The sequence below is a fragment of the Pinus tabuliformis genome, chromosome 6 (genome assembly GCF_031772625.1).
Source record: "Pinus tabuliformis cultivar Carrire ecotype Pingquan chromosome 6, CPIR1, whole genome shotgun sequence".
Taxonomy (NCBI): domain Eukaryota; kingdom Viridiplantae; phylum Streptophyta; class Pinopsida; order Pinales; family Pinaceae; genus Pinus; species Pinus tabuliformis.
The window spans coordinates 560,158,413-560,302,591 of record NC_142292.1 but is presented as its reverse complement, the minus strand read 5'-3'; the positions used below and the strand labels follow the sequence as shown (position 1 = coordinate 560,302,591).

The 144,179-nt window shown below is 36.7% G+C and overlaps 1 protein-coding gene and 1 pseudogene across 2 annotated transcripts; one reads left to right on the top strand and one right to left on the bottom strand.

Moving 5' to 3' along the window:
• Positions 1–15,233: 15,233 nt before the first annotated feature.
• LOC149259744 (glucan endo-1,3-beta-D-glucosidase-like) lies at positions 15,234–24,243 on the bottom strand. 2 transcript variants are annotated; one of them, XM_089419107.1, is made up of 4 exons: positions 23,980–24,243; positions 22,085–23,091; positions 21,568–21,868; positions 15,234–15,588 (listed from the first exon to the last, which is right to left on the bottom strand). In XM_089419107.1, the coding sequence occupies exons 1-4, from the start codon at positions 24,050–24,052 to the stop codon at positions 15,551–15,553; spliced, it is 1,419 nt and encodes a 472-aa protein (XP_089275233.1). In that variant the 5' UTR covers positions 24,053–24,243; the 3' UTR covers positions 15,234–15,550. The 2 variants fall into 2 exon arrangements, with proteins under 2 accessions (XP_089275233.1, XP_089275234.1); XM_089419108.1 differs by lacking the exon at positions 23,980–24,243 and adding an exon at positions 23,531–23,671.
• Positions 24,244–66,253: 42,010 nt separating this feature from the next.
• LOC149259743 (la-related protein 1A pseudogene) lies at positions 66,254–128,526 on the top strand (annotated as a pseudogene).
• The last annotated feature ends 15,653 nt before the right edge of the window (positions 128,527–144,179 follow it).

The following is a 144,179-nucleotide window of genomic DNA, read 5'->3' as shown; positions in this document are numbered from 1 at the left end:
TTAAAACAACACCAATTCCATTTCTTGAGGCATCACATTCCACAATAAAGTTTTTTATGAAGTCCAGCGTAGCTAAGACCGGTGCTTGGCACATTGCCTCTTTAAGATGTTCAAAGGCCTTAGTTGCTTCTGGATTCCATGAAAATGCATCTTTCTTCAATAATGTTGTTAGAGGTGCTGCTATTCTCCCATAATTCTTAACAAACTTGCGATAATACCCTATCAACCCAGGAAATCCTCGCAGATGCTTTATGGATGTGGGGATTTTCCATTCCTTAATGACTTTAATTTTGCTAGGGTCTACCTTAACACCTTCATGAGATACAATATGACCGAGATATTGCACCTCTTGTACTCCAAAGAAACATTTGGAGCTTTTTCCATATAACTGTTTCTCCTCCAATAGTTTTAGAACCCTGTCAACATGTTGAACATGATCCTTCCAATACTTGCAGTAGATTAGTATATCATCAAAAAATACTAACACAAATTTTCTAAGGAAGGGTTTGAAGATGGAATTAATCAAGCCTTGAAATGTAGAAGGTGGATTGGTAAGGCCAAAAGGCATGACCAAAAATTCATAATGACCCTCATGAGTTCTAAATGATATTTTTGGAATGTCTTCAATCTTCATTCTGATTTGATGATATTCTGTATGAAGATCCAACTTGGTGAAGTAAATTGATCCATGCAAATCATCCAATAATTCATCCATGACGTGAATGAGAAATTTATATTTAATAGTGATCTTGTTGAGCTCCCTATAATCCAAACACATGCACCATGACCCATCCTTCTTGTGCACCAATACCACTAGAGAAGAGAAAGAACTTTGACTAGGTTGAATTATACCAGCCTCTGGCATTTTTGCAACCATACATTCAATTTCAGTCTTTTGGGCATAGAGATATCTGTAAGGCCAGATGTTAGGAGGAACACTTCCTAGAATCAAATGAATAACATGATCATGATCATGAATAGGTGGGAGGCCTTTAGGAGTCTCAAATACCTTGGAATTATTGTCCAATATTTTTTGGAGATCTACAGAAATAGATTATTTCAATGTGGGAACCTCTAGCGAACATAATTGTGCAATTACGCCTCGTTGTTCTTTCTTTAGAATATTTTTCATGCCCTTAGAGCTAATTATCTTTCCCGGTTTCCTTGCGAGACCCCTTAATTCAACTTCCTTTGAAAAAAAATTCAAGAAAAGTTGTTGCAAATTAAAAGCTATCCTACCCAAAGATTGTAGCCATTAGACTCCCAGTACAACATCAACACCACCCATTGGAATGGAAAGCATTGGGCTATTCAATACACATTCTCCCATGGATAGCTTGATATTATGGCACTTTCTAGAGAAATTTATGGTTCCTCAATTTGCAACCATCACTTGACACTATGGTGTTGGATATAGGAAGCAATTCAATTCCTTGGCTATCTTACAATGACTAAAATTATGGTTACTGCACGAATCAATCAACATTGTTACCTTTTTCTTCTTGATATGCCCTTCTATCTTGAGACTTTGAGGAGTGGTAATCCAGCCAATGCATTACAATATATGGTCGGATTCATTTCTTCTTTCTCTATGGTTTGTTCCTGATGTATATCCTCTTCTTTTGATGTTTCTTGTTCTTTTTATTCCTCCTCTTCACAACCTATGTAAAATAATTTCTTCTCAGCACACTTATGACCTTTATTGTATTTGCTATCACAATTGTAACAAAGCCCTTTTGCTCTTTTTTCTTCCAATTGTTGTGGTGTCAACCTTGTAGGTTGTGGAAGGCAGGGGAAACAACACTTCCATATTTATAGTTGTGAGTGGTAGGTTTCCTTGTTGCCACAATTTTTCCTTCAATTTTTCTTGCCATCTTGAATTCCTTCTCCATTGAATCAGGTTCCCAAAGGCGAACCTCATGTTGGATGTTATCCTTTAAAGTCCCTATGAACACATCAATCCTATGCTCCTCTGGAATATCGTTTACCCTTATATTCAATTTTGGAAGTCCTCAAAGTGGTCCATCATTAAACCCTTTTGTTTGAGATTTATCAATTGCCTAAAAAATAATGCTGCTTTTTGTATCCTCATAATGTGCTATCATTTCTTCTGTAAAAATTTCCCAAGTGACAATTTGTTTATGAGAGCAAATCCATTGATACCATACAAACTGATTTGGTTCCAAATATAAAGTTGCAATGCATACCTTTTGTGTTGTTTTCACATTATGGACATCGAAATATTTCTCCATCTGTAGTATCCATGTTACGGATCCTTGCCATCAAACTTCCTCATATCGATCTTTCGAACATGGTGGGTCTTCAGTCCAACATTAGAGTCTATGAAATCATGATTAACATTTCTATTGTTCTCATCATGAGTTTCCTTTACTACCCTTTCACCATTAGTAAGCATTCCCTATAGCAACTTTTTCAAATCTATCTTCAAATCTTCCATGTTGCCTTTAAGTTTTGCTTGTATACCATCCATCCTAGCTTCTATGCCATCCATTTTAGCTTCCATGCCATCCATCCTAGCTTCCACGCCATTCATCTTAGCTTCCATGCCATCCATGTTTTCCTCCACGTCATTCATCTTAGCTTCCATTCCTTTCTTTAAACCATCCATATTAGCTTTTGTTACTTTTTGTGAGACTCAAAATTGTTGCACTTGGTCTTGTAATTTTGATATATCATGTTTCATTTCTTCCTCTTCTTCATGAGTCATGGTAGAGCTTTCAGGTTGCTTACTAGGTGTTTCCATTTTCTTTCTTCAGGGAATCAATTAGTGATAATTATGCCTCACTATTCCCTTTGAATCACTTCAAACTAATTTTTCAAACCAAACTTATGCAAATTGTTTAAAACAACTACACACCTTTTTTCGCTTTGTAGGAGCTCGATATTGAATATGTTGTATCTCTGTAATTTCGGATCTTCAAGGTCTAAAATTGCGCCCTGTGGTAGCACTTTGAGTCCTGTTTCTAACCCCACTAGTCTTATCAATATTGGATTCTTCAAGAAAGAGTTATACCAAAAAATCCCACGATGACCTGATTATAGAATCGTTCAGTAGAGCGGACTTTTACGACCTACCACGTGTCATTGTTTCAACCTTTGGACCTGAAAACGATACACAAAAAACTATAGTTTGTCCTATTTCTGTAATGTCTTACGAGATTTCAATCTGATGCTCAGAGAGAAAGAAATGATGATTTTCCCAAGGTCACTTGTTTGGGATGTAATTCGGGAGCCTGCAAAAACCCTAACTTCCTTGGATCATATCTCCAAAAATGTAGTGAGTAAAGATCTAAACTTTAGACCCAATGTTCATCACAATTTCAGCTCAAACGGATTTTAATTTCAACTTTTGAAACATTGTAGAATACAAGTGATATCGAAAATTCCCCGATGGCCTGTTTGGAGCAGTGAAACCCTAGAATCCAAACCTTTGATACCAAATGTTATGCAACCAACTCACAAAATAGAAGAAAAGATAGATCAACAACTTCAAAATCAACCTCTTAGAGGGGGAAACCTCCTTTAAATTACACAAATGAATAATTCTTGGATGATACAAATGACAAAAACTCCTTTCTATATATAGGAGTCTAAGGGGTCACAATATAATCAAAGCCGACACAACAATAATAATATAACAGCACAACAATAACAATAGTGGGCTTCTATGGGGCATAATAATAACAATATGGGGACAATAGGGGCACAACAATAATAATAAGGACTACAATGGCAATATTAATGGGGGAATCACTAGTATTATAGGGACCTAACATAGTTTAGGTACTTCCTCGCGAAATACATCCATGTATCGTCATAGTAAAATATGGTCTTCAATTTTTAGTTTTATATCTTTAGTTGAATTTTCCACATGTATGGAATACAAAGGACATCCTTTTACACAACATTTCTTCAATTCTAGAGCTAATATTTGATAGACACAGGGTTTTTCAATCCCTAAAGTAGCATTTTCTCTCCTTTTCCACTTGTGCATTTCAAGGTTTTCTTTTAGTAGTCCAACTTAGCTTCATGTGCTACTAGCTAGTCCATGCCAATAAACATGTAATACAACCCTAGAGGTAATATATTCAAGGTGGCTCATGTATGCAACCCATTCCTCTTGAATTGGCATGCCTCATAACATTTTTCACTTCCCTTTTGGTCCCTATAGCTAATTGAACCAACCATGAATTTATATATTCATTTCTCTATAAAACACATGGCTTAACAATTCATGGTGCAATATAAGCAAGGTTAGCGAAAGGGTTAATTAGAATTGAAATAGGGTGGTTGGAAAGTATACCTTCAATTTCCATAGCTAATGCATGGTGTTCCTCTTATCTATTCTCCACTAATTTATAAATTTGGCGTTCACTTCTGGCCACGTCATTGATAGTAGTGGCCTATGAGATGTTGTATACCCTTCTAATATCTTATTATTTTTGTGGAAAATCCCTAAATAAGTACTCATCCCAACAACCCCAACACCTAAATGGTAGCTTCCTTTGTCCTTTGACTTCTTATTTCATTAGTTTTACTAGTTTATCCCCATTTGAGTGGGAATATTTTGCTAAAACTTGTTTTTAGCTAGTGCACTAAACCTAATGCTCTTCCCATACTACTTGCAATCAATATTTCAATATATTCTTCTTGAAGATAATATTTTCCTTCCTTATCCATTCTATCTGGGATTTAATTAAGTTTTATGAATCATCATAACAATTCTTCACCTTTCTAATAGTGTACTCAAGTGTCTTTGGCTCAGTGAACTCAATTTTGTCTTGATAGGACTATGGAAATCCAATGAGAAAGCTTTGAATTTTTACTTTCTCATCCCTGATGTAAGGTACAAACATCAATCGTTCTATAAATCTTCTGGAATATGCCTCGATATTGAGCTCCCCCAACTTGTGTTCATGAAAATCCTTAATTTTTCCATCATAATGCATTTTAGATAGGTATTTCTCCCTTAAGTATCTCTTGAATTTACTCGAAGCCAACTATTTCTCTCGAATTCCCTTGAAATTTTTGTAGTCTTGCCACCATATATTATCCTTTCCTCTTATATTAAATATGACCAATCATGCCTTCACGTCATTTGAGTAATTATGTACTGTAAAATATTTCTTTAAACATAGAAGCCATGTGATGCAGGGGCATAAACCTCCCCCCCCCCCCCCAAAAAAAAAAATAAAAAACTGAAATTGATTCTCAGAAGCCTTTACAAGATGCATTGTGGCAACCATAGAAAGAGGACATGATTTCTTCCATTTTTATGTAAAACTTAAACAAATATTTGTAAACCTATAGGATCCATTCATGGAAAGATGAAGTGATTCCTCGTAGTTTCTAGGGTTTGTTTTCTTTTGTTTAAATGGGTAGCCTACGAGATGTTAGAGGCAACCAATACATTGTAAAATCAGGCTAAGAAGGCTCTCAGGCACTAAGAGGCCATACATGTAATCATATTTGATTTGGAATATATGAAACCTATGTGTTTAATTGAATTTTCATGTATTTCAATTATGCATACACACCCTATTAACTATCATGGTTTATTATTTCATGATTGTTGTGTTTTGTTCAAAAGAGTTGAGCCACGAGAGTTATTAATGTTTGTAGGTGACCATAGTTTCCATGAGGAAGTTTACAAAGGGGACAGGCATACATTCAACACATGGGTTTCCTATTCCAAGGGAAAGTTGGAACGATGAGATGAGAGTGTAAATCTCGTGAAGGAAAAGTCAAAAGGTGGAACACAACATAGGCGCAAGACTAGAAAATTCAAATTCAAAAGAAGGTTTGCATCATAAATCTTTTTACCGTGCCGAAATTAATTTCAGACACCGAACAATGAAAGTGCGAGAAAAGGCATTAGAACCCCAAACAATCCAAAATGGACTGAGGACCCAAACAATCAAGACCTAGTTCAAATAGTCTTGCTCCAGATTAGAAGGTTCACCTGACAGTAAACGAGATTCAGGGTGAACCACACCATTGGGTTTCTAGAGCTTCAGACGTACCCAAATTAGCAGGACTAAAATTGTTGTGGACTAATGGAAGGTTGGAAAAATGGATAATGTATCCACAATGATGATAAATTAAGAGTTGAGGAAACCATAAAATAATGGGTGTCATGCGTTGTTATGGGCAATGCTTAGACCATTGGATCTACATTAATGAAATTAAGGCAAGTAAAGCCAAGTTCATGGTCACATAACCCACACATTTAGGAGGTTGAACTAGTAGGTCTCCAAAATTTACAAACCCGCACTGATAGTCATCATCAAGTGGTATTAGAGCAGGGAAAGATTTCCTGCATGATGAAGGAGAACAACTTCAAGTTGCAATTGGGTAGAATTTGTTAAGGCAATTCCAAAGTTGCAATTATGGGTATAATTGTCAATAAATGTGAGTAGAGTGCAATAGCTAAAGGAACAAAGGAATCTTGAGAGGTTCTAGAGGAGGTAAACCTGTGAAGCCAAAAGACTTGACCAGAGGAGAGAACTTGGTGAGGTGTCAAGTGGACACTTGGTTGCATCTCACTGCTGAATACAAGCAGAAGCTCAACGATACATGAGGAGGAAGAAAAACAATATGGGAACGAATGAGAGGCAACAATGAAAACACATGATACATAGATCATGAATATTTTCATCTAAGAGAGTATCATGCATGGACATAATCCCCCCCCCAAAAAAAAAAAAATATGATTCCCAGAAGCCTCCAGAAGGTGCATTGTGGTAGCCATAGAAAGAGTGCATGATTTCCTCCACTTTTATGTAAAATGTAAATGAATATTTGTTAGCCTCTAGAAGGCATGCATGGAAAGAGGAAGTGATTCCTCATACTTTATAGGTTTTTTTTCTTTTGTTTATATGGGCATCCTAGGAGATGTCAGAGGTGGCCAATACATTGTAAAATCAATTTGAGAAGGCTCTCAGGCCCTGAGATGTCATACATATAAGTGTATTTGATTTGAATATATGCATCCTATGTGTTTATTTGAATATGTGTGTATTTCAATTGTGCATACAAATCTGATTGACTTATCATGGTTTATTATTTCAAATGTGTTTGAGATTTATTAATGTTTGCAAATGACTATAGTTGCCACAAGGAAGTTTACAAAGGATACAACCATACATTCAACACATGGGATTCCTATCACGAGGGCAAGATGGAACCATGATATGAAAGTGGAAATCCACGAAAGAAAATTCAAAAGGTGGAGCGTGGCGTAGATATGGAACTAGACCATTCAACTTTACAAGAAGGTTTGAACCATAAAGCTTTTGACCAAGCTGAAATGAAGTTTGGGCCCCAAACAATGAAAGTGCAGGAAAAAGGGGTCGGGCCCCTAAACGGTCTCAAATGCATAGAGGACCCAAACAAGTGGGACCCAATCTGAATAATCCTGCCTCAAATCGGCGGGTTAACACGACAACAGATGAGATCGGGGGTGCACCCCACCACTGGGTTGCTAGAGTTCTATATTAACCTAAAGTGGCCATAGTGGAATCATTGTGGACCAATAGAAGGTTCGAACAAAGGGATAAGGGAGTCACAACACTGATAAATTAAGAGTTGAGGTGGCCATGAAAGAATGGGCATCCTGCACTATACGGGGTAGTTCCTAGACCATTGGAGCTAGATTGTTACAATTAAGGCAAGTAAAGCCAAGTTCGTGGGCCCATAACCCACAAGTTCAGGAGGTTGAACCAACAGGGGTATGAACTTTAACATATCCACATTTTCAATCGACATCACCATGCTTTAGATTCTTCATTCTTTCTAACTTTTTCATCAAATGTGGGAGGTTCATCCTTCTTAAATTCTCTATTAAATAAGCTTTGTATATCGTTCTTCTTCTTCTTCTCCTTGTGTAGCCCTAATTTAGTTATTCTACTAGAAAATTTGTCTAAACTATAAATTCTATCTTCAAAGGTGTCGGCTAAGGTGTCTTCACTAGTAGCATCCTTTTTGGTATTCCTATTTATCTTCCTTTACTTACTTCCTTTTTCCATACTAGTTGTTGGTCCATATTTCTAAATTTCAAATGGGCCAGGAACCTATTTATACTAACAGCTATCCATATTATTGGAAGGTGGTTCATTTTGTCTCTTATTTGGAGAATTTGATAACCTTTGTAGTATTATTACATTTACTTCCTCCTTTTTTTCCTGGGCGTTAATAATTATTTCATTTTCTACCTTATTGCTCCAATTTTCAGCCCTCAAACTCCGAAGAGTTTCCATCAATCAAGAGGAGTGTCCACTACATTTCCCTCATCTGACTCATCTTCTCCATTGTGTGAAATCCTCTATAAGTTGTATTTTACCATTTTGCTAGACAATTAATTTAGTTTTTACTACTAGAAAATCTTCTTATGTGTTGAAAAACCACACAAATGCTAGATTTTAAGAAAAATGGTAGAATTTCGATTATCTAGTTTCCTTAGTTATACCAACATTGATGTCATGTAGCTATTGCACCACACACCCAGATATGGGTTTGATAAATCAAATAAAATTTAATCTGATAATATTACTACAACAAGCCCTTAATAATGGAGACACTTAACTCAATATTTCTTTCTTCTAATCTTATTTAGTCCAAATGTTGAACCTTATGTCTAATACAACTTTGTAACATACCTATCCCCTTAATACCTAATTAAGGCTATGGGGTATCTAGGTTTGACCTCCAAGGTCACTTTATGAAGATGGAGTTATCAAATTTCCTCTTATTTAAACCTCCTTTAAACTCATTTAGGGTACTATCATAATCTTCTGCTCATTAAGATCATTCCAATGATATAAATTTCATCCAAATCTGAGTTCTAGTCACAAATTTATGCCCCTTGAGAAATATCCACTCTAAGTGCCACGACAACAATTTGTATCATTTCCATACGAAAGACACATGCAGGCCCCTTTTCCCGCATGTTATCATCATAAAATTCCACTTAACTAACATGTGGTAACCTTCATCCATACCATCTCACCATGTCAATTACCACCTGACATACCATGTCAATATCATTATCGGGTTAACTTGGTATTAGGGGGATGCCTTGATAGTTGAATTAATACCTCTCAACACCTGCCCTCCTAAAATCCCAACACCCAACAACTAATAACCCACCTCCTTATTACCAATCTCAAAAACATTGGAGGTTGAATATGCCAAGGGTTGATACTCCAAACGTTGATGGTAAGGAGCCCAAATAGGTTACACATGATAATATAACTTATGTTCCATCTACCTTCGAAACTTTACTTCTCTTGTTAACATTTGCTTTGTCTTCTAGGTCACTGAACCATTGGATCATCGAAAAAACATGAAAAATCCACGCACAACCACTTGCCCCAATCTGATCAATGGATATCAACTAAAGGGAACATTCTTGTTAACCAACAAAATTTCTAAGGTCTATTAGTATCGAGGATTTTTATCGTGTATGGATCTATTATTTTGTAATACTTATTATTCTAATATGTCAATATTTGATACATTTCACCTCTACCTTGGTTTCCACTTGGCCTCCACCTCAATTCCATTGCACACCTTAATCCACATCATCCTACCACATTGACATGACACATCAACATGCCACATCATCAATGGCATGCTACATGCCACAACTTCATTACACATCACCTTACCACACAACAACATGTTAGCATGCCACATCACCAAGCCTACCATACCAGCATGCAACATCCATTTCCTTATTGGGAATCATTGGTATCAAGAGGAAATTAGCATAGCAGGGTATAGGTATTTTGAAACCTAACATTTGAAATCCTAGTATCCTAACACCTAATGTTAGACACTCTAGTATTTGTTCATGTTGACTGATGAATCTTGAACCTTCCATATCCATTAATCAATATATAGTGTGGGATTTATTATTATTGGGGATTTAATCAATAGCTACAATCACAATCTCCCAAAATTTGATAGTCAAAATGTCAATTCCTGATGATTGAAGGTCAGATAGCCCCTTTCATCTAGGCTCCTAGTCATTGTACAAAATCAACCATGTGACTAAGGGCTGAGGTGAAGGACTCCAATGCCCAAAATTTCTAACACCTCTACCATACAATTCCCAAATGTTAAAGGGAGTTGAATCCTAAGTTTTCTTATTCTACCAACCCAAAGGATGATAGTCAATACTCTGATACTTAATAAATGACATAAAGCTGACATAAATTTCTCTTTGCACTAATGGGCGTATCACGATCCATCTGATTATCAAGATTTTGGAGTGATATTTCTTGATGAATCTTACAACACCCAAGACCCAATAGCTTGATATCCCAACAACCAAAGGCCTGATCGAAACCTTATGGATAGGATCCTATTCATAGCTCCTAGTATGTCATGTGACCAAGGGCTAAGGCCAAAGACTTCCAACCCCAAATATTCAAGACTCCTAAAAGGATTTTCAAATTTTTTTTACAAGTTTGAAACTAACTCCAAGGGGGCAAGGAATTTCCTACAAAACGTATGAAGACATAGAAATATTCAAAAACCTCTAAGAGCATCCAAAACACTAACTTCAACTAGGAAAATTGAATGACAATTACAAAGAGATGGTCGAGGGCCAAATCCACAATTTCAACTGAAATAGAATTCATCTCCCTTGAGACTATAGTGTCAAAATTCAAACTTCTAATTCTAAAAAATAGGTAGGCTAGTCTCTTGACTTATCTCTAGAGGAAAAAAATCCCCTTAAGAAGAGAAGTTTCAAGTCTCCTCATTTAGAATAGTAAAACAATATCAATTGTTCTATCCCCCCACTAGCCTAGTAAAGTCCAATCACATTACTGGAAACATAATAAGCTCTAGAGTGGCATGCAACAAATGTAGCCCACTTCACAACTTCACCCACAAGAAACATTTTAGTTCAAGAAAATCACTTATGTGTATATAAGGAAATGATAGCTATCAACCAAGGCTAATGGAACTCAATAAACCATCATAAGAACTTTCAACTCATAATTAATAAAATTCACAGAGATCTAACGTAGCTAACATTCATGGGGCATTGTATAAGAATGAATATTTCATTAGCAATTAGATAGATAAACTTATATAAGTTAGTTAAATTTGTTAGAAATTGAGGAAGGGAGAGATGCTCCCCACCCAACCATAGGAACAACTACATTGTAGATTACTTGTAGCTTCCCAACCCTAAGCTAGATCCAATTACTTAGGGAAATATTCACTCAAGGTTCCACAAGGCTCAAAATAGGATAGAGGACATGAACGCCACTCTTCTTCATATATAGGATTCAAGATAATTCTCTTCAATTACTAAGCCAAAGACTATTAACACAACAAGGTATGGTCATCAAGAGTCAGCATAGCACAAAAGGGATCCCTTTAATGATCTAGCAGTCTCTCAATACTTCTCCTCTTCTCAGTGCCTTACATGCTTTAATCAAACAAACTATTCAAAATTTCCTCCATGCCCCCTGTTTCTCAGGTTGAGGCTTCCTCACTAATTCCTTGTCTAATTTAGGATGTTCATGACTCAAAAGGATTTTATTCCCCTTTTGTTCCAACTCACTCTTTTAGCACCCATGCATAGATATGTTTCTTCTCATGAACATCACGGTTCACTAGCATACATCCTCTAGTTCTCGTGTACTTCTCTTCTCTGCTACTCTCTCTCTCTCACACCTCTCTACTCACCCACACGTGCATTGTCCTATCATGAGTGTTTAGGGTCTTCTCTTGAGCTACATGGTTAACCTAAAGCCTCCATAATGGTATGTAGCCCATACTCTAGAAAAGTTGGGTTCCACCTCTCCTATTCTTCTCATAACTACTAGTGATTTAGATAATTCACCGACCACATCATAGGTCTAATCAATTAATTCAGGTGAATAAGAAACTTCTCAAATCCCCCTTACAACTTTCCCCTCACTCAAGCTTCCCTCCAAAATATCGAAAAATCTACTAACTTTCCTCTTCTCCAATTTTAACTCTATGTATTAAATAAAAATAATATTCTCATCAAATAAAATTTTAATTCTATATATTAAATAAAAATAATATTCTCATCAAATAAAATCTGACCAAAAAAAACATCCCTACTAATTATCCAACATTATTAATCATAATTACATTATACACATTCTAAACGCTTAAAAAAAATTAGATATTGATTTTATATTACATCTTTTTATCGATGTGTTTTATTAAAGCATGCAACAATGTTACATTTTTTATCCCTTTCTCGTGATAAACCTTGTGGATATTAAAGTGAATAATGTTCAAAGACTTACATACCGGAGGAGCTCGACTAAGTTACAATGAAAATATTTAAAATAATTTGTGTGTTGCACTATATAAGAATTGAACTTCAACCAGCATCTCATCAAATTGACCTATAATGAAACTGGGTACGTCTATATCGCTCATACATTTGATGAACCAAATATATATTCTGCCCCCGCATACTATGCAAGTAATAAAAAATATGATGAATTAAGATACGAGAAGCTGGAGGTCAAGCCACTTCAAGATAAGGCTCATAAACTTTAGATACTTGTATTACTCATTTCAGTTTAACTTCGATGAGGAAATGTAAATTGCAGTTTTTTGATACTTTAATATTATGATTGAAGTTTGTAAATTGCAGTTTTTTCATACTTTAATATTATGATTAAAGTTTATTATTTTCTATTAGTAACTAAAATTATTTATATTAAAATTATTTATATGTAATATGACTGGTTTAAGTTTTATATTGTAACGATTGTTATTATAGTTAAAAAAAAAAAATGACGTGGATAGTTCCTTAAAATAATAATAAAACCTAAAAATGGTAAATTGAATAATAAAAACCACCATTATCTCTGGACAGAAGTAAGATATTATGTTATAAAATGTTTCGAATTCTTTCAAACCAAAAAACATCCACCAGCGCTCAATATATTTTATTTTAAAAGAATAAAAATCCTATTAATATTAATAAAATAATTCCATCCTAACAATGGAGACCTTAATACAATAATATTATTATATTTTTTAATCTTTATTTAAAAATCAAAATAATAACATTCTTGCCTAAACATATATATATAATGTAATGTTAATAATCATTGTAAGAGGACAATGTTAATCCGTTATTCATTGTATAACTATATTTATTATTTATCAACTTAAGCATACCATGCTCATAAGGGTGAAATTTGATTAGACTTCTTGTATTCGGTAAAAGTTAGCGTAGGCATGGTTAATGGGCATCATTTTCAATAGGTAAGGAATTTAATATTGATAGTAAACTTTTGGAAAATATATTGTAATAAATTTTTATAAATAATTGAATGAAAGTATAAAGGCAAGTTAGCAGGTTTCACACGATTTTCAATAATGGGTAACATTAATAATATAAATTTTCTTTTTAATGTTGTTATTGATTACTTTTTAATTAATATTGAAAATATATTGGTAACTTATTATTTTACATGTATTTTTTATTATTATTTTTTAAATAAAAATAATAATGCTAATAATGGTATTTTTCTAAATTTAATATAGAAAAACAATAAGTATCAATATATTTAGTGTAATGGATAAAAAATGAAGCTAAGAAAGTTCCTTCTACAAATTAATTACTCCAGAAGATGGAATATGAAATTATCTATGAGGATATAAATATTATATTAAATATGAATAAGAATGATATGATTTACCAATGAAAACGAGAGACTTGCTTATATACCAAGTAAGTGTCTCTTCGTGAAGAGTCGTGTCTTATTAGACATACCTCTTCAGCCTAATTACTAGTTTAACTAATTATTATTTATGATTATTATCATTTATATATTTTACATTATTTATATATATTTTATTCATTATATAAAATGATAATATTTTTTTAATTAAATGAATTTTTTTTTGACAAAACCCGACTTGCTTATATACCAAGTAAGTGTCTCTTCGTGAAGAGTCATGTCTTATTAGACATACCTCTTCAGCCTAATTACTAGTTTAACTAATTATTATTTATGATTATTATCATTTATATATTTTACATTATTTATATATATTTTATTCATTATATAAAATGATAATATTTTTTTAATTAAATGAATGAATTTTTTTGACAAAACCCAATAGTTTGAAGTATTAGCATCAAATTATTAGATATTGTATTCCAAACTTTAGTATTAGATTAATAGTTATTTAATTCTAGAACTTAAATATGTCAATTGAAGAGATTTGAACAATTCTACCCATATTAAATTTAATTGAAAACTTAAATTTTACTATTATATTTTTTAAAATGGGGGTGGCTAGTTCCCTGTAGAAGCATTTATTAGGCCATTATGTACAATATATTACAAATATCAGCTGATAAACATCACATCCATCATCCATCGTACATCATTGACCAAATAACAACTGCGATCATACAAATCGCTGCAGAGCAGCGCACGATAGGGAATCGAAACCGGGCGGGGCGCGCATAAGCCGGCAGCCCGGCCGTTCAACCATGCACCCATGTACAAATTTTACTATTATATATATTAATTCAATGTTAGTTTTATATATTTATATATAGAGAGAGATAATTACTATATAAATTAAATGGTTGGTAAATGCTTATAGGTATAAAAAATAATGTCTCTTACATTATCAAGATTTAAAAAAAAATAATTAATTATAACTTTGTTTTAAATTATAATGCTATTAATAATTATAAAAAGAGTTAGCATATGAGTTATGTATATTTATACATTTAAAAAAATTCATATAATAATATTTCTAACCATGTAGTTTTACCCACACTTTACTATAATTCATATTCATAAAACAGATGTTTACACTATAATTCACATTCATATAGGACATGTCCATCTGACATTTTCTTTTAATTAATTAATTTCATTAAAAAAAAGAAAGGACATAAACCTTAATTCTTAATATTTCAAGGCTATTCAGAATAGTGTGAAAGCTAAATCTCTATCATCCAATTAATAATTACTAAATTAAAAATTTGAAAACCTTACTCCAAAATAAACACATCTATCAACATAACAATGTTGGACACTCTCAAACATTTTAACAATATTAACCTTTATTATAAAAAACATTTAACACTTACTTTTAAAAAAAACAAACAAACAAATACACACTTACCATTTCAAATTAATTATTAATCCACTCAATTTTTGATAATGAGACCGTGATTAATTGTACTCTTTATTTTCCATTGATGAGAAAATGGAAACTTTCAACAACAGAGTTATTAAACATAATTCCAGACACTTCTTATTGCATGATATATAGCTAGCTTTATTTTCAGAAGCTCAGTGAAATGAAAGGCATGCTCACACAACTCACCACATTAGCAAATTCTGTGAAATAAAATTGATGCTTACAACGACACCTTTATTAGGAAAGACCATTAAATTCAAACATTCATCTGATATCTTCATCATATAATATCCTTGAAAATATAACTCAGCAGTCCACTAAATATAAAACTGTGATGTCTCATCTTTTAAGCGTTGACTGTGGAGTACACGCAGCCTCCATAACCTGCACGCAAAGGTCCATCATATGATATTATCACGCAAAGTTAAGAATAAAAACAATCCAGATCACTCGTTAATAAATATAACAAATTCAAACATAATATGCCAAAATATGATTGTCAGCAACAAGCCAAGAACAAAATACTCCAAAGGGTTTGTTGTTAGAGTTAACTGATTATAACTGGAAATAAACATGATATCGATTGGCCATGGAACTAAACAAATACTTAAGCAACAAAGACTTGAGTAACATACAAAAATGGCAATGAAATGGTAACTTTAGCGAAATGGAAGGGAAAAAATGTTTTTTTTGGTGAAATTGTTTGCGTCTAATATAGAGGGAGTTTAGTAAAAAAGTTGTGATAAACCTAAATTTAGGTTCAAATTATGAATTCTGCTAATTCAAAATCAAATATGAATAATTCAGAAGTAACTATTGGCTGGGTAGATGACCCTCCCTTACATGGCCATTACCTCAGTTAAATAAACCTCTCTGTACTACAGGACAGGAATATATTTTCAAATAATCATTCCATTCTTCCTTGCTGAAGGAAAGGTCCTTCCCTTCTCTATAGTCTAGGGCTCTTCCTTTCACCATGGAAAAAGGGCTTTCCTTCTCCTGGGTATTGTCTCATAGTGGTTTTGATACCATAAAGGTGTACCCAACAAAAGAATGAATGAAATTTTCAGAGAAGTGGAAGGTCAGTACAAAATGTTTGTAACATAATCCTTGTGAAAGAGGACTCAAGGCAGTCTGGATGTAATCCCTATACAAAAGTTCAGTCTAGAGATAGCTTTCCAACAGAGAGTTTTCCGATCAGCTCTACTTAATTTCATATTACATAGGACTCGTTGAATTCCAGGAAGAAATCTTTAGTGAGATATAAAGGAATGTGTGAAAAATATTATAACCATAATAACAAATTCATTGAATTATGTGCTATGATGTATATACAAACAAGATGCTCAAAGGTGGGCGTTGTATCAACTCTTTGAATATTGGTGTCATGTATTATCTATCAACTCTCTGTAGGTGTGTCATTGTGAATTTGAGTTCTGTTATATGTAAAAACAAGAAGCTCGAGGATAATTGCACTGCCAAAAGTGCCGAGGGTAGGTAGTGTATGAACTCTTTGTACATTGGTTTATTGCACAAGTTATGATGGGAAATTTGTAATCTGCTTTTAAATGTGTGTTATTGGGAATGATATGCTCTGTTATACATATGAATTAATATAATTATATAAATTAAATGGAATGTGTGTTATTGGGAATGATATGCTCTGTTATACATATGAATTAATATAATTATATAAATTAAATGGTCGAAAAAGGCTAATAGCAATCAAAATACTCATTTGTTATGTGTAGTGCTAAATATTTGTAATACCAAAGTAGGAGTGAGAAATGAAAAAAACAGCTTGGAAACCCTTCATTTTATCTATTGATTTGTGTATAAGATGAAGAATCTTCTCAAATTATTAAATCTAAACCATCCATAATTTTTTACTTAAAAAAAATTATGTAAGCCCTATTTTGAAACAAATCATGACAAGATGCCCAAAGATAATTGCAGTGCATCATGACAAGATGCCCAAAGATAATTGCACTGCAAGAAGTGAAAAGGTGGGGTGCTCTATCAACTCTTTGTATATGTGTGTCCTTGTGAATTGTGCACTATGTTATACTCTTTGTATATGTGTGTCCTTGTGAATTGTGCACTATGTTATACAGACAAACAAGATGCCCAAGGGAGCATAATTGCAATGCATGAAGTGCAGAGGGTGGATACTCTATTAACTCTTTGTATATGTGTGTCATTAGATGCCCAAGGGAGCATAATTGCAATGCATGAAGTGCAGAGGGTGGATACTCTATTAACTCTTTGTATATGTGTGTCATTGTTAATTATGTGCTCTTTTATACATACATACAAACAAGATGCCCAAGGGAGGATAATGGACCTACAAGGAATGAAAACAGTGGATATTTATTATTGGTGTTATTGTAATACATCAAGGTGGGAATTCTATCAACTCTTTGTATATATTTCTGTCATTGTGAATTATGTGCTATGTTATACATACAAGCAAGATGCCCAAGAGAGGATAATTGCACCGGGTAATTATGATATTTGTCCACCTTTAGGGAGCTAGCAAGCAATGGGGGTTCGACACTTCGGATCCACCTTCCGGGTACAACAGGAATGCTCCCTACCTGATATCATACAAACTGCATCTCTTTTCCCTTGTTATGTTGATGAAGATGAAAATAATGAACTTATGACCCCTATAACGTCGGGTGAGTTGGAAGCAGTGCTACACTAGTTCAAAAAAGATAAGAGCCCTCAACCACATGGTTGGACGTTGGACTTTTATGATCTAATTGGTATCAATATTGTGAGGGTTGTAGAGGAATGCAGAACCTCGGGCAAGATGTATGATTCCTTAATTCTACTTTCATTGCACTTATCCCGAAGCAAGATAATCCTTAGACATTTGATGAATTTCGGCCAATCTCACTTTGCAACTACATCTATAAGATCATTGCTAAGATTATAGCTAATAGACTAAGACACAGTCTCCCTAAGCATATCTCTAAAGAACAAATTGCTTTCCTAGAAAACCGTCACATCCATTAAGCTATTAGAGTTGCTCAAAAGCTGAAGGGGGTGATAATTAAGATCGATCTGGCCAAAGCATTTGATAAAGCAAGCTAGTTGTATATCAGAATATTGCTCACACATCTAGGCTTTCATATCAAATTTATCAACTAGATCATTTGTTGCAATCTTATCCACTTCTTTTGTTGTACTAGTGAATGGTGTTGCCTCTGAATTCTTCCATGTTGAAAGAGGACTAAGATAAGGATGTCCTCTCTCTCTGTTACTATTCCTCCTCGTAATGGACAGACTCAACAAAATTATTTCAAATGCTAAATCTCGAGGCACACTCAAGGGAACACGTATTACTAGAAACCTGTCATTAACGCACCTTCTTTTCATTGATGAAGTCCTCATATTTTTAGATGGGTCGAGAAATGATGTTGCCACACTCTATCTTATCATTCAGACTTTCAAAAAGGCCACTGAAATGGATATTAACTCGCTCAAATCAATAGTTTTTGTTGTAGGATGCTCCAGAGATGAAATATCCTATATCACGACAAAATTCCCCTTCCAACTGGTTGACATGGAGAAAGGAATTAAATACTTAGGTTTCATATTGAAGCCCAATGATTATAGGAAGATAGATTGGATGTGGTTGATAGCCAAGATACAAAAAAGACTTAACAATTGGAGTCACAGATAGTTATCCCGGGCTGGTAGATTAGTTCTGATCAAATCTATTTTGGAAGCTATCCCGGTATTCTGGATGGCCCTTTCCTGGATCCCAAAAGGCATTCTCAATATAATTAGGTAGAAATGTTGTGCTTATTTATGGCGTAGGGAAAAGGAAGTGCGGGTGTTTGCATGGATCAAATGGGAGCGAATTTCTTTTCTAAAGAGGTGGGGTGGATGGGGCTTGAAGGATCTCTTCACATTCTCCAGCGCCTTGGCTGCTAAAGTGGGCTGGATGCTGATATCATCCAACAGTATCTTGACAGAGATCACTGTAAGTAAATGCATCTACACCCTATCTCGCATTGACTGGATCCACCTCGATAACAAATACACAACAAACATTTACAATATTTGGAAAGTTGTTCTTACATCCTTTAAGATCATTGAGTTTGGCTAGCATGGAGAATTGGATCTGGATCTCACGCCATTATCGACATTGACCCTTGGTTTGGTCGTAGAAATAGATTTACTCTCCCACAAGAGTTCTTTTTATTTTTAAGCAGTAAGGGGATTAAAACGGTCACCAGATTTCTAATCTGGATGCTATATCTATATGGGGACAAGAATGGATGATAGCACATGAAATAAACATCCCCGATCCATGGCAGATACACTAGTAGGATTACATCAATGCATAAAAAAATTCACATGTTAATCTCACTGACAGGGATAACGAGCTGATCTGGTTTCATTCCAAAAGGGGCGTTTACAATCCCAAAGAAGGTTATCTCATTGCATACAAGTATAGGGAGTCGGTCATAAAGTGTTGGTGGTGGAACAATATATGGAAATTTAAAAGCCCACCTAAAGCCAAAATTTTACTCTGGTGCATTCTATCTAACAAGATTCCTACTGCAGACAATTTATAAGGTCCTTCTTGGTGTGCTCTATGTCGAAATGTAGATGAATCCATATCGCATTTATTTATCATCTGCTCGGCAGTAAAGCGTATATGGAATTTAGTTTCCCAATCTCTTGGTATCAACTAAAATTGGCAAGGAGGATCGGTTGAGGTTGCGTGGCAGGATTGGCGTCAGAAGCCAAAGCCCTTAAAATTGTGCAATCAATCGAGTCTCATCTGTTGGGCTATATGGATAGTGAGGAACAAGCTGATCTTCAAGGAGCAAGTTTATATTCCGGAGAAACTTGGGGCAAATTTGCTTGCTATATATACATTCATTGCTGACAATCTGCCATCTGTACCACCATGACTAATCTCAGCCGAGGTCATTGATCAATCAAAACCCTAGGCCCATTTCGATGGTTCTGCAAATTCAAACAGCACTGGATGTGGAACAATCTTTTACAATAACACATGTCATTATTTCAAAATGATCTATGGCTTTGGAATAGGATCCAACAACTTTGCTGAATTAATGAGCTTGAAATTGACCCTGTTATTTGCACTTGAGAAGGGATAAAAAAATTACAAGTATTTGGAGACTCGAAACTTGTCATTGACTGGTTCAATCGGACAACCCTCTATCACACACACACCTTATACAATATTCTAGAGGAGGCACATCTGCTTAGGAATCAATTTGATGACATCGTATGTTCAAATATTTACAAGGAGAGAAACACCATTTCTTATTAGTTATCCAAGGAAGGGGCACAGCAGATTCCGGGCACATGGTTGATCCACGAGCACAACATGACAAAATATTATCAGTACTACCATCGTTCTTTTGGAAATTATCCGGCATTAGCAGCACAATAGTACACCGTCTTTTTGATGTTTATATGTGGATATAGGGAACCTACTAACTATTTTGATACACTATCTATTTTGTAAAAAATTTGGTATTAATATGGACAATATGGCTCTAGGAGATATCTTCTGACAGGATCATTATTTTTTGTTTATATTATGACAGAAATTAGAATTACATTTCATTCTGCATGAATAAATATGCATGTTGATGCATCTACTACATGTAATTTTCATCTTTACTATAATAGAAATTACCATCTTTTCTTGGGGAAAAAATCTGCATCTACTACATGTAATTTTCATCTTTACTATAATGGAAATTACCATTTTTCCTTGGGGAAAAAAGATGGGTATTTATCAACTTTGTGTGTTATATACTATGTAGAGGATAGGTATTTATCAACTCTTTGTATGAGTATATAATTGTAATGATGTACTAAATTTAGATGGTTAACTAGACCGTTGAATTTAGATATTAACACAAACCCATGTAAATCACCATATCCATCTAAATTATTAAAACATGGAATATCGAACCTCTAAGTGCATGTGGTACTAAGTTCAAAGTTCAGATGGGTTTAGAAGTGTTGAATAAGAGGTTTTCTGTCATTATGGACCTAATAGATAAGAACATGTTCTTTCTGTTAAGTAGTCACAAATTCAAATCCAAAAAGTAAAGAATATTGTTAGCAATAACGAAATTAAAAGATGAAACTGGGAAGATTTTCCGATAATGTTCCCGGAGTGGTTTTTAGTGTTCAAAGTAAAAACAATTGCTGTATTAGTGAGAAATTCCTGGTTTTATATTGAAGTATCCTATCAAGAGAACTGGTAGACTAGTAAAATGGAGTTTTTAAACAAATAAATAATGGCATGGAAAAGAGAATTTGACATGAATAATGGAAAAGGGAATTTGACATCCATACTTGGATCTTTGGAAGTAACAGTTCCAGTCTGCGCAAAATCACAGTTCAAACTGTTCCGGCCTGCAGATTGATAGTATGCATTCATGGCATAAGCAGCATGGGATGCCATTGTATTTGGTAAATAGCAAGGACCCCCTTGTTGAATAGGCTTACAGTCAATGCCCTGCCCACAAGCGTAGTCCAAATTTTGTTTCAAAGATTTGTCATCAACACCGGGCTTGGCAATGCACCAAACTTTCCCTGTAGGAGGAGCTACAACAGGACCACCAGTGCGTGGAGCAGCAGGAGATGGAGTTGCACTCTGCCTCATTTACAGATTCAATTAGAAATAACAGCTACAGTCTCAATGCAATTAATAACTATGTCAGAACAGTCTCTAGCCTTCAAAAGAAACCACAATTAGGACCAACACAGTAAGGCCTCTCTGTACAAACTCTGTGAATGGTTGAACTTTCAGTGAATACCAACTGCACATATTATGAAAACAAAGAAGCAGAAAAAGCAGGAATTTCTTTACCTGAGATCGTAACAAGCCCACATCATAAGCCATGGTCATATCAGTTTTAAAGAGCCCAAAATTGCGCTCCGAGGTTGGTCCTGGCTTCTGGTCCTCGTTGAAGAGACCAAAAATATAAATCTCAATGGACCGATTAGGCATCATAGGGGTACCTGCCATGGAGGTCACATGCTTGATCAGATTACCATTGTAAGCAATTGCATTCTGCAAGCTAGCACCTGTCTCTGAAGGATCCCCTGCAGATGGCCATCCCGTTTCTGCGACCACTATATCAATATCTGTGTAACCCAGATATTTCATGGCCGAGTACACTGCATCAAGCTGAGCATCAAACATGTTGGTATATTTGAGGCCAGTATTGGTGTCATAAGACCCTTGGTTGGGCTCAAAGAGTGCATAAGCCAGAGTTCGATCTGTGGGATCACTCTTATAAGCAAAGTAAGGGTATGGGTTGATCATGAAAGGGGCTCCTATCTTCTGCAGGAAGTCAAGCAGGGATTTCATGTCAAAACTCCCACTGAAGCGTCCAGCAGATGGGGGTGCAGATGTAGAAAGTATGGCCATAGAATGAGGTGTAGAGACCTTAATTTGCTGATCAAGTGAAACCTCAACAAGGGCAGTGTGTAAGTTCTGCAATGCAGGAAGGAGCTGAGAAATCAGAACCCTATCTCCACTGAACAGAACCTCATTCCCCACTGAGATCCCAATGATATCAGTGGCAGGAACAAAAGGAACAATGTTGTTCTTAACCCAATTCTGTGCTACAGCCAGCTGGTTCAGAGATGGGATTTGGTCATTACTAATACCTACAAGTAACCCAATTCCTGTGTTAGCAAAGGCTTGAAGAATTGCAGGATCTGCTCCATATATTCTCAGCTTTGAAATAGTTGTACTCTGAACTAGCTTTGCTACTCCAGATGGGGAAGGAAGATTGTCTGCCATCTGTCCATAGTTCACACCCAGAGCTGGCGAATGTTCCACCAATGTCCTGCTTCTGCCTATGCTTTCTACAACAATTCACAATAGCAAAACACAAAATAAGGTGAAAAACAGACACAAAAATAAGAGAACCATATGAATACCATATTAAATATCAATAACCATGAGAGTGTCATTATTGAAATTCGTATCAACAACATGACCAGACCTAGCAATCCCAAACATATACAATCATAATGACACCAAAATTACACTACAACAAATATCGATAATTTCTTGTTATTAGTTGGGCAGTAACCAGTATTAAAAATCCTGTCAACAACACAGCAATATGAATACCTACTCATACAGTTTCACAGACCCCATCAGAACTTGCAAATCTTGTCCACAGCACAATCATTTAAATACCAACATTTAGAATCACACCACTATTCTTCAGAACTATATAAACACTAATAATGGTACCAACAAAGAGCTTGCACCAGACAATGGCTGAAGAAGGCTTACAACTGCTGAATTACTGACAAGCAAACCTTGAAGGCCATCCAGTATCTTTACTATATCAATTTGGTATTAGCTACTTCATGGAACAACATCTACTTCTATTTCAAGGAATCAAGAAAGATAATCGTGATAAAGACAAAATGTCATAGCAGGAAATTCTATGACATTTGAACCTTGGTGGGGGAGAAAGACAACAGATCATCCCACCACACAACCTACGCTGACTTGACCCATTAACATTCCTATTGTGTAAATACAATATCTTTACACAATATCTATCTCTATTCCAGATAATCGTGATAAAAACAAAATGTAATTTAAACCCTGGTGGGTAGCAAGACAATAGACCATCCCACCACACAACCTACCCTGGCTTGACCATTAACATTCCTATTCTGTAAATATCTAGTGCCCTCTACCATTCTATGCCTGTAAAAAGAAAAGAGGATTACCTCCACATCGGATGCAATGTATGAAGAGTGGAAGCAATATCGTAATTGCAGACACTCTTACTATGATCTCCATGCTATGGAATGTCAGTAATCTAACTCCTCTGCTCAGTTATCCAATTCTGATCAACTCATCCCTTCCAACAAAAGACATAGAACTCTAAAAGTTGGAACAAGTTGCAAAAATTTGAACACGTTGCAGCGGTGAAGTTGATAACAACTCATAGAAGTCTGTACATAAAGAGGATGCGCATCTCGCACTTTTGCTGTCTGAGTGACCCGTGGGCTTCTGCACAAAAGATATTTAAAGACCAAATCCAATAATATATTGATATCCATACGTAAAGTCTGAAGGAAATCGAAGGAGATCGGTGAAGAGAATAATTGTACACTGAAAAGACTAAGATGGCCTCCTTTGGCTTTAAAGAAATAACATTTACAGTTAGTGATGTGTTTCTTTTGGGTAAATGAATGGCCAAAAATTAATGTATCACAAAGTGTCTACAGAATTGAATCAATGACGAGAGAGACACCAAATTTCACATTGAACAATGATCTTACCGCGATGTGACATTTAAATGTAACTTGCGAAATATAGACATCAATACACTTTATCTTTTATGATATAATAAAAATATAAAATTAAAAGTTAAAGAAAGTATATATATATATTAAAAGTTAAAATTAAAAAGTTAAAGAAAGTATATATATATATTAAAAGTTAAAATTAAAAAGTTAAAGAAAGGATATATATATATATATATATATATATATATATATATATATATCCGCATTCTTTATATATTTTTATGTTTTAATATTATAAAGTGTAGTTATAAAAAAATAAAAAGATTTTATCTATATATAACTTACGAAGAAAGATAAATTTTATATAGTTTTAAAGTTGCTGTGGAATAAAGGATTTATAATTTTTGTGATATTTGGAAGATTAAAATTTAAAAAGTTTTACTTAAAACAGCTTTTTATATATTAGAATTTATCTAAATTTTAATTTTAGATAAATTATTAATTTTTAAATTTATTTAATTAAATAAATTATTTTAAATAATTTTTAAATGTTTTAATTTTTTTTTAATTCAAATAATTTTTTACTTTATTAAAATTTAATGGACAAATTTAATATAAAGACGTTGATCCTCATTATTATCTTACATTATATAAGTTTCTATAAGATAAAATTTCTTAACATATTCTCCTCCGAAAGAAAAATTTCTTAACATATTTATATTTTATTAAAAAAAATATTTTTGATAATTTTTAAATATATTATTTTTTAAATTCAAATAATTTTTTACTTTTTTACAATTTAATTAACAAATTCAATAAAAAGATGTTAATCATCATTATTATCTCACATTATATAAGTTTGTATAAGATAAATTTCATACGGTATTATATGAAATTTTGTATAAGATAAATTTCATAATGTATTATAAGATAAAATTTCATAAGATATTTATGTTTTATTATACTTTGAGGATTATGTTTATTATTATATATATTTATTATACTCCGGGATCTGTAATTAAAGTGAGAGAAGTTTTACCATAGGATTTAAATTGAGAGAAGTTTTATCATAGGATATAAATATTATATTTTAATATATTTATTTTAATATTGAATTAATTTAGTTTAATAAGTAGTTTATTACTGTGAGTTATAAATAAGAACTTATAGTATCAAATTAATTGATGGATTAATTTTATAAAATTTAATTTATATATATATATATATAATATGGAAAGTTAATATTATGAAAAATGTAATTGTCAAACATTTTATTATTATTTATAAATAATTATTTTTAGTTAAATTGTAAGTAGTTTTATTTATAAATAATAATTATATGGTGTGAATTTATATGTTTTAGTATGAAAGAGTTGTTGTCACATAAAATTATATTTAAAAATAATAAATTAATATTTATATTAACAAATTAAAAATAATAATAAGAAGAAAAATTAATATTTGTTAAAAATAAAGTACTTCAATTTCTATCTTAATTTTTATGAATTTTATATAGAGATAATATAATTGAAAATAATTATTTTTAGTTAAATTGTAAATAGTTTTATTTATAAATAATAATTATATGGTGTGAATTTTTATGTTTTAGTATGAAAGAGTTGTTGTCACATAAAATTATATTTAAAAATAATAAATTAATATTTATATTAACAAATTAAAAATAATAATAACAAGAAAAACTAATGTTTGTTAAAAATAAAGTACTTCAATTTCTATCTTAATTGTTATGAATTTTATATAGAGGTAATATAATTGAAAATTTAAAAAAAATTACAAGAAGATATATAATTTCTTCACTACATCATATGGAGTGGATTGAAAATATTGTTATTGATATTGCAAGATGTGTAACCCATTCTTTGTTCAATTTACATGGCATATTTAAAACAAAAATATATCATTAACAAAGAATAATTTATGGTTAGCCATAAGTACGATATTTCAATGTCCATATTAAATAACATAATTCTATATCAACTTTATATAGAGAAAAATAAAATAATAAAAAAAATGGCTTTCAAGGGAAAAATGTAATTTATTTCATTTTCACTAAGCAATTGACATATAAGATTAAAAAATAATGTTAATGTAGGTTATAAATCAAATATTTCAATATGCTTGTTGAATACAAGATTTTAACATAAAACATATAGAGAAAAAAAGAATGAGAGAAATTTTATTCCATTCACAAATGCTTTCTAATACAAGGTATGAGGGAATTTGTAATTCTTTCAATGTTTAATATGGATTTGATATATAACATTTTAAAAAATATTAAGAATAAAAATAATTAAATATATGCTTAAAGAAAAAAATATTAATAATAAAATTAACTCAATATGTGTAGAGAGATATGGTATTCAATATTTTAAAAAATATTAATTATATATATTGATATAGAGAGAATGATTATATCCTATAGATATATGTTTTCTATTTCTGAATATGAGGGGGCATGTATTAGCATTTTAATCTAGAGAATGTGGATCATAAATAAAATATTTCAATGTCAATTACTTATATATTATATAAAACAAGTGAAAATAAAAAAAATTCTTTACTGTTAAAACATTTTATTTCTTAACTTGGATCTACGAAGAGAGAAGAGGAATAAAATTTCTAGAGGTGCAAACCTTTAATCAAGTTTTTCACTTGAAAGAGGTTTGCATGTTAAAAGATTTGATTTCACTTGAAAAAGGTAAGTTTGCATCTTGAAAGATTTGATACAAAATTTCTAGAGGTGCAAACCTTTAATCAAGTTTTTATGTTGAAAGAGGTTTGCATGTTGAAAGATTTGATTTCACTTATGTAAGTTTACATCTTGAAAGATTTGATTTCTCTAAGCACATGGTAAATTTGGACTTAAGATGCACCTATATTGTTTTATATGTTTTTTTTTAATTAATTAATTTATTTATTAATCATGGTGAATCAATAACACATTGGAGAATAAATGATAAGAAATTTACCCATAAGGAGTAGACTAGCTGGTTTTTGCGAGGTTTAGTTTCCCATTAGGTCATTGATCTGGATCTTGTGGGGAGGCCCTCAAGATCTAAAAGATTGAAATAGATCTTGTGGGGGAGACCCCCAAGATCTAAAAAATTGGAATTTCGAGAAGAAAAAGAGTAGAATTCCCAATAAACAAAACCACAAAGAATGTTTTTATTAAAACGGAGAATAACTGTAAAAGCTACATTGTGGCGGAAAAACTGTCCTTTTACAAATTGAGACTTGTTACTTATAGTATTTTTCAGTTAAAATACCACGGATCAATTCCATGGGTGAATGAATACCATGGGTTGATGTCACAATACCACAGGTCAATTCCATGGGTGAATGAATACCATGGGTGGATGTCACTTACAATACCATGGGTGGATGCCAGTTACAATACCATGGGTAAATTCTATGGGTGGATGAATACCATGGGTTGATACCATTTTCTATTCGGATCATTCCTCCCTCCTTAAGAAGCAATGGTCCCCATTGCGTGAAGTTCCCTCCTGCAATGCCTTTGTTGAATATGAAGAGCCACTAAAGAGAAGGATTTTATGTGGTTAACCCATAATCATGATGAACAAAGATACAAGGATAGAGATACCCTGTAATGCTTGTGACCAACTGTGATACTGATAGTGTGTGGCCTAGCAAATGGACTTCGATGAAGTGTGGGTTTGTGGATGACCCATAACCATGATGAAAAAAGATCTGAGGATAGAGATACCCTGTAATGCTTGCGACCAACTGTGATACTGACAGTGTGCGGCCTAGCAAATGGACTTCGATGAAGTGTGATTTTGTGGATGACCCATAACCATGAAATACGAAGAATAATTGTAAAGGCTACATTGTGGCGAACAAACTATCCTTTTACAAAATGTGACTTGTTACTTATAGTATTTTTCAGTTACAATACCATGAATCAATTCCATGGGTGAATGAATACCATGGATTGATGTCATAATACCATGGGTCAATTCCATGGGTGAATGAATACCATGGGTAGATGTCACAATACCATATGAAAATACCATGGGTGAATGAATACCATGGGTGCATGTCACTTACAATACCATGGGTGGATAAATACCATGGGTGGATGCCACTTACAATACCATGGGTAAATTCCATGGGTGGATGAATAACATGGGTGGATGAATACCATGGGTTGATGTCATTTTCTATTCAGATCAGTCACACTTGTGGGGGGTAAAAATTGTCCCATGGAGTGTCCATGCTCAATGGAGCCTTGTACATGGGCGGGAGCCACTTTTGGGAGATAAAAATTGCCCCATGGGGTGTTAATGCTTCATAGAGCCTTGTACAATCCCGACGATAGCTTCCCATAAGTGGATAGATCATTTTTTCATCCAATATTGGGTTGACCCTAGCCTATAATCAACTAACTGGAAAGAAAAAAAACTAACAAAACCTTTATGGGAAAATTGTTAGATGAACATTGTAGACATTGTCAAGTGATGTAACACCCTCCTCCCACACTTACCCAAGTTTACCGGTCCACTGGGGTAAATATGTGATGAAGAGTTACTATGATATGAATCAACCTCCTAGGTACATTTAAGGAAGTGGAATTGTCCAACCAAAACTTTACTGACCTCCCTCATGAACTACAGGACCTCCAAAAGCTAAAAAACCACTCTGACTACCCAGACCCTGAGCTAGATTGTTTTTTCACCGACTTGGACTCCCAGTCGTTTGCATAACAAGGCAAGTCAATGACTATAATCCTTCAGTCACACAGATAGCCCTCCCTTCCAATGAATACAGTTTAAATTACTTAGTTTTGTGCATGCGACCCCAAGATCCAAGCCATGTGTCTAGGGATATGATCGAGACCTCTGTCGAGAGCTTAATAGAACTTTCCAAAATGATAAAATACATTAAGACAAATATATATATATATATATATATATATATATATATATATATATATATATATATTATACAAGCACTTGACCTAACCAGGCCCAACCATAATAGTCATTTTGTCAACCACATTGAGAACATGTAATCTATTATCCATTATAACACTTAGGAATAGTTTGTGAAGTCTATTGGTCAAATTACCTAGGGTTTTCAAAGTTTCTCAAAATAAAGTTCATGATCATAGTGTTTTTTGTCATCATGTCATGATGTGGGGTCCATATAAGTTCAAAATAGGGTCAATCATAAAGGTTAAAATCCAAACTTCCATGTATGTCATGCTTATCTATTCATGATTGGCATTTTGACAATTTTGCGGAAATTCGTAGCAACTCCAGTTAGGTAAGCGGAGGGTTTGCTATGAAATTTCCTGACACTTCCGTAGTGAATTTGTCTCTTCGAATACCTGTCCCGCTACGAAATTGCACTGAAGTATATCGTTGTGTTAAACGGTAGAGTAACGGTCCCTTTTATTTGAAAATCATGACTAGTCAGTCTTATGGTGGGTCACAAATGCACTTTATCAGTCTTTCGTCCATTTTCCCTACATATTGACAACATGTAGCTTCTTGTTGCTAGTTTGTTTATTTGTATTTAGCTTTGCTACCATAAGCTTCACACTGGAATAGGAGTTGGTTTGCTGTCTCTCACATAGGTATATCTCTCACGCAGGTCTTGTTGTTTCTAGGTTAAAGTTTATTGTTGTCTAGTTGTCCCTAGGTTGATTTGCAAGTGGCAAGAAGTTGACAAGGAGGATCCCTACGTGTTGTGGCCATGGCACACAGAAAATAGTATAAAGGAGGTTTAGTGGTGCATTATGAGCCCATGGACATGAAATTGCTAGAGGAAGACCCTACTTTCATTCAAGCATTTTCCAACATGGGATGCCTGTGTTTTTTCCAAAAGCTACAAGGTTATCATGGGAAGATTGCCATAGACTTTGTAGTAAAATTCATTGGAAAAAAATGAAAGTTGGTCTTCTGAACTTTGTAGTGTCCCCTGACACAATTTTCCATGCTACAGAGATCCCTAGGTGAGGAGAAATGTGGTTTAAAGTCCAGAAGATCAAGCTACAAAACTGTGATGAATTTCTCAAGGAGGAACACAAAGGGATTGATATGACTGCAAGCAATCTCATAACTTACCTTAAAGAACATTTTCCAAGCTCTTAATGGTCATCCAAAAGTACTTCACATGTGAAGGCAGATTTAACATGGTGTATTAGTATCATTTCATATTTCTACTTCATTTCATATGTAAGCAACCTCTAGACATTCCATTTTATCTGTTTAGAAGTTTTGGAAAGATGGTAGACAAGGTCCAAGCCAAACCTGATGCAAGTAACACCTTTGTTTTTCACCATGGCCTCACTAAACTACTGGTTATAGAAGAGCTAAATAGGTTAAATAGATATTGTATTACCTTCTTATTTTTGAGTGGCTACGATTTAGATACTGCCACCCCTTCTAGGAGAACTCCAAAGTCTAAATCAACAACCAGAGACATAGAAGCAACTAGAGGCATAGCAACAACCAGATGTAGAGCAGTAACCAGGGGCAAAGAAACAACCAGAGGCAAAGCAACCTACAGTAAAGGCTTCCATAAGCACCGAGAGGAGGATGAATAGAAGACAAAGTAAAAGGAAGCGTAAGCTAGCTGATATCATATAGGCCATTGAGATTGAAGAAAGTTGAATGGTGCAACCTATAGAAGTGACCAAGACTGAAACTAAAAAGAAGAGCAAGAGGGCCAAGAAATTAGATTTTACACAAGAAGAATCAGGTTTTGTCTTCAAGCCAAGGAAACCTATTACAAGGTCAATGCAACAAACTGAAAAGATGCCAGAAGTGCCTTTAGAAAAAATAGAGCCATCAAAGAAAAGGAAAGGCAAGGAGCCTGTACAAGAAAAAAGTGAAATAGAGGTTCTACAAGAACAATTGAGAGAGGCTAGACAAGAAGTGATTAATTCTAAACTTGAGTTTGAGGAGTGGAAAAGGGAGGTGTCAAAGCAGATAGATTTCTATGATGAAATTGCAGAAAAATCCAAAAATATGATGAAGAGGACTTTGCCTTTGCATAGAATGTTGAAACACATGTACAAAAGGAAAAACTAGCTACAAGCAGACATGAATAAGTTACAGGGACAAGTCAAAGCATTAGAAACTCAAATTGAAATGATCAAAGTTGAGCTCTTAAAGAGAAATCTCAAGATTTTTGTTGTAGTAGATGACACTCCTTGAATATGGTAAAACCCTCATTTTTGCCTATACTATGTTTAACTAATATTTTCAGCATTATGCATTGTTGAACGGGATATTAGGAGTAATGAGGCACGAGAAACCATGAAAAAAAAATCTTCATCAATTTCAAATTGCATAGCAACTCCCCATAGTTAAGCTGAAAATTTGTTACGAAACTACTATAGCTTTTCATGGAGGAGAAAGAAAACTAAAAACACAGCAAAGGGAGTTATAAGGGCATGTATTTAGCTTAAAAACATCAAGGAAAACCTCAGAACTTGTAGAAAGAGCAGAGGGGTAGCAAAAAGGTGTTTTTTGAATTTGCTACTGAAGTTTGCTACGAAATTGTCAAAACTCTATTTTTCTACGTTTTGGAAGATTTTGGACATCAAACAACGAGGCAACTAGATGGATTACAAGTCATGAAAGTTTCCACATCAACTCCTACTTTTTAGGGAGACAAGTCAACAAGTCAACCAACTCAACATCCATGTGGCATGAGACACATCATCAGCTCCAACACATTCAGAAAATCAATTGGGTTCGATAAGCTCTATCAACAGAATTTGGTTGAGTTCATTAATGTTGGAAGGGTCCTAATTGTATTCAAATTGTGCAAAACTGAAATCACTAAGATTTCTCATTAGGTGTCAAGTAGGATAAGGTCTCTAAATTGATTTATCGAATCTAGCCCCAAATGGAAGATTTTTGTAATTAATGATATGATGGTGGTCTTACTCTATATAAGTGTAATTTTTCTACTCTAAAAGGGTTAATTGATAATGTGATAGGTTGGCCCTATGTAAACTTTTGATCCAGCTAATATATATTGCAACAACTCTGTTTTTATACCTAAGACTCATGTTATGGCTTTATGTGTTCTTATCATGTTTTCTATGTTGCTATCAGTGTTCATAGTATTTTGATTACTTGGAATTCATGTCAAGTGCTCCAAATTCCTTCATTTGCTATGTATGACTATGAATGTTTATTTGACATCAATTTTAAAGCCAAAAATGCCTCAGTTTCCATTAAACATTGTTGTTTTCCAATGATTTTCTTTTATTTGACTCCATGCCCAATGGTGGCAGCCATCACATTCTCCTTCACCTGTAAAACCACATAAAAATAAATTAGAGTTAGCCATATGTAGTTTTGAGTTGATTAAAGTGAATTTGACAAGTGTTTTCAGAGAGCCCTCTCAGATTAGAAGGGCTAACTTCCAATCAAAGTGGTTTGAAATAGTTATCCTAGGTTGAAGGTTGACACATCCCAACCCTTTTATCTCATTGATAACATAATCTACAGGTTATAAATGCAAATCTGAACATAGGGGTCACATACTTATCTGAGAATCGTTAAGAAGGTTTGATGCCTTCTCTCAATAGATACATTATCATCTATTATGCAAATGTTCATTAACCATTCATTTAATAATCGAAAGATGATGAGAGCCATAACTAAATTTTGTCATAAAACCATGCTTATAACCAACATATAACCAAAATAATAAAAATGATAGAATAGCCAGCAAATCCACAAAATAACACGTATAAATACTCATGAAATACAAAGGGAAAAGAACTCTTACTAAAATATGCAAAGCCAACCAAGTTAGGGACTTCCATGTACCACCCAACCATATATTGGTTGAGACAAATCTTTCTTTCAGCCAATCACCACTGTGCCATATTCCAAGCATGAATATGGGATTCACAACAAAACAACCACGACTTCCTCGGGCTTTACCACATATACTGCCATTACTAGTCAAGGTATTTCTAGGCCCAAAACCCTCATTTATACAACCAGGATTTACTGCAATCCCACAACTACCGGTCAAGGGATTCCTAAACCAACAAAGAAACATATACTACTAGACTTTACCGCAATCCTACCAAATCCAGTCAAGGTATCACTAGGCCCTAAGCAAGCTTGGATGCCTCTGAATTTCTTCACTAATACCTTGAGGAATTTTTCCGTATCCACCTTCAAGCTTTACCGCATATCCTACCATTACTGGTCAAGGGATTTCTAGGCCCTTGGGAATTTTCCTGAGACCACCTCACCCGGTTCCAAAACCATCTAGAAATCCAAAGCTAAACCAAATGAAAGAACCCCATCACACCATGGCTATCCGAAAATGGAAAGGAAAATTTGAAACCATTATCACACCTGGAAAAACCCATGCTAATGATAGTAAGAGAACCAAATAGACACATGCATGTACCATGCATGCCAAAACTAGCAAGGAAATCATACATGCAACTTGATACTTGCAAGTAATCCCATTGTAGCTGCTTGATCCAACACTTCCTTTCTTGATCTTTGCTTCCATTTTCTTCCGTGTCCTTCCTTTGCTTGGCTTTCTCTAATGTTTGAGTGCTCTAGGAATGTTCTAAGTGCGAAGGAGTATGAGAGAGAGCGCTCCAATCCAAAACTATCGAAAGGTTGTGAACTGATCCTCAGAAACCTTTTTATTATTGAGGTCTCTATTTTATTCTATTTTCCTCTATTTTCTTTCAATTTCCTCCTCACATGCAACTTGTCACCTTTCACCTTCCTATTATCCTTTTCTCATTTATTTCATAAATAAAATTCTAATTAATTCCTCTTTGCATTTTCAAAGCCTTTGTCATTGCCTTTGTCAATTTCCCTTTAGCCATAATAAACCAAATGAACACCCATTAGGATGTTTTCCCGACATTCAACTTGGAATAAGTGTCCCATGACCTTGATCTTATTTTTCCTTTATTAACTTTATTACATGAACTTTTAATGTGGTGTTATTACAAATGAAGCCTTGTTCCCCATTTTCCTTATTAATCTTCCTCTTCCTTCCCATGAGATCATCTTAAAGATATTTTTTTAAGTCATGAAGTGATGAAAATAACACATGCCTTATAAAGGAGGAATGAGAAATAAGGTAGGGAATTCTAAGTAAGATTATGTGTTTAATATGCACCACTTCCTTATGGTTATCCTTTTTCATAAAGGGGTCATAATATGTTGGGATTTATATTTTTTCACTTATAAAACATATCATATTATAATCGTTGAAGGCATCACACCCTTCTGTCATATATATATATATATATATATATATATATATATATATATATATATATATATATATATATACATGATTTAGACTAGGAATAAACTCAAAATAGATTAGGGCTTTGGTCTCATCTAAAAATATAAATCCAAGCCAAGATAGAGGTTTGATATACAATTGAGTAGGTAGAACAAGTGAAAGATAAAAAGAGAGTTAGTAGGTACCTAGGAAAGAGGTATTTTCAGAAAACAAATAATTCTATTTAGACATCATATAGTTTTGCACATCTATACATAATAGTTATGTACAAGCATATGGAAGTTCATATAGCCATATGGACAAGACCATACAAATAAATATAATCATATAGATTGTACAAGAATCTAGATAATTTGTTTGGATATGATACACGATATGTATGTACATCCATACAACCTATATAGTAACATTGTTGTTTGGCTTTTGGAGCAAGCCCATGTCCCAAAATCCACAATATTGCAAGGTTGTTTTTCCTTGCATATAAACAACATGCAAATGGTTAGAAATCAAAACATAGAAGAAAATGAGAAAAGAAACTATATCTAAGTAAGATCATGAGTTAAAATGTTAGAATAAAGAAAAAAATGAAAATGGAGGTTGAGAAGCAATAAATATCTTTACTGCTTGATTGAAAGAGTTAAAATATCTCCCAAAGACGATAAAGGGAGTTGATAGGGAAATGGACCCTATGACTCTCCTAAAGGAAGTTCCCTTTTCTCCCTCTCTTTGCAATAATGATCTCTCCCCAAGAAGACCCTTAAAATCTCTCTAATTGTGAGCTTTAAGAACACAAAGAAATGTCAATTGTGAGACAATTGGGTAGCATATCCTTGCTTTGAACTTCCTTCTTCTAATGGTCCCAAATGCAATCATATTTATAGGCTTAATATCATGCCTTACCTCCCCTTGGCTCACGAATGAGATTTGATCTTTGAGTGAACTTGTGGGAGAGAAAATGAGTCCTTTGGAGACTCTTTAACTCCACTTTTGTGGTATAGTGGCTTAAGATTGAGCTCCTGACCTTGTTCTTTCACTTGTTGGTTGCCCATTTAAGTTGATTTTGCCTACGAACTACTAAGATGCGACTTCCATGGATCCATGTGGCTATAGAAGAAAAAAACGCAATGATTTGTGTGAAAATTCTTGGGTGACTTTGCATGGTTCGATTTTTTAAATGGAAACCTTAGGAACCTTTAGTTTTTTCTTGATTTTTGGTGTTTCCAAAAATCAATAGTGCATTTGTACAAATCATTCTTTGGTGTTGAGTACCCTAGCTAGTGAATTTGGGTGCATAACTTTTAAGTGATAATAGAGGCCATACTCTTTCAACAAGTCATTATACTGCTATTTTCAGGGTGATTTTGTTAACTATGCGTCTTTGTTTTTCTTCTAATAGCTTGTAGAGGTTTCCTTGAAAGATTTTTTGAAGGAATGAAAAGTTGATTTTGAAGGAGTAATTACCTATGGATGTAGTGAAATTGATTTTATGCTTCCACCATTTAATTTCTAGGTATTGTATAATTGAAGCTACAGTTTGAAATTTATTTCTACATCAATTAAATCGGAAAATTACATGGTTAATTGAGATCATAAGGACCTTAGCTACCTAGTATTGGAATTTATACATGGTAATAGAGCTAGCTTTTTTTATTGAAATTACCAAGAATTTGTATTAGTAAATCAACTACTAGAAAGAAGAACCAACAATTTGCTTAGTAGATTTTATAGATGACATCACCAAGCCTCAAATTTGAAGACAAATTGGACGATTCCTTAAATTTATTATCATAGAAAGTGAGGGTGTTGTATGAGCATTAGAGCTTCCCAAATTCATCAAGTTTTTTGAAGAAAAGCTACAAAATGGATGCCAACATTAAAAAGGAATGTTAATTCCTTGTTTGTAAATAATCTTAGTTTTTTTAATTATTCTAGAAAGTATGAGTTGTATTTTTAGAAAGGATGTGGATAGAAAATCTTTTATCCATAAGACGAAAGAAAATCTTCGTGGAAAATCATGAGTGATTTAGGGAATAAATCAGGTAGTGATTTAGGGATATAGGAAAATCTACTTTTCTTCTAAATTAGTATTTAATCAATGTAAGCCTAAGGGCAAGGTTAATGACCAAATGCATGTAGAATCGAGCCAAGAGAGAGGAATGAGTGTTTCTGAATATTTGTATGTACAAGATGTTTTTAATAAAATCAATTGAAAGCATCCTTATGCTCGCGATTGTCTTTGTGTATGTATGAATGAAGAAATCTAGCATCTTTGTATAATTTGGAATTAAATGAGAGGATTTTTTTGTATGTGTATTTTTTTTGAAGGACAAGTAGGAGAAATATATGTAGAAGTAAAGTGGGAATGAATTCAAGCCAAATAATTTGAGGAAGGGTTGTATGCGAGATAGAAGAGAAGATGACCAGTTCAGAATAGGAATATGAAATCCTTTTATAAGGATTTCAGTAAATAAATAAACCTCTCTGTATTGGAACTTGACCCTGACAAGAGTTGTTGGAATGGGAAAGAAGTGAAAATAGCTATCCAAAGAGTTCATTGATGAAACTGTTGAATGGGAATCTGCACGAAGGATTAAAGTCTTCAAGCTACAAGGACAAAGTGCATTAACACTCTGCACTAGACAAAATAATTAATTGTTGATATTAAGGAACAAAACTAGCAAATGAATTGCAGTGGTAGCATGATCATATTAGAAAGAGGAATTAGCTTGGGAAACATAGAGGTACGTGATCAAATTATGATTGAAATCACTGTCAAATTGGGATGAAGTTGCCTTTGTGTGAAAGGGAGAAATGACCTCAGGTTTGAAGGTAGTTCGTAGAGGTTTGGAACCTTGCCATTTTTTCTTTCTAGTCACACTAGAATTTCAGCCCAGGTAAATATACTCATTATATATTGTATAGATGGAGAAATGTCCAAATATATGAGAAAAAAATCCTTGTTTGAAATTTTTTATGGTGGTCAAAATTTGAAAGTTTTGTTTCCAGAGTTTTATCCACAGTAATAATTTCCAATCAAATTTTTGATTCCAGACCAAGACCCATCATTAGGATGAGAATTGCTAATGATGGTTCTCGATCTGGACTCAAAACATTGATTGAAAATTATCATTGTGGATAAAACTCCAGAAGCAAATTCTTCAAAAAAATATGAGAAACACCAAGCTTTTGAGCATCCAATTGCTAATTTTCCCAACTTTTGAATGAATGAGACTGTTGAAAAGTAGTTGGAGCAGCGGTATTTTTAAATTAAATATTCTATAGTTATGGGAGAATGAGTCGATTTCTAATTGTGTGAAGGAGCTTTTATTCATATCAAGTGGAAATCTACATGCATCTTTAGTTTCATTTCACAAACCCCTCAATTAAGCATGGGGTTTGGTTCGCATTCTCAAACCCCTCATTAAAAGTTGGATTTTGGTTTGAGGGTTTGAGAGTTTGGAATTATTAGTAAGTGATTAATTGCAGTTTTCTAGAGATCACATGTTGAATTCTTCACCTTAATTGAATCCCTAGTCTTACAATCAGGGTATCCTACGCCTAGTCAATGTGAAAACTAAGTTCTACGTGTTAAATTTAATTGGATTGAAAATCATTGAGGAATTCGAAGAATATATAGCTGCCTTGTCACATGATTTTAAATATATGTGGGAATGAATACACAAGAAAAGTGATTTTCCTGCATTAGAGGGTTACACTCTGATTAGAGAAAAATGATCTTTGGGATATTGGCAAGGATGTTGTGACTCCACATACATATTCATAGTAGTTGGTAGCCCACAACAAGAAGAAAGCAAAGAAAAAATATAGATGATATTAGATGTTATAATCTAGTTCCTCAAATATGTAGGAAGAGGATGGTGGAGGAGACATTCAGTGCCCTAGTTAGTCTCTACCAAAGTGAGAATGTAATAGCCCCAAGTTAAAAGTTCATGTAATAAAATTAATAAAGGCAAAAAATAAGACCAAGGTCATGGGACACATATTCCAAGCTGAATGTTTGGAAAAACATAATAATGGAGATCACTTGTGATTAATTTATGGAAACGCAAAGTGGCACTAATTGGCATTTTATTTACGAAAATAATGGAAAATAGGAGAAAAGGAAGGTGAAAGGTAACATAATTTCATATGAGGAAAATTGAAGGAAAAATGAAGAAAAAATGAAGAAAATAGAGGCCTCAATGATAAAAAGCCTTATGAGGGTCAATTCACAACCTCTTGTCAGTTTTATCTTGGAGCTCTCATCTATTCTATCTCTCTCATACTCTTACACACTTAGAGCATTCTTGGATCATGCTTGGAGCACTCTAGCATACATTGCATTTGGAGAAAGAAGGAAAGGGAAAAAAGCAGGAAAGCACAAGGGGGTAGTGGGATTGCATTTCCGGTAACAAGTTGCATGTATGATCTCCTTGTTGATTTATGGATGCATGGTATATGCATGTAATTATTTGGTTATTATTTGTCATTAACATGGAGGATTTCCTGGATTGATAGTGGTTTTAGCATTGCATTTCCATTTCCTAGATAACCATGGTGTTATGGGTTTCCCCACTTGATGGTCTTCTGGTTGGTGCTCATAATTCCTTTTGGATGTGGGTCGGAACAAACACTTTGGAAGCCCTGGAATAGGTTGGGTTGAGTTACTAGTCTTGGAGCCTAGGTTGGAAAAACCCTCTAGATCCCTTGGTGGTTTGAGTTACTAGTCCTGGAGTCGAATTGGAAAAATGCTCTGGAGCCCTAGAAGCTTGTGGGTTGAGTTACTAATTATTGGAGCCCTAGATATCTTGGACAGAGACAAATCTGGTTAGTGTTAGTGATGTACGACCGTGAGGTGGAATCATTGGTTGAGGGTTGAGGTGGTTTGGCCTCTAGAAGCCCTCGTTTGGTTTTTCTCAGTTTATTACACGAGAACCCACATTCATGCTTGGAATATGGCATATGGGTGATTAGTTAAAGGAGAGATTTGGTTCAGCCCAATATATGATAGAGTGGTATGTGGAATTCCCTGACTTGGTTTCCTTTTGCATATGATAATATGAGCTATTTTCCTATTGTATTTAATGAGTACTTGTACTTAAGAATATGTGCCTCTAATAGTTATTTTATCATGGTTTATATGTTGTTCATTTGCTGGTTATATGTTGGTTATCTGATTTATATTGTATATAGATCTTGATATATTTGATTAGTTGATAAATTAATAATGAATGCCACGGGGGCTTCGCTGAATGAACCTATGGCATATCACATGCGTTCATGGCATACTAAATAATACCCTTAATTTGACTACATATTGGAAAATACCTCTAAAAATCACATTATTTAACCCCCTACCAATATGAACCCAATACACCTTCCCCATTAAAAAACCCCTAATTTCGCTAGATATTATAGGTATCCATCTTTTCATTAACATTTTAAATACATTTTTATATTTTTTCAGTAACTTTGAGCTCCATTTTTTATACCTGGTATTGCTCCCGTAGTGAAGTCCCTATGATGAATGCATGAGCTAACAAAATGTTATTACAGCTATTATGAGAGGGCATTAGAAATTCTTGTTGATTCTCAGATAAGTTTCAGACCTATATGTTAAGATATGCATTCATGACCTATATATTACATGTTCACCATGTGTTTTACGAAATTCTTGTTATGGTTAGGCCTGGTTAGGTCAAGCCTTTGATTGAGATTTTTATGAATGCCTTTGTCTTGATGTCATTTATCATTCTATAAAGTCTCACTGAGTTTTGGGCAGTGGTCTAGAGGTTGACCTAGAATTTAGGCTTAGAATCCAAGATCACACCCTTTGAACTAGAGAAATTGAGCTGCAACTGCATGGATGTAGTGTTGTGCATGTGGTTGTAGGATCCCAACCACATGGATGCCTTTATGTGGGTGTGGTTGTGGGCTTGAGGATGAGAAAAAGAGGTGTAGCTCAGGGTTTGGCCACTTGGAGTGGTTGTTCAGCCTCTGAGTGACCTGTAGCCCCTGTAGGATGTGTTGAGTTCTCAATTTGTCTTCAGTTGTCAGCCCCACTTCCTTTTTTGGATTTAGGAGGTTGGGTCATGTCATAGTAGCTATTCCTCTCATGTTTATCCCAGCGTACCGGTGAAATTGGGTAAATGTGGGAGGGGTTGTTACAAATTAGTATCAGAGCTCTTAGGTTCAACACTGAGACTGGATGGGAGGAATGTGTTTGTCATGCATGCATGTTAGTTGTATATATGTTTTTTATGCATGAATTGTGAGAATCATTTTTACAGTAGTTTCGTCATGTAGAGGTTGATGATATTGATGTTGAGATGATTTATATGTTCATTTTATGTGTGTGTGTGTGTGTGTGTGTGTGTGTGTTGTGTTAATATGGATTGATTTTGCAGACGAGATAGCCTCCCTTGAACTTCATTGAGGTATGTTGATTATGTTTATATTTGGTTATCTGACATGGTATGTTTGTAGGAAGTAGAAGATCAAGATGACAAGAAAAATGGTGGACTACAGTTCACATGATTCTCCCTACAGATCAGATGAACAACATGGTGATGAGTACTCCCCTGACATAGCAGATACATTGAGAAGTTTGAAAGCAAATATTATGAGTTGTAAGGTAGATAATATCAGGATGATTCTATCACAGGAAATAATTTCTAGGGAACAGGAGAAGGAAGTATAGGTTAATGCAGTCATCCTGCAGATTCTACTAGAATTGTAGAGACAGGGACCTTTTAGGATTAGTCACAGATAGGAGGAAAGGACCAATGGGGCATATGACAGTAGGTCTCAATCAGGATACAAGTTTGACAGGGATGATACATCCGGAGACGGTAGGTTCTTGGATGCACCTGACAGGAGGGGTAGCGACCATGGGTTCTATTCTAGTTCTAGCTCAGAGAGACAACATCATCATCATCGTCACCATCTGTATAGGAGGAGTGAGAAACGGTAATTGCAAAAGGAGTTCAAGAAGGAAAATCCTTGTACATTTGATGGAGAAATGAAGAAATCATGGGATGCAGAAGCTTGGATGCTTAGGATGAATAAGTTTTTCAGATTGCATGATTACTCAGAGAACATGAAGGCCAGGATAGCTACTCTTAGTATTAAATGGAAAGAAGACATTTGGTGGGAAGATGTAAAGAATTTCAGAGGAATTTGAGAAGAGTATTTGACTTGGAGTGAGTTTGAGAGACTTTTAAGGAAGAAGTATCTATTTGAGATATACTATGATGACAAGGCAAAGGAATTATATGAGTTGAAGATGGGATCTATGACTGATGAGGATTACACTAGAGAATTCTTGGAGTTGTTGAGATATGTGCCTTATCTTAAGGAGAAGAAAGAAAATATTCAGAGATTCATCAGTGGATTGTCAGTATCATTCAAAGACAGGATTGAGTTTGATGAGCCTAGATCATTGGAGGAATCCATCAGAAAGTTGAAGCACTGTTATGAGAAATCAAAGCGCAAGACTAAATCTAAGAAATATTGGAAAGGTAATGAGAAGAATAAGGGAAAGTGGGTTAAGAAGAGGGGAAATCCTTAAGATATAGATGACAAGGAGAATGTAGTGCCGCAAAATAAATTTAATGCAACTGACAAAGGACGGGGATTTCAGTTTGAGGAGCAGAACAAGGGTGATGGAAGGAAGCTTTTACAGTGTTGGACTTGTGGCAAATATCATCGCATGAGATATGGTCTAAAACATTAGGGTGGCAGACCACAAATTTATAGTGCTCAGAAGGCACACACAGTGGGGGATGTTTGACAATGTATTCCTCATATTTATGCATCTTTGGATACTAGGTAGGCTAATAATCAAGCATATATTATCGAAATGGAAGGTAATCTTTGTGATCAAATTATTTCTATTTTTCTTGACCCCAAATCTAATTATAGTTATATCAGTCCTAACTTGGTGGATAATTGTGGTTTAAATAAAGAAGTGCATGGAGAGTCTTAGCTAGTGCAGTTGGCTACAGGTACTAAGAAAAGAGTTCATCATTTGGTATGATTTTAATCATTTGAGTTGAAGAGTATGTCTACATCAACACATCTAAATGTGCTTCTATTGGGATCATACAATATGTTGTTGGGTATGGATTGGTTGTATATTCATAATACTAAAGTGGATTGCTATGATAAATCTATTGAGTGCTTGGATGATGATGGAGAGAAGAGAATCTTGCAAGGCCTACATTAGTGAGGATGGTTATAGCTATGTAGGCCAAGTGTAGTAGCAAGAAAGGATGTGTAATATTGTTTGCAATTCATATTTCTAGTGACAAAGGGAAGGATGTTGAGGATGCTAAAGTTTTAAAGAGGTATCTGGTTTTGCAACAATTTTAGGATGGATTCCCAACAGATATCTCAGAGTTACGACCTAATAGGGAAGTGGAATTTTTTTATTGAGTTGATGCCGGGAACGAAACGGCATCAAAGGCACCATATAGGATGATGACTCCACAGTTGGTGGAACTAAAGTTGAAGTTGAAGGAAATGCTTGAAAAGGGATACATTAGGCCAAGTGTGTTGCCTTAGGATGCACCAATATTTTTTGTGAAGTAGAAGGATGGTACTCCGAGGTTATGCATTGTCTATAGGTAGTTGAAAAGGGTGACGATCAAGAAAAGGTACCCATTATCGAGGATTGATTACTTGTTTGATCAGTTGAAGGGAGCAATAATGTTCTCGAAGATAGGCTTGAGATCAGTATATCATTAGGTACACATCAAATAATAGGACATCTACAAGACTACTTTTCGGACTAGGTATGGGAATTATGAGTTTGTTGTGGTTCCTTTTGGTTTGACTAATGCTCTAGCTACTTTCATGTGTTTGATGAATAGTGTGTTGCGTCCTTATCTGGACAATTTGTGATAGTATTCATTGTTGACATATTAATATATTCTAAGAACGAGGAAGACCATGTCGAACATTTGGAAGCAATGTTAAGATTGCTAAGAGAGAATCAATTGTATGCCAAACTTAGTAAATGCAGTTTCTTTCACATAGAATTTCATTAATCGAGGCATGTGGTGTAACAAACCTAGTCAAATATCCATGTAATAAAGTTAATAAAGGTAAAATAATAACCAAGGTCATAGGACATGTATTCCAAGTTGAATGTGTAGAAATTTTGAATAATTTAACACATATTCAATGGAGATTATCCTGATCATGTACTATTGCGGAAAACATACACAATACATAAGCTCCTCTACGTTGATCATCAATATAGCAGCATCAATAACAATAAAACATCAAGAGCATTCACACATTAACACAGTATGTATCCCGGGGAAAGCATCTCGCTAAAAACCCCAACTATCTATATATTAATGATTGAGTCATGTAACATTACACAGCATAATACTTCTCACAAGTATCTCCACCTCTGTTACACACAATACAGCTCAGATCTGATCTCCAAATCTCTTCCATTGCTTGCCTGCCTCCACTGCTCAATACCTGCTCAAGAACTAATGAGAATGGCTCACCAAACTCGTTTTTCAACTGCAAAATAGTCACTCACTCTTTGTTGGACGTGAGAACAAGCTATAATGTGGGCAAATACGTGAGCAAACTCATTGGCATACTCAATCCCTTGATTGTGCAAGATCTGGTGCACAACTATAGTCACAACTGATAGCAATCTGATTCTCTACCACCTGTCCGTGTTGAACTGAACATGCACTGACATGCAACTGAGTTAACTGATGTATTCATTAGTTGTATTATGAGTTAATAACTTGTGAATTAATTAATAACTAATTCACCCAACTCATCTCTAGTCTATTTGCCAGTTAGACTAAATACAACCAGTTTAACAAAGCTAAACTGAACACAACTCCATCAACTCCACCAAACTCAACTGATTGAGTTCTAACTGAAGTCATGCATGCAACAACTCAACTGACTCATAAGAAAAGCGTATTTCCTTCTGACAGCTGCATGTGCCACCTCTGTAGCTCAAACTGAAGTGCTCCAAGAGAATAAGATTAAGTTTATAGTCCAAATATTATTGTGAGATAATAATATTTGACTTTTCTATTTTTGACAGCCAGTCTAAAAATAGACTTTGATCACTCACACTTTCATCAAAAATAGAAGTCCATCTATTTTTCCCAACTTGACCAATCATCCATAAACAGCAACCTGCAATCCATAGACATGATCCATATTTCTAAAAATAGACATAGTCTAAAAATAGACTTGCGCCAAAAATAGCCTGCGGGCCCACTTAGTGAAGGCGACTCTTTTCACTAAGCTCCATCATCTTGTTGCAATCTCAACAGAATGTTGGGCAAAACATCCTATCAAGTGTTAATTTGGTTTATTATGGCTAAGGAAATTGGCAAAGGAAAAGGTAAAGGCCTTGGAAAGGCAAAGTGGAATTAATTGACATTTTATTTATGAGAATGAAGGAAATTAGGAGAAAAGGAAGGTGAAAGGTCACAGGTTGCATGTGAGGAGGAAAATGGAGGAAAATAATGGAAAATGAATAAAATAGAGACCTCATTAATAAAAAGGCTTATGAGGATCAGTTTGTACCTTTTTTTTCAGTTCATTTTTGGAGCTCTCTCTCTCTTTACTCTCTCTCTCTCACTCTTGGACTCTTATAGCATTCTTGGAGCACTCTAGCATTGGATCAAGGAAAGAAAAGGAAGGGAAAAGAAGGCAAAGGGAAGTAAAGATCAAGCAAGGATGAGAGGGATCAATCAAATAGAACATGATTACTTGCAGGCTCAATTTGCATGTGTTATTTCCTTGCTAGATTTAGCATGCATGGTACATGCATGTGTGTAATTGGTTCTCTTGTTGTCATTGGCATGGGTTCTGCCAGGTGTGACAGTGAATTTCAGCCTTGCATTACCATTTCCTGATAGCCATGCTGTGATGGAGTTCTCCTGTTTTGGTTGAGCTGGATTGCTAGATGGACTTGAAGCTGAGTGGGGTGGTATCAAGATAATTCACAAGGCATAGGAATCTCAAGATGGGATACATGGTAAAGCTTGGCTGTGAACATCTCAATTGAGCCTAGGAATCCTCGATCGATGAATGGTACGATACATGGTAAAGACCAGAGGTGAATAACCTTGATTGGGCCTGAGAATCCCTTGAATGGTAATCGCAGGATACACAGTAAATCCCAGAGGGTGGTGACCTTGTAGGCCTAGGAATCCCTTGAATAGTACTGGTGGGATACATGGTAAAGCTAAGAGGTTGAGATGAACAAATTCCTCATGGTTTAGGTGGAGAGAGATGAAGGCATCCATGCTTGTTTAGGGCCTAGTGATCTGATGGGGATTGCGGTAAAGCCTGAGGAAACCTAGATTGATTTTGTAGTGATTCTCACACTCATGCTTGGAATATGGAATAGGGGTGATTGACTGGAAGAAATACTTGGTTCAGCCCAATCTATCATTAGGTGCTTCATGGAAGTCCCAGACCTAGTTGGCTTATGCATTCATTAAAAAGAGATCCTCCTTGGTGTTTCATGTGTAAATGTATTGGTTCATATGTGATTTTTATGGTTGTTATATCCTTGTTATTTATGTTTGTTATATGATGGTTATGAGTATGTTTTATGACAGACTTGATGTATGGCTCTCATAATCTTTTGATTAGAAAATAAATGCACAATAAATATATGAACTAATAGATGACAATGTATCTATTGTGATAAGGCAACAATGCTTCTTTATGAATATTAGATAAGTATGAGACCCCTATGCTCAGATCTATTTTTATGACCTATAGATTACATATTTGTGACATGTTTGATGAAATGTTTGTCATGGCTAGTAGGGTTCAGATCAAGTACTTGTACCAATGATTGCACTAGTAACCTTATTACATTGTTATTTACCATTTTTGAAGGTTTCATGAAGTTCTGGGAAGTGACCTGAGACCTAGCCCCAAAAACGTGGCTCAAAATTTGGGGTCGTTGTTGGGCACGACCCAACTTGGCCTAGATTTTGGCACTCTGCATTGTTTGGGGTGGAGCACGCAGTGGAACATGAAGTGGACTACGCAATGGAGTAGGAGAGCGCAACTTGAGGAAGTAAATATACTGCGCGGTGTAAGGGCTTTGGGGTGGATCAAAGTCCCTCATTTTTGTAAAAGAACATGATTTTGTAAGGGATCAATGGTTTTGGGACCATAGTTTCTTATTTTGGGGAGTCCATGGTATTTGGACCATGGTATTTTGATGATGTAACCCTTTGATGTAATAGTATATATCGAGTAAAATAATAAGAAGAGAATCTTCTTGAATTAGATCCATATCAATGTTATGGGTGAATTATTGTGATCTGGAATTTGGTATAGAAAGCGAGGCCCTACAACTGAGTGTGAAGAGGCCTGAGTCTACATCTGAGTGCGCAGACAACCTACAGATCAGTGCGCAAGCAAAGAAATGTTTGTTGTTCAAAGATTTATTATATTAAGCAACATATCTTGTGGACATAGCCCTACACTGGGGTGAACCACAGTATATTGGTGTTTTGATGTGTGTATTTTCTTATTATATGTGGTAGAGTAGTCGTTATTACAGTTGCATTTTACTTCAGCACAATAATGGTTTATGGTTTTATATCACATGTTTAAGTGATTAATCTAATGTGGCAAAGTGATTTATAAATGTTAAGAATAAGATAACATAATAATACCACATCTCATAATCCCTCAAGGCTCCAGAAATCTGGTTTTGCATCCTCCCATAGTCACTTCGAGTGAGATTGCAATCTGCTTGCAGGTCATTGTCGAAAGGGCCAGTGGTTGAGGGTTTTGTTGGTGCGCAATATAGATTGAACCTAGTTTAGCCAAAACCAATCCAACAAATGGTTCTATTGCTACGACTGGGATCTATTTGAAGGACATGGGGATGCGATACCCGTCGAAGAAGGAGATTCAAGATTATAAAAACAAAAGAGCAAGAATTTTGGGATCAAGAAAATAGAAATCCTCATCTGACATCCGAAGCTTGGTTACAAAAGTATATTTTTATAGATCAATACAAGATTTTCTTTACTTCATTTCCTATCGAGTTGTACAAATGGATATCATGGTTGACCAAAAGGAAGAACTATTTTAAAGGTGAAGAAACTAGGGTATGTACTCCTAAACTGATACAACGACTCAAGAGCACTACCAATAGGATTTCAAGGGCTGTTGATTTCTAGATTGATAACATCTTGGAAGGATTCATTTCTAAGTTCGTCGTAGACTCGTCCGTGGGGTAAGTATTTAAAATCTTTAAAACTTTGGATTAAGATGCTTATGTGTGAAAAGGGAGTTTTACAGATGCAGCCAAATTTCTAGTTTAGATATGTTTGGAAGAAGAAAGAATAAATCTGAGCACGAAATCTAAGTAACGCAAAGTGGAAAGAGATATAGAGTAGATACCAGAAAGAAATATCATGGAGAAGATCTAAATGCCTTCATAGAGACTGATTATAGTCATATTTTAAGTGAGTGTGAAAGTGAAAGAGAAGAGAGCCACCCTGATAACCCCTAGATAGCTTCACAGTATTCACCCTTCCAACCTGAGAGTTTGCAGAAGCTAGAATCCAGTAATAGCCAGGGTATTTTTAGCTTTCCCCCTACTCCCTCTACCCCTCCTACCCCCCATCCACCTACCCATTTTCAAAGGAACTGGATTAGAGGATCTGAAACAATTTTGGCTTTTATGTGAAGCTATATGGGCAGCGAAGCAAATCAATGATGAGAATATAAAGGAAGAACATCTCGTTACAATGTTCTGAGATAGAGCATTGACATGGTATATGAAGTATTCAAATAATCAGAATATAACGTTTGTAGATATTAAAACAACACTAATAAGAGAGTTTAAGAAACCAAATTCTGAGTCGCAGTGCATCACCGAGTTGAAAGAGATCAAACAGAAACCTATTGAGTCTATTTGGGAGTTTGATCAGAGATTTAAGGTGTTATTGGATCAAGTAAGCTTCGACATAGCTCTATAGCAACATCAAGAATGGTTTATAGCTGCACTGCTACCACATATCAGATTGCCATTGATGCAACAAAAGATAGAAAGTCAAGCCAAAGCTCTATAGATTGCAATGAAATTGGAAGCTTTGCCTATAGGAGATACTAATGTAGACATGCAACATATTCAGAATCAGCTGGCAAACCTAACCCTATAGATACAAGACATCAAGAAAAGAAAATAAGTTAGAGAAGAAGTATGGTGTACGAAGTGCAAATCGAAGGGACATTCTAAAGGATAGTGTCGTATATTCAAGAATTACATGGCTAGTGGGGCACCAAATCCCTTGAATTCAGGATCTAGCCTATGGTGTGAAATATGTAAGACTAGAGGCTAACATCGTTCAAAATAGTGTTACTTGTTATATAAATATGTACAAATTCTGAGGAATCTATATTGAAAATTTTGTAAATCAGTAGGACATGATGAGAATAATAATCAAGTTTATGAACTAATGATGGAGCGTGGTGTTGACACTTATAAAATGCAAGCAGAAGAGCATGGACATGAGGAAAATGGACAACGTGGTGGTCAAGGAGGTTACCAAGGAAGAGGTCAAGGTGGTGGAGCTGGTCGAGGATGTGGACAGATCATTTTCTATAACTATAGCCACCCATGTCAATTTGTAAGAGACTGATAGAACCCCACAACAACATGTAAGTATTGTAAATCCTTTAACCATGTAATTGAAGAATGTCCTATACTTATGATGAAGGTGCAAGAAAAAAGGAATTAGAAGCTGACACAAAATATTCAAATGATGACTATTGAAAGGAGGACTGATGAACCTCGAATTATTATTGTCACTAGAAGTGGAGCTGCGACTCGTAATGATAAAGCGGATGAAAAGAAAGAACCTAAAAGTGCATGGGTCAGAAATACTGCTGACAACGTTCCTGGATATTCAAAAAGAAAAAGAAGTATTTATGGAATCAAAGTGAAGTTTTATGGATGCTGGAGCTTCGACCTCTAGTGTACATCAAAAGCCCAATCAGAAAAGTAGTTGTGATGTGTCATCAACTTTGACACAGAACTGAGCTCCGACACAAGATCGAGCTTTGACACCAGACCAGGGTTTAACAAATCAAATAGGTATTTTAAAGTCTTTTCAGCAAACTAGTATGAAATTTTGAAGAGATAAAAAGGCTATAGAAGGGCTTTAGGATTTGATAGATTCCTGTGCATCCAAAGAAACACCGCGAAGTGAGATGTGCATAGTCAATAATTTGCATCGATAGAAGAGGATTGGAAGAGAGATGAGGCTTAGTGCACAAATAGGAGAGTATGAGATGGATCAAATTATTATGGATCTGGGATTTGATGCTAATGTCTTAATGAAGTAGACATGGGAATTAATGGATAAGTCAAAGCTACAGTGGTCACCTATAAAATTAAGGATGGAAAATCAGCAAAAGATATTCCCTCTGGGAATACTACCAGGTGTCACAATGGATATCAAAGGAGTTCATGCTACTGTTGATTTTGATGTAATAGAGATCATCGATAACAGTAACCCTTATCCTCCATTGCTTTGAATTGACTGGTAATTTGACAATATGTCCATAATTAATTTGAAGAAGAGATAGATGACATTTGAAGGAAACTATATGAGAGTAATTGTTCCCTTGGATCCTTCAGAAGGAGTAAGATATACAAAACCAGTCAAAGAAGAATACTGTGCAACTGACATAGACAGTATCTATCAAATGATAGCGAATGAACAAGATTGTGTTAACCCTATTGGAGAGGGAAAGCTAAGTTTGGAGCATGATAGTTCTTGTACCTCGGACTCAGAAGAAGAATTGGAAAACTGGCAAAATAGGTTGCATGAAGTATCCACAAGGTGCTATGCAAGAATTACCAAATCAGTTCGTTGTATGATATCTGAGGTATGTAACATGCCTTCTTATGATGGATTAGGCGATGTAAATAATTTTCTTAATGATTATGAAGAAAAAGTTCTAGAAAATCAAAGGTTGCCAACCTTGGATATAGCCCTAAAAGCTACTCTTGCTAGATGGTGGAATGCACACAAGAATAATATAGGAAGTTGGCAGGAATGTCGAATATTGATGGGGATAATGTTTAGACAGACGTATACAGAGATGGAAATAAAATATGATGGTGGAAGTAATCCTAGGAAGCATATCCACCTATGCACTACAACATGGAAGGAGATTCCACAGTAAGAATGGGTACATGGATTCGTTCATACATTAGAGATTATCCCTAAGAACTGGTACCTAGAAATGAAGCTTTGACATGGTACCGTGAAATGGGCATACATGGTTGATGGCTTCATATTAACATTCAGCTTTGAAGATGATTTTCCATACATATATTTGGCCCTTCAGACAATCATGAAGAGGACATTTGAGAATGTAACCCCACTAACATGGAAAAAACCTGATTGGGTTGCACAGATTGAAAATTCACTGGAGTGTTATAACCTTATTACAGATGAAGAAGAAGATCCTCGCAACATTGACATAGCAGAGTCAGAAGGATACCGCAAAGTAACTAGACCTAAGCTAGAGATACCAGACATAATGAAGCCACTGAAGACCAAGAAGGTGAACATAGGATCAGAGAAGAAATCCAAGTTTTCAACAATAGGAGACTATTGGGATGAAGAGAAAGTCAGTAAATTTATAGAGTTACTTCATGAATATCAAGAATTGTTTCCCACCAAGTTTTTAGAGATGAAGGATATAACAGGAGATCTAGGAGTCATGAAGACCCCCCTTAAGCTTGATGCAAAGCTAGTCAAACAAAGACCTTACAGGATGAACCAGAAGTATAAGGAGAAAGTGAAAGTAGAGCTTGATAATATGATAGCACCAAGAATGATTGAACCTGTAGAAGAATTAGAATGGGTGAGTCTTATGGTGGTGCAAGAGAGAAGACTCAAGGAGAAATTAGGATCTATGTTGATCGAAGAAAGTTGAATGATGCATGTTTACATGATCCCTTCCCTACCCCTTTCATAGATGAAGTGCTAGATAATGTAGGAGGTCAGGAAGCTTACTCATTTACAAATGGATTCTTAGGTTATCATCAGATTAGGTAATAGGAATGCACCTGAAGATTGGCATAAGACCACATTTGCTATAGAATGGGGATAATATCAATACACAGTAATGCCTTCTGGATTAAAAAATTCCCCTGTTATATTTTCTACGGTGGTGGTTGCAGCTTTTAAGGAATACGTTCACAAGTTTTTAGAGGTATATTTTGATGATTGGACAGTATTTGAATTGTTAAGAAAACATGTTGGAAGTTTAAGACTTATGCTTGTCACATGTAGATAGTATCAGATCTATTCAAACCTAAAGAAGTGCATATTTTATGTACATTTCCGCATATTGTTGGGACATATTGTCTATAGGCAAGGACTAATGGTGGACCCTGCTAAGATTAGTATCATTATGAACATGATTCCACCTAAGACAATAAGACAACTTCGCACTACGTTGGGACATACTGGATATTAGAGGAAGTTCATCAAGGGGTATGCTCAGATCACTGCGCCTATGAAGAAATTGTTGAAAAAGGATGTAACTTTTCAGTGGAATGAAGAATGTTAGAAGAGCCTCGACACATTGAAAGAAAAAAATGGTAGCTGCACCTATACTAGTGTTCCCCGATTGGAATAAGGAATTCCATGTCCATGTGGATTCCTCTTGTATAGCTTTGGGAGTGGTACTGGAAAAACCTGGTGCAAGAGAGATTGATCATCCTATAACTTTTGCAAGTAGGAAGTTATCTAAAGAAGAAAAGAATTACACCACTATAGAAAGGGAAGGACTGGCCATGGTATATGCTTTGTAAAATATTAGACACTATTTGTTGGGGTCACACTTTAAAATGTTTATAGATCATTCTTCACTGAAGTATTTGTTTAATAAGCATGTCTTAGGAGGAACGATTTGCAGATGGTTACTGTAATTCCAGGAATATGACTTTGAGATCATTGTTAAACTAGGGAGACTGAATGTAGGACCTAACCATATGTCAAGACTAGAAACAAGGGAAGAACCAACCAACATAGAGGATAATCTCCCTGATGCACAGTTATTTGCAATCAGAGTTGCAGATGACCATTTCACAGATATCATTCATTTTTTTACCACAGGAATGGCTCCTTCAAAGTATACTACATAGCAAAAGAAAGAATTAGTGGTTAAGGCAACTGACTTTTCATTAATAGTAGGATAGTTATATAAGATGGGACCAAATGAGATACTGCGCAGATATGTTCCTGAACATGAAAGATAGATGATTCTAGCAGAGGCTCATGGGGGCGCAGCTGGTGGACACTATGCAGGAAAATCTATTGCGCAGAAGATTTTGAGAGCAGGATTGTGGTGGCCTACACTACATAAAGATGCGAAGGAGTATTGTCAAGCATGTGATGTGTGTCAAAGAATAGGGAAGCCTTCCAAAAGAGATGAGATGCCATTGGTACCACAAGTTACATTGCAAGCCTTTGATAAGTGGACCATTGATTTTGTTGGACCCATTGACCCACCTGGAAAGAGGACTAGTGCAAGGAACATAATTAAAGTGATTGATTACTTGACAATATGGGACGAAGCACAACCAGTAAGGGAATGTAGCGTAGAGATTGTTGTGAAGTTTATTTTTGAGTACATATTCTCTAGATTTTGATGTCTGATGATTTTGATGAGTGACCAAGGTTCACACTTCCTAAATAAGACTATTGAAGCATTAACTGAAGAGTTCCAAGTTTATCATCAGAAGAGTACTCCTTATCACCCTCAGGCCAATGGAACAGTAGAAGCATTTAATAATATTTTGGAGAATGCACTTACTAAGGTATGAAATGTGAATAGAGATGACTGAGACCTTAGAATTCCAGCAATATTATGGGCTTATAGGACCACATGTAAAAAGTTGACAGGTCAGACACCCTTCAGGTTAGTTTATGGGCAAGAAGTTGTGATTCCCATGGAGTACATCGTGCCTAGCTTGAGGATTGCATATTTTACAGATATTGCAGATCTTGATATAATGGTGGAAAGAATGGCGTAGTTGTTTTCTTTGGAGGAAGATAGATTTATAGCAAGATTACATAAGTAGGTGCAGAAAGCAAGAGAAAAGGCTTGGAATGATATACATATTAAGCAGAAGAAGTTCTAGGTAGGAGAACTTGTTCTTCTTTATGACAGTAAGTTTGTAAAGTTTCCAGGAAAATTCAAAATGCATTGGTTGGGCCCATACAATATCAAACATGTTATTAATGGAGGCACAATTCAATTAGAAAAATTAAATGGATAATTGGTTCAAGGAAGAGTAAATGGCAGTGGATTGAAGTTGTATAGGGATAAACCTACCCCTACATCTTCGCTCTGAAAAACAAATAAAAGTATTAGTGCCACCTGCAGATGAAAGTGGGCACTTAACTATAAACTACACTATAGAAAGAGCTTCAACATAGAAAGTTACTTCATTAAAGTTGGGATTATGTCAAATTTCATGGGAGCCTCAATGTAAGAAGGGTTGCTCGCTACAATATGGGATGCATCGAAGTTCACCGGAAAAATATGACCGTTAAAAAAGAAAGTTGTTGTTGAAACATGGGGAGAGATACATTTATGAGGACAAATTGACTGGATCTAGCAATAGATATGCAATTAATGAACACAATTTGAGCTAATGATGGGGTTAGAAATTTAGATTTGTTATAAAAAGTCGCATCCCACCCAGATTTGGAACTTTGCTGAATTGAGAATTCGAATATTTCTATTGCAAAGAAGTTGCAGAAATTTTCACATGAATATCCTCACGACTGAAGAATTCATTCGTATATTTAGTGAGAAGGGCTTAGTCGGAGACATGGAAGTAGCATCAGCTGATATTCCCGTAACAACATCACCACCCATAGCAGCATCATCATCACGCATGTAGCAAAAATCTCCGCCAAAGAAAATGACCAAAGAATAGAGAACGAAGAAGAAATAGGAGAAGAGACCTGTCAAGCTTGAGCATGTGAGAGATAATGAAGAAGAAGCAGAGCAAGTTCAAATCAAAATGTATGGCATAGAATTTCCATTGGCTCTCCCACTGTATATTCCACCAAGAAAACCGAATGCAAAACCAATGAAAGAGTGGAAAGACACGAAGCATGGCACCTTCACACCTTTACTGCCGGAGTCAGTACGATTTATTGGAGAAACCCTTGGGAAGATTCCGCAGCTAAAGTTCACGAACTATGATTTCAATGACAGAAAGAAATATCCGCAGTTCACGCCAGATAAATACTTAAAACAAGTGCACTACCCTAAGAGTGGTGTGACAAGCTTAGAACCGCAGCAGTGGGTAGCTAGATTGGCATAGTTAGGCTTGACCAATATGTTGAATGTGTCACACTTTGGCAAAAGTCCAAGAAGAACAGCTTGTGTGAGACAACTACTCATGCTGGTGCATGATGGATGCCTATGGATGGGGAAGAGGATCCCTATTGACCCAATGTTGATATGGAGAATCACAATATTGCCTTATCAAGGGTTGAACCCTGCAAAAGAGTTTATTGGGAAATATCAAGACAAAGCCATAGTAGAAAACATGAAGAAGAAATTTGGACTGACAAAAGGGAAGCGAGGTTATGATATCAACTCGATCAATGACCAGGGATTTCGATTCACAACACATATATTGGATGGAAAAATCACGAGGAAGTGTTGGGTTAATGAAGTCCCAGCACCAGTAGTTTCATTAGCGGCACAGTGTGCTAATGGGGTTCAGTACAACTAGGCTGCATATCTTTGCCAAGAGTTTTTGGACGAATATTGTGAGGCTCAGGAGAAAGGTACTATGTTTCATTACACAAGGTTAATTTTAATAATTGTGATTCTTGCATGGAGAGAGCCAAGAAGATTCACAGTTCCCTCTGGCACCCTCGGATGTTTGTGAAGCTGCGTGGTATGCCTTGCTGTGGTATACCACTAAAATGGCATGAGCACTGGAGAACATAATGTTTTTTGTATTATACCAGATGGACTGATACATGTTGGTGAACCAACACCCTCTCTTTCACCAAGCATATACAAGCAGTACAGCAATATCATGAAGTTTAAGGTTGACTTCCACAAAATTTATATACAAACTTGTAGGGACACAAGGAAGAAATGGCATCCCCTACCATATTTAGTGACAAAAGGCGATCTCCCAGCAGAGATACAACAGTGGCCCGTGAAGTGGATGAATACACTGGAGACACAGAGAGAGGATAGTCTGACAAAGGAGGACATGACACAACACAGGGAAGCTAGTGGGAAGGATAGGGATAAGCTAGAGTCAGACAAGAGGAGCAATACGTAGAGGGTCACCAGGATCCTCCTGAATGTGATGCGCAAAAAAAATAATCTGTAAAGATAAAGACAATCCAAGTTGTCATAGAGAAGAGGAAGGCAGGTGTCGAAGTTGCCACAAGAAGAAAAAAGAAGCAGAAGTCTAATAAGACAAAGGAACTAACACCATTGGTCCTCACTGATGGGGAATTGGATCAAGTTGAGGATAGAATTCAGGAAGAAAAAACAGGATCATGGAATAAGTTAGAGGATTGCTACGGCGCACTTCTAATAGGTGTTGAGTAATGCATTGAAGAACTGAAGATATTAGCACAGACAGTTAAACAACCAGTGCAGGCAGAGGAAAAGCTTGGAGAGGAAATACCAATAGAGCCTACACGTGCAGCGTGGATAGCACCAATACTTGTTGGATATCTACAATTTGAGTCCGCTAAGGTATAGAAGCAGGCCAAATAATGGATGTATGTGAACATGAACATCACAACAGTGCCACTTCAGAGATTACACACGCTGCATCTAGAGATCATATATGAGATGAAGCTGCGTGAAAAACACACTTCACAGCTAAACATTCGGGTAGGGAGACAACGAGCTTCGTTGTAGCAGAATCTCTACCAGGCAATCCAGGAGAGGGATCAGGAAGTACAACAACAACAGAAGCTGAAGGAGGTGATCGAAGCAACATTTGCAAGATTCTTGACATTGAGGTTTGAGAAGAGGAACTAGTAGAGGAAAAGATTGTGAAGCTCGACCTTACAGTAAAAAGATAGAAGGATAGGATTATAGAAGTCAAATTTCATATGAGATGAAGATCATCGAGCTACAAATGAAGCTACAACAAAACACACCACATGAAGTGTGAGAGAAGAGGGAGACTGACCTGAAGGCTGCAATGGTCGACATCGTCGCAGCAGTGGTAGAATGTGGGAAGATTTTGGATGAGAGCTTACATATTTGGACTTTGCTGCAGGAAGATCCAAATGTGCAGAAACTACAAGAGGATATTCAGCAGAAGCAGCAACATTGGAGGAGATTCAAGAAATTGTGAGGACTTTACCAATCTCATAGAAGCTCACAAAGATCAATGAGGGAAATACCCTCCAAAAGAAGATAGAGGAGTTGAAGAAGGAAGAATAGGCTCTGACAGAGAGAACTTAGCCATGGCAGCTGGGGATCTCAAACTATCCCAAGCAGTAGATGAGAAGCTTCAAGAGCTTTGTTAAAGAGAGACAACAACGATGCATAAGGCTATAGAACCTGCGACATAAGAACTGTTGGAGGAAGTGTGCAACAAAGAGAAAATATGTATAGACATTCTGTAGTAGTTCAACATTGCCTACAATATCATTGTAGTGAAGATCAGAGGCAAAGCGGTTGATTGACTAAAGATGAGGCACATGTGAGTGTTGGGGGCCTGTTAGGCACAACCCAACTTGGCCTAGATTTTGGAAAAGACTCCGCATTTTGTGGGGCGGAGCACACAGTCGAGCATGCAACGGAGAGCGAAGTGGACCGTGCAGGGGAGTAGCGGAGCATTATTTGAGGAAGTAAATATACCGCAGAGTGTAAGGACTTTGGGGTGGGTTAAAGCCCCTCCTTTTTATAAAATTACATGATTTTGTAAGGGATCTGTTATCTCAAAATCAGGCCCTGGAAGGCTGCAGACCAGGCAGACTTCAAGTAACTATTTCAAACCGACTTTAGGCTGAGGCTTAGCCTCCTCAACCTGAGAGGGCTCTCTCTTGATGGGTTAATGATTTTGATTAAAGATAAGATGGCTAACTCTTATAGAACAACTGTGAAAAATATGAATGGTGGAAACACATTAAACAAAACTATCCATTGGGCTTATGGAGTCAACAACACCTCAATATAACAATGAACTCAACCTTACATGGAAGTCAGGGCATTCAGCATTTAAACATTCAGAACATAAACTCATATGGGACCACACAGTTTATAAATGTATACAGGAAGTCAGAGCACATTCAGTGAATTCTGAGTGATTATACATCCATACCACTGTAAGAATTAAGAAAAGGACAACATCACATATTCTGAACATAAAAAATCCTTCATGAATCCTGAGAAGTAAAGTTCAGCATGTATATTACTGAAAATGAGTCTTACATAGGCCAAATACCAGCTTTTTCATAAAATTTCCAACCCTGATTACATTGTTGTTTCAGCTATATATAGAGCTCTTATTCTAACTGATCGAGATTCCTCCTCAAGCATGAGGGGAATTCGAAAACTACTTCTAATGACACCTATTAACCCTTTAACTAACTAATAAATACAACTGACTACTAATTGACAACTCTAGAATCCTAAAACAATTAGGATTCTAATTCTAACTACTTAATAAATACAACAAAGTGTTGACTGGAGTTTTTAGAGATCTAAATCAACTATGACTCTAACTCCATATCAGCCTTGGTCTACAATCATTTTCGTTCTCTGACATCTGGTTCCCTTCTGGCGGTGGCTGTGATGGACCTTTAATGCTTCATGTTGCTCTTCAATATCACATGTTTTCCAATGTCCTGAAACATAGGAAACTACCCCTGTTTACTGGTCTTTAGTTTTCCTCAAAATATTCGAATCCAAAGAAGCATGTCCTTTATCCTTTAATTACCCAAAATGGAGCAGACTGCCACGTCCTTGATGTGCTGGCCACCTTTGTCATGTGTAAAGGCAAAAACTCTTTCAAACCGTTTTGACATATCTTGAACTGTGGTAAGTGTGTTCACTTTATGACAAAAATTTAAAGCTGGATTCGAATCCATATTTTCTCCACCTGTCTTTACATGGTTGAATGTTGATAGCTTCAGATGATGCCTTGTATATATTCCCCTTTCAAAATTTCCGCTTGTATCTCAAAACCGCTTGATTTATGTTGAAATCATCACTTTCAGCAGTTTCGTAGCGCGCTACGAAACTGCTGAGTTGTTTCAAAATTCACAGTTTCAACCCAAAACTTTGCTATTTGAGCACTTTTTCTATTTAAACATTCTTTTTAAATGCCCTGAAGCTATTCAAAATTGCTATGTGATTTTCTTAAGGAAATCTTTCCCGCTGTCTTAGCTGCATCTTCAAAAAATTTAAATTGTAATAGACCTCCAGCTGTTCCTGAATTTGCAACCGCAAGAAGTGTTCCCCTGCTTCCATTTCAGACAAGACTAGCCCATGATTGAACAGCAAAATACCTATCAATCATTTCATCGGACCTCAGTAACATGGCAAGAGATGGTATTAAACGTATTGTAGCACCAGCTTGAATAACATCTCTTTCTTGGAATAGAATAGCGAATAGCAATGTGCTGACCCATGTACGTCCACCATCCTCCGTTTCTATTTGATGTGTGCTTGAAGAAAAATTTTCCAGTTTTTAAATTAACACCTCAATTGCACCTGCTTCCATGATGGCCACTTTACTTGCACTATTAAAGGAAGCAATCATTGATAGCAACCACATTGCAACTGTTCTGGCTGAAAAATGGGTCTTGGGACAGAGTTCATATCTTCTCATAAAAACTGTATTTTGAAAAACTGAAGGAGGCTTTTGTGAACCAATCCATGCTGAACAAAAACCTTTCTTGGTTTTTTGAAACACCTTCCCTACCGCCCAGAATGTGTCTTTGAAAAACAGGTGTAAAACAGAAGATGAAAAACTGCACCTACAGCAGTTTCGTAGCGCAACTTTGGTCATTAATTTCTCTCAACTCATAATGAATTTGAGGAAAATGGAAGAGGTTTTTGTACTTCAGTATCTTAGGAATTAAAACCTCTTTCACTTTTCAGAGATGAGTTTTCAAATGTTCAGAAACTCTTCTAGAAGCTGACTAGTAAAAATAAGGAGACAAAGTTCCTCATTTTTAGAGTTTCATTCTTATGCTTGTCTTGAAATCCTTCTGCTGACCATGTTGTCTCTTTAACCACATGAAATGCATTAAATCAACCATATACCCTGCTCAAATACTTTTGCTAAGACAAAAATTCTTTAATGGCGCCCGGAGCATTATGAATCAATACTAACTATGAGATAATGACCATTTTCATAACATAGAGTTTAGAGTTCATGAATGTCCTTCCTGTCCTTGTTTTTCCCTTGCTTGATGTTTATACCTTGTAAGTAATCCCTTTCCTTGAATTTGGTAATCTCAAGGTTGGTAGACATCAGTTTCTTTTTTGACTTCCTTAAAGCTACATTCTTCTTCTTGAGTGCTAACTGCCTTACTTGAGTTGAAATGGAAAACTTTGATGTATGCTGACCCTGAGCTTTGCCAAGTGCTTCTTATGCATGAAAGGAACACGAAAGTGACCAAGAGAAAATCTTCCTTACATTACTCATTTCTTTGAAATTTGTTTAGTGATAACAGGATCAATGGTTTCAGGACCATAGTTGCTTGTTTTAGGGAGTCCATGGTATTTTGATGATGTAATCCTTCGATGTAACAGTATATATAGGGTAAAATAATAAGAAGAGAATCATCTTGAATTAGATCCAGATCAATGTTATGGATGAATTATTGTGATATGTAATTTGGTAGAGAAGGTGAGACTTTGCAACTAAGTGCGTAGACATCCTGTAGCTTAGTGCGCAGGAAAAGAACTATTTGTTGTTCAAATATTTATTATATTAAGCAATGGGTCTTCTAGACGTAGCCCTACACTGGGGTGAACCATAGGACATTGGTGTTTTGATGTGTGTATTTTCTTATTATATGTGGTAGAGTAGCAGTTATTACAATTGCATTTTACTTCAGCATAGTAATGGTTTATGGTTTTATATCACATGTTTAAGTGATTAATCTAATGAGGCGAAGTGATTTACAAATGTTAACAATAAGATAACATAATAATACCACATATTCTAATCCCTCAAAGCTACAAAAACCTAGCTTTGCATCCTCCCATACTCACTTCGAGTGAGACTGCGATTTGCTTGTAAGTCATTGCCAAAAGAGCCAGTGATTGAGGGTTTTGTTGGTGCACGGTATAGATCGAACTTGGGTTAGCCCAAACCAAGCCAATAGTCACTGGCTTAAAACTAGTTAAAAAATTTCACAGTTGCTGGCATGCCTTGCTATGGGAGAAACTGGAAGACCTCAGTCACATACATGGCTTGTCATCGGATCGCTTGAGGGTTTAGATCAGTAAAATGTCAATTTGTCTCAGGGGTTAAGCACTTGGAAGTGTTGGTTGCCTCCTGAAGGGTCTGTAGCTCTTGAGGAAGGTAAGATTGGTTTGGTTTGTTGGTTCCACTTCCTTAACTGTAAATGGTGAGTTGAATCACATCATAGTAGGCTCTCATCACATGTTTACCCTACCAGGCCAATTAACTTGGGTAAATGTAGGAGGAGGGCGTTACAAAGTGGTATGAGAGCATAGTTCACCCCTTGGACTAGATAAGCGGTGTGAGTTAGACATGCATACATATCAGTTGCATATGTGTTCCTTATGCTTGTGGTTTGCATGCTTGTTGTGTATGCATGTTCGTTGTCATGGTTTCATTTGTGTCGCCATGTGAAAGTTGATGGTGTTGTTGTTGAATATTTTTGTCATGAGTGTGTGCCAGTCATGCATTGGTTATGCATGTTAGTGCTTATATGTTGTTATGCATACATTGACATGGTTATAGTTTTCATGCATGAGATCACGGTATGTGGTTGCTATGGTCCTACATGGTAACTGGATAATGGTTGAAATGATGCTTATATACTCATATGATTATGTTTATACATGTATTGCGCTAATCTGGTTGATCTTGTAGACGAGATATCCTCCCTTGAAATATATTGAGGTATGTTGATTATGTTATGTTCTGGTTTAAGATGGCATAGTATACTTGCAGGAAGAAGATCAAAGATGACTAGAAATATGGTAGACTATAGTTCAAGTGATTCTCCCTATGGATCAGATGAGCAGTGTGGTGTTGGGACTCTTCTAATATAGCAGACACATTGACAAGTGTTGGGTGCAGGAATTACACTTAAGCAAACTCCTCAAGACTTAATTGTCAACCAGGGGGTTTCGTAAACTTAGAGACGAAGCACAGGAAATGCCTAAAGTGGTATGAACTTTTCCTATTCTTAATCCTACTTCTTAAAGGAAATATTTTAAAATCATACAGAAAACAATTTTAAAGGCATTCGACACCAAAGCGACTCTAGTGTGGGAATGTAAAAGAATAATTTGCAAGGAAATAAAGTAAAGGAACTTTCACACAACTGGAAGCAATATTAAATGCTGAAATGAAATACTATGTTTATCTCCAGTATAGATGGCTCATAGCTTGACAAGTGGGCCCTTTGCAGAGATCTGTTTCCCAATTGATTTTCCTTCTACACAAACAACCTATTCTTGTACTATTGCAATCTTCTTGCACTAGTGCAAGTATAGTGCTTTTGTGCAAAAGTATATTTTACCTTCCTTACTGAAGATTTATGTTTTTGTGGAGGTGCTCTAAGCCTTAGGGCTTAGAGCACTCCGTTCCTGTGACAAAAGACCAGCTCTTGCACCGAGATAGAGCTTCCTTCACCAAAGTTTCCAATTTACTTTCGAAAGAATTAAAAGATGTGTTGAAAAGAATTGCAATTGCAAACTAAATTATGAGATACATTATCTATGGAAAATAAATGCTTCAATTAACTAAACCTTGCAATGAAAGTCAACTTCATAAAGAGAAAACAATTCGAAATAATCGAAGCAGCAATCAAATTAATTTGCATGCATAAGCTAGCCTCGGCAACCCGATTGTAATGTTTATGTTCTTTTTCTTAAGTCATAAAATGCAAGTGTAAAGTGTTTGTAATAACGTCCTTCCTTAATTCATATAAACATCATCAGATCCTTCAAAAGTATACTCTTAATGTTAAGAACAATTACTGGATTTAACAATACTTTTGCTTGCAAGAATAATTGAAATGATAAGAAGAAATGTAACATTTGTTGTGAAGTAAATGAATAAATTGGAGTGCAGGAAACTACATGCACTGGTACAGGAAGAATCTTCCTACACGACCCGAGCGGAAGCAAACCAAGACAAGAATTGCAGGAAAGGAATTATAGGAAAGAAATAAGCTCAATCAACTTCCAAACTATGGATCCGTTCACACTTAACTATGAAATAAATTTAGCTCAGAACTTCTGAAATAAATATAAGAACCATTCAAACCACGCAACTGCAAATAAATGTTTACACAGACCTTTTAAATGGTGAAAGCACAAGGGTAAACGAGCTGGGTTGGCTGGGCCCTAGCCAACCAGCTTGTTTCCCGTTTAGGAAACGAAATGAATCAACACTCAAGTACACATAAAATGTAAGTTAGACACAACGTGTAGATAACATGGCGAGTTCCTTGTATTAACTTGATCAGGAAATATACATGATGGCGCAAATCCAGCCCAGAGCCGAGGGAAATACAAAATTACATAATGAATGAAATTACAACTTAGATCGCTCTCTTGGTTCTTCCTACAGTCTACATTTTATACAGTCTTTCAGCCTTAGCCCAATTCTACTAATTATAGTATTTCCTTATTCAAGCCTTTCGGTCGAACGGACTAACAACCAATATTACAAAACTGGCTAATAGTTATAATGGAACGTGAACTTCGCTGGCCATAGACCATCCTTGGCATGTATCCCTGACTATACACTACTGATATCCAACCTCAGTTAGTCCGCAACTGTACTAGGAGTCGTGGATCAAAATGTCTGCGTGGAAAGATTCGAACTGTTACGGAGATCTCAGAGCAATGTCATTGGTGGTGTAGGAATCTTCCTGCACTGATCATGCTAACTCATAATTAACACTTAGTTCTTCAATTACCTTTAGTAAATCAAACATAAGTCACAAGAGATACTAACAGGCATGAAATCTATGTAAAATAATTAATAAAGCACTTAATAAATCTTAATTATGAAATACGAAGCATGTGTAGGAATAGATGATTATCTTGGATTAGTGCAAGAATTAGAGGGTTAAGTAGAGATAAAACAGAGGTTAAAGTTTATGGAAATGGGGTAAAAATAGAGCAATTTGGGACACCAACATCCTCCCATACCTAAGCTGTTGTGTGTCCTCACACAAAATTTTACCTTCTGCAAAAAAAATCTTCAAAAATGGGTGGCCAACTCTCAATCCTGCACTTCATTACTTATTCCTTGTTTGACTACCTTTGGCTTTTTACCTCGGGCTCTTTTCAGCTGATTAGTCACTTTCTTGAGGTGTTTGTAGCATTTGGAAGCTCGATACTTCCATACTTTTACTTGTTGTTTTTTCTTCTTGACCTTTGCAAGCAGCTCTACCTCGCTTTGCTTTTGCCAATTTTGCTCCTTCATGACCTAGTTCAGAGCCTCCAGGTCATGAACTTGTTGCTCCAATTCTACTATTCAGTTATTGAGGTAGAGAGTAGAGGGTTCCATGCTCAGATCTTCTGGTGTAAATACCTTCTCTGCAACGGACTCAAAACAAGTCCTGTCATTGTCAAGATCAAGGTCATCCAGCGTTTGCATTATGACACCACCAAAGGTTTTTGTGCCCGGGATTTCCTTATCACCGAGGGTATTGGGGCCCTCCACCGCCTTCGTGCCAAGGGTTTCAATACCTTGCACACTCCAATTCACAGGGTTTTAACGCCCTGTTCTTCCAATTCTTCAGGGGATTCAGTACCCTGTTCATTTAAACTAGCAGGGGTTTCAGTACCTTGTTCCTCAAAAATAGTAGGGGCTTCAGTACCCTGTTCCTCAAGGACATTGAGGGTTTTGATGTCCTGTTCATCAAAATTATCGAGGGTCTCCATGTGTTGTGCCTCATCATCCTCGTGACCCTCTACTTGAACTTCACCTACACTCAGTGTCATCTTCCTCTTTCTTAATTTGCGAACAAAGGTAGACAACAATATGTCGTCTTCCATGTTCTCCTTTTTTACCACAGTATGGGCCACTACATCTGCAAGAACTGAAAGGTTATGATCTTTAGGTGAAACTTGGGGTGATTCGTCAATCACAATCGGAGAGCTTGACTGATTCGTCCCTGGAGAGACAGTCTTCTTCCTCGTCGAGGTTCTGATTTTTCTTTTCTTTGCCAAGGGTGGAGTGTTTTCAAAAATTCTCTTTTCTGCTTGCACTGGAGTTCTTTACCCTTTTTCTTAGCAAGGGATGATGTCTCTACCTTCCTTTTCTTGCTTGTACTCTTGTTAGTAGACTTCCCTGCACCTCTTGCTTGAAACTCCTTCAGGAATGCCTCCTAGGTCACTCCCTTTTCTTTCAGCACTCTTTTGACGAGGATTGTGATAAGCCCATGATGATATAGTTTATTCACTACTTGGCTTGTGTTCCCACTCTGCACACCCTTCACCATTTTCTTGAGACCTCTGAGCATGTAGTAAGAGTTTTCCTGACTCAAAGTGCAACAACAACGGAAGGTGATACACGAATGCTAATGCATAATGTCCCTTGCAGGTCACAAATTTCTACAATATGAATAGGAGGTATCATCATTTCTCAATCATGGCACTCTACGGAAGTCCCTTCTTTCAACCAACCTTAAGCTTTTTGTCAACCATAAACTGATGTCATCATTTCTTCTTGAGCCGCTCCTTTTTGAACAACTGCTCCCCTATAATTGGCAAGCCTATAGCTTGCACAATGGACTCCTCCGTGACTTCGAATTCTAATGAGCTGACCTTGACTTGACCTCCTTCAAACGTCTTCGCGAACTCTAGTACCATAGCCATGTCAAAACCGTCAAACTTCTGTAAAAATGGAAGGAACCTAGATTCTTGCAATAGTGCAAGATTGTTCCGGTATTTTGTGGTCTGCTCAATCTCCTTCAAGGATGATGGCTCATTCCTTATGGGTGCCATGTTTGAATTACACTTCACAATTCTCGGTCACAACCTCAAAAGGATTTCGGTGAGTGATACCAACAATTGCTAAGAGCTTTATGCCGGAGGTTCATCCATCCTCTGTCTTTTTAGTCCCACCCAACCAATCATGATGAAAACAGCTCCTTGGATTAGATGCAGATATGTATCAGCCTGCTACGAGTGAGCAATAATGATTGGATGTGGCAGAGGCTTATGCGGTGGTGGTGTAATGGTCATAATGATTGGGTTACGAGGTAAGATAATAATGAAGTAATGCGAGATTGTTTCAAGGGAGGTGAATATAGGTTATCGGACAAACAATACTATCCCACGGTCTACCTCATAATTTAATCAAGACATATTTCATTATGCATTAAAAAAATTAGATTTCAGAACCCAATATATCTTGCACTTTAAAAAATTTCCTAAGTCAGTGAATGATAAAACAGAGTATTAATTAACAAATATATAATGCGATGATCTATCTATACTAATGTGCAAGGTAATAAAGTTCCATAAACATCCTTAATAAGACGCTCCTGGACTGTGTGAAATTTATTTTACACTTGCTTCCACAGTCAGCCGCGTTCCTACAATGATCCTTCTTGCACTGCACATCTTGCACCAGGGATTTTACCAAAACAAAAATTCTGATAGAACACAATTCTGTAGCTGGAATTTAAAAAAAAAAATCCTCAATATACAATCAACTTTTATTCGCCATCCTTTGGTGTTTCATGAGCATGCCTTCTGGATTGACTACATCAAATTCTGCAATCAATTTATGAGGGAATAAAGAAGTGGGAAAAGGGTAATTTTCAGAATGGGAAGGAACATTATAGCAGGGATTCTAGGAATAATATCACCAATGGGGATAAACGAAATGGATGTGGAAAACATTCAGGGGAAAATAGGGATTTTATGAAATCAGGTACGGTAGTTTCTTTATAAGAAATAAAAAGGTAATTCATTGGGGATTTTAGAGAAGAAAATAGTGGGAATTTTCGAAATGGGAAATAGAAGAAAGGAAGAGTTTTTTTTTTTTTTTTTGCCTTGAAAATCGGCCTGCACTTGTGCCAGAAACAGTAATTGCAGCGGGAATTAAGTGTTTACTTGGATAAAAATTTCCATGCTCGTTACCCCAAACTTGGGTAAGGGCTCGGTTTCTCGGACCTGCTTCTTCTTGGTGGCAGCGAGCATATATAAAAATCAAGTAAAATTCACTTTTTATTAAAATTCCGATCTTCCTGCCATCATGCTGGTTTTCAGGTTGATCCTTCTGCAATCATGTCAGTTAACTGATTTTCATAAAAAAAAAAAATCTTTTATTTTATTTTTTACTTTTTTTTGTCATTGTTTTCTTTTTATTTTTCCTTTATTATTTTTTAATAAGGAAAATAAGGAATCAAATCTTCCACAAGTTGGTGTTACCACCTACCAACTCCTTTTCAAATTGCTGTTGGATTTGCTGCATAAAATATCCTTTGGTAAGGGGCTGAAAATATACCTTCAATCTATGCCCATTTACCAAGAACAAAGAATTTCGTCCATCAATAGTTTTAATTTCTACCGCTCCATTTTCAAACACTTTGACCACCTCATAGGGTCCCATCCAGCATGTGTGGAATTTCCCTTTAAAATATTTGAATCTAGAATCGTAAAGGAGTACCCAATCACCTGGTTGGAATTGCTTTTTCTGAATGGACTTGTCATGCCACTTCTTATGCAGTTGTTGAACTAAGATGTTTTCTTGAATAGTATCCTATCAGAATTCATCTAACTCATTCAATTATAGAAGACGTTACTGTTGTGCCTCCAAGATATCTAGCCCCAATTGGACTGCGGTCCTGAAAGTCTTAATCTGGAATTCTATTGGAAAGAGGACTTGTTTTCCGTACACCAGCTCATATGGTGTGTGTCCTGTGTTGTTTCTCCAAGTGGTTCGGTATGCCCACAATGCTTCCGGTAATTTGTCAGCCCAATCCTTTCTATGAATATTTACCGTCTTTGTGAGGATGGACTCAATCACCTTATTTGTGGACTCCACCTGACCATTTTCTTGTGGGCGATACGGTGTATATTTCCTATGCTGTATCTTGTACTTCTCCATCACACCCTATACCAGATTAGAAATGAATTGTGGTCCATTGTCAGAAACAATTTCTCTAGGCACACCAAATCTAGTAAAGATTTCCGTAAAAATAAAATCCACAACTCTTTCAGTAGCAAAAAAAACAGTTTTAGCTTCTACCCATTTTGTAACGAAATCTGTACAAACCAAAATATGTTTTTTATTTAATGATGTTGTATTTATTGGTCTTATGAAATCAATGGCCCATTTTTCAAAAGGATCAATCATAACCTGAGGACATAAAGGCATTTCATTGGTTTGATTAGGCTGGCCAACTCGCTAATAGTTATCACACCGCTTGACATATTGTTTGGCATCCTTAAACAAGGAAGGCCAAAAATAGCTAGCTCGTAAAACTTTGTATGCCGTCCGCTTATCGACAAAGTGACCCCTGCAAGGTTCATCATGGGCAAATTTTAAAATATCAAACACTTCTTCCTCTCTTACACATCTACGGATAATGAGATCTGCTCCAGTGTAAAAGAGGTCTCCTTGAATCCAGGAATATGCAACACTTTTCTATATGATATTCCGCTTTTCACGAGCGGATAAGTGAGGTGGTAATTTTCCAGTGACTAAATAGTTAGCTATGTTAGCAAACCATGGGGATTTTGTTGACACAGCAAAAATATGTTCGTCAAGAAAATCATCATCAATAGGAATTGCTTCACCAGGATTGTTTAATCTTGAAAGATAATCTGCTACTACATTCGATTTTCTTGGTCTATCAACAATGGTAATATTAAATTCATGTAACAATAATAACCACCTAGTCACCCTACCACTAGTTAATGGTTTATTCATCAAATATCTTATTACAGAATGGTCAGTATGTACAAAGACTTCATATCCTGTAATATAATGTCTGAATTTATTAATGGAAAAAATTACAGCTAAAAACTCTTTCTCAGTAACCGTATAATTTAGTTTAGTGGGTGACAAGTTTTTACTAATGAAATAAATAGAATAAGATTGTTTGTCTTCTTCTTGTCCTAAAGCTGTGCCAATAGTAGTATTTGAGGCATCAAAGGAAATATGAAATGGCAGGGACCAGTTTGGTCCTCTCAAAACTGGTGACTAGACTAGTTTTTCCTTCAATTTCTCAAAGGACTGTTGGCAAGTTGTGGACCAAAAAAACTCACTATCCTTAGCCAAAATTCAAAAATGGGGGGTAGTTATCCTTGAGAAATTCTTAATGAATCTCCTATAGTAGCCCACATGTCCTAGAAAACAACTCACTTCCCTTTGAGTTTTGGGTATAGGGGGACTCAAAATAATTTCTATTTTTGCAGGGTCAACTTGGATACCTTTGTCAGAAATAAGATGGAAAAGAACAACCCTCACCTTGCACATTAATCTGCATTTTTTGTCACTCAAGGCAAGATGAGCTTCTTGGCAGCGAAGAAGCACTTTTTCTAGATTCTTGAGGGCTTCCTAAAATGAATCACCAAACACAAAAAAGTCATCCATATAGATTTCTAAACACTCAAGGTCAGCAAAAATAGCCAAGACTACCCTTTGAAAAGTAGTTGGGGTATTACATAGCCCAAATGGAAGCACTCAATAAGCAAATGTACCCCATGTACATGTAAAAGTGGTTTTGTCTTGATCCTCACGTGCAATATGTATCTAGTTATATCCGCTAAAGCCGTATAGAAAAGAAAAGTACTTCTTACCAGCAAGGGTATCGAGTACCTGATCGATGAAAGGAAGGGGGAAGTAATCTTTGAGAGTGGCTTTGTTTAGTTCTCTGTAGTCAATACAAATGCGCCATATCCCATCTTTTTTCGGGACTAATACCAATGGAGAGACCCACTGGATGTCAGAAATAGGATAGATAAAATCAGCTTCTAATAGTTTTTGCAATTATTCCTTTACAACATCTCTTAGAGATGGGTTCATTCGCCTTTAGGGTTGTCAGATAGGTCAGGCTCCATCCTGAATATAGATATGGTGTGTACAAGTTTCAAGAGGGATGCCTTTCATATCTTCATAACCCCATGCAAAGGCATCAAGATGGTTTCGCAACAAATTCACAAGCTGCTCTTGTTGGGAAGGATCCAAGTCTGAAGTGATGTGCAAGGATTTACCTGGACTAATCTCAACAAGAGTGGTATCCGGCTCAAGAGCACACAGAGGTGTCGCTAGATATGGTGGCGAGGGAGGTAGAGAATCATATCTTTCTTAAAAATATAGACTAAAAATCTTACTCAATGACTCAAAATTAGGCATGGTGTCTAGACTATTCGGGAAGTTTTAAATCTCACCCTCCTGTGAGAACTCAACATTCTAATGTATAAAGGAAAAAGGTTGAGTCTCCTCATCGCTACTGTAGTCTAACCATAAAGTGTCTCGGATCTCCTGAATGGATCTAGCGGGTGGATACAAGGTGACCTTCTTCCTGGAATCTCCATGGGAAATGTACATGTCACCAAAATGACATCCAATATAAGCATCAGCCATGGCAAGCCATGGTCATCCCAAGATCAAGGGATGTCCTCCCATAGGATTCTTTGGTTGAAGCACAATGAAATCTGCGTGATATTCCCAAGAGTCTAGGGAAATGACCACATCATCCAACACCCCTTCCAGCTTGATTTTAGATCTATTGGCTAGTTCGAGCACAGTGGGAGTAGGACGAATATGGACCAATCCAAGTTGATCCATGGTTTTCTTGGTCATAATGTTAAAGTCTGCCCCCAGGTCTATAAGTACATTGGAGATGAGGACATCACCTATCTGGATAGAGACAATAGGGTTTCCAGGGTCGGTATATTTCTCCATGTTCATACACCCTGTCATTAACTCTGCTGCTCTATCAAAAAATTGAATGGTTTGAGGTTCTAATCTTCTCCTTCCTGGCTTCTTGAGATAGGGTTCCCTAATGATTATTGTGCAGATGGGGATCTCTTTAATAGCTTGGAGCAAAGGTACCCTTATGAAAAGGTTCCTAAGCTCAGAAACTAGGCTAGACTCAAGAATGGGGTCTTTCTTCTCCACATCTAACCTCTCTGGATAGGGAGGCCGGTTGGAAGAAGATGACAAGGGCTCAGAAGGTATGGGGATAGGTTGAATGGTGTCATATTTTTTAGAATGGTAAGGAGTTTCCTCCTCTCCTTTCTCATTGATAATCACCATAGGTTGCTTTTGATTTTCTGAAGTTATTATCTTCCCTGATTTCAATTGGAGGCCATTGATTCCGATTGGCATAGATTGATATCTTGATGAAAAAAGTGGGTTCATATAATGGATCATTTGTTTCACTTTGTTATTGGGGTTGAGTAAAGGTTTAGCAGGCAGTTAAGAAGGTCGAAACGATGGAGGTAAAGGTAATGGTGGCAATGGCTGACTCAATTGAGGTAATGATGGTTGTGGCATTAGGTAAGGTGCATATGTAGGAGGGTATCACTGCATAGGTGCAGGATAGGAATGATGTGAATGGTGTGAATGGTTTGGCCCTCTCCATCCTTGTTGCCAAGATTGGGAGGGTTGTCCATACTGATATTGGTTCTCCTGCTACCAATGTTGAGAGTGACTAGTGTTAGGATAGGAATATGAATGTGCATTATAACCAAAAAAATGTGGTGGAGGTTTAGGAGCCATACCTGCACTTACCTGAGGCCAGTTTCTTCATGCTCCCATAGCATGCAATGATTCAGCTTCAGGTTGTCCTCCCTCAAGTACAGCTTTCAGCGCAGGTATGGAGGGACATTTTTCTGTGGCATGTTTCTCTGCACAAATTGCACATTTATTAGTTTCTTTAATATTGAGAGGACATTCTCTTAAAAGATGCTTTCTTCTACATTTTGGAAAAAAAATAGACAATGACTCTTGTTCCTCTACAAGTTTTTGCTGAAACTTCAAAGAGTTTATTTCTTTACTAACAATATTCATTATTTCAATTTTCATATTGTCAATTTTTTTTTCTAATCCAATAATCATAGCATCAGTAGATTCGGTTTTCTTGTTTCTATTCCGAATTCCTTTACCGAATCTATATTGGTGCCTTTAGAATTTCCTGCACAAGTCACAGATTTGATCAAAATATTTCTGAACAATATCCCCTTGTCCTAATAGATTTAAATTATTCCTAGCATCATCAGTAAGCCCACGTAATAACAAGGATCTAATGGTACTTGGATCAAATTTGTGCTTTGACCTTTGAAGGATATACAGGAATCTCTCCAAGTAGTCCTCTAGAGTCTCATCATCATTTTGCACAATAGTAAAGATTTCATCTTGAATATCTCTAGTTTTACAATATTCCTGATATTTTGACAAGAACACTCTCTTCATTTGCTCCCAAGAAGATATAGTGTTTCCTCCTAGTCCCATGAACTAGCGAAGTGTTGCATCCTTGAGAGTTGTAGGAAACAACTTTAACTTCTAGGCATCAGATGAATAATCATAACTTCTACACAAAATATCAAACTCAAATAAGAAAGAGTCTGGGTCTTCATGTACCTTACCATAGAAATGAGGAAGAGCTGATGGTGAAATATTTTTCATTTGTACTTGTGTATCGGTATCCACAATTGCGAATCCAAAAAAGGATTGTTCCTCATTTACATGATTTTCACTAGTTCCTTCTGCATGGTCTTCCTAATCTTCCATTGTTGTTTTTCCACACAAACCACTCTCAACAGGCTGAGAAGGCTGACTATGGGTTCTAATAGCCTCCTTATTCCCCTTTGTGGGCTGTGTCACACCTGGACTACTGCTAGCAGAGCCCAAATGGACTGTTCCTACATGATGACTCTGAGTTTGTTTAGAATTTCTGCCTACAAAAGAAGGCCCAATATGAGATTTGGTTTTAGATTTATCAGTGTTTATTTGGCCCCTAGTGGGCTTTGGACCCCTACCACTTTTAGGCATTCATTTCAAAAAGTGGCAAAACGAAATTCAAATAAAAGCTACAATTTCAAAAATAACTCAGCACCTATAAATTCCTCCAAACAATAGAAGCACACTGCAGGGAAAAAATAATAGCAGACCTACCCCTATTGCAAAAAATGGAAAATTCTCACCAATTCAAATCACCTCCCCATCGACAACGCCAAAATGTTGAGTGCATGAATTGAACTTAAGCAAACTCCTCAACACTTAATTGTCAACCTGAGGGTTTCGTAAACTTAGAGACAAAGCACAGGCAATTCCAGAAGTGGTATGAACTTTTCCTATTCTTAATCCTACTTCTTAAATTAAATGTTGCAGAATCATACAAAAAACAATTCTAAAAGCAATCAACACCAAAGTGACTCTAGTGTGGGAATGTAAAAGAATAATTTGCAAGGAAATCAAGTAAAGGAACTTTCACACAACTAGAAGCAATCTTAAATGTTAAAATGAAATACTATGTTTATCTCTAGTATAGATGTCTCACAGCTTGACAAGTGGGCCCTTACAGAGATCTGTTTCCCAATTGATTTTCCTTCTACACAAACAACATGTTCATGTACTATTGAAATCTACTTGCACTAGTGCAAGTACAATACTTTTGTGCAAAAGTATATTTTACCTTCCTTACTGAAGATTTATGTTTTTATGGAGGTTCTCTAAGCCTTAGGTCTTAGAGCACTCTGTTCCTGTGACAAAAGACCAACTCTTGCACCAAGACAGAGCTTCCTTCACCAAAGTTTCCAATTTACTTTCGAAAGAATTAAAATACGTGTTGAAAAGAATTTCAATTGCAAACTAAATTCTGAGATAAATTATCTATGGAAAAGAAATGCTTCAATTAACTAAACCTTGTAATGAAAGTCAACTTCATAAAGCGAAAACAATTTGGAATAATCAAAGAAGCAGTCAAAGTAATTTGCATGCATCATCTAACCTCGGAAACCCTCTTGTAATGTTTATGTTCTTTTTCTTAAGTCATAAAATACAAGTGTAAAGTGTTTGTAATAACGTCCTTTCTTAATTCATATAAACATCCTCAGATCCTTCAGAAGTATACTCTTAATGTTAAGAATGATTACTGGATTTAACAATACTTTTGCTTGCAGGAATAACTGAAATGATAAGAAGAAATGTAACATTTGTTGTGAAGTAAATGAATAAACCGAAGTGCAGGAAACTACATGCACTGGTACAGGAAGAATCTTCCTGCATGACCTGAGCGGAAGCAAACCAAGACAAGAATTGCAGGAAAGGAATTACAGGAAAGAAATAAGCTCAATCAACTTCCAAACTATGGATCCATTCACACTTAACTACGAAATAAATTTAGCTCAAAACTTCTAAAATAAATATAAGAACCATTCAAACCACACAACTGCAAATAAATGTTTACACAAACCTTTTAAATGGCGAAAGCACAAGGGTAAACGAGCTGGGTTGGCTGGGCCCTAGCCAACCAGCTCGTTTCCCATTTAGGAAATGAAACGAATCAACACTCAAGTACGCATAAAATGTAAGTTAGACACAACGTGTAGATAACATGGTGAGTTCCTTGTATTAACTTGATCAGCAAATATACATGATGGCGCAAATCCAGCCCAGAGCCGAGGGCAATACAAAATTACATAGTGAATGAAATTACAACTTAGATCGCTCTCTTGGTTCTTCCTACAGTCTACATTTTATACAGTCTTTTGACCTTAGCCCAATTATGCTAATTACAATATTTCCTTATTCAAGCCTTTCGGCCAAACAGGCTAACAACCAATATTACAAAACTAGCTAATAGTTATAATGGAAAGTGAACTTCGCTAGCCGTAGACCATCCTTAGCATGTATCCCTGACTATATGCCACCGATATCCAACCTCAGTTAGTCTGAAACTGAGCTAGGAGTCATGGATCAAAACGCTCGCGTGGAAGGATTCGAACTGTAAAGGAGATCTTGGAGCAACATCGTTGGTGGTGCAGGAATCTACCCGCACTGATCACGCTAACTCATAATTAACACTTAGTTCTTCAATTAATTTTAGGAAATTAAACATAAGTTACAAGAGATACTAACAGGCATGAAATCTATGTAAAATAATTAGTAAAGCACTTAATAAATATTAATTATGAAATACGAAGCACATGTAGGAATAGATGATTATCTTGGACTAGTGCAGCAATGAGAGGGTTAAGTAGAGATAAAACAGAGGTTAAAGTTTATGGAAATGGGGCAAAAATAGAACAATTTGGGACACCAACAAGAAGCTTTAAGGCAAAAATAAGAAGTTGCAAAGTAGATAATGACATAATCATTCAAGAACAGGAGAAACAAATGTAGTAATTCTTCAGAGTTTGTCAGAATTGCAAAGATAGGAATCGCTTCAAATTAGCCATGGGCAGGAGGATAGAATTAATAGGGCATATGGCAGTAGAACTCATGTTGGGTAGATGTTGGATGGGGATGAGACGATCAGAGATGGCAAGATCTTGGATACTCCATATAGGAGAGGCGATGGACACAGGTTATATTCTAGTTTTAGTTCTGACATGCACTATGATCATCATCGTTATCATCCTTACAGGAGGAGTGATAGGGGATATTTTCCAGATGAGTTCAAGAAAGCAAAGCCACCTACCTTTGATGGGGATTTAAAGAAGCTAGAGGATGCAGAAGCATGGCTACTTGGGATGAAGAAATTATTTGAGTTGCATGAGTACACAAAGAATATGAAGGCCATAATAGATATCTTCAGCCTCAAAGGGAAAGCAGACATCTGGTGGGAAGATGTGAAGTGAGTTAGAGACATCAGGATAGAAGAGTTGAGTTGGCATGAATTCAAGAGACTTTTCAGGAAGAAATACTTGTTATAGAGGTACTAAAACAATAAAACCAAGGATTTTTATGAGCTAAATATGGGATCAATGACATATGAGGAGTATACGACTAAGTTTCTGGAGCTATTGAAGTATGTACCATATCTTAAGGATGAGAAGGCCAAAGTTCATAGATTTTCCAGTGGATTTCCATTAACATTTAGAGATCGGATTAAGTATGATGAGACTCAATCACTTGAAGAATTCATTTGGAAATTGACGCATTGTAATGAGCAATCAAAGCGCAAGACAAAATATCAGTAAGGTTGGAAAGGGAAAGACAAAGCTAAAGGTAAATGGAAGTTGAAAATAAAAAGGTATCAGGATGTAGGTGAGAAAGAAAATGTTGCACCTTATCATAATTTCAACATAGTTAGACAAGGACATGGGTCACAGCCTGGAGGGCAGCAAAATAGAGGTGATGGTATGGGACCATTGCAGTGTTAGCAATGTGACAAGGAGCATCTCAAGAGAGATTGTTCACAGTATCAGGGTGGTAGGTCTCAGATATATAGTGCACAAGAGGTGCAGACAGTTGGGGATGTTGGGAAGAGAATTCCCCAAATATATGCAACATTGGATATTAGGTAGGCAGATCACCAAGTATTTATGATCAAGATGGATGGTTGATTTGTGATCAAGTTGTTTCTATTTTGATTGACCCTGGATCTAATTATAGTTATGTTAGCCTTGAATTGGTGGATAGGTGTGGTTTGAATAAAGAAGTGCATGCAGAGTCCTGGTTAGTGAAGTTGGATATAGGTACAAATAAGAGAGTGCATCATTGGGTAAGATTTTGTGCATTCGAGTTGAATGGGATGCCTACCTCAGCACATTTGATTGTGTTGTCGTTTGGATCATATAGTATTCTCTTAGGTATTGGACTAGTTGTATCTTTGTAGGACCAAAGTGGAATTTTACGACAAGGCCATTGAGTGCCTGGATGATAATGGAAAACAGAGAACCTTTCAGGGTAAGAAGAAGTAAACATTAGTTAGAATGGTGACAACTATGCAGGCCAAACGAAGTAGCAGAAAAGGGTATGTTTTGTTTGCAGTGCAGATTTCTAGTGAGAAAGGTAAGGAGGATGAGGATGCATAGATATTAAGCAGGTACCCAATCTTGCAGCAATTTCAAGATGTGTTTCCATTAGAGATTTTAGATTTTCCGCCTCACATAGAAAGTTTTTCCATTGAGTTGGTATTAGGGGAAGCACCAGCATCGAAGGCACCTTATAGGATGAGCACTCCAAAGTTAGTAGAGTTGAATTTATAGTTGAAATAAATTCTTGAGAAGGGATACATTAGGCCAAGTGTATCACCGTGGGGTGCATTAGTGTTGTTTGTGAAGAAGAAGGATGGTACTCTCAAGTTATGCATTGATTATAGGAAGTTGAACAAGGTGACCATTAAGAACAAGTATCCGTTGTCAAGGATTGGTGACTTGTTTGATTAGTTTAAGGGAGCATCAGTGTTCTCGAAGATTGACTTGATATCAGGATACCATCACGTACGCATTAACTAAGAGGGAATTTACAAGATAACTTTCCAGAATAGATATGGGCATTATGAGTTTTTTGTAGTTCCATTTGGTTTGGCTAATGCTCCAACTACTTTTATGTGCTTGATGAATACTGTATTGAATTATTATATGGACAAGTTTGTTATTGTAATCATTTATGACATCTTGATATATTATAAGAATGAGGAAGCACACGTCGAACACTCAGCAACAGTGTTGATATTATTGAGAGAGCATCAGTTGTATTTCAAGCTTAGCAAATGCAGTTTCTTTCAGACAAAGGTATATTACTTGGGATATGTTGTTTCCAAGGAAGGCATAGTAGTGGATCTAGAGAAGATAAGAGCTATCATGGAGTGGACAATTCCTAAAAATATGGATGAGGTAATACCATTTATGGGGCTAGCAGGTTGTTATAGGAGGTTCATTAGGAACTTCTCTCGGATTGGATATCCTATTACGTCGCTGCAGAGCCAAGGTAAGAAATTTGAATGGACAGAATAATGTGCAGTAAGTTTTGAGAAATTGAAGAAGTTGTTGACGAACTTTCCAGTGTTAAAGATTGCATATCCAAACAAAGAGTTTGTGGTGTGTATAGATGCTTGCAAGAGAGGACTTGGTGGAGTCCTTATGCATGAAGGACATGTAGTGTGCTATGAGTCACAGAAACTGAATGAGAATGAGAAGAATTATCCAACACATGATCTTGAGTTGGCATCGATCATTCATGCATTGAATATGTGGAGGCACTATCTTCTTGGTAGGAGGTTTTTATTAATGAGTGATCATAGTGGATTGTGGTATATATTTAACCAACTAAATCTGAATTCCAGGCAAGATAGATGGTTGGCCATGATTAGTGAGTTTGACTTTGAAATAAGGTACATTAAAGGTCAAGAGAATAGGGTTGCAGATGCTCTTAGCAAGAGGATATAGATGAATCATATAGAAACTATGAGTTCTTTTGGGATAGACTTACAGGATCGGATATTACAGGCGTAGGACAACAAGATGGTAGGTACATGGAGCTTATGCATAAGTTACAATAGGGTACATGTGAGAAGGGTGTGGACTATCATCTTACAACAAATGGCTTGATCAGATTTAGGGACAAGATATATGTGCCAGACAACAATGATCTCAAGAAGACTATCTTGCAAGAGTTTCATGCAAAATCATATTCAAGTCACCCAAGATATCATAAGACACTAATAACAGTGAAGAAGTTTTATCATTGACTGAATCTAAAGAAGGACATGGCAGAGTTTGTGGCTAGATGTTTGGATTGTCAACAAGTAAAAGAATAATGTAATCATCTGGGTGGAATACTACAACCGATTCTGATTCTAGAGTGGAAGTGGGAGGACATTTCCATGCATTTCATCATATTTTTCCTAAGGACATCTAGACAACATGATTCCATCATGGTTATGGTAGATAAGTTGACAAAGGTAGCGCACTTCATTCCTGTAAAATCTATGTATTCAGCTAGTGATGTGGCACATGTATTCATCATAGATTTAGTAAGGTTGCATGGTGTTCCAATGAAGATTGTGTCAAACAGGGATTCCAATATCACTTCCAAGTTTTGGAAGGAATTGTTTGCACGTTTAGGGATAAAATTGACCTTCAACACAACATATCATCCACAAACAAATGGACAGACAAAAAGGATCAACAGGATATTGGAGTACATGTTGAGGATGTATGTGATGCATCAACAAAGGAGATGGGAGCAGTACCTTCCATTGGTTGAGTTTACTTATAATAATGGTTATGAGGATTCACTGAGGATGACTTTGTTTGAGGCACTCTATGGGTGGAGTTGTAATACTCCCATCAATTGGAGTGATCCAGTCAACAAGGTGTTGATAGGACCGTACATGTTGGAAGAAATGGAATAGGAAATGCTGGTAATCAAGAATAATCTGAAGACAACATAGGATAGACAAAAAAGTTATGCATATTGGAATATGTTTCTTAAGGAGTTTCATGTTTGGGAATAAGTGTACTTGTGCATCAAGCCGAAGAAGAGCTCTTTGAGGATTGCATCATGTGCCAAGATAGCACCCGGGTTTTGTGGACCTTTCAAGATTCTTGAGAGGATTGGACCATTAGCCTATCGACTTGCACTACCTTTGACAGTGAAATTCCATGATGTTTCACATGTTTCCTTGCTTAAGAAGTATGTTGAAGATGTTTATCATGTGATTGACTAGTCTGCATTGCAGGTGGAAACAAATGGAGAATTCTAGTTAAAACCTCAATGTATATTGCAAGAAAGGATGTTCATGCTCTGGAACCGAGAAATTGAGTAGGTTAAAGTGCAGTGGAAACACTTTGGGCCCAATGAAGCTACTGGGGAGATGGTTGATCAGATGCAAGCTATGTATCCTTCTCTATTCACTAGGTGAACAAATGTTTTTGGTATATGTTTTGGTGTGATGTTTTGGTATATGTACACATGTATATGGATGTAAATTCCACGATGAGTTGTGTTATAAAGCTCCAATAAGTGGCATGGGTTTCATGTCATTATGGTTGTCATGTTGTTATGTTTCATGTTGGTTTGATTCTCAACAGGTTTATCATTGTAAATACTGAATCATTCTAAGTCATAAAGCTCCATGGACAGTATGTTTTGATTTCATCAGCCTTGTTGGTTGTAGGTGTCATTGAACACCAAGGATGATGTTCCCCCAAGGGGGAGGGATCTGTAATAGCCCTAGTAAAAAATCCATGTAATAAAGTTAATAAAGGAACAATAATAATCAAGGTCATGAGACACGTATTCCGAGCTGAATGTTGGGCAAAACATCCTAGTGGGTGTTCATTTCGTTTATTATGGCTAAGGAACTTGGCAAAGGCAAAGGTAAAGAATTTGGAAAGGAAAGGTGGCATTAATTTACATTTTACTTATGAAAATAATGGAAATGAGAAGAAAAGGAAGGTGAAAGGTCATAGGTTGCATGTGAGGAGGAAAATGAAGGAAAATAATCGAAAATGATGAAAATAGAGACCACATTAATAAAATGGCTTATGAGGATTAGTTGGCACCTTTTAGTCAATTCATTTTTGGAGCTCTCTCTCTCTCTCACTCTTGGAAAATTAGAGCATTCTTGGAGCACTCTAGCATTAGATCAAGGAAAGCAAAGGAAGGACAAAGAAGGAAAAGGGAAGCAAAGATCAAGCAAGGAAGAGCGGGATCAAGCAGCTACAACATGATTACGTGCAATTATTGATTTGCATGTGTGATTTCCTTTCTATATTTAACATGCATGGTACATGAATGTGTTTATTTGGTTCTCTTGTTGTCATTGGCATGGGTTTTTCCAGGCGTGACAGTGAATTTTAGCCTTGCCTTGCCATTTCCAAATAGCCATGGTGTGATCAAGTTCTACTGTTTTGATTGAGATGGATTGTCAGATGGACTAAAAGTTGAGTGGGGTGGTCTCAAGATTATTCACAAGGCCTAGGAATCCCAGGATGGGATACACAGTAAACACTAGTTGTGAACACCTCAACTGAACCTACGAATCCTCAACCGGTGAATGGTAGGATACATGATAAATCTCAAAGGTGAATACCCTTGATTGGGCCTAGGAATCCCTTGACCAGTGATGGCGGGATACACGACAAAACCCATAGGGTGGTGACCTCGTATGCCTAGGAATCCTTTGACCGGTAACGACAGGATACATGTTATAATAGAGAGGTTGTGACGGACAAATTCCTTAGGGTTTAGGTGGAGAGATCTGGAGGCATCCATGCTTGTTTAGGGCCTAGGGATCTCGTGGGGATTGTGGTAAATCATGAGGAAACCTAGATTGGTTTTTTTGTGAGTCCCACATCCATGCTTGGAATATGTCATGGGGATGATTGGCTGAAAGAAAGACATGGTTCATCGAATGTATGGTCGGATGGTTTGTGGAAGTCTCAGGCCTGGTTGGCTTATGCATTCATTAATAAGAGCTCCTTCTCCTTGGTATTTCATGTGTAAATGTATTGGTTCATATGTGATTCTTATGGTTGTTATATCCTTATTATTTATGTTGGTTATATGCTGGTTATGAGTATGTTTTATGACAGACTTGATGTATGACTCCAACCATGTTTTGATTAGAAAATGAATGTACAATTAATATATGACCTAATTGATGATAATGCAATTATTGTGATAAGGCAACAATGCTTCTTTACGAATCTTAGATAAGTATGAGACCCCTATGCTCAAATCTGTTGTTATGACCTATAGATTACATATTTGTGACATGTTTGACGAAATGCATGTCATGGATAGTAGGGGTCAAATCAAGTACTTTTACCAATGATTGCATTAGTAGCCTCATTCCATTTGTATTTACTATTTCTAAAGGTTTCATGAAGTTCTGGGTAGTGGCCTGAGGCCTAGCCCTAAAAAAGTCGCTCAAAATCCAGTGTCTTTGGCTCAGAACTGGCTGAAAAATTCCAGAGTCACTGGCATGCCTTGTTGTGGGAGAGACTAGAAGCCCTCAGTCACATGCATTACTTTTCATGGGAGCAGATGAGGGTACAAATTAGTAAAATTTCAAGTTATCTCAGGGGTTAAGCACCTGGAAGAGTTGATTGCCTCCTAAAGGGTCTGTAGGTCCTGAGGAAGGTCAGATTGGTTTGATTTTGTCAGTTCCACTTCCTTAACTGTACATGGTGAGTTGAATAACATCATATTATCCTCTTGTCACATGTTTACCCTAGTGAACCGCTTCACTTGGGTAAATGTGGGAGGAGGGAATTACATGTGGTTTCTAAGGAAGGTATAACATTAGATATGGAAAAATTGAGAGCTATCATGGAGTGGGAAAATCCTAGGAATGTGGATGAGGTCAGATCATTCATGGGGTTAGCATGTTACTACAGGAAATTCATCAAGAACTTCTCATGAATTTCCTACCCTATTGCATATTTGCAGAGTAAAGGAAATAAATTTGAATGGACAGAGGAATGTGTAGCGAATTTTCAGTAGTTGAAGGAGTTGCTTACAAATTCTCTAGTTCTAAGATCATAGATCCAAATAAAGAGTTTGTGGTATGTACAGATGCTTGAAAAATAGGACTTGGTGGGGTTCTGATGCAGGAAAGAGAGGTAATATGCTATGATTCAAGGAAATTGAATGAGCACGAGCATAACTATATGACACATGATCCTTAGTTGGCAAGGATCATCCATTCATTGAAGATGTGGAGACACTATCTTCTTGGCAGGAGGTTCATTTTTATGAGTGATCACAGTGGGATTAGGTACTTGTTTTACAAACTGAATTCGAATTCTAGGTAACCTAATTCATTGGTTGTACTCAGTGAGTTTGATTTCAAGATGAAGTACATTAAGGGTAAAGAGAGCAGGGTTGCAGATGCTCTGAGTAGGACAGTGTAGTTAAATCAAATAGCAGCGATGAGTTCATATGGGATAAATTTACAAGATCAGATCTTGCAGGTAGGACAACAGGATGACATGTACTGACAGCTTAAGCACAGGTTACTCCAGCAGGGCATAGGTGAACAAGATGTGGACTATCATCTCATGACAGATGGTTTGGCCAAATTTAGGGACGTGATCTATGTGTTGAACAACATTGATCTCAAGAAGCTTATCTTGAGGGAATTTCATGTCAACTCATATTCAAGTCACCCTAGAGATCATAATAGACTGATAGCGATTAAGAAGTTCTATTGTTGGTCAAACTTGAAGAAAGGGTTGGCAGTGTTCGTCTCTAGGTGTTTGGATTATTAATAGGTAAAAGTGGAGTGTAAGCATCCAGGTGGTTTATTGTAGCTGATTTCGATTACAGAGTGGAAATGGGAGGCCATTTACATGGATTTCATTACAGGTTTTCCAAGGACATCTAGACAACATGATTCTATTATGGTTTTGGTTGATAGGTTGAAAAAAGTAGTGCACTTCATTCCACTCAAGTCAACGAATTAAGCTAGTGAGGTAGCACAAATCTTCATCAAGGAGATAGTGAGGTTGCATGGTATTCCTAGGAATATTGCATTAGACATAGATGCCAAGTTCACTTCTAAGTTTTGGTAAGAGTTATTTGCAGGTTTGGGTATCATGAGTCATAGAGGATGAGTCTATTTGAGGTATTGTATGGGTAAAGTTGTAATACTCCTATTAGTTTGAGTGATCCAGTGAGCAGGGTACTGAGTGGAACAGACATGTTATCAAATATGGAACATGAAATGTAGGTTATCAAGAAGAATCTAAAGGTGGCATAGGATAGGCAAAATATCTATGCAAATCAACATAAGAAATTTAAGGAGTTTCAGGTTTGGGAACATGTGTACTTATGCATCAAGCCCAATAAGAGATCCTTGAGGATTGGATCATGTGCCAAGCTGACACCACCGTATTGTGGGCCTTTAGAGATCCTTGAGAGGATTGGACTAGTGGCCTACTAGCTTGCACTACCTCCAACAATGAAAGTCAATGATGTTTTCCTTGTGTCATTGCTTAACAAGTATGTGAAAGATGTTGACCATGTGATTGACTGGTCTATATTTCTTATGGAGCTAGAAGGAGAATTCTAGCCAAAATCTTAGTACATTTTGTAGCAAAAGATGCCCATGCTTCCAAATCAAGAAATCAAGCAAGTTAAAGTGCAGTGGAAGCACTTTGGGCTCGATGAAGCTACATGGGAGATGGATGATCAAATGTGGGCTATGTATCCTTCATTGTTTGTCAGTTCAGGAAAAGGAGTTTTGGTATATGTCTATGTATTTATGTATGGTTTTTATTGTAAACACCACAATGAGTTATGTTATAAATATCAAATAATTGATATTATTGTCATGTTGTCATGTTTTTTATGTTGGTTTTTCTTGGCAGCAGGTTGTTCATTGTAAATATTGCATCGAGCTAAGTTATAAAGCTCCATGGGTAGTATGTTTTGGTTTTTAGTGGTCTTGTTGGTCATAGGTGTCATAGAACAATGAGGACAATATTTTCCCAAGGGAGAGGGGTTTGTAAAATCTCGAGGTTAAAAGTTCATGTATAAAGTTAATAAAGGAAAAAAATAAGACCAAGGTCATTGGCCACGTATTCCAAGCTGAATGTTGGGCAAAGCATAGTGATGGGTATCACTTGTGATTAATTTATGGAAATGGAAATTGGAAAATGCAAAGTGGCATTAATTGGTATTTTATTTATGAAAATAATGGAAAATAAGAGAAAATGAAGGTGAAAGGTCACAAAATTACATGTGAGGAAAATTGAAGGGAAAATAGAGGAAAATGAAGAAAATAAAGACCTCAATGATAAAAAGGCTTCCAAGGATTAGTTCACGACATTTTGTCAATTTTATCTTGGATCTCTCTTCTATTTTGTCTCTCTCATACTCTTGCACACTTAGAGCATTCTTGGAGCATGCTTTGAGCACTCTAGTGTGCATTATATTTGGAGAAAGAAGGCAAGGAAAAAAAGAAGGAAAGCATAAGGGGGTAGAGGGATCAAAAGCTACAGCGAGATTGCCTTGTAGGTAAAAAGTTGCATATATGATCTCCTTGTTGATTTATGGATGCATGGTACATGCATGTGATTATTTGGTTATGATCTATCATTGGCATGGATGACTGCTTGGATTGACAATGGTTTTAGACTTCCCTTGCCATGCTTCTTCACTCTCTTGCCTAGACATAATTCCTTATATATCTACCTTCTAGTGTTTAAATTGTTGCTGATGAAACCTTTCTCTGATACCAATTGTTGGAATAAGGAATTACTGGGGGGGGGGGGGTGAATCAGTAATTAAGAAACTCTTTTTTATTTTTCTTACTATGTTTATAGTCCCTTCATATGTTTTTTAACTTGTGAGATCATTCATTCACAAAACAGTCAACCAATAATATTTTAGGCACATATGTTCAAATAATAATCACATGAGAAGCATGCATTTTACATAGTGTTTTTCACGTGGAAACCCAGAGGGAAAAACCACCAATTTGTTGTTTTTTATGATGTAAATTGAGCACCAACTTAATTACATCTATCTTTTTGTGATCACCCACTCACAGGAGGCACCGAACCCCTTTATTTAGAAAGCACCAACTTTCCAAGAGGCACCAACTTGCCAAGAGGCACCAACCTCTTCAGTATGTACGCACCAACCTACCCTTGCCATTGTTCTACTATTTCATACAATTTTCAAACTAAAAATAGAGGCATACAATTATACAAGTAAAATAACACAAATTGTTGTCTACATATTCAACTTCTGCACTCTGCTTTCTATGCTTGCTTGTAGTAGATCTCCTCTTGCTTCTCTTAGCAACAATTCCTTTGCACTCTACCTTCATTGTCAAAGGTTCTTCATTGGCACTACCCTTGTCATTCTCCACATATCACTCTCATTGCTCTTGCTGCGCTAATAGACAAAGTCCTCTCAGGTGCTTCAATCTCACTGTCACTATACGCTTCACTCACATATCAATACTCTCACACATCTGCTCAACTCCATTCAACACATGAGCAACAATACTATATTCCCCAGTAGCTCAATGGAAATTCTGAGTTTTGTTCCTCTGCTACACTAAGATCAATGTTGTCTCTGTCACCATCCACACTGCTTGAGAGTGTACTCCTAGCATGGCACTCCATTCTTCTGTTGCATCACTTTTTACAAATTATGTCGCTACATTAAAACATAAGAATGGGCTTCATTCACTTCACCATCTCACTATGTGACTCCATGCTGAGAATTTAATCTTAGTCCACTTGCACACTCTAATGAGACTCCCCATGCTTACTCATGGCTCACAAAGCTTAACTGTACTTCCACATGGCTTCTTTGTTTTTCATTTATTTCTCTAATACGTGCATGGGATATTAGAGATGGATTTTTTTTCAACATCGAGACAATCCCGATAGTTTTTTGACATTCACCATTACTCCCGAGACCAACTCCTTTGTTCCCGCATTCAATATTGTAGCTGCCAACCCATACACCTTTAACTCTCTGTATTACACTATCGGAACCCAATGTCTTGTGTTATTGCAATAGTGTTATATCAGAGCTTTTACTCATCGGGAATTTTATTTTTAAATACATTATGAAGACAATGTTCTAATGTCCTTGGCCCCTTTTGTTTAGCCCCTTTCTATTTTCCTCCATGGGACTGGGTGCAGTGATCAGATTCTAGCCTTAAGGCACTACGGCATTTTGTTCCTGGATTGGGGCCATTTTTCCTTTGTTAAGAGCTTAGCGCCCTTGTTTCTATAAGTTATTTTCGACCATATGTCAGCCCTAATATCGAAGCCCCCTTATCAACACTTTTCAATTGCCAATTGTTATAAAGTGCTAACATCCTCAACCTCTGTTATGTCAACCTATGATATGATGTCATCACTCCATGCAACACTTCCTGAGTGGTGACACGTGTCACCCAAATTTTCCCCCTTAGGCCCCTCAAAATGCTAAAATTGTATGCCATGTGTCCTTTCATACCGCCACGTCATGCTGACATCAGATGCCACTGTAGCTTATTGGGACCAATCATATGCCACCACATGTCCTGCTAGAGGAGAGAGAAAAGGGCCCATCCACCTTTGGTTTTGCGATGGAATCCTTTGTTAATATTTATTGGAGTTCTCTGGTGGCTTTTAACATTATCGACACATTATGCATATCGCAACTTTTTAAAGGTTGTCACCTTAAGAAGTTGTGATTCTTTGACCTTCCGATGTTTCGATGCTCTGATATCTCAAGACCTCCAATATGAGATCACTGATACCTCTAGACCTCTGGCATGCAATCAATAATTTCTCTAGACCTCCAATGTTGTGATGCGTCGATTTTCCTGACCTTTGATATGGGATCACTGATATGCCTACTTCTTTGAACCTTTGATATGTGATCGCTAATATCTATGGACCTCCAATATGCAATCACCGATATTCTTTCCTTCATGAGGCTTTAATCCTTAAAACTTTAGCAGACCATAACTTTTGATCCAGGAGTCCATTTTTGGACTTCCGCATATCGTTGGAAATCTTATTCAGATCACTTTCCAATGGGGAGGGTCTGATATAGTATTTGAGTCCTTCTTCTGCTTAGAAGGTGACTGAAAACTTCTCTTACCCTTGACTCTTTGGCTAGTTCAACACCAACTACCATGATGATTATTTTATGGCTTATTCAGTAAGCCTGCTACTATGATGATTTTCCACAAGAAGCCTGCAGCTACCATGGATTTCCATCCAAACACCCAATCATGATGTTGACCCTTTTTTAACATCAAGGCCAACACTTTCACAACCACCTATACACCATCAAATGTCCAACAGTATATTATTTTCCTTTATCAATACGAATAGAGCCAATATGAGATTGTATATCATTTTTAATGCATACATGAAAATTATTTAATGTTTCAAAATCTTTAGAATTGTTCTTCAATAAACATACCCAACACATTCTAGTGTAGTCATCAATAAATGTCATCATGTATTTATTACCATTTGCAAAAGGAACAGGAATTGGGACACACAAATCAGAATGAATGAGCTCAATATTTATATGTGCTTTGGAATGAGAATCATGAAATGATTGTTTGTTGTGATTTCCTAAGATATAAGCATCATGTAGCCAAACCAGTAACACCATTTTTCTTCAACAAAAAAAGGATGCCATAGTTCAAATTTCCAAATCTAGCATTCCATAAAAGACTTGATGGAAACGTACCTTCATCATATTGAGAACTAGATGAAAATATTTTTTCACAAGTAGAGGCTCCTTGCAACTTCAATAGTCTTTCTTCTTCTATCCCAATCATGACAAGTCAGTTGTCTGATGCTTTTCTGACCTAAACCTTTCCACCAATTATGTGAATGGAGTGTCCTTGATGGTGGATGTGGACCAAATACAACAAGTTTCTCCTCAATATGGGATGTAGAGAACATCATGTAGAAGAAAGTTTGGAAGACTAGACAGTTCAAGCCTGGTAGTATCAAGCCCTGATGGCTTGATTTTTGACTTGTCTGTAAATTAGACTACCCCATCAACATTGTTAGTGAATTCTTCAAATAAATATATTCTAAAATTCATGTGACAAGTTGCTCCTGAATCAAGTAACCAAGAAACTTTCCATGAAGGAAGTGAAGCATTAAATAAGTCTTCAGTTACCCCAATCTTCTAATGTGCCACAATATAATGAGTGGATTTAAGTGCTTTAACTTTCCCTTTATATGATGATTTACCTTTATCTTCATCCCTTTCCTGTCTATTCCTGCCCCATGAGAGATACATGTATATGCATAATGTTTATTTCTATTACACCATATACAATGAAGATAAGGCATTTATCCTTGGAAATGTTTGCCCCCCCGCCTCTAAAATTATTCCTTCCTCATCCTTTTCGACCACCTCTTCCTCTAGAAGAATCTTGTCCTTGATTATTCTATTTTGTGCAAGGAACATAGCTTCTTTAGGAGACTAAGAATTTGTCTTCTTCTTACTAAAATATTTCTATCTTTCAACAAACTTTTCCACAAGAGTGTCAAAAGAACTCTGTGAAAGTTTGCCCCTAGCTTATAATGACTCAAGATAATGTGAATAAGTGGGATACAATACCTTGACAAAAGCAATGAGAGGGGCATCCATTTTAACACCAATGGATTCTATTTCATGCATAATTTCTCTTATTTCAGAGGCTAAGGCAAGGGGATCATCACCATTCAATTTTAAATTAAACAGTTTGATCTTGAATTGAACAACTTCTAGCTCAAAGTGTGTCATATAAGTCTTTCAACCTCTTTTAATCACCAAAATCATTTGTAAATGGCATAATATGACGAATCACCTCTTTATTGATTGATGTTGAAATAAAAGCATAGGCCTTGTTTTTCTTGTTCTCCCAAATGGAAAGCTCCTTGTTGGAAGTGGGCTTCTGAGGAGGATTTCCTCCTTTTACTTTCCACAACTCATTGAAAATCAAGGTATATTTTATCTTCCTGGACCACTCGTGGTAGTTATCTTTGCCAAAGAGAAAAAATACAACTATGGAGATAAGTGAAGGCATCATAAAATATGATATGGCCTCAAAATAATACTTGCAACAAAAAAAATGATATTTCTTTGCAGTAAAACTTATTGGCTATGTCTTCAAAAAAATCTTCAACTAAAGATGTAGGCTCTCAACATATCTCCATATACGATGAAATTTCATTACCATATAATATATCACCATAAAAAAAGAGCGAATGGCACATACCATATTACATACTACTTAAGGCCTTCATAAAAGACTCAACGCATAAACAAATATACACTCAATGCTCCAATCAAACTTACAATATGTGTGTGTGTGAGAGAATCAATACATATATGGAATTTTCATGATTTGTCGACTATTCACCATAATCCATTTAAAAAAAAAATCAAACATACCATTCGACCTTTTACAAAGAATACAGTTGTCTCATATAAGCTTTATCACTTTCCACAAAATGATTATGCGAAATCGGTCTAGCTCCCACTATCACATAAGAGAATCACAAATAGAACCTGTGTTTTTGTGAAGCACAACAACTTCTCTCTGAAATTATTTGACATCGATAGTGAGAGCCTCAAGTTTAATTTTTTTCTCGCAAAGGGCAATGAGAATTGGAGACAATGTGGTGCTTGAGACTAGCATCCAACGATAGCTCTGATAACACATGAATGGTGAGAAAGTGGATGGGTTATAGATGGATATTCAACATAAAGTATTTGATAATATTTCGTAGGTGAAACACAGAGAAACTGTATGCAATGGAACCAACATATATGTTACAACAAGGCACACAGAGGCACGTTAACACAAGGCACAAAACCAGGGTACAAAACCAACATTGTGAGGAAAAGTGTGTGCTATATTGACCATTGTTACAAAATATCACTTTGTGTATTGCAGGTTTGGAGGACCAGTGACTGTGTATGGAAGACATACAAGTAAAATGTAATATATTTTATTACAAACAAGATGTTATGGAGAAGGAAAGGATAGGTTTTACAGAGATTTGACCGAGATGGAAGACTACAAAAAAGCAGAACAAAGCTAGGAAGCAGTTAGATGATAGAGGGAAACTAAAAATGGGGTTGCCTTTGATACCATGTCATACCAGGCATTGGTAACTCCAAATAAATTATTCTGATTTGCATTAGGATATTATTGATATATGCATAGAAGGTATATTGTTGGAATGAAAATTCTAGTGGCTCTTCACCTTCCTTCTTTTCTTATTTACAATATTTACATAAATTCCCTAATCCCAAATATTAGGTGTCAACACATTGCATGTTTAGAATATACTTTAATCAATACTTTAATGCTAAAATAAGATGATTCTTATTGATTTTGATGAATTTCATACTCTAGAAAGGCAAAGCAGAAATCACTAACTGGGTACTATTGCATTACCATTTTCTTCAACTTAGTTACCATTTATAGCCCTCTAGAAGTTATTTTCCATTCATTTTCAAAGCTTCTAAATTCTTATAGATGTCAATGTTGTTTAGTTGACATATGGATGAAAATTGAGGGTATTCTCATTTGTGAATGACTTTTAAAGCTTGCTTCTCTCCCTTTGAAGCACCCAATAGCAACCCCCTTAGTAGGAGGATCTATATATGCATGCATATGGCCAAGAATCCCATTAGAAACATAGAATTTGACCACTTGGTTTCCACTCCCCATTACAACCCATAAATATAAGTGGGAAAATAAAATTTCACATTATCAACAATGAAACACCCTATTTGTAGAATTTCTATGACCCATCTTTGAATGAGATTTTAGTATAGCCGTTTTCGATCTACAATCTTATGCTTTAGTTATGAATTTGCATTAAACTTACTAAAGTACACACACATTTTCCTACTATTTATGAGGGCTAATATTATAGCATGTCTATTTCTACAAGTGGCATATTTATTGTGTATTCTACTATGCAAGATGAAATTTGGTAGTGACATGGCATCAAGAGTGCATGACTATATTTACCTCCTAGATAAGTGTGCACTTCTTGTAGTATCCCCGGTTCTATTTTTGGAGTTCAAATCTTTTCCTGGAGTCTTCTACTTCTTGAGACTTGAGTCCTATTTTTAGGGACTAGTTATATTTCTAGATTTTAGAGCTACATGCATGACTTCTCACTTAGTTTTTTTTTGTTCCATTCATGGCCACCTCTATTTATGGCTCTCACCCCATATTTGTCTAGCTAACTCCATTTGCGGCTATTTAAGTGAAATGAAGGAGTAGTTATTTTTGGTATTACATGTTCATGCACTATAAAGCTCAACTAGTGCACTATTCCTCTCTCCTTAAGAGGATTATATCTAAGTAACTTCGCTATTCAATGTAATATGATCAAATTGACTTGGTTTCTTTAACAAGAAATTTTAATTAGTCTCTTATTATCTCCTTTTTCTCTTTTGTCTCGAGATTTCAATTGCTAGAGTTCTTTCTTTTTGCAGCTAGAGTCTTGTGGGCATGTCATATAACAATATTGCATGCTATTGGAATGTAGAAGGATTTTGTAAGGAGAAACACATATATTTTTTGTGGGTGACAAAGTATTGAAGTGCACATAGAGAATGGATCAACCCATATAAATGAACCTCATAACATTTTATTATTTTGAATAGAGGCCAAATATTCAACTTATATTGAGAAGCAAAGTTCTCTATAGGCTTACTATGGGAACTAAGCCAAAGCCTATTTTTTCAATTCACAAATATTTTTTTTAAATAGGATGGATGAAGCATATTGGATGTTATGCTTATCAATGTATCCATATCTATTTTTCCATGTAGAATCTTCCTCTATACCTAATGATGTATGGACCACTTTGAAGGGTTTTTTGGGAAACATGATGACCTATTAGGACACTAGCTGAAGAATGATGTCATCTCCTTGAGCCAAAGTTGTTTTGACACCATAGAAGTCTTCTTCACAAATTTTAAATATTTTTTGCAATAAGTAAAGGCATGTGAAATTGATAAGAGAGAGAAGTAGATAATTTTATCTATTCTCTCGAGCTTAGGTACTTAGTACTTGCTTTTCATTTCTTCCTTTGACACTACAAGGATATCAATGGGAAAGGCTTGAAAGTCACCTTGTTTTGATGATTTCATTGAATCACTGATACATAAGAAAGATAGGCTCATAAACATGGGTGTTTCAGGAATTCCAAAGCCCGTGTACTTTATATACATGAAAGTAGCAAGACAAAATGAAAGCTAAATGAATCTAATCAAGGAGAAAGAAACAAATCTGCTAAGGAGTTTTCTAACTGCAAAGTAGGATAGATAAAAAGAGAAGACAAAGTACAACTATTATAACATATTATTTCATCCAAAATGTTGATGCATGAAGAATACTATCTATCTTGTGGCACAAGCTCTTCAATAACATGACCTTGAAAAATACATACTAGATAATTTCATTTAAAATCCTAGATATAAGCCACTAGATAATCGATATAAAGGAAATACCTTGATTTTTCTTTCTTCCTTGCTTAATGCATGGGGGAGAAGGACATAACTTCATAATAGTTGATATTGTTACAATTATCTTTTGCTAGCATTTTATTTAGAGGAGGCTTTTCTTCCCAATAGGTTTTCCCTTTTTATCTCATCTTTTATCATAGTTTATTTTTCTTAGTTGTTTGTAAATGGGTACCTAGCATGGATGCAAATTGTTACGACTCATTATGGTGCACACCCAATTGTACTTCAGGGGGTCTTGGAGTACATGCACATTTTCCTTCTATTTAGAAGGATAATTATTTATAGCATGTATATTTTTAACATATGTTCTATTTATAGAAGGACTATATTTAGTAGGAGTTACAATATAGGATCTCATGTGGTAGTGATAAGGAAATGACATAGCACTAAGAGCACACTTGCATGACTGGATAAGTGCGCACTTCTCCTAGTGTCTCTAGTTCCATTATTGGAGTCCATTATTCCTTGAGACTTCAATTCTATATTTGGGGTTTAGAGCTACATGCATGAGATATCAGTTTAGGTCTCACTTACTTTTGGCTAGTTCCATTCATGGAAAACACTATTTATGGCCCTAACTCCAAATTTGGTTAGCTAGCTCCATTTATGGCTACTTAAGTTATAGTAAGGAATGATTTTCTCATTGAGAGACTTATATACATGTAACTTAGTAAATCAATGTAATAGAAGCGACCTGGGTTAGTATTTTTGACAAATAATTTGAATTGGTCTCTCATTCTCTCCTTTTTCTTTATCTCCGAATATCGCAATTACTATTGTTATTTATTTTTGCAACTAGACTCTTGTGTGTGATATAAAAATATTACATCCACAAGGAAACTAGTTGGATTTGAGTAGAAACAAGTTAAAGAGAACATAATAATGTGGATTGTTTTTTCATTCTAAAGCATAGCAACAACATGTAAATGATCAAGATGAATGCATTAGAGAAAATTTTCATTATCACAGTGATACCAAGCCACATCCATAAATATTTCATAGGAAATATAGAGTATCTTGTAGCTATTTTTCCACTCACAAGAAAATAAAATAGCTCCACAATAATTATCCAACAAATTTTCATGATTCATTCCATGCTAAATCGCTCACAAACAACAAATGCAACAATCTTAGGAAATAGTAGATGATGAAAAGGAGATTTGTAGATGAAACAATAAGGATTATAAAACTTATAGGGGCCTCAAATAAGGATGACAATGTGTGAGACATAGATAATAGATATTATTTGATTGGAAGGTAGGTAAGGCGGATTGGATATCTATATTGAATAATAGATGGTGATGCTTAATTATGCCTATTATTAATATTATCATTAACAAGAATATTATGAAAACCTCCCTTGAATTACTTCTGCATCCTCATTCATTTGTTTAATGAGTATGCTAGTTTATTATATCTTAAATTTTTTCTTAAATATGTAAAGTATAATATTTAAATTTCTTTAGTAGCACTTTCCTTTCTCCAATCAACCTAGGATTGAATAGTTTTACTTGTATGGAAAAAGTATTAAAATAAAAGCACATTTCAAATATTATAACAATAATACTTTATCGTCCTAGGGGGCAGCGCAATTGGTGATTTAGGTAATGTGAAATCTGTGAAAACTAAGAGATCCAAGGTTCAAATCCCCCCAATTGTGACCTGGTTTATGGAGAGGAGGACAGGTCGTAGACCCCCAAAGGTTTACTAGTAGTTATGTGTTAGGCAGGTCGTTGGGTTCCTTTGGGATACAAAAAAAAATGATACTACTTTATCATAGTTCTATGGTGTTTATTACTTTTGTAAGTGATAAATACTTTTCTACGGTGTTATCTCAAATTTATTTACCAAAATTTCCATGTTGTTCTCTTCATTCCATACAAATCCTCTGTTGTCATAAGTAGTTAATCATGGGGGGTAGAAGAAATGGTATGGAGTAATGTGACCTACGTTTCATATATTATAGTCACTTCATTGTATTCCTTCACCTTTAAAAACTATTGGCAACAAGAGGTGTCATCATAATACATGTTAACCTACATTCAAATCTTCAATCCTCTTCCCAACATTGTATGGATGGGGTGATTTTCTTATCTATATTGAGTATTAAGTGTCCCAAATATTTTCTATGTTGGGTTTGTAAAACATTAATAACATCCTTGGATACAAGTTGCAAGTCATATTGATCCCATCCACATTTAGTTGGAGATATTGAATAGTCTTGTGGAAGAGCACACCAACCATAATACTACCATTCCCATGGGCTTCCATAATATCCCTTTTTATAAACCCCAAGTTTTGTGATGTAATTAAAATATGATAATACTAGAGAGAGATCATGGATATATTTCCAAAATTGTTTGATGCAAATATTTTGATTTTATAATATTGCTAAAGCTAAAGAAGTAGGACAAGGCTATATCAATCCTAATGTTTGGAAGGATAGCTTGCTTAGGAAGCTTGTAAAGGAGATTTGGAAGTTTCCTATCTTCTATGAATTTAATGTTTTAAACCCTAATGTTCTTATTGAACTATCAACTTCCCAAGAAGTTAAGAAAGGATGGGAGAGGAGGTATTGGAGCTAACCAAGCATGGGCTGCCTACCTCATGGTAGAGTATGGGTTGACTCTGCAGCCTGAGAAGGGGACCTCTCTTGCATGAAGTAATGCTTGTGGGCATAAAATATGATAGTTTGATATTTTCGAGGAGAGAAAATATTTTAATATTGTAGTGAATTGAGCAAAAGACAAACAAGAAACCCAAACTACGAAGTGTGTGTAAACTTATAACCATTGTGAACTTGTAAACCTCTATTTACAAAATAGACCATAGAGTCCAATTTGAATTGTGATAGTTGAGGAAACCAATGAGGGATCCCTCCACCTGAGTCAGTTAGATCAGGAATAACTCAAATATTTGATTGTGTTTATGCATATGAAGCACTAGAAATAGCAAGGATAATTGAGGGAAGCATACAAAGCGATGAAGGGATCTCCCTTTATGCTATGAAAACACTTAATGGCCATATTTTTCTATGTATTCAATCCCATACTCAGTGATTAAGAGGTGGCAACCATGTTTCCCAGCCATTGAAGAGGAATGTCCTTCATTCTCTATCGCTAAATTGACCTCCAATGTAATACCATGAGTCAAGCATCTTTCAAACATCAAATTTAGCTTGGGGGTGGCTAGATATAAGAAATTTGCAATGTAGTTGTACCTATGGTTGAGTGGAGAGTGGTAGTTCCTTCTTTAGTTTCCAAAAAAATCAATAGGAATAGATAAGTGTATGCTTTTCTTGCAAATAAAGTGTAAATGTTTTTTGATACTTCATGCTTAAATACTTTGTTGGATTCACTGTTAATATGTGTAATGGTAGACTGAAATTTGTGGTATTTTCATATAGAATATGCATGATTGGTGTGCTAAGTAGCTAACATGCCTTGTCTAAATATTGAAATGTATTCCTTTATGAATATCAATGCTATGTGAAATGTGAGCCTCTCATATATGTTAAGAATGATATGTTTTGTATGTTCATAAATGGAAATGATAGCTTGGGTTGTCATAATTGTATATAAATAAGAAATTATTTCATGTTCACGAATGCCTCCATACTAAATCACTATGGATATTAAAATTGTGAAGTAATACTTATATAATGAATGGGAGCTTAAGGCTTTGGCTATCTATGGATACTAGTAAGTTGAAGCCTTCCTAGATTAAGGGGAAATAAATGTTTGTCTTTGGAAAGAAGTTGAAGAGCTCTAAAGTCACTAGGTAAAAGTTCTGAGTTTTTATTTTGGGGAAATCTCAACCCTAACCCCTGGTAACATGGCCCGAAGAGAACTAGGACCAAGAGACAACCAAAAAGGGAGCTTATTGAAATATTGACCCCCAAAAGGATGAAAATAATTGTAGCTAGGGAAATCCCTAATATAGTGTGGCTATGGTAGAGGAGTCATCACTAGATAGTAAACATTTTATTAACTAGGACCATTAACTAATGATATCATAATAACATAAGAATTAGAGTATCGTGTGATCTTGGAGGGTGAAATCATGATGACATCACTAATAATGGCATGGTAATGCCACATGCATGATATGTGTCACCCAAATTAGGCTCTTTTGGTATGTCGATTGTACAAACGTGAGTGACATATTGCAGATGTCAGTAGTGGCATGTGGTAGTGGAAATGTCATCAAGTTCCACGTGTCAAGTGAATATTAGCTTTTGGTGATTTATGTGGCATACCAAGATGTCATTTCAGCATATCAACATATTTGGAGTTCAGGAAGGTTGTATCCTCAAAAATCGTTAACATCCTAATATCTTGATATACATGTTATCCATGCCACATGTTAGACACATCATCCTTTACCACACAGTAGGTTTTTATTGGATGTCAGATCTATGAGGTGGAAATCAAATCTTCCCACCAAACTATTGGGTTATCATTTTTTTGCAACAATTTTCAGCCATAAGAAAATTCCTTGATAACCTAGTCAACTATGTGGGTATACCAACATATTAGATGATATCATCCATATTTCCATATTGATCAACTATTATATCGAATAACCATGTATATCATTATGTTTTATATACCAATATATCAATTATATCGAAACCTAATGAAACAGACAATGTGGTTATATGGGAAATCATCAATATGGTGGGGTCCTGGTATGACATGTGGCCATGGATGTGGACTAGTGTGAGGAAAACACGTGGCCAAGGGCCACCACATGTTAACCACGTGTACATTTATGGATGATGATGTGACCCTAAGGGGAAAAAAATCAAATGGTCATAAATTTGTGCCCAGAGCTCAGAATAAGATGAAACTTATATATCCTTCAAAATATCTCATTAAAAACAATACAATGGTGGTATCAAAGTTGTGGTTTGAAGAGATAGAGGAAAGATAATTTATGATATCCCCATATTTAAAATGTACCTTAAATGATGATTTTAATTATGCCCCACAACCCTAATATAGAATTAGGGGGTTGGGTGTGTTACAAAGTGGTATTAGAGCTTAGGTTCAACACTTCAACAAAATGGGCTCAAAAGAAGTAGAATTATTAGAAAAGAAATAGGATCTTAAGGCTCAACTTTTGGATTGATAAAGGCTTGGATTAGAGAGGGTTAAATTGAATGTTTTCTATGATTACCGAGTTGAATTTAAATCTTGTTAATTTATCTAACTTATGTCTGAATGAATGTGTCGAATAGCAATTTCAAACCAATATAAGCTAGCATTGGTATACCTAAGGTAACTTAATAAGCTTACTATTTTTTATAAAATTTTAAACTAATAGGGGTGTGTGATATTCCAGCACATAAGAAGATACAATCCCAACAAAATGATAGAAGCAATGTGCAGCGAAATGGTCTAGTACATCATGGACACAACTTCTCATAATAGACAAGTAGAATTATATGAGAGGAGGCTAGCAGAGACACATACTGACGAGATGGGGACCCTTAGAAGCACAAGGTCTAAGGTAAATAGTTATAAGGTTGATAATGAGAAGAGTATCAGGGCCCAAGAAATGTAGGAAGAATTCAATCTTGTAATATTGCAAATTCTATCAGACTTGCAATGACAAAAGTAGCATGAACTTGGTGCCAACTATTTGGACTAGCCTAGGTCCAAATAGGTCCATATCCCATCTGAAACTCATAACTATGGATGGCGACCAACGATATTGAAGGGATCATTTTAAGAAAGAGGAACATGAGACAAGTGAGGACACTCCAATAGATACCTCTAACAATGGCACTAAGAATTGTGATAAGTTGTCTAGCATAAGAACTAAAGCATGATTGCATAAGAAGAAGAAGAGGGATGAGAAGAGTATATTGTTTCAATAATTTAAGTAAAATCCCCCTAATTTTGATGAGGAATTTAAAAATAATGAGGAGGTTCAAGAAGCACAGTTTCTAGGCCTAAGGAAATATTTCAGGGTGCATGGTTACTCTTAAAATATGAAGGCATAAGCTTCCATATTTAATTTGATAGGAAAGGATGATATATGGTCAGAAGACATCAATGATTTCAAGGGAATTCAAGACAAGAAACTAACCTAGTGAAAGTTTGAGAGATACATCATGGAGAAATACCTATATAAAAGGTATTAAAATGGGAAAATTAAATAATTCAATGGGCATAAGTTGGGACAACTAACTATATATTCTTATACCAACAAGTTCATTTAACTATTGAGACATGTGCCTTACATTAAAGATGAAAATATAAAGACCGAGCTCTTCCTTAGTGGATTTCCACAATCTTATCAGGAAATAATAGAATTTGATGAACCAAAAATTATAGAGGATATTATCCATAAGGCTAAATATTATTATTATCAATCCAAGAATAATAATGAATTATGGACATAATGGAAAAAGAAAGAAAGAAATATCCAGTTTTATAAAGAAGGGATCAAAATCCTCATGTTATAGGAAGGATAGAAAAAGAGGCAAGTTCAACTACCTTCCAAAAGCAAGTTCAACAAAACTTTCCTACTCAAAGTGCGAATAAATTTATTTATGAACAAAGGAAGTGGCCAAGGAATTAGGAAGTAGTTGATAAAGTGTTGTGGTTATGGGAATAACATTTGTTATGAGACTATTCCCATTGGTAGAAAGACAACAGGAGGGTGTGCAATTTCTAATAGGCTACCACAATCAATGATGTGGCTCAGAGTGTAACATTTATTTATGTAACTGTAGAAAATAGGAAAGTGAACCATCAAGAATCAGTGGTGGAAATAGATGGTATACTCACGAATTTCCCTATTTCAATTTTAATTGACCTTGGTTCGAACATTAATTATGCTACTCCATAAGTCCTGGAAGCATGTGTTCAACAAAGGAAACAACATGTTAATACCTTAGTTATCCACTAAAGTAGAAAGGGAATTGATTGATTATGTTGAATCTGCCAATTTAAGATGAGTGTACCTCCTTACAAAACCACTTTAAATATATTGTCCTTGGGGTCATATGACCTGCTAATTGGCATGGATTGGATGGAAGTGCATAGGACAAATTTGGGCAGTTTTAAAAAAAAGAATGGAATGCAAGGATGATGAACAAGAGAAAAGTATATTGTAATGACTACAAAGAGTATGAGGAAATAAAGCAGAAAAGGATGCCTCATGTACCCTATTCAACTGACTATTTCAACAAAGGATAGTAAGCTAAGAATTGAAAACCATCCCATACTACTGGAATTAATTGATATATTTCATGAAGAGATGTCAGAACTATCAACTAAGAGGGATATTGATTTCTCAATAGAGTTAACTCCAATAAAAATACATATGTCAATGACACCCTATGGAAATAGCACAATTGAGTTAGTGGAGATAAAGATATATCCAAAAGAAATGTTGGAAGAAGGGTACATTAGACCTAGCATGTCACCTTGGAGACCTCCAACATTATTTGTAAATAAAAATGATAGCATCCTTAGGTTGTGTATTGATTACAGATAACTGAACAAGGGAACTATTAAAATTGACTATACATTTCCTACGATCCATGATTTATTTGACCAATTGAGAGAAGCCATTGTGTTTTGGAAGTTATATTGGAGATCCACGTATCGTCAAGTTTGGATAAAGGATGACGATATCTAGAAGACTGCATTTAAAGCTAGATATGGCAATTATGAAATTGTATTGGTGCCATTTGGGTATACAAATGAACCAACCACATTTATATGCCTCATTAAAAATGTTCTCAAAAAATACTTGGATAATCTTCTGGTTGTATTTATTGATGACAAATTAGTATATTAAAGGCCAAAGAGGATCATGGAAAACACCTTAAGGTCATGTTACAATTGTTATGAGAGAATTATTTATATGTTGAGTTCATTAAATGTAATTTCTTCCAATCAAAAGTCCACTACTTGGGTCATGTTATCTCCAAAGGAGTGGCAATTAATCCTAAAATGATGAAGGCCATTTTAAAGTGGCTTGATCCCTAGAATGTGATATAAGTTATATATTGTATCGAATTGGTAGGACATCGTAGGAGATCTATTCAAGGATTCTAAAATATTGGGCACCCAATTACAACATTACAAAAGAAGAGTGTAATATTTCGTTGGACATTAAAGTGCACAACAACTTATGAATATTTGCATCACCTACTCACACATTCCCCTAATTTGAAGATCGCAAACACAGATAAATACTTCCTAGTTTGAATAAATTCGTACAAAGAGGGACTCAGTTTATTTCTCATGCAGGATGGAGATGTGATTAGCTAAGAGTCCATGAAATTGAATGAGCATGAGAATAATTATGTAACACATGATTTAGAATTTTCAGCCATTGTGCATGCTTTAAAAATGTAGAGGCACTACTTTCTTGGGAATAAGTTCATATTGATCACATATCACAATGGGCTAAGGTATTTGTTTTATAGCCTAGATTGAATGCCAAGTAAGCTATATGGATGCCCCTTATTAATGAACTTGACTTTTAAATAAATCATATTAAAGGAAAATAAAATTGAGTGTTTGATGTACTCAGCAAAAGTATGCAAGTGATACACTTAGAAACCATAAGCACCTAAGAGACAAACATCAAGGAAAGGATCAAAGAATCATTGCAAGAAGATGAGAATTTCTAGCATGTAAGAAAATGCTTGCAACAAGAGCCCAAAGGGAAAATGGGAGAAAATTATCATCTAACTAGGGATGGATTATTATTATTCAGAGGAAAGAGGAAAGTTGTACATGCCCAATGTGGATGAATTAAAAAAGCTCATAATGGATGAGTTTTATAGAAGACCATATGCAGGTCACTAGGATATCAAAACATGATAATATCCACTAGGAATTTTTTACTATTGGACAGGGATGAAGAAAGAAATTGCTTAATATATTACCAAATGTTTAGAATTCCAATAGGTTAAAGTGGAATGCAAGCACCCATCAGGATTGTTGTAGCAAATACCAATTCTATAATGAAAGTGGGAAGTCATATTAATGCACTTCATCACTAGATTATGAAGAACCCCCAAGCAACTTTATGTGATCATTGTGGCAGTACATAAGCTGAGTAAGGAAACTCACTTTATACCTGAAAATTTTACTTATAAGGAAATTTATGTTTCCCGTATTTTTATGAAGGATATTCTCATATTACATTACATGCTGAAGAAGTTCATATATAATAAGGATACCAAGTTTACCTCTAATTTTTGGAAATCTTTATTTACAAGATTTGGAACCCATTTAGCTTTCAGCATAACATATTACCCTCAAACTGATGGACATAAAAAAATAGTAAATATAATTTTGGAAGATTGCATGCTCAGGATGTTTATCATGCACTATCCCAATAAGTGCGAAGAATTTATTCCTTTGGTGCAGTTTGCATAAAATAATGGCTATTTATAAGGATCATTCAAAAAGAGCCCTTTTGAAGCTCTATATGCCAAAAAGGGCAAAACCCTAATCAACTTAGATAATTTAGTGGAAATATTCATACACAGACTAAAAATGTTAAAGGGAATGGACCTCGAAGTAATTATCACCCAGTATAAATTGAAGGTATCATAAGACTGGCATAAGAGTTATGTAGACTAATAAAAAATGCATAAAGAATTTCAAGTACGAGGGCATATATATATATATATATCCAAATACGCTAAAGAGAGGTTCCTTAAGAGTGGGATCATGTTCCAACTTAGCACCAAGATATTTTGGACCCTTCTAGATCTTGAAGAGAGTGGGACTAGTAGCATATAGACTTGCCTTTCCTTCCACAGTGAAGGCACATGATGTGTTTCATATCTAATTTCTTAAAATATATATACATGATTCTAATAATAATATTGATTAGACTTTGATACAAGTAGAAAGCAAGGGATAATTCTAAATAGAACCACCATGCATACTTGATACGGGAGAGCCACGCTTTGGAACTAAGTCATCATGCAAGTATAGGTGCAATGGAAGAACTTTAGAGTAGATGAAGCAACATGGGAGATAGAGGATGCCATGAAACATGCATATCAATGTTTTTCTTTTATAAAAATTCAATTCTATGGATAGTAGAACACCAAGGACGATCCTTCTTTAAGGAGGAAGGAAATGTAATATGTATATTTCTAATCCTTAAGTTTTGTAATGTAATTAAAATATGATAATGCTGGATAGATAGTATGGATATATTTCCACGACTACCTAATGTAATATTTTGATTTAATTATAAAACTATTAAAGCTAAAGTAGAAGGACAAACCTATATGGATCTTGATTTCTAGAAGAATACCTTTCTTAGGAAGCTCATATGAGAGAATGGGAAGTTTCCTACCTTCCATGAATTTAATGTTTTGAACCCTCATGCTCTTTTTGAACTACCAACTACCCAAGTAGTTATGAGAGGATCGAGGAGGAGTAGTTGGAGCTTCTTAAACATAGGCTATGTACCTCACGATAGGGTCCCAGTTGATTTTTCATCTCAAGAATGGAAGCCCTCTTGTTTGAAGTAACGCTTATAGCAATAAAAGATTAAATTTTGAGATTGTCGAGGAGAGTAGAAATTTGAGGATTGTAGGGAATTGAGACCAAGACATTAAATAAACTCAAATTGTGAAATGTGCATAAACCCAAAGCCTCGAATTGTGAAATGTGCATAAACCTTAACTCATTGTGAACTATAAAATATGTAAACCTATAAAAATGTGTTTAGAAACTACATTTTAGAGTCCAGGCTTAAACTATGATAGTTGAGGAAACCAATGAGAGAACCCTGCACCTAAGTCAGGTATACTAGGAAAAACTCAGCTATTTGACTTTTTTTGAGTATGTGAAGCACTATAAAGAGGGACGATAGCTAAGGGAACCGTACAAAGTAGTGAATGGGTCTCCTTTGTGTTGTGTCAACCCTTAGTGGGCATATTTTACTATGTATTCAAGCCTAGACTCTATGCTTGAGAAGTGGAATCCCTATTTCCAAATGTGTGAATGAGATTAGCCTTCATTATCTCTCCCCGAATTGACCTTTGGTGTATTAACCTAAGTGAAACATTCTTTAGAAATCATATCTAGCTTGAGGGTGTCCAACTATTGGGTAATTGAATTGTGATTTGAATTACTTGCATTAAATGTTAATCTAGGTTCTCATACTTGTGAAGTACACGTGCACCATATATGTTAGGCAATTAACTCTCAATCAAAAAGAAAATTAACCTATGGAAATGATTGCAAGAGTCAAAGAAAACTGATTAATGAAATTATCTAAATGGGCACACAGACATGTTCTTTATCAAAGACTATATCTATGAAAGCATAAAATTCATAACTTGAAAGAAATAAATTATTCTAATTCTATACTATGAAATCTTTTTGAAATTTTGTTCTATCGAACATAAAGGTAAATCCTATTCTATTGGACCCATAAATGAATTCGATCTATTGAACTTGAAAGCAATTCTAATATGTTGAAAGAAAATGACTTCAAATTAAAATGCATAAATCCAATTGAGATTTCTGGTGTGTGCATGCTAAATAGAGCCAATCATAACTATCAAATTATCTAGGAATCTGAGACTAAGCAACTTAAATGAAATGAGAATAAAAGAACATAAATAAAGTGCATAAAAACAACGAAGCATCTGATCAAAAGACTTGAAATAAAATTTGCAAAAAATTAACATAAAATAAACAGTTACTCTATCTTACAAAAATGAAACATGAAAATACACTCATACTCATCAAGTGGCCATCATGAAGTGCATGAGAGGTGGAAAGTTCAAGAATTTATTAATAAAACACCAAATCTTATCATGAAAGCATAAACATATCAAAGTACTGTATTAAAATCAATAGTATTCATAACACCAAGCATACAGGTAACCAATCCTTAGCATTCCAAAAATTAACATTGAAGCATGAGCATAGCTCCCAAACTTAACATACCTTTGAGAGGAGAAGTCACTCCTATTTATACAAAAACTAAGATAAATAATTCATAAATGTAGATCCAGAAATCCCTCCTAGATCCACAAATATCTCATGTGGTTACAAACTATTGTAGTGGCTACAACCACCCTCCAAAATTTTTCCTTAGCTTCGTTTTGGAGCCTCCCTACCAACCATCCTTAGTAGCATGTCTTGCACTAAGTAAGTACATAGCCTTCATCTAAGTTTCAGTGGCTTACCAGCCTGTGCATGTCAACTTGTTTGCCTCCCACCTACAGGCTGTCATTCCAGACTTAGTCAATTTTTTGGTGGAGATGCTCCCCCAAAAAATTGTGTAATTCTGGAGGGGAACCAACCTTCCCTCCAAAAATTGTGCAATCCTGCTGGGCTCCAGAAATGCGCAATCTATCTAGGTAGCCTTCCCTTTGAAAACTGTGCAATCTAGCCCAACACTGGGCTTAAGCTCAGAAATTGTGCAATTATGACTAACAGCCAGGGCTTCAATCCAGAAATTGTGCAATGCATAACGGGCAGCTAGTCTTGCTCAACCAAGAAACTGTGCAAATCTCATCCCCAAGCTTGCAGACTGTTGCACGTGATTTCAGGTTGACGTGTTCCCTCTAGGACTGAGCAATCTTGATTTGCATGCATGGGCTTCTTTTCCCAAAAAATCAAAAAGAAAAAAGAAAAAAAGCATCCCTAGATTTTAGGGATCTATTTTTAGCAGTTGGAGGTCACCTTTTCCTAGATTTGTGGCATGTGCATCATAAGCCTCATCGTTATCAAAATTATTTATTCGATGCTACAGAGCTCATTCCCCACATCGATCTTGGAACTCTGAAATCCCACATCACATCTAGGAGTCTTTGGTACATTCAACTTAGCTTTTCTAGGTAAGTCTACTTTTCATGTCATTTGCTTCTTTTCTGTCGCTTTTTGTATTTTGATTTGTATGAATGTTGTTTTCTTGGTTTTGTTAAATGACTGTTGTCATTTTAATGCATGTTATCCTGTAGAAGCATTGTTTCAAGTTTTTCATTGCATCTCACTGTTGTCGCATGCATGACATTGTTTCTGCACCGACAGTTGTCGTTGTGGCGACTCGCTTCACACACATGCTTGCTTTCCCATTTTCTAAATCTTGCACTCATTGTTTTCATGCATGATCATTCACTCTTGTTCACACTTAGCTCCACCATGCATTCATAACTTTTCATGTTTTTAGTCGCCCGTTGGCAGGTCTGGGCTGGCTTGGCCCGGACCTTGCCTTGCCCGGACAGCAATGCGCATTTCTAAGAGTAAAGGCTCTACCTTCCCTCCAAAAACTACACAAATTTGGCTAGCACTGACCTTCAGGCTTACATTGCACATTTCTAGGAGGCAGTGCCCTGCTAGCCCCAAAAATTGCATAATGCAGTTTGTTGGGTTTGCATGTCATTGCTGACTGAAGTCGCGCATTGTGTAGTTTCAACCTTTAGCAAGCCAATATGGACTATGCATTACACATTTCTAGCAGTCAGTCAGCCTCCTGATAGCCCATACAGTGCCTTGCACATTTTTGGCAGTCAGTCTCCCATCCTCCCAGTGAAAATTGCGCAATCTTCCCAATCAGTCACCCGGGTATGTTCCATGTCAGTCCTCCAATTTATTTTGGTTTTCAATTAACAGATTGCTTGCCATTATTGTTTCCATGTCTCTAGGTATCATAGGTGTTCGTCTGTCTCTCAACAGTACAATTTCAATGGCCTCCAAGAGAGAAGGGTCAAAGGACACCGTTGGAAGTGCAACTGGAGATGTGGTTGGGCAAGTGTCTATGAGTTTGCCTATCTACGAAGACACCAAGTTGTTCATAGACAAGGAAATCAAGATGAAATGGCAGGGCATCGACGACACATTCTCAAGCACATTTGAGGAAAATATGGAAGACCGCAGGGTCTATGTCAACATTCACAAGTCTGGCTTGTATCGAATTGCATGCAGGTATCCCACGTTTCCATGCGTAGGCATGATCCATTGGATTGTCTCGCACATTGATCCTAAGACAATGGTGTTGAACAGTGTCATTGGGACAAAGCTTGCTAACTTCAGGGCAAAGGACTTTCAAGAGATGTATCACTTGCCACAGCCAGTGATCACAATGAAGAAACCCTTCAGCAAACCTAGCAGCAATGCAAACTCAAGAGATATCTTGAAGAGCTGGGCGAAAGACCTAGCCAAGTTCAGGACAACACCTAGCTAGGCTTACAAAATGAAGATACTTCGAAAGGAATATCAGTACCTGGTCATATTTTCATGCCTCTTATACGGCCAAGAGAGCATAGAGACCTTCCTGCGGAGTTGGGTGATTGTGTTGAACCAACTAACCAATGAAGGAAGACCTTGCAACTGGTCCAACATGTTAGCTCTCAGGTTGAAGGAACAGGTGACAGAAGCCCGACATCCACCCAAGGGTCAACAAGCAGAGATATACATGTCCGCTTACATACTGGATGTAGTCTATGCTCGTCATCAATTCCAAGGTTTGAGTTGGGCATGGACACCTTCAGAAACCTCTATGCACACTTATTTTAGATTGTTCTATGCAACTTCCACGGAGTTATCACATAGTTGTCAGACCACTTTGTCACCCCGGTGTACAAAATGATATTTGAGCATGATCCACCTTTCATGTCGCAAGCAGCGATGGAGGCATTGATTGACATATCAGATTGGTATGCCTCACCCCTTGACACCTTCATACGGATGTACAACGTGGAGAAGGCTTTGCATGTTTTACTGAAGTTTTACATGGACAAGCTCGTCATGTAAGAGGTGTCATATCACATCTCAACAAGGTTGTGAGTGAGACTACACAGGAAGAAGAAGGCACCTTGGCTCGCTCTTCCTTTGTGGATCGGGTTGTACAAGATATGAAATATCAAGCATGCTGAGGTCGTAATGAAGGAGTTCAAAAGATTCACCTTCGGCACTAGAAATTTCAATATGTATGACCTGCATTGCTTGGTGAAGGACCACTGTGCAAGAGTTTGGTTTCCTTGGATCCACGGGGTGTGTCATTGGTCTAAGGAAGACCCATGGAGATATTGTTATTACTTCTCCAAGCTTAATGAACTAGTTGGCATAGCTATATAGTGATTGGAAAATAAGAAAGAAGCAGCATCTCATAGAGCACCATCATCAGCAACAGTAGAGGGTAATGTGCCTGCACATGACAAAGGTAAGAGAAAGGTTGTTGACAGTGCAGAGGTAGAACAAAGTTACAAGTTCAAAGTAGATCCACTTGCAATGAAAGTAGCTTTGGAGATTGATGCTAAGAGGTGACAGCGCAACAAGAGGATCGCGCAAAGGATAAGAGAGAAATAGAGGATGGAGGAAGCATAAAAGGAGTTGCAGGAGTTGAAGCAGAAACTCCAGGAAGAACAGGAGTTGTGGAGAAGAGAGAAGGAAGCACAACAAAAACAGGCACAGCAGGGGGAATAGCATGCATAGATTGATGAAACTGCGCCCATATAGGTTATAGACTCATCCGAATAGTTGGCACAGAGCAGATAGGTTGAGCAGTCACAGGAGTAGGACTTAGCTCAAGAGATTGTACATATGCTAGAGAAGATGGATATGGATATGGTACAACCAGAGTCAGATTAGGATATTGACGTCATGCCTCGGAACCAAGAGGTAACCTCACTGGCTTCACTAGATCCAGAAGTAGAGCAAGTCCCAAGTGATCAAGGAGACACAGAGATCCTTGAAGACAATCCAGAGGCAGAGATGCACAACATATCTTTCGACAAGTCACAACATAGAGTTGTGCAGTCGTGCAGAGTGCACACTCTGGATGTTCACATATCTCCTGCGCAATTTGAAGAATGAGTGACCGCATCCGATGTGCACAAGCATCCAACTGCATTGGCAGATGCTACCAGAGCATATGCTGAAGCCACAACTTGAGTGTTCGATTCTTGATAGCAGAGAATGAGCGCATAGCTAATGAGTTACAAGTGGCCAAGCAAGGAGGGGAACAGGTTACATCAACCACCAGAGAAAATTTGAAGAGAGTGATACTGGATGAAGTATCGTCCCTTGAGACAGTCATGCAGATGTTGTATTCTATATTTTTCACCGTGCATAAGTTAGTTGTCCATCTCAACGGTTGGTAGTAGCACTGTGTTAGGATAGCACGCATCTTGTCAAATCTACATACTGTTGTCGATTGCATGCAAACATGGACAATGAGGTACAAAGGAGCCCCATTTCACTTGCCAAAGATGATGAAGCCAAAGGCGGTAGAGTTGAAGGCACGCATATGGAGTCAGATCTGGAACTATGAGGAACTCTCGCAGCTCATCACCAATTTCTAGGCTTCACATGCATGGGTGTTCGGAAGCATGGTTGTCATTGTGTGTGATCAGATATTGATCAAGGACCTTAGTAATAGTCACATGTCCCAACTTAACCGTGGTTGCAAACAATGTACATGTGGTTGCAGTTAACATGACCGCCAGTTCTACGTGTATTAGCGTTGAAGGGTTAATATTGGTTTTAAGCGCTAAAACCTTTTCCTTAAGCACCTTTCTTAAAATACGAATTAAGCACATGGGTGGTCTTGGAAAGACAGTAAATGGTATCTCACGCGGACAAAAGGCTGGAAGCGGTATTCTAAAATTTCACGCGATTACCCTCAACGAGCGACACATAGCACATGGGAAAACTACTTTTCTCGCGTGCTCTCGATCTGATATCAATCGTGCAAAAATCTGCGCGAGATTGCGCGACAGCCATTGGATCGAGCGGGACAGATCAATGGTGGAGATTGTTCGGGCTAGTTGGTGAGCAGACGACGCGATAGCCGTTGGATTGGACGGGATAGATCGACGGTTGAGAGTTAACCCGATCGCCAGCTCTACAGAGGCTTATCCCTAACCATCGGGATTATACCGCCTCATATGTGCACCCAACAGAAAGTTATTGTTAACGATTACCTCCGACGGTTAGCCTAGCAGAGCGGCTAAACTTAGGTGGATATGCTAAGTTTAACTAAAGATAAGTGTGGTTAACCAATTTTGGTGGAGTATCCTTAGAGGATATTGCATAAATACACTCCAGGAGCAGTTCTTGTAGAAGCAGAGCCAGAGAGATAGAGAAACTCAAAGAGAGTGAAACAAGAGGCTAGCTAGGCTAATTGCAGCCTTCTGAAGCCAATGGAATAGTCCAGAGAAGCTGAGGAAGTCATATTCATAGAGATTTTCATCCAAGGATATTTTGGAGCTCAGGGCCAGCAGGGGTTGGAGGTAGTTGTAGGAGCTACCAGTACTCGTTCTCTGCAAACCAATAGTCATTCTTGAATGTAATGAGCCTTCTGAATCCATTGCAGGGAATTTAGAAGCATTTGGAGACTTCTAAATGCCATGATGCTACAGGGAAGTTTTAGGCAGCAAATGATCAAATGAATAGTCTATTGTTGGTGTCTGATATGTGCTGGATATAGTAGAAGAAGTTTCAGAGACAGTTGAAGAATTCTGAAGGAGTTAGTGCCATCAAGAAGCTCAGGGTAGCTCAAAGCACTAATTGAAGGAATCAAGTCTAAGGAAGCTTAGATCTATTTGCAAAGTGATGACAGTGATGACAGGGATATAGATGGTATTCTAAGCCCATTGGTTCAGTTCAGTAACCTTTGGAGTTAAGTGTGGAACTTGTAAAAGAAACTTTACCATAATCCCAAAGAGCCAAGTCAAGATGACAAAAGCTCAAGGAGACGTAGCCCACGATATTCGGGTGAACTCCTAGATTAAATTTGTTGTTATGTGTGGTTGTTTATTTTCTGCATTATATGATTATTATATGTGTTTAATATCAGCAGAAACAAATGGATTTAAAGCACTTAAACAGTTAAAAACAAACAACATACACATGTTTCAAGTATTTAATTTTGTGATCGTCATACATAAGCTAGATCATATATTTGTTAAGATTTGAGTGTGAGGTTCTTGTAAGCATAACAAGTTGTTAAACCCCCATTTCAGATCAGTGCGCATGCACACGATCCCATCTATTGGCACACTCACTGAGGCGAAGTCAAAGAACCAAGTCCGACTGGAGATAGACATGTACTTTGATGAATTGATGCATGTAGCCACTAGCACATACTTGGAGATCAGCGCAGATACTATGCATCAGTATGTTGCTGGTCCAGCTGCACTCAAGACTATGATGCACATGTTATCAGATGAGTTGGACGGAGGTGCCAAATCGGTGTGCCCGGATGCAACGGAGGTGAGAGTTTGCTTTCAGCGAGATGTCAACATTGAGCATGTGGACACCATAATGGACTACCAAGCTTGGCATCAGTTCACCATCGTCGATCATCACAAAGATGTCGAAGAGTTGGTCTTCCCACAACTGTCCGAGTCTTAGTAATGTCTTGCATAGCTTACTCAAGACTATTTTGTCTCACATGGGTACATGTGTAGATTGTCATGTAACATCTTGTAAAAGTGAAAGACCAAGTGTCGATAGTAGAATGTAACCGTCATGTAGTAGTTGAAGAGTCATGAGGGTAGGTGAAGAGTCACAAAGGGGAATGTCAAGGGTCACCCCATCCTTTGCTATTTATTAAACCTCATAACTCATTGTACAACCTTTTGGGAGCCAAGATTCATATAGGTGTATCTTAGAGAAATCTTGGAGTGTATTGTAAATAGCCTTGGCTTCTCCACAATGCAGAGGTAGTATATCTCTTTGGAGGAGCAGGCGGTAGTTACTGTAACGTTCTGTTGTCGGGACTAGTGGTTGGTCATAGTTCTATGTAGGATTGGAGCTTTCACTTTCTTAATATAACAGAGCCAGCACATTTCATGTATATGTTTTTATTGTATTTCAGCTATCTTGGTTACTCTAATGATATATTTATTCGTTGTTTACACATGTATGTATGGCCTTTTCTATATATGTTTCTATGAATCTTATTGAGATGTGTTGTTGTTTTATCCATCACTTTGGGTGTTGTCTAACCTTCTTTCTAGATTGTGATGTATCTCTCTCGTGTGTCCCTTTCAAGCCGCATGTTGTCACAGGTTTCTAAGGGCACACTCATACCCCTGTTACATGTGTTAGACCCATTCATGGACCTTACTTGTCTTGTTGCACATGTCACACACTTGCTACCAACAGGGGCATCTTAATCACCTCTACGTACAATTGCGATAAAGGCGATACTGTACTACCCCACAGTTGGGACTCCTACACCAAACGGTTTAAGGTCTAGTTGGGAATTCTTACCGAGGAGATCCCCTGACATGTTGGTGGGTCCAGCACCATCAACTAGCACTAGAAGAAGGGCCAAATGACAAGTTGAGTCCTCACATCCTGTTTTGAGTCTTCACGTATTTGTCATGGATATCATTAGGCTCCTCCCTTCGTGATTTTTGTCTAATGCTAAACTTGTCGACATCATGAGGGATTTTTATGATCTCTTATCGGAATTTACTTACAATGGTGAAGGTGAAGTGGCATGGCCTGAGTACTTACACGACTTCCTTAAATTCCTTGAGGATGTAAATGAGTTCGATGAAGTCGAGGTCATCTTGCTTCTTTCACACACACTTCATGAATCCCCACAACGATGGTACCATGACCTACCTCACGGTTCGGTGCACTCACTTAAGAAGTTATATGATCTAATTGAATCTACTTTCCACCATTTTGATCTTGAACCTCTTGACAAAAAACTGTTAAAACAACGGAAGGTTCCGCATGAATCACCTATGGATTTTTGGAAGCGCTTCCATGTACTTCAGTTTAAAGCTCTGAAAAAACAAATGAAACTCCAATATCTTTGCGACAGATTCGAATATTTTCTTCACAAATCACTCGATCCTAAGACAAAGTTGAATTTCAAACCCCGCTCAGCATACTTTGGTGATGGAGCTGCGTAATCCAAGCAGACACAGTCGTTGTCACAAGTGATTATCTACCTTCCCCTTATCAAACAGCTCCACCATTGCAGAGTGATGTGGGAGAACATGAACACACGTTTTTTCAACTGTCTTATCCTCCCAACATCACTGCTCTGAATTTTCAAGCATCATTGGTTGCAAATCCCATGGGTTGTCACATGGATTTGCTACCTCAACCTTCGTCTTTGTGTTATGTTGATCCTTTGGATTGCACTCTCTCGTGTTCTTCTGTTTCGGACTCTACACTTGTTGTGAACGAGGATCAAACCATCAACGAAGTTTGTGTTTCATAACCAACCTACGTTGTCATTCATGATGAGTATGACTGGGAACTTGAACATCAACTTGCGGCGAAGGATAATCTCCTTTTGTCCACACCTCCTCCACTTTTTCCTGACATCTTTGGTGATTCTACCATATCTGTTTTCCCTTGTGTAAATCCATCCATGGATACACCCATTTTTTATCATTCGCAGAACACAATGGATGTAAATTCATCATTCGGAAACGGAGAGGACAAATTATTCATTGAAAATCCACTTAATTTGTCATATGCTTTTTCCATAAACGCAAAGGGTGAACATTCTTTCTTCTCACCTAGCCCTCTGTTTAATTTATCTTATCATGAGGATGCCAATGAAATCCGTGATTTTTTTTATTGTGGTTGTCGTGATCCATTTATTCTCGTGTTCAATCACAATGTTGATTCTATCACTACTAATCTATCTAATCCACTTGTTTATGATGATTTATCTATCAATGAAGTCAAAACCCCACAGACTATCGAGGCACTTCAGCCCGAGCTGATGGTTATGTCAAGCCCTCGCTATCCTAAGGTTGGTTTCACTTTTGATCAGGAAATTGTTGAGCCACCCAAGGCTCCTCATCGCTCATCTGTATGCATTGAAGATCAACCCCACACACAGATTTTGCTTCCTCCATGTGAACTACATGATCCCATAGCTCATGCATTGGGGGAATCTTACACAACAAGCACACTTGCGCGACGCAAGTTGTCTATGTTTCTCACGTTTTCTTGCATGTCACGTTCAAGAGAGTGCATATGCTTAACATTTTCATGCAGTGTAGCACAGCACCATGGTAATTCCACGGATTGCATGTCGTGCTCTTTCACTTTTTTTTTTGTGGACGCATTTAAACTCGAAGTGTGTTTGTCTTCATTGTTATATCTTTCATGTTTGCTGGTTCACCTGAATATGTTGTTCGTGAACCATGCCTTCACCAACATGGGTCGACCAATGCGCCAGTGGCTGCATTGGAAATATCACTTCAAGTGATAAGGCCCATGCACAGTTAGTTTAGGAGTAGGAGTAGTGTTTTCTTTGTCTTGTTTGCTTGCATGCATGTTTTCTTTCTAGATTTGTTGTTTGTTTGCTTGTCTGCTTTATTTGCTTACTTGCTTTGCTTTCACATTTTCTTGTGCTCTTTGTTTTTTTGTTTGCTTTCTTGTTTACATTTGTAGTCTAGTTTCACATGAAACCGTGCGCGACTCTTGAAACAAGCAAGGGTAAAGAGGACTTGTGCAGTTATCAATACTTGGTTATCTGTTGTCATGTCTCTTTATGTAGAACTTGTTGTCTTCAGTCCATGATACACCAATGGAAAATACGTTCTATTCAAAGTGAAACTTGATGAAAACAAAATGCTTGCGCTCTAACTAGTATCACCTACTCTAGTCGGTTGATTTGGGTTAACCCTTGTCAACCCAGTCAAGTAGAGTAAGGTGAGGGGGGAAACCTTAACAAGTATGTCAAAGGTATATAAAAAATACTTCTATGAAGGAACAACCTCTTCTACTCTCAATAACTCGGGATCCCTCTTCTGCCTCTAAAATGAATAAATGCTATGCACAATTATGAGAATGAAAATGAAAAATGAAAATGTGAAAATTTTTGAAAAAATGAAAAATGAATAAGGTGAAAGAAGAGAAAGGCTTCTACACAAAGAGGTGATGCAAGTAACTTCGTTGGGGTACTACCCAGGCTCACTAGAAGCAGATCGATGCTTTTGTTCCTGTGTGACTCTGTCAGGGTACTGTCCAGGCCTACTGGAAGTAGAGCAACACCATATATGAAACTTAAACTCTGACTATCATATTGCTTATGCACCAATATACCCCTCATCCCAATCGAAACAAGTACGTTGACTTGGCTTGGAATGTCTGTTGACCGACCAAGAGCATCGCAGATGCTACATCTTTCAATCAAGCTAGTGTGGAAACCAAGATGATCAGAGAGCTAAACAATACTTCCGAAGGAGTTAGACTTGCTTTTCACGAAACAAGGTCCATTTAGAAAGTTGGAGTTCCACTAGTGTGTCACCAAGTGTTGTAGCAGCTACAACCACCCTCCAAAAATTTTCCTTAGCTTCATTTTTTAGCCTCCCTACCAACCATCCTTAGCATCATGTCTTGCACTGAGTAATTACATAGGCTTCAGCTGAGTTTCAGTGGCTTACCATCCTGTGCATGTCAACTTGTATGCCTCCCACCCATAGGTTTTCATTTCGAACTTAGTCAATTTTCTGGCTGAGATGATCCCGCTAAAAATTGGCAATTCTGGAGGGGAACCAACCTTTCCTCCAGAAATTGCACAATCCTGTTGGGTTCCCTGCTGGGCTCCAGAAATGCACAATCCAGCCAGGCAACCTTTGCTCTAAAAATTGTGCAATCTAGCCCAATACTCGCCTTCAGCTTAGAAATTTCTTAATTCTGACTAACAGTGAGGGCTTCAATGTAGAAATTGTGCAATGCATAAGGGACAACCAATCTTTCTCAACCCAAAAACTGTGGAAATCTCATCCCCAGGCTTGCAGACCGTTGCATGTGCTTTTAGGTTCACTAATTCCCTCCAGGACTGAGAAATTTTTATTTGCATGAATGGGTTTCTTTTCCCAAAAAATAAAAAAATAAAACAAAAAAAAATCCCTATATTTTAGGGATTTATTTTTTGCAGTTGGAGTTTCCATGCAAATATTGTTTAGAAACTTCCCTCCAAGTGTCGCCTTTTCCTAGATTTGTGACATGCGTGTCATAAGCCTCATCCTTATCAAAATTATTTATTCGACGTTGTAGAGCTCATTCCCCACATTGATCTTGGAGCTCATTCCCCACATTGATCCCATCTAGGAGTCTTCGGCACATTCAGCTTAGCTTTTTCTGGGTAAGTTTGCTTTTCATGTCATTTGCTACTTTTTTTCGCTTTTTGTATTTCCTTTTGTATGAATGTTGTTTTCTTGGTTTTTTTGAATGCCTGCTATCGTTTTAAATTTTAATGCATGTTAGCTTGTAGAAGCATTGTTTCAAGTTTTTCATTGCATCTCACTGTTGTTGCATGCATGAAATTGTTTCTGCACCGACGCTCAATGTTGTGACGACTCGCTTCACACAGATGCTTGCTTTCCCATTTTCTGAATCTTGCACTCACTATTTGCATGCATTATCATTCACTCTTGTTTATACTTATCTTTTCCATTCATTCAAAACTTTTCATGTTTTCAGTTGCCCGTCATCGGGTCTGGGTTTCCTTGGCCTGGACCTTACCTTGCCCAAACAACAATGAGAATTTCTGAGAGTGAAGGCTCTTCCTTCCCTCAAGAAACTACGCAAACATGGCCAGCATTGACCTCTAGGCTTACATTGTGCAATTCTAAGAGGCAGTGCCCCCCTGGCCCTAGAAATTACCGAATGCAGTTTGTTGGACTTGCATGTCATTACTGACTGAAATTGTGCATTACACAGTTTCAACCATCAGAAGGCCAAGATAAATTGTGCATTAGGCAGTTCTAGCAGTCATTCAACCTCTTGGTAGCCCGCACTATGCCTTACATAGTTTTGGCAGTCAATCTCCCAACCTCCCGGTGAAAATTGTGCAATCTTCTCAGTTAGTCACCTGGGTATGTTGCACGTTAATCCTAAAATTTGTTTTGGATTTTAACTAATAGATTGCTTGCCATGAGCATTTCTATGTCTCCATGTATCACAGGTGTTCAACTGTCTCTCATCAGTACAGTTTCAATGGCCTCCAAGAGAGCAGGCTCAAAGGACATCTTTGGAAGTGCAACTGGAGATGCGGTTGGGTAAGTGTCTATGAGCTTGCCTATCTACGAAGACACCAAGTTGTTCATAGACAAAGCCATCAATATTAAATTGCAAGACATCAACGACACATTCTCAAGCGCATTTGAGGAAAATATGGAAGACCGTAGGGTCTATGTCAACATTCACAAGTCTGGCTTGTATCGAATTGCATGCAGGTATCTCACATTTCCATGCGTGGACATGATCCACTGTATTGTCTCACACACTAATCCTAAGACAATGGTGTTAAGCAGTGTCAGCGAGAAAGATCTTACTACCTTCAGGGCAAAGGACTTTTAGGAGATGTATCACTTGCCACAACCGGTGATCACAATGGAGAAACCCTTCAGCAAACCCAACAGCAGTGCAAAATCAAGAGATATCTTGAAGAGCTAGGAAAAAGAGCCAGCCAAGTTCAGGACAACACCCAGCCAATTTTACAAGATGAAGATATTATGGAAGGCATAACAGTACTTGGTCATATTTGTATGTTGTTTATATGACCAAGAGAGCACAGAGACCTTCCCGCAGAGTTTGGTGATTGTGTTGGACCAATTGGATAGTGAAGGAAGACCTTGAAACTAGTCTGACATGTTGGCTCTTAGGTTGAAGGAGCAAGTGACAAAAGCCCGACATCTACCCAAGGGTCAACAAGTAGAGGTATACATGTCCACTTACATACTGGATGCAGTCTATGCTCGTCAGCAGTTCCTAGGCTTGAGTTGGGCATGGACACCTTCGAAAACCTCTGTGCATACATATTTCAGATTGTTCTTTGAATGCATCTTCTGCGGAGTTATCACACAGTTTTGATACCACTTTGTCACCCCAGTGTACAAAATGATATTTGAGCAAGATCCACCTTGCATGTCGCAAGCAACGATGGAGGCATTGATCGACATATTAGATTGGTATGCCTCTCCCCTTGGCACCTGCATACAGATGTACAGTGTGGAGAAGACTCTGCATGTTTTACCGAAGTTTTCCATGGACAAGCTCATCATACAGGAGGAGTCATATCACATCTCGACATGGTTGTCAGCGAGATTGTACAAGAAGAAGAAACACCTTGGTCTGCTCTTCCTTTGTAGAGTGGGTTGTACAAGATATAGAATCTAATGCATGCTGAGGCCGAGACAGAGGAGTTCAAAAGATTCACCTTTGGCACGAGAAGTTCCAATCTGTATGACCCGGTTTACTTGGTGAAGGACCATTGTGTGAGAGTGTGGTTTCCTTGGATCCACAGGGTGTGTCATTGGCTTGAGGAAGACCCATGGAGATATTTCTATCACTTCTCCAGGCTCAATGATCCAGTTGGCATAGCTATAGAGTGGTTGGCAATGCGGAAAGAAGAAGCATCTCAGAGAGCACCATCATAAGCAACAGCAGAGGGTAATGTACCTGCACATGAAAAAGGCAATAGAAAGGTTGTTGATAGCATAGAGGCATAACAAAGCTACAAGTTCAAAGCAGATTCACTTGTGATGAAAGTAGCTTTGGAGATTGAGGTTAAGAGGTGATAGCATGACAAGGGGATCACGCAAAGGCTAAGAGAGAAACAGAGGATGGAGGAAATAGAAAATGAGTTGCAAGAGTTGAAGAAATAACTCCGGGAAGAACAGGAGTTGCACAGAAGAGAGAAGGAAGTGCACCAAAAATAGGCATAGCAGGGGGCACGACATGCATAGATTAATGAAACTTCACCCATACATGTTATAGACTCATCCATCAGCTGCCACATAGAGGACAGGGTGGGCAGTCGCAGGAGCAGGACTTAGCTCAAGAGATTGAACAAATGCTAGAGTAGATGGATATGGATATGGTCCAGCCAGAGTCAGATCAGGATATTAACTGCATGCCTCGGAACCAAGAGGTCACCTCACCGATTTCACTAGATTTGGAAGCAGAGAAATTCCCAAGCGATCAAGGAGACACAGAGATCCTTGAAGACAATCTGGAGGCAGAGATGCACAACATATCTTACGATAAGTCACAACACAGAGTTGTGTATTCACGCAGAGTTCCCACTCCGGATGTTCACATATCTCTTGTGCAATTTGAAGAATGAGTGATCGTATCCGATGTGCGCAAGCATCCAATAACATTGGCTGATGCTACCAGAGCATATGTTGAATCCATCATCTCGAGTGTTCGATTGTTGATAGCAGAGAACGAGCATATGGCTAAGGAGTTACAAGCGACCAAGTAGGGAGGGGAACAAGTTACATCATCTGCCAAAGGAGAGTTGAAGAGAGTGATACTGGATGACGTATCGTCCCTCGAGACAGTCATGTGAATGTTGTATTTCAGATTTTTCACTGTGCATAAGTCAGTTGTCCATCTCAATGGTTGGCAGTAGCAATGTGCTAGGAGAGCATGCATCTTGTCAAATATGCATACTATTGTCAATCGCATGCAAACATGGACAATGAGCATTGAGGTACAAAGGAGCCCCATTGCACTTTCCAAATATGATGAAGCCAAAGGCGGTAGAGTTGAAGGCACGCATCCGGAGTCAGATCTGGAATAATGAGGAACTCCCGCAGCTCATCACCAGTTTGCAGGCTTCACATGCACAGGTTTTCAAAAGCATGGATTTCATTTTGTGCACGCATGCAATCCCATCTATTAGCACACTCACTGAGACAAAGTCAAAGAACCAATTCTTACTGGAGCTGGACATGTACTTTGATGAGTTGATGCGTGTAGCCACTAGTGAAGACTTGAAGATTAGTGCATACACTATGCATCAATATGTTGCTGGTTTGGCTGCACTTAAGACTATAATGCGCATGTTATTAGACGATTTGGATAGAGGTGAAAAATCAGTGTACCCGGATGCACGCGGACACCATAATGGACTACCAAGCTTGGCATAAGTTCGCCACCGTCGATCATGTTAGGTCCCTATAATACTAGTGATTACCCCATTACTATTGTAGTTGTATCCCTTATTAATATTGTTGTGCCCCTATTGTCCCCATATTGTTATTACTGTGCCCCATAGAATCCCTCTATTATTATTTTTGTGGCTTTATATTATTATTGTTAGGTCGGCTGGGTTATATTGTGACTCCTTAGACTCCTATATATAGAAAGGATGTTTTGTCATTTGAATCATCCAAGAATTGTTCATTTATGTAATGTGAAGGAGGTTTCCCCCTCGAAGAGGCTGAATTCTAAGGCGTTGATCTATCTTTTCTATCTTTTTTTGAGCTGGTTTCATAACATTTGGTATCAGAGCTTTGGATTCTAGGGTTTTGCTGCTCCAAATAGATGATCGTGACACTTTGCTATAACTTTTTTTCTGTGACGTTTCAGAAGCTAAAAAAAAAAAAACCCATTTGAGAAGAAATTGAACTGAACCTCGAGTCAGAATTTCAGAGCATTTTGCGCTATATTTGCGAAGATATGATCTGAGGAAGTTGGTCTTTTTGCAGACTCTTGAATTACATTCCAAACAGGTGACCTGGGGAAAATCATCATAACTTTCACTCTGAGCATCGGATTGAAATTTCATAAGAAGGTACAAAAAGAGGACAGACTGTAGTTTCTTGTATATATTTTTCAGAGAAAAAGGTCGAAATAGTGACTCGTGGCACATCGTACAAGTTCGCTCTACTGAAGTAGTCTATAATCAAGTCACTGTGGGAGATTTGGCATAACTCTTCCTTGGAGAATCCAATTTGGATCAGACTAGTGGCATTGGAAAGAAGACACAGAGGGCTATTGCAGGTCGTAATTTCAAAACTGGATGATCCGAAATTTCATAGATACATCAGAGGCAATATCGAGCTCCTACAAAGTGAAAAAAGGTGTGTAGATTTTTTTAACTTTTTTCTTAAGCTTGGTTTGAAAAATTATTTTGAAGAATTCAAAGGGCATAGTAGAGCATTATTATCGGTAACTGATGCCCCGAGGAAATAAAATGAAAACACCTAGTAAGCAACCTGAAAGCGCTAGCATGACTCATGAAGAAGAGGAAGAAATGCTACATGACATATCAAAATTACAAGACCAAGTGCAACAAATGTCACTCTCACAAAAGCTAACAGAAGCTAAGATAAATGGTGTGGAATCTAAGATAAATGGCGTGGAATGCAAGATAAAGGGCTTGGAAGCTAAGGTGAATGGCATGGAAGCTAAGATGGACGATTTGAAGATAGATTTGAAGACAGACATGGAAGATTTGAAGACAGATTTGACAAAGTTTCTACAAGAAATGCTTACTAATGGTGAAAGGGTAGTAAAGGAAACTCATGATGAGAACAAAAGAAATGTTAATCATGATTTCATAGACTCTAATGTTGGATCGAAGACCCACCATATTCCAAAAATCGATATGATGAAGTTTGATGGCAAGGATCCCGCAACATGGATATTACAAATGGAGAAATTTTTCGATCTCAATAATGTGCAAAACACACAAAAGGTACGTATTGCAACTTTATATTTGGAACCAAATCAGTTTGTATGGTATCAATGGCTTTGCTCTTGTAAACAAATTATCACTTGGGCAATTTTTACGGAAGAATTGACAGCACATTATGAGGATACAAAAAGCAACACTTTTTTTAGCCAATTGATAAGTCTCAAATAAAAGGGTTCAATAATGGAGCACATTGAGGAGTTCCAAAAATTGAACATAAGGGTAAAAAATATTCCAGAGGAGCATAGGATTGATGTGTTCATAGGGACTTTAAAGGATAATATCCAACATGATGTTCGCCTTTGGGAACCTGATTCATTAGAGAAGGCATTCAGGTTAGCAAGAAAAATGGAAAGCAAAATTATGGAAACCAGGAAGCATACCACTCACAACTATAAAGATGGAAGTGTTGTTGCCCCTAGTCTTCCACAACCTATAAGGTTGACACCACAACAATTGGAAGAAAAAAGAGCAAAAGGGCTTTGTTACAGTTTTGATAGCAAATACACTAAAGGTCATAAGTGTGCTGAGAAGAAATTATTCTATATCGATTGTGAAGAGGAAGAAGAAAAGGAGCAAGAAAGGTCAAAAGAAGAGGATATACTCCAGGAACAAAGCCTAGATAAAGAAGAAATGAATCCGACCATATCTTGTAATGCATTGGTTGGAATTACCACTCCTCAAACCATCAAGATAGAAGGACAAATCAAGAAGAAAAAGGTAATAGTGTTGATTGATTCAGGAAGTACCCACAATTTTATTCATTGTAAGATAGCAAAAGAATTGAATTGCTTCCTATATCCAGCACCAGAGTGTCAAGTGATGGTTGCAAATGGAGGAACGATAAATTGCTCTGGAAAGTGCCATAATATCAAGCTATCCATGGGAGAATATGTATTATCTAGCCCAATGCTGTCCATTCCAATGGGAGGTGCTGATGTTGTACTCGGAGTCCAATGGCTACAATCCTTGGGTACAATAGCTTTTAATTTTCAAGAACTTTTCATGAAATTTTCTGTGGAAGGAAAGGAAGTTGAATTAAGGGGTATTGCAGGGAAACTAGGAAAGATAATCAGTTCTAACGGTATGACAAAGCTTCTAAAAAAGGAACAAAGAGGTGTAATTGCACAATTATGTTCACTAGATGTTTCCACATTGGAATCATCTATTTCTCCCGATCTCCAAAAAGTCTTGGACAATCATTCCAAGTTATTTGAGACTCCCAAAGGTCTCCCACCTATTCGTGATCATGATCATGCTATTCATCTGATTCCAGGAAGTGTTCCTCCAAACATCAGGCCGTAAAGATATCCCTATTCCCAAAAGAGTGAAATTGAATTTATGGTTGCAGAAATGCTAGAGGCTGGTATAATTCAACCTAGTCAAAGTTCTTTCTCTGCTCCAGTAGTATTGGTGCACAAGAAGGATGGATCATGGCGCATGTGTCTGGATTATAGGGAGCTCAACAAGCTCACTATTAAAGATAAGTTTCCCATTCCTGTCATTGATGAATTACTGGATGAATTGCATGGATCAATTTACTTCACCAAGTTGGATCTTCGTTCAGGATATCATCAAATCAGAATGAAGACTGAAGACATTCCGAAAATAGCATTTAGAACTCATGAGGGTCATTATGAATTTTTGGTCATGCCTTTTGGCCTTACCAATGCACCTTCTACATTTCAAGGTTTGATGAATTCCATTTTTAAACCCTTCCTTAGAAAATTTGTGTTAGTATTTTTTGATGATATACTAATCTACAGCAAGTCTTGGAAGGATCATGTTGAACATGTTGACAGGGTGCTACAAATATTGGAGGAGAAACAATTATATGCAAAAATATCCAAATGCTTCTTTGGAGTACAAGAGGTAGAATATCTGGGTCATATTGTATCTCATGAAGGAGTTAAAGTAGACCCTAGCAAAATTAAAGCCATTAAGGAATGGAAAATCCCCACATCCATAAAGCATCTTCAAGGATTTCTCGAGTTGACAGGGTATTATCGAAAATTTGTTAAGAACTATGGGAGAATAGCAGCACCTCTAACAACATTATTGAAGAAAGATGCATTTTCATGGACTCCAGAAGCAACAAAGGCCTTCAAAAATCTTAAAGAGGCAATGTGCCAAGCACCGGTCTTAGCTACACCGAACTTCACAAAAACCTTTATTGTGGAATGTGATGCTTCAAGAAATGGAATTGGTGTTGTTTTAATGCAAGATGAAAGACCCATTGCTTTTGAAAGTCATCCAATCAAGGGAAAGTTTTTACACAAAGCTATTTATGAGAAGGAAATGTTGGCAATACTCCATGCAATTAAGAAATGGCGACCCTACCTAATGGGAAGACACTTCAAGGTAAAAACAGATCATGATAGCCTTAAAAACTTTTTAGAACAAAGATTATCCTTTGAAGAGCAACAAAAGTGGGTCACAAAGATGTTGGGTTATGACTTTGAAATCATCTACAAAAAAGGGAAGCAAAATGTGGTGGCTAATGCACTCTCAAGAAAGGATGAGGATGTGGAAGCATTGTTGTGCGCCATTTCTATTATCCAACCAGATTGGATAAATGAAGCAAGGGAGGAATGGAAGAATGATGAAGAAGTGTGGGCACTTATTCGAAAGTTACAACAAGATTCCAGTACATCTGATACATTTATCTAGCAAAATGATTCGTTATGGTACAAAGATTTTTTATACCTCTGTAAGAATTCCCAACTAAAACAAAAGATTCTTATGGAATTGCACACTTCTCCCTTAGGAGGGCACTTAGGATTTTTAAAAACTTACCACAGGGTTAAGAAGGAATTTTTTTGGGATGGCCTTAAATCGGATATTCAAAAGTTTGTGGCAGAATGTTTGGATTGCCAACAAAATAAAGTTGAAACAATTAAGACACCGGGTCTATTACAACCTTTATCCATTCCAAGCCAACGTTGGGAGGAGGTTTCAATGGATTTTATCATAGGTTTACCCAAGTCTGAGGGAAAGAGTGCGATCATGGTGGTAGTTGACAGACTTACCAAGTATGCACACTTTTGTGCATTATCACATCCATTTAAAGCCAGTACAGTTTCTACTGCATTTATGGAAACAATTCAAAAGCTACATGGAAACCCAAAGATTATTGTAAGTGACAGAGATCCCATTTTCACTGGAAATTTTTGGACATAATTATTTTCTTGTCTTGGTACTCAGTTAGCTCATAGCTCATCTTATCATCCTCAATCTGATGGGCAAACTGAGATAGTAAACAAATGTTTGGAAGGATATCTTCGTTGCTTTGTATCTAATAAACAGACACAATGGGTCAAATGGTTGCCTCTGGCTGAATGGTGGTATAACACTTCCTTCCATACAGCAACAAAAATGACCCCATTTATGGCACTTTATGGATATCAGCCACCATCCATCACATCATATTTAAGAGAAAATTCTAAGGTTCAAGCAGTGGAACATCACATCGAACATCAACAACAAGTCCTCCAACTCTTAAAGGATAACCTCATGTTGGCAGAGAATAGAATGAAACAACAGGCAGATCAACATCGCAGTGAAAGAAGTTTTGATGTAGGTGATTGGGTATTCCTACGGCTACAACCATATAAGCAAATGTCCCTCAAGCAAGCTAAGAAGGATAATAAATTATCACCAAAGTATTATGGTCCATACAAGGTGTTATCTCAAAATCAGGCCCTGATAGGCTGCTGGTCAGGTTGACTCTAAGTAACTATTTCAAACCTACTTTAGGCTGAGGCTTAGCCTCCTCAACCTGAGAGGGCTCTCTCTTGATGTATTAATGATTTTGATTAAAGATAAGATGGCTAACTCTTATAGAACAACTGTGAAAAATATGAATGGTGGAAACACATTAAACAACTATCCATTGGGCTTATGGAGTCAACAACACCTCAATATAACTATGAACTCAACCTTACATGGAAGTCAGGGCATTCAGCATTTAAACATTCAGAACATAAACTCATATGGGACCACACAGTTTATAAATGTATACAGGAAGTCAGAGCACATTCAATGAATTTTGAGTGATTATACATCCATACCACTGTAAGAATTAAGAAAAGGACAACATCACATATTCTGAACATAACAAATCCTTCATGAATCCTGAGAAGTAAAGTCAAGCATGTATTACTGAAAATGAGTCTTTACATAGGCCAAATACAAGCTTTTCATAAAATTTCCAACCATAGAGTTAGTCATCTATCCATATCTTTAATCAATATCATTAACCCTTTGAGAGAGCCCTCTCAGGCTAAGGAGGCTAAGCCTTAGCTAAAAGATTGGTTTGAAATAGTTACACTGAGATAGTCTGATCAGCAGCCTATCAGGGTCCTATTTTGGTGATAACATTTTGGTGCGTCTGCCGGGAGTCTGAAGATTATTCGTTCCTGAAATCAAGAGACTGAACTTCTGAAGGTAGCAGGAGCTCAGAAGAATTTTCGAGGCTGCAATCTACCTTGGGCAACTCCATTGTTGAAGAATTCAAAATTCATACATTCATGGTGATTCCACTGGAGTTATGAAGGACCCAGATGCTACCATTCTTATTTCAAGGTATGCATGCATAGATTTTTCAGGTATTCATGGTTTCCCAAATCATTTTCCCAAGGATGCATATTTTCTAAGGAATGGTCCAAAATTCAACGGAGAAGATTTAAATTTAACTTTGAAGCATATATCAGATTTTTGTGATTTTACAGAGCTTCTTAGAGTTAAACATGAGGATGTTTGCATTATGTTGTTCTATGATTCATTTCAAGGGAAATGTAAACAGTGGATTGAAAGCTTTCCTACCAAATCCATTAAGTCATTTGAATACTTTTGGCTTATGTTTTTGGAGGAATGGATAGATAGATCAAATGTGGTGGCAAACTCTCCTTCAATTCAAGGTTTCAAACAATGGAATGATGATCATATTAATGAAGAATAGATGAAAGTTTTTCTTTGTCCTTGTCTTCGTATCTAAAATCATTTGAGTGCAAGGCAAAGGATAAGATGAAATTTTTGGATGAAGTTGCTAAAGACATTGAGAAAGACATTGAAGGTTTACAAGGTCAAATTCAGGCATATAGTTTTCATAATCATGATCATTATTTTCAGAAGCTTTCTATGGCATAACACAAGGAGAGAGTATTGCTTCCTTTCTCTTTCACGATTGAGGAACTGTACACTGTTGTTGAAGATCAGATTGCACAACCAGAAAGTTACAAGAATCATCAAGCTGATCATGTATTCTGGGATCCTATAGCCAAATATATGGAAGAGTTTTACTTTCGAGTGTTTCAGTTTTTCTATGAAAATCAGAGGCAATTTCAGTGGCACTGGTCATCACAATATCATTGTGGATCTGAACTCCGATGCAGTCAAAAAACTCAAATATCAGATAAGACAAATGATTGGCTACATTGGAAATTTCACATTGATTGAGCTGAAAGAAGTTTGAATTGATAGGGTAGGTAGGTAGGAAAATGAAAATAAGCTCGAGGTTGACTGAGAAAATTTTTTTTTAGTAGATATAGACTTCTCTCTCCTATGGTGATTATCAAGTTCAAAGCCCGAGGTGAAGGCCCCAGAAGCTTGAAAGGGATGCTTGTCAAGCAAATTTCTGTTTGTCATAAATGGATAAGGCACTGGACATATGAGTTCTTAGTGTACTACAGGAGCACACTATCCCAAGTGGAGCCACTGTTATCACTTAAGAATTCTAATTTCAAAACCGCTCACATTAGTTTGATGGTAAAAAATTCAGTGCTAGTCTTGTTTTGAGTTTTTGTTTGCCTTAGAGTCTGAGTCTAAGGAGTCCACTATGCATCCTCATTCACCACTAGTCTCATAATTTACACAATTTCCATGTGTCAACTTTGTTCAAAGGTTATTATGTGCTACAAAGCTCTTTAGGTGATTTCGTAGCGCATAAAGTCAGTTTCTGGTGATTTCGTAGCGAAACACGGTCTAAGTGATTTTATGCTGATCCATAGCAAATCTCACCCAGCTGTCATACTTATCAGAATCTGCTGTGTTTTAGATCGTTAGGTGTCATGGTACTGGCACATGTTGCAGTTGTTGCTGAGAAGGAGACAAAGGGTTCTGTGTACTATCTGAATGCATTTAATGGAAAGTTGCTTGCTGGCATCAATCAAAAGATTCAGGATACAGTTATCTTGACACGAAACAACCTTCACATAAAGAACGGTTATTTCCTAGCATTGCTCGAAATCAAGGCACAGGACTTCGCAACCGACAAAGCATCATATCAAAAAGTCCACCTAGTAATTCTGTTGGGTTTTTCTCTAGATCAACACCACCAGACAACCATGGGGGAACAATGGCATCCTCAAATCTTGCATCTTCTCCTCATGGATCATGTCTTGGCAGTGGCATTTTTGCTGGAAGTAGTTCGCCAGTTGGTTCCATGCCAAAGTCTTTTCCTCCTTTTCAGCATCCAAGTCATGAACTTTTGGAAGATCATGGTTTTAAACAACAGAAATATTTGAAATACTACAAGCGTTGCCTGGCAGAGCGCAAGAGAGTTGGTACTGGTTGCAGTGAGGAAATGAATACTCTCTACAGATTTTGGTCATTTTTCCTCAGAAATAATTTCAACCGCTCCATGTATAATGAGTTCCGAAGATTAGCACTGGAAGATGCAGCAGCAAAGTATAATTACGGCATGGAGTGCCTTTTTAGGTTCTACAGCTATGGATTGGAGAAGAAATTTAAGGAAAGTCTCTATGAGGATTTTGAACAGTTAACCATTGAATTCTACAAGAAGGGGAATCTCTATGGTCTTGAAAAATATTGGGCATTTCATCATTATCGCAAGAAGGATGCCAGGCATTTGAAAAAGCATCAAGAATTGGAAAGGTTACTTACAGAGGAGTTCCGAACAATACACGACTTTCCACCAAAAGATAAATTGCCCAAAGATGTTAATGCAAATGAGAAAGCGAGCAATGGTTTATCCTCTATGGATGATGTGAAGACTGGGATATCCATCTGCTGAACAAATCTTGTTGATATTTGAGCCATCAGTTGCATATCTTATCATATATCAGGATTTTTGCTGTGTTATTCAGTGTTCCAGTCTCATTTTCAAGGGCTTCTCCAGGCGTATTTCTTGTCAAGAGAAACTCCATTAACCTCAATGTAATTGAAGAATTACCATCACTACATTGACATTTGTTGTTCTGCCTCTTGAAAGGTCGATAATTGGGGTCAAATCTCTGGTTGTGAAGCTATACATCCACTAGGCTCATGGCCGTTGGAATTTCTTTTTGATACGAGTAATGGCTAGTTAAGGTGGCTGCAAAGTTTGTTATCTAAGTCTTGCAATTTGTTGCTAGCGGCTGTGGCAATTAATATTGGCAGGAATCATTTCATAGCTGCCAGCCCTGTTTTTGGTTGCAATCAAGAGGGAACTATATTAGCACATCCCCTTGCACCTGAAGAGAAGATGCCTATACAATTTGCACGTGAGGTACTAGCCAGATTCATACAGTTATATTTGGAACAGTGAATGGTGTTATTGGTGTCATTGCATCTTTTCCTCAGGAGAAATATCTGTTTCTTGAAAAGTTGCAAGCAAATCTTGTCAAAATGATCAAGGGAGTAAGGTGCTTAAGCCATGAATAGTGGCGATCATTTAGCTATGAAAGGAAGACTGTGTTTTTGAAATTACACAGCAGTTTCGTAGCGCGCTACGAAACTGCTGTAGCTGCATGTTACAATTGAGTTGATCAATTATGATTGACAAAGCAGCAAATCTTTTTGAAAGGTTTTGTCATCACACAGGTACATGGGAAAGGCTTACAGCACATCAAGGACGTGGCAGTCTTCTCCATTTTGGGTAATTAAAGGATAAAGGACATGCTTCTTTGGATTCGAATATTTTGAGGAAAACTAAAGACCAGTAAACAGGGGTAGTTTCCTATGTTTCAGGGCATTGGAAAACATGTGACATTGAAGACAAACATGGAACCTTGAAGACTCATCATAGCTAAACTAGAAGGGAACCAGATGTCAAAGAACGAGGATGATTATAGACCAAGGCTGTTATGGAATTAGAGTCCTACTTGATTTAGATGTCTAGAAAGGTCTAGTGGAAGTTTGTTACATTAAATAGGCAGTATAGGCAGTTGAAAGCTAAACAGATGTCAGTAATAGAAGTAGTTTTCGAATTCCCCTCATGCTGGAGGAGGAATCTTGATCAGTTAGAATAAGAGCTCTATATATAGCTGAAACAGCAAGGTAATCAGGGTTGGAAAATGTTAGAGAAAAAGACTACTTTTGTAAATGATATGCAGGGATTGATATATACAGAAGCAGTTGGACTTTTCTGAAGCTGAGATTCTTAGTGTACTTCAGTGAGCTTCATCTTTTATCTTTGAAATGCTTTACTTCCATAGTCTTAATGCTTACTTCTCAGGATTCATGAAGGATTTTTTATGTTCAGAATATGTGATGTTGTCCTTTCCTTAATTCTTACAGTGGTATGGATGTATAATCACTCAGAATTCACTGAATGTGCTCTGACTTCTTGTATACATTCATAAACTGTGTGGTCCCATATGAGTTTATGTTCTGAATGTTTAAATGTTGAATGCCCTGACTTCCATGTAGGTATTAAACTCTGATCTATCACTTTAAATTATTTCCTTTTGAATACCTTGATGTATCATTACTCAAAATTCATGCCCACATGCTCTGACTCCTATGAACTTCAAGTTATTGAGACTTTCTTGAATGTGTCACTCTTTCATTGAAGTATATACAAGCCTCAGTTTTATAAGAAGAGCTATTTGTTATCCTTATCTCTGTCACTGACTCCATAGCCCAATGGTAGCAAGTCTCCATCTTCCAATCTACAAACATATAAAATCACAAACCATAGAGTTAGCCATCTATCCATATCTTTAATCAATATCATTAACCCTTTGAGAGAGCCCTCTCAGGCTAAGGAGGCTAAACCTTAGCTAAAAGATTGGTTTGAAATAGTTACACTGAGATAGTCTGATCAGCAGCCTATCAGGGTCCTATTTTGGTGATAACACAAGGTGTTGCAAAAGATTGGTACTATGGCATACGAATTGGAGCTTCCTGCAACTTCTCAATTACACCCAGTTTTCCATGTTTCATGTTTAAAGAAGGTTATAGGCGACAAGCTCCTAGTTCAAACAATATTTCCAGAACTTGACGAGGAAGGAAAAATTATATTGGATCTGGAAGCAGTCATAGAAACAAGAACTCGACAGCTACGAAATCGATCAATTTCGGAGTATCTTATCAAGTGGAAGGACTTATCCGCTGAAGATTCCACATGGGAGGATGAAAATTTTATACAAAAGCATCCAGAACTACTCAAGCATTGAGGACAACACTTTTTTGAAGGAGAGGGGCATGTTAGGTCCCTATAATACTAGTGATTACCCCATTACTATTGTAGTTGTATCCCTTATTAATATTGTTGTGCCCCTATTGTCCCCATATTGTTATTACTATGCCCCATAGAATCCCTCTATTGTTATTTTTGTGGCTTTATATTATTATTGTTAGGTCGACTGGGTTATATTGTGACTCCTTACACTCATATATATAGAAAGGAGGTTTTGTCATTTGAATCATCCAAGAATTGTTCATTTATGTAATGTAAAGGAGGTTTCCCCCTCGAAGAGGCTGAATTCTAAGGCGTTGATCTATCTTTTCTATCTTTTTTTGAGCTGGTTTCATAACAGATCATCACAAGGATGTCGAAGAGTTGGTCTTCCCACAACTTTTTGAGTCTTAGTAATGTCTTTCATGGCCTACTAAAGGCTATTTTGTCTCACATGGGTACATGTTCAGATTGTAATGTAACATCTTATAAAAATAAAAGACCAATTGTCAATAGTAGAATGTAACAGTCATGTAGTAGTTGAAGAGTCATGAGGGTAAGTGAAGAGTCACAAAGGGGAATTTCAAGGGTCACCCCACCCTTTTCTATTTATAAAACCTCATAACTCATTGTATACGCCAAGCTTCCTATAGGTGTATCTTAGAGAAATCTTGGAGTGTATTGTAATGAGCCTTGGTTTCTCCACAGTGCAGAGCTTATATCTCTTTGGAGGAGCAGGAGATAGTGACTGTAACGTTCCGTTGTCAGGACTAGTGGTTGGTCATAGTTGCTTGGAGCTATCACTTTGTTAATATAACAGAGCCAACACATTTCATGCATATGTTGTTATTGTATTTCAGTTATATTGGGTACTATAATGATATATATATTTGTTGTTTACGCATGTATTTATGGAATTTTTATATATGTTTGTATGAATCTTATCAAGATGTGTTGTTGGTTTAACCATCACTTTGGGTCGTTGGCTAACCTTCTTTCCAGCTTGTGATGTATATCTCTTGTGTGTTCACTTTCAAGCTGCGTGTTGTCACAAGCTTCGAAGGGGTGCACTCATACCCTTGTTACATGTGTTAGACTCATTCATGCACCTTCCTTGACTTGTTGTGCATATCACACCCTTGCTACCAACAGGGGCATATTACTCACCTTTGCATGCAACCACGATCAAGGCGATACTGTACTACCCCATTGTTGGGACTCCCACACCAAATGGTCTGAGGTCTAGTTGAGACTCCTTACCGTGGATATCCCCTGACATGTTGGTGGTTCTAGCACCATCAACACAACCATGTGTTAACATCTAGAAACTAGCATCTCATCATATCCTCTCACAAATCTCTCATAGCTTTGATAGGAGTCACTTATGAAAACTTCCATGATTCTTCTTCGTGAAATGTGCTTGATCAATGACCTTAATTTTTTTTCAAAGCTTTAGGAGTTTGAAGATGAAATTTAAATTTGAGACTTAGAGCCAAAATATGATTGTGATGTAATCTTCAAACATGCCCACATGCATCACAAAACACATCCAACTTTTATATATAAGTGAATACATGTTATTTTCTAATATTTAACCATAAATTCACTCAAAATACCAAAATAAATGTATTGGAAAATAGTATGTCTAAACCCAAATTAATTATGAAGATGGTCTTAATGCATGGTTATGGAGGTACTGAATATGGTGAATACTGAAGGAACATGAAAGAAAACAGGGTGAAATGGATGACATTTTAGAGACCCAACACCAACTATAATAATTTTGTAGTATAGTTGTGCCTAGAATTGGGTGGAGAATGGAAATCCCTTCTTTAGTTTCCAATAAATTTAAGAGGACTCGATAACGATATTCCATTCTTGGAAATGAACTATAAATGTTGTTCAATACTTCATGTTTAAATATTATGTTAGTTTCATTGTTAATGTGTACAATGGTAGATTAAAAGCTATAGTATTGTCATATTGAATATCCATGATTTGTGTGATAAGTAGCTAACATGGCATTTTTGACAACTAAATGTTTTCCTTTATGAATATGAATGTAGTTTGGAATGGGAGTCTTTCATATTTTTTAAATAAGAAAGATATGGAAAGACCAGCTTAAGTTGTGATGGACCTATATAAATAAACATTTATTTCATGTTTACAAATGCATCCATGTTGAATCATTGTGCATATTAAATTGTGAAGTAGGACCTATATGATGAATGGAGATTAAGGCTCTAACTATCTATGCATACGAGTAAGTGAAGCCTGCCTAGATTAAGTGCATAAAATTATTTAAATTTGGAAATAAGATGAATATTTTTGAAGTAATTCGTAAAAAATTCTAAGTTTTTTGAAAATTTGGAGTTTGGAAAAACTTTGATCCTATCCCCTAGTCACATGGCCCAATAGAAGCTAAAACCAGGAACCAGCTGAAGGGAGGGCTTATCATAATAGCAACTCCAAAAAAAATGAAAAGAAGTACAATTTGGTAAATCCATGATATGTGATCCAAGATGTTTTCGCTTATAGACGTATAGAAAAGAATTGCATATAAAATTGCAGCTTAACACATAAATGTGCACATGTGAAAAGAAGAAGAAAACACATAAAAGGCACAAAAGAGAACGCCAAGGCTTGATAACAGAGTTCATCCAATTTGGACTACGTCTTCGGACCCAGCTCAACAATGGGGAGGCTTTTCTTATTAAATGACATGAATAAACAAAGTTACAATTATCAATCTTTCCAAAAGGAGGCTTATACCTCCAATCTGCCTGATGGCTATGAAATGAATGCTTGAGATGGAATGGTGTGCAGCACCAAAGCTTCCCGCAGCAATAGAATAGGGCTGGAGTCGTGTAACCAATCAAAACAGCTCAATAGATGCTCTCGGCCTCTGCGAAATAGCGTGCTGCAACCATAAAAAAAACGCCTCCTCCCATGCTCTTCCCTTGATCCCTTTTATAATGGATTTTCGGACAAGATCCCCTTTAAATCGGGGCTTGCCTGGTTAATAAGAGAGGTTGGTAGAGTGGAAGTATCGGCAGGCACAACCGTTCCTTGGAAATGGCCTCTTATCATTTTAAAACGATAACACTTCAAAAATCCCGAATACACTAAGAAATCCACCAAACCTGTTCACCCGAATTTCACATATTATTAAATCGGGCATATAACCTGTATCGGATCCGAGCTGAAGTCGCAATCAACATTTTTCTGGTCCATAGGTCCTGTTCATAGGGAAGGGCCGACTGCCAATCACCAATATCAGCATCGTCCGATCAAGTCGGTCCCGCTCATATATCGCCCCGATAATGGTTTCATCGATCAGTGTATCGCCGATCCGACCGCCTGATCGCCGATATATATATATATATATATATATATATATATATATATGACCACCGATTGCGATTGCCTCCGATCCGCCGATCTGATCTGATCGGAGATCGGCGATCGGGGGTTCCATGGTCCAATGCTTAAGTCTACCCTCATGCGACCTCCGATTGCGATTTGCCTTTAAGGCTTTAAGACCCATTTCTAAAGGAAATTCCTCTTTTTCTTAAGGATTGAAGAACCCTTCTTTTTGCAATAACTTCATCATCCGGACTCGGATTGAAGTACCGTTTGCGTCGTTGGAATCAGAACAACGAGATCTTTATTCTGGTCTTAGGTTGACTTCATTCTGATCACTTTGATCTCTGAGTTTTTCCATGCCATTGTATCTGAAGATCCACCTGGATCAATCCTCCCCATTGAGGAGCTTTTGGACCGCCAAAAGCTTTTCATTAGTCAATTGGCAAGTGAGGGTACTGTGCCCTCACTTTCTCTTTCTCTAGCCATCTAGCCTTGTTGGGATGCATTCCCTTGAATCCAACTCGAAGGTACTCTACATATCCTCGTCATGAAGTCTTGGTTCTTTTCTCAAGGATGATGTCTTCGGGAAACTCATCGAGATATTCAGGTGCAAAATCATCGACGGTAGGAACTGTGCCCACCTCATCAGTGTCCATGATCAAAGGAGGTTCATACAGCTTCAGGTTCTCCACATTCACTACTGAGTACATCTGCATATATACTGGTAAGTCAAGATGAAAAGCATTGTTCCCAATCTTCTCCAATATGGTAAATGGTCCATACCAGATTGGCTGCAACTTATTTCCTTCTCCCTTCATCCTATCTTTGTTGATGTGGAACCACACCTTGTTGCCCACTTGGAATTGATGGTCAACTCGGTTTTTATCATATCGAGCCTTGTAACGGTCTTAACTCTTTTCCAACTGTTCTTGCACTACTTGGTGAATCATTTGGATTCGCTGAATGAACTGCGGAGCTTTGTCTTTATCATTACGTCCACTGGAGCCATCCTCCCTTCCAAATACCATGTCCAAAGGGTCCTTTGGTAGGTAACCAAAGCATGTCTTGAATGGTGAACGTTGTGTCAATGAATGCACTACTCGGTTATAGGAATGTTGTATATAGTGGAGATGTTCATCCCATAACTTGGGATGCTTCCCACAATAGCCTCGTAATAGATGTACCATGGTACGGTTAACAACCTCTGTCTGCCCGTCAATTTGCGGGTGAAATTCCATGCTCCTTTTCAGTTTGGTGTCCATCATCCTCCACAAGCTGGTCCAGAACTCTCCAAGGAAGCAAGAGTGTCAATCTAACACAATTGATGTGGGTAATCCAAAGTGGACCCAAACATACTGAAAGAAAAGAGAAGCAGTCTGCTCTGCAGTAATCTTCTTTTTACAAGGCATAAGAATACACATTTTGCTAAACCGGTCAACGACGACATACAAATAGTCGTGACCCTTCCTAGACAAAGGTAGACCTCCTACAAATTCCATTGACACACTTTCCCATGGATGACTCGGAATAGGGAGTGGTGTGTAGAGCCCAAATTTTCTATTAGAGGTCTTTGAAACAGAACACACCACACAACCCTTTACATAGCGAGTCACAATGCTTTTCATATGAGGCCAAAAGCAAAATCTTTGTACATGACTTAAATTTTTGTCGACACCAAAGTGTCCAGACACCAAAGAGGTGTAGGCCTCTCAAATTACATGCACTCTTTCTCCTATGGGAATACACAATTTACCAAGGTGATAGAACAATTTCCCCTGCAAGTGATAGCTTTCCACCTGTGAACCATGGGTTAGTTTTACATAAACCTCCTTAAAGTCATCATCGTTAGCATATTGTTCAACATAACTTTCAAAAGAGAATGAAGCATTATGAAAAATAACAGAAGCATAAATAGGAGGGCGAGATAGCATATCTGCCACTTTATTGCTAGTGCCCTTCTTATACTTTATTACCAGATGAAACTGTTGAAGAAAGCCCATCCACTTGAAATGATGAGTTTGTTGCAACTTGGTTTGTGACTGAAGGTATTGCAAGGGCTGATGATCTGTATGGATGATGGTCTCCTTGTCGATCAGGTAGTGTTTCCACTTTTTCACACTTTGCACCAAGGCATAAAGCTTCTTGTCATAGGTGGGATAGTTTATCACAGCTTGAGAAAACTTCTCAAAATGGTAACGAATTGGCTTCTTTTGCTACATTAGTAAAGCTCCCATGGCATAACCATTGGCATCAGTTTCGATCTCAAATGGCTGTTGGAGATCAGGTAAGGCTAAGACTGGCGCAGTGCTAATTTTCTCCTTCAATGTTTCAAAGGACTTCTATTGTCTTCCTCCCCATTGGAAGACCTGTTTCACACTTGTTAATGTGTGCAAAGGTGCTGCAATAATAGAGAAATTAGCAATAAATCTCCTCCAATACTGGACTGCACCTAGAAAGCTACGGACCTCAGTTACACTAGTAGGCTTAAGCCATTTTACAATTGCTTTAACTTTAGCAGGATCAATTTTCAACTAACCATGACCAACAATATGACCTAGGTAACCCAAAGAGGTTTTCCCGAACTCACACTTTGACAATTTTACAAAGAGTTTTTCTTTCTTTAGCACATCAAGCACTTTCTTTACATGACTCATATGTTCAAACCAACTCTTGCTAAAAACTAGTATATCATCTAAATATACAAGAACAAACTCATCAATGAAAGGCTAAAATATATGATTCATAACCCGCATAAAGGTGGCTAGAGCATTGCAAATCCCGAATGGCATTACCATCCATTCGAACAACCCCTGCTTGGTTTTGAAAGCGGTTTTCCACACATCCTGCTCCGCAATTCGGACCTGGTGATAGCCACTGTGCAGATCCAAATTTGTGAAATATACATCACTTTTTAATTGATCCAATAAAACATCTATGTGTGGGAGGGGATAGCAATGTTTTACTGATATTTTGTTGAGCGCGTGGTAGTCCACGCACATCCTCCAGTTGTTGTCCTTCTTGGGCACTAGTACAATTGGTGACCCACATGGAGAGGAGATCAGCCTAATCACGCCTTGGTCCAGAAATTCCTATACTTGACGCTTGATATCCTCCATTTCGATTGCTGACATTTTGTACATGCCGATATTCGGCAGAGGGGCGTCATGCAACAGGTGGATCTCGTGTTGGATCTCCCTCTGTGGAGGTAGTCCCCACGGCTCCTGAAATAATACATTATAATTAGCAATTAAATCCATCAACTCCTGTTTATGCTTACCATCGCAGCCTTGGAACGCATCTGCGAATTCGACCTCCTTTTCCCTGACGACCATAAGCATGCATGCCTTGCTAGAGTTCACTAATTGTTTCATCTACCAGCGCTTACGAGGCTGGCATTAATTTTTTTTTTTTATGAGCCCACACTATGTACTCTATCCCATCCTCAGTGACGTGGTATTTATTTTCATGGCGGAAAAAGACAGCTTTTCTGTCATACAGGTAGGGGCTCCCCAATACCATGCCACAAATGTCCAGTGGTATAACATCCATCTCTACTTCATCTACCAGCTTAGAAGCAATCACAAATTTTACCTTGCACTGTTGGGTTACATTCAATTTAGCTTTATCATGTATCCATCCCAGCAGGTAAGGCTTTGGGTGTGGTTTTGTTTCTAAGCCTAGCTTCTTTACCAGAGATTCTACAATTAAATTTGCTTGGGACCCCGTATCAAACAGAGTTTCTACTTTGGTATGGTTTACTACTACTCTGATATGAAATAATTCAATCCTTTTTCTATCATTTGAAATGGACTCATCTACAGAACTGGTGCTTCCCTGTGATTTAGAATCAACAGGAGGTGTAAAGGTACCTTTTGTTCCCGCTATTGTGACCAGTGCTTCATCTCCTGAATCTGATCCAAGGTCTTGCTGTGTTGCTACCACTGTTTTCTGCTTCCCTTTTCCTCCATACTTCTTTGGGCATTTCTCTGGGTGCTGCTTCCAACAGTGATCATCATCGTGGCCTTCTTTCTTGCAATGATTGCAATAAGGCCGCTCTCCTTCTTTGGCTACTGCTATTTTCTTCTCCTTCCCTTTCCATTTCGCTTTGGATTTGCCATTGGGAGGTTTGAACAGTGGCTTTCGGGATTGGTCCTCTCTTTCATTCTTGCCCCTGTTCTCAATATGAATTGCTTTCACACTAGTTGCGTCAATAGTGGTTGGTTCAAACAACAATAATGAATGCCGAATATAACTATGTAGTGAGCCAATATACTTAGTTACAACTTCAGGTGTATCTAGTGCAATACCCAAATTCAGTGCTTGCTTCCTAAATTCTTCTGTAAAACTCTGAATGTCCTGCCCTTTGCCTTGCCTTAAATATTGCCAATTCATCAAATATTTTTGTTTGTATCCTAAGGGATAAAACTATTCCTTTAACACAGAAGTAAAAGTAGACCATGGGGACAAGAGCTTACCCACATTTTTACTGCTTTGCAATTTACTCTCCCACCAAACGAGAGCTGTGCTGCCCAGCCATAGAGAGGCCAACTGGATTTTTGCCTCATCCTCTATGATTTGCTGAATCCTGCAATAAACCTCAATCTTCCTGATCCAATTGTTAAGCTTTTCTGCGTTACTTTCACCATAAAACACAGGAAGATCAAATTTAACATCTAATTTAAAAATCAAAAAAAATATTCTTCGATGCATCCTTTGGATTTCTCTGATTATGGTGGTGTGGGGAAGAAGAACCTTCACCACCAGAAGGAGAAGGAGGGGGTTCTTCTCCATCATTCCCATGTGCTGAACCTTGTCCTTCTGGATTCCTCTCTTCAGCTTTTTCCAGTCTTATAACTAGTTGACTGATATTCTCTGCCATTAAGTAGAAATTATTTCTAAAATTGCGCTCCTCTTCAATACGAGCTTCCTCTTCAGCCATGTTTCTTCTTCGAGGTGCACGCCCTACCTCTGGATTGAAAGGTTCTAGATTCCCTTCGCCTCTTTGAAGCCTGCCTCTTGTTAGCATACAAACATGCAATTCACATCTAAAAATCCCTACTCTGATACCACTTGATCTAGGATGTTTTCGCTTATAGATGTATAGAAAAGAATTGCATATAAAATTGCAGCTTAACACATAAATGTGCACATATGAAAAGAAGAAGAAAACACATAAGAGGCACAAAAGAGAACCCCAAGGCTTGATAACAGAGTTCATCCAATTTGGACTACGTCTCCGGGCCCAGCTCAACAATGGGGAGGCCTTTCTTATTAAATGGCATGAATAAACAGAGTTACAATTATCAATCTATCCAAAAAGAGGCTTCTACCTCCAATCTGCCTAATGGCTATGAAATGAATGCCTGAGATGGAGTGGTGTGTAGCACCAAAGCTTCCCGCAACAATAGAAGAGGGTTGGAGTCATGTAACCGTTCAAAACAACTCAATAGATGCTCTCGGCCTCTGTGAAATAGAATGTTGCAACCATAAAAAAACACCTCCTCCCATGCTCTTCCCTTGATCCCTTTTATAATGGATTTTCAGACAAGATCCCCTTTAAATCAGGGCTTTCCTGGTTAATAAAATAGGTTGATAGAGTGGAAGTATCGGGGGGTGCAACCGTTCCCTGGAAATGGCCACTTATCATTTTAAAACGACAACACTTCAAAAATCCCGAATACACTAAGAAATCTGCCAAAACCGTTCACCCAGATTTCACATATTATTAAATCGGGCATATAACCTGTATCGGGTCCACGCTGAAGTTGCAATTAGCGTTTCGCTAGTCCATAGGTCCTGTTCACGGAGAAGGGCCGACCTCCAATTGTCGATCACGTCAGTCCCACTCATATATCACCCCGATAATGGTTCCGCCGATCAGTGTATTGCCGATCTAACCGCCCAATCGCCGATATAAGCATAGATATGTATATGACTGCCGATTGCGATTGCCTTCGATCCGTCGATCCGATCTAATCAGAGATCGGCAATCAAGGATACTTTCATATTTCTTGTATCCTCCTACACTATGGGTGTATGGGTGAAGCCTCTAAAGATTTAAACACGGGTGGGACTACTTGTAAATCAATTCCAAACACCAAAACTCCAGAGGCTAGAGTTAGTGATGAGACCTACTTTCATATTGCTTGTATCCTCCTACACTACGGGCGTATGGGTGACGCGTCCATAGATTTGAACACGGGTGGAACTACTTGTAAATCGATTCCAAACACCAAAACTGCAGAGGCCAGAGTTGGTGATGGGACTTACTTTCATATTGTTTGTATCCTCCTACACTACGGACGTATGGGTAACGCCTCCAAATATTTGAACACTGGTGGGAATACTTGTAAATCGATTCCATACACCAAAACTCCAGAGGCTAGAGTTGGTGATGGGACTTACTTTCATATTGTTTATATCATCCTACACTACAGGCATATGGGTGATGCCTCCAAAGATTTGAACACAGGTGGGACTATTTGTAAATTGATTCCAAACACCAAAACTCCAGAGGTTGGAGTTGGTGATGGGACTTACTTTCGTATTGCTTGTATCCTCCTACACTACGTGTGTATTGGTGATGCCTCCAGAGATTTGAACACGGGTGGGACTGCTTGTAAATCAATTCCAAACACCAAAACTCGAGAGGCCAAAGTTGGCGATGGGACTTACTTTCATATTTCTTGTATCCTCCTACACCATGGGTGCATGGGTGATGCCTCCAGAGATTTGAACACGGGTGGGACTACTTGTAAATCGATTCCAAACATCAAAAATCCAGAGGCTAGAGTTAGTGATGGGACTTACTTTCATATTGCTTGTATCCTCCTACACTATGAGTGCATGTGTGACGCCTCCAAAGATTTGAACACAGGTGGGACTACTTGTAAATCGATTTCAAGCACCAAAACTCCAGAGGCCATAGTTAGTGATGGGACTTACTTTAATATTGCTTGTATTCTCATACACTACGGGCGTATGGGTGACGCCTCTAGAGATTTGAACACGGGTGGGACTACTTGTAAATCGATTCCAAACACCAAAACTCCAGAGGCCGGAGTTGGTGATGGGACTTACTTTCATATTGTTTGTATCCTCCTACACTACGGGCATATGGGTGATGCCTCCAGAGATTTGAACATGGGTGGGACTACTTGTAAATCGATTCCAAACACCAAAACTCCAGAGGCCAGAGTTGGTGATGGGACTTACTTTCATATTGCTTGTATCCTCCTACACTACGGGCGTATGGGTGACACCTCCAGAGATTTGAACATGGGTGGGACTACTTGTAAATCGATTCCAAACACCAAAACTCTATATAAAAATTAAATGGTTGATAATGATTGACATAAATCAAAATATTTGTTTCAAATTATTTTACTTATGGTAGAGATATATTTTATAGTTTAGTTTAGTATTGGGGCAATGTTGTAGTCGTATAAATGTTTGTAAAAAATATATGTAAGTTGAATTAAAAAATAATAAAAGGTTAAAAGTAATATAGAACCTAGTATGTGGGGATGTCGTAGTGTCTTTAAATAAGTGTAAATATTTAAACGTTGCCTCAATTAATGATAAAAGTTAAAATTAATAAAAATCATCCTAGATCTATTTTAACTTGATCAAATCTCTTGAGATGCAAACCTATTTTAGAGTGAAAAGAGATTTGATCCCTCTCGCCGCTTGGTAGATCTGGAGTTAAGATGGATCTACACTAGTATAATTCCCCCCTTTAAATAGGCTATATTCCACATGAATATCATGAGTCAATACCATGAGTTCTCATACTCTAGGTCAATACCATGAAGTTATTTTTATTTCAACATTTTTTTTATTAATTTTATATTATGTGGACTGAATAAAAATGTTTTCATGTAGGGTTATTTCTATTTTTATTTTTGTTTTTATTTTCTCCAGGTTAAAAAAATGAATAATTTTATTAAAATAGTAAAAAAATATTGTATTATTTAAAAAAAAAAAATCACTTTAAAATATCGTATTCAAAATGTAGAGTCCAAAAACTATCAATGATAAATTGAGTACTTTACTTTAATCTTCTTTTAATTAATTAATTTATTTTTATGTAGTTTGATTAAGTCAAAATGTTAAACAAGACAAGACATTACAACATCTCTACCATATTGAGTTGGAGAGCACCTCTGGACACAATAATAAAATTCAATTTGTTATATTGTAATTTTGTTCTTATTTATAAAATTGCTAACAATTTTTTTTATTAAAAAAAATCATAATATACATATCACATTAAAATATATAACATATAAATAGTAACTATAAACTAAGATTTATTTTACCATATAAATTAAAGTAACTAGTCTATAATCATATTTAAATTTAATTAATAACCATATAAAAATTTAATATTAAGTCAAAATGTTAAATAGGACATTGCAACATCTCTACCATATTGCGTAGGAGAGCACCTCTCGACACAATAATAAAATTCAATTTGTTATATTGTAATTTTGTTCTTATTTATAAAATTGCTAACATTTTTTTAGATTAAAAAAAATCATAATTTACATATCACTTTACAATATATAACATATAAATAATAACTATAAACTAAGATCTATTTTACCATATGAATTAAAGTAATGAGTCTATAATCATATTTAAATTTAATTATTAAGCATATAAAAATTTAATACTTACAATAAACTTACAATGTAACAAGATTTTTAACTATGGATATTCATCCCCACATTACTATGGATATTATTAACTTAATAAATAGGCTTTCTTACAATACTATGGGTCAATACCATGACTTATCAATACCACATGCCCAAAAAACATAATTCATTTCACAATCAATATTTATTTTTATTTTATTTTATCATATTTTTATATAAATCTAAAAGCAAAAAATATATATTTATTTTGAGATATATCTAAACCTTAATTTTTTCATGATATATACATTAAAAAAAATAATAATTAAATGATAAATAATATATGCGTAATTTAAATCAAACATCTTACTCATCTTACTCATACATTTTTTACTTCTATTCATTTTTTTATAGCCGACATTATTTTTCTATTTAGAACATCATTTTTAATTTTTAATTTTATTTTAAAGGGGATGGATGGAAAAATTTACACATCCTCCTCACACTGGGTTGTAGAATGAGCCTCTCGGCTCAATCAAAGTAGTATCACCTAAAACCCCTACATTTACACAAGATCATGACAGTGCATATAAACTAATACAAATAATTAAGAAAATTTCACACCATACCATTACTCATTCGATGTCCCCGACATCACCAATTACTAATATGGCTATTCTTTTATTATATAACCCCTTCCAACTAGCAGAGAAAATTTTAAGAACCCCTTTAAATTTATAGGTATAATAAATGGGTAAATCCCATCGTATGTAAGACAATTTAAAGCCTATTTTATCAATACGGATATGTAATTTTTTGAAGAATCTTTTATTGAATTATATAATTTTGTAATATATTAGTGAATATTTTAATGGATTATAAAATCTTGTAAAATGTTGGAAAATATTTCACCAAATTATAAAATCTTGTAAAATATTCGCAAATATTTTATTCAATTATAAATTCTTGACAAATTTTATATAAAATATAAAACCATATATAATAATATGAAAATATATTCATAAACCTGTAATATACTCATTTTACAATTTTGGGAAAATAAACAAAATTTGTCGCTGTTCCGGATAGTTATGCAAAAATCAAAGGTTGTGTTTGTCAGGGTTCCTACTATACACACTTGCATATACGAATGGTAGTTTTGATGTTAATTCATCACAAAGTTCTTATATGTATTGATATTGAACACCATCTATGACAATCTCAGGAGATATTGATCTTTTATGTACCATTTTTATCATGGATAAAATTATTCTATGCTCTATCACTTCTATTATATATTTTTTAATATTATTTCAACGATTATGAA

Coding starts and splice junctions, on each gene's coding strand:
- LOC149259744 (XM_089419107.1), bottom strand. CDS start 24,052: ATGGAGATCATAGTAAGAGTGTCTGCAATTACGATATTGCTTCCACTC. Junction 21,869..22,084: donor TGGGCTTGTTACGATCTCAG/GTAAAGAAATTC, acceptor TAAATGAGGCAG/AGTGCAACTCCATCTCCTGC. Junction 15,589..21,567: donor TGTTACTTCCAAAGATCCAA/GTATGGATGTCA, acceptor CTTTGCGTGCAG/GTTATGGAGGCTGCGTGTAC.